At 48.7% G+C, this 132,426-nt stretch overlaps 1 protein-coding gene and 1 long non-coding RNA gene across 2 annotated transcripts; one reads left to right on the forward strand and one right to left on the reverse strand.

Annotated features, from left to right (window-relative positions):
- Window positions 1-11,978: 11,978 nt before the first annotated feature.
- Cacng4 (calcium voltage-gated channel auxiliary subunit gamma 4) lies at window positions 11,979-73,342 on the reverse strand. Its single transcript, XM_036196837.1, has 4 exons — window positions 72,853-73,342; window positions 21,884-21,967; window positions 16,185-16,325; window positions 11,979-14,811 (listed from the first exon to the last, which is right to left on the reverse strand). Exons 1-4 carry the CDS (start codon window positions 73,070-73,072, stop codon window positions 14,273-14,275), a joined length of 984 nt encoding a protein of 327 aa, XP_036052730.1. The 5' UTR covers window positions 73,073-73,342; the 3' UTR covers window positions 11,979-14,272.
- Window positions 20,378-25,673, forward strand: LOC118589504. Its single transcript, XR_004945673.1, has 3 exons — window positions 20,378-20,611; window positions 23,522-23,626; window positions 25,291-25,673. It is a non-coding gene; the product is annotated as an uncharacterized LOC118589504 (long non-coding RNA).
- Window positions 73,343-132,426: the final 59,084 nt, after the last annotated feature.

The following is a 132,426-nucleotide window of genomic DNA, read 5'->3' on the forward strand; positions in this document are numbered from 1 at the left end:
TACCTCACCTCGCCAGTTCCTCAGCTGATTCTGTTTCCTCAGGCTGGAAACCTCTGAGTCCTCATCCAGAATGGGTCTCAGCTGAACTGCTGCTAGAAGCCTAAAAGCTTAACCAGCCAAATGCTTCTAGTTTCTGGTCTTCAAGCCTTATATATCTTTCTCTTTCTGCCATCACTCCCTGGGATTAAAGGCGTGAGTCACCATGCTTGGCTGTATCCTTGAACAGATGGATCTCTGCCTCTGGAATGCTAGGATTAAAGTCATGTACTACCACTGCCTATCCTCATGTTTAATATTGTGGCTATTCTGTCTCTGACCCTAGATAAGTTTATTTTGGGGAACACAATACCAATATATATATGACATTACACTTGACCTTATTAATTTGCTGGACAAGTTCAGCTGAAAATCTCCCGCTGGTCTCCCCTGTACTTTGCCATGTGGGCTCTCATGCCTTGTTGATTTTAATCTTTATCCTTAAGGATGAAATGGTAAATTAAAAGATTAAATAGAACAAATGGTCGTGATCAGGACAACAGCTTTTTCATTCTGTGAGTCCTTCTAGGGAGCTACTAAGTCACGTGAAGGACCCTGAGCATACTAAGGCAGGGACAGCAGTGCTGGTCAGAGTGGATCTTGAGGGAGTCAGGGAGTGGACTGGTGGATGGATGGAGGTTAGGGCAGAGGGGATATGGCCGATAGAGGAAGAAGTAAATGCAGAGGCCACTGGGAAGAAAAGGACCAATACTCTAAAAATTGCATGTTTTTTTTGAGACAGGGTTTCTCTGTGTAGTTTTGGTGCCTGTCCTGGATCTCGCTCTGTAGACCAGGCTGGCCTCAAATTCACAGAGCTCCACCTGCCTCTGCCTCCCGAGTGCTGGGATTGAAGGCGTTCACCACTGCCGCCCAGCTGCATGTGTTTTTTAAAAAGAAAATGAAGGGAGAGGCCATCAGGGGTCAGATCTTGCAGGGTCCCTCAAAACCATGTAAAAAGATAGGATGTGCCAGAGTTATAAGTCATGAGAATGCTGAGAAATGCTGTATTTCCCCCTCTTATTTACCTTTTTAATTAAAATATTTTTAATTGGGCTGGGCATAGTGGCTCATACCTTTAATCCCAGCACTTGGGAGGCAGAGGCAGGAAAATTTCTGTGAGTTCAAGGCCACCCGGCTCTACAAAGTGAGTTCCAGGACAGTCTTGGCTCCACAGAGAAACACCGTCTTGAATTAAAGGCATGTGTCACCACTGCCTGGCAATTTTTTTTTTTTTTTTTAATTTTACTGTGTGCGCGATCGGGGCTGGGGAAGTCTCATGCCACAGCAAGCATGTGGAGATCAGAGGGTAACTTTGTGGAGTTCATTCTCCCTTCTGGGAGAACTCAGGTGGCCAAGCTTTCTTGAGAAGCACCTTTTCCTGCTGAACCATCTTTCCAGATCATCTGTTGTTAGTTTGAGACAGGGTTTCATTCAGAGTCCCTGAACTCACTCTGAAAACCAGGCAGTCCTCAAACGCGCATTCTTTCTTCATAGCTTCCCAAGGAGCTGCAGTCCCAAGCCTGAACCACCAGACTTGAAGGCATCTGTGTATCTTCCTGTCTTAGTTACTTTTCTATTGCCATGAAGAGACATTATGATGAGGGCAACTTATAAAAGGAGAAATTTATTGGGGCGTACAGAGTCCATCTGTGACCATCATTGCAGGGAGCGTGGCAGCAGGCAGACATGGCTCTGGAGCAGTAGCTGAGCACTCACACCTTGAAACAACCACCACAAGACAGGGAGGGAGGGAAGAAGGGAGGGAGGGCAAGAGGGAGGGAAGGAGGGAGGGAGGGAGGGAGGGAGTGGGGGACTAACTCATAATAGCACATTTCCTCCAAGGCCATACTTCTTAATCTTTCCCAAACAGTTCCATCAACCGGGGACCAAGTATTCCAGCACATGAACTACTTATGGAGGCCATTTGCCTTCAGCCCACCATACTTACATCTGCCAAGGCTGTCAGTCCACAAATGATGGAAGAGAGTAAAGTTGAAATGGTTAAAGTGCCGGTCACCACGGTCCTGAACCAAGGCAGGTACTAAGAAGAGGGTCTGTTTGGGAAACCCAGAGGTGTAGACACAAGGATTCGGTGAGAGACTGATTATGTAAAGGGGTGAAGATTAGGGTCATGGAGGCCTTGGTGGGCAGTGGTGGTGTTGACTAGAACATGATACTCTAGGGAGGAACTGGGTTTTGGGTTCAGAGTCCATGATTTTGAGTCCTAGTCTATGTTGCTATACTCAACAGCCTCAAAGGCAGTGGCATCATGTGGTAGTACACCTCCTCTCCAGTTACGGTCTAGATACTCTGGCTAGTAGTGTGGCCATTCTCATGCAGGAAACCATGCACCCTTCTCATGCAGGAAACCAGGAAACCATGCACCCAGGAGTCACCCCTCTTGCTGCTCTGCCAATGAGTAAGTTCTCACCCGTGAGGCTGGAGCTGGCTCACTATTGTCGCTCAAGAAGAGTACAAGCTCAAATCAAATGCTCCAAATGTGCAGTGAGGACTCACGGTGCACGAAGCTCTTGAATGGGCAGGAACTTAAACTCACCATTGCCAATGGACTGGCGGATTTACTGCTCCATTTGGAGGAAATCATGACTAGGCAGATTACAATTCCCTGAGTGTCAGCAATTTTGAGCTAAGGTACAGACGCCTGGGGTTGCTAGAAGGCAACAGCCAGTAAGATGAGGTGTGACAAAGACCCAGGTCAAAAAGTGCCCATTGATTTTTAATAACCGACAGGCAGGCAATAAAGCAATGCCACAAACAATAATTGATGATTATAGCCGAGGAATGGAGGGCAGGTAAGGAAGGACAGACAGCTAGCATAGGCCATTCCTGGGACATGCTTAGCTTAGATAGGAAGGTCACAGGCTGGTGAGACAACACAGTGGGTAAAGGCGCTTGCCTCCGAGCCTGACAACCCGAGTTCAAGTCCGGGAACCCACATGGTGTAGCAAACCAACTTAAGTTGGCCTCTGAACTCCCTATATGTGCATTTGCCCTTCCTCACACAAATGAATAAATAAAAAATGTGGTTGAAAAAAAAGAAAAGGCCAGAATTGGTAATCCAGAAGGGTGTAAGGTAAAGGAAGATTAATTTTGCTGTTTTAAGAGATGAATCGGATGTGCTTACACACTTGAGCAAGATTCAAGAGGAGGGCCAGCAAGATGGCTCAGCAGGGGGTGAAAAGTGCTTGCAGCCTAACCGTACAGCCTATCAGCCTGAGTTCAAGTCCCAGAACCCACACAAAGATGGAAGACAAGAAATGACTTCACAAAGCTGTCCTCTGACCTCCACATAAGTGCTGAGTAGAGTCCACGTACAGGGCAGGAACAATCAGAGCCAATGAGAGTGCTGGCATTGGACATGACAAAGGCTAGCTACCGCCTCTGCCTAGGCAGGGAAGATGAGGCTCATGGAACAGATTAGTGTGTAGGTGGGAGAGAGATCGGGGCTGTTACCTTCCAAAGCCTCCTGTTTCCTTGGTGACCTAATACATCAGGTCAAGTGCTGAGCCTTGGAGTATAGCGAAGGGTCCAAGGAACTAGAAAAGGCAATATGGCTGTTGTGAGGAGGGGGGGACAGCTTAGAGGGAGCATCAAGAATGACTGCTGGGAGGCAGCAAAGTGCTGAGGCACATCCAGGAGCCCTGTATTAATTTTCTATTGCTCTGGGAACAAATTGTCACACACTCAGTGGTTCAATACCATCTATTATTTCACAGTTTAAGCTGCTTTGCCCAGCTAAAAGGAAGATGGCCACTGGGCTGTGTTACTCCTGAGGCTCTGGGGGGAAGAAAACAAACACTCTGTGCCTCTCCACCCTCTGAAGGCAACCTCTGTCTCATGGCCCCTTCCATCTTCAAAGCCAGCAAGCCTATTGCTTGGCCTTCACTTCTGGCACATTCTCAGGTCTTCTACTTCTCAATTTCTTTGACAAGGACCCCTGTGATAACACTGGGGTCACATGGGTAACCCAGGGCAATCTCCATGCCTCAAAATCTTTAATATTTAAAAAATGACTTACTAGATTATTTATTTGTATGTACATACATATATCAACATAAGTGAGAGGGCCAGAGAGCTGGGAGGTCAGGGAGTCAGAGTGATTTACCTCACAGACACTGATCCCCCATCATGTGATGGGGGTATTGGTTGGGGCATAAAGGAAGCCTGTTGCCAGAGGCACCACCTCTGGCACACATGCAGGAGTAGTGGAGACAGTTAGGGGATAGTGGACAGGAAAGATTTGTGGTGGTTCATTCATGGCTGTCTGCCTCTTCCTGTAACTCTAAATCTGGGAGTTCATGACCCTCTATTTCCAGACTTCTGTTCCTAAGATCATCTTGCCAGTTTTGTTGGAAGCTACATGTCTCGGGCATGTCTGTTCCAGCATCCCTTTGGACTCTACATGTCTTTTTGGTTTTTTTTGTTTTGTTTTGTTTTTTGTTTTGTTTTTTTGTTTTTTGTTTTGTTTTCTTTCTTTTCCTTTTACTCTTTAGGGGCCCTCCACCCAACTCCCAAATAAGTACACAGAAACTTTTCCTTACTTCAGAATGTCCAGCCTCAGCTTGGCTTGTTTCTAACCAGCTTTTCTAACTTGACTTAAATTATCCCATTTCTCTTTTTCTATGTTTTGTTCCTGGGATTTTAACCTTTCTTTAGTCTATATATCTTTCTTTCCTTCTTACTCCACAGCTGGCTGTGTGGCTGGCCCCTGGGGTCCTCTAGCCTTCTCCTTTTCTTGCTCCTCCTATTTATTCTCTTTGCCTGGCAGCCCCACCTGCTTGTTCTCTCTCCCGCCTGGTTATTGGCTGTTCAACTCTTTATTAGACCAATCAGGTGTTTTAGGCAGGCACAGTAACACAGCTTTACAGAGTTAAACAAATGCAACCTAAAAGAATGCAACACATCTTTGCATCATTAAATGAATATTCCACAGCAGAAATGAATGTAACACATCTTAAACTAATATTCCATAACACCTACACGTCCCCAGTTCTCCCTTTTTCCTCACCACATACCTCCTGGGCTGGGCAGCCAAGGGTGCTAACTGGGTGGGGGCCTTTCCAGGGTGGGTAGCTTTCTTCAGAGAGGCCGGGGGGTGGCAGGGTCTTTACAGGAGGGTGCGGAACCATTTCTCCAGGTAGGTGGAAAGAGACTCGGTGGAGAGAGTTGAAGATGTGGGGAGGTCCGGAGGGCACAGGGGAAATGGAGGATGAGTGGGAGGTTAGCTCCAGGGCAGGGTTCTAGAGACAGACCAGATTGTCAAAACAGCCACAGCAGTATCTCTGCCACCACATCTTCTGGGACTGCCATCCCAGTCTGGAGCTCCGGGTGAGAGCTCAGCAGATCTCCACCAAATATATTATGAGAATCCTGGTTCTTGGTGCCACTCAGCTGTCATCCTCTGGCAAGCAAATTGCCATGTTCAGCAAGGACACCGCTCAAATAGTATCTCTCTATTGTTGGTAGCCACTAAATATTGGGGTCGAGTTGTTGGACTCAGCGGTAAAGCTTGTTCGTTCATGTTTAGCATGCTTGAGGCTCTGGGTTTTATTCCCAGTACAGCAAAACAAAAATACGTTTTTAAAGAGTACTTAAAGGTGTGGGTAGGGGGCTGGAGGTGCGGCTCAGTTGGTAGAGCACTTACATAGCATGCGTGAAGCCTTGAATTCAACCCCCTGCATTATATAAACTGGATGTGGTGGTATATACCTGAGAGGTGGAGGCAGGAGAATCCAAAGTTTGAAGTGATCCTCAGCTACAGCTACACTAAGTTTCCAGGCCAGCCAGGGACAAAGGAAACCCTGTTTAAAAAAAAAAAAAAGCTGTGGGAAGAGTGTCGTGATCAAAACTAGCAAATAGAAAAAGAGACTGCACCTGAAGCCGAGCTCTCCCAGCCCCTTTTATTTTTTAATATATTTATTTATTGAATTTTTTTTTCATTTTACATACCAACCCCAGTTCCCCCTCCCTTTCTCCTGCTGCCTTGCCTCCCTCCCCACTCTACCCCCATCCACTCCTCAGAGTGGGTAAGGCCTCCCATGGTAGTCAACAAAGTCTGCCCAGCCCCTTTTATAGGTGCTGAAATGTTAACTGCTTTTTTCTTGGGTAAATGGACTTTTGACTGATACTTTTTCTTCTTTAAAATTCTCCCTCCACATCTCTCTCTCTCTCTGTTTTAGCTCTTTGTATGGTGTACTTGTGTATGTGTGTGTGCACGCACGCATGCACGCGCACATGTGTGCAAGTATGTACACATGTGTATGTATGCAGAAACCAGAGGTCGGCCCTGAGTGTCTTCCTCTTCCGCTCTTCATCTTTGTTTGAGACAAGGTCTCTTGTTGAACTTGGAGCTCACTGATTGAGCCAGACTGGCTGGCTGGCTGTCAAGTCACAAGGATCTACCTGTCTCAGCCCATCTCAGCCTTGAGATGACAGATACATGCTGCCACACCTGGCTTTTTACATGGGTTTTGGGGATCCTAAAACTCAGGTTTCCTGACTGGTCAATCCCTTGCAATTTTCTATTTTTTAAAGGTGAATGTATTAACCATAGACTTTTGAAAACAGAAGTGTATTGTTGGTTTTTAGATGGACATATCTATTGCGATTTTATTTGTAGGTTCTGGGTGTCTCACAGGAGCCAAGGTCGGGCAGGACCAGCCCCTCCCTCCCCTGTGGGTATAATAAGCACGTGGAGGTAATTCTCCTGGACTACAGACTTTGGCTTCAGCAGTTTTGTTGAAAGCTGCAAGTTTAAAAATATCTCTACCGAGAGTATCGACTCTATCTCCCCTCTGGATTCTAAGCGCTCCCCTCCCCCACATCTTGGGAGCAGAGAAGCCAGGTGCTGTATCTGGGACCTGCAACAGGAAGTCAAGTGTTTCATTCTGGGCTCTCCTCCCTCCCTGGAAGCCAGCTCCAATGGCTCCACTTGGGTGACACAGAACAGGTACGCTCCTGGTACGGCTACCCTTCTGCCACTGCTGGGCTCTTTCAGCCGTGTGTGAGCTTTATGAAGCCAGAAGTTCCCCCATGGGGTAAGAGAAGTTTATGGATGGGCCCTGTAAGTACCCTACTACCCGAAAGTCTCCGGAACATGGAAGTTGAACCTGGTGTTTGTCAGTGGAACTGGCCACAGGAGCACTCAACCAGATACAGGTATACTGTCTAAGAGTAGTGTGCACCTGCACGTCTAGTCCTCAGACTCTCCCCGTCAAGAGCTGCTCTAGAACATCCCAACACTGAAAACTCCTTGAGAGCTGTCAGTGAACACTCTTTTTATTTATTTGTTTGTTTGATTATTTTTTATGTGCACTGGTGTTTTGCCTGCATGTATGTCTGTGTGAAGGTGTCAGATCCCCTGGAACTAAGTTGCAGACAGTTGTGCATTGCCATGTGGGTGCTGGGACTTGAACCCTGATCCTCTGGAAGAGCAGCCAGTGCTCTTAACCACTGAGCCATCTCTCTAGTCCCCTCAGTGAACACTCCTTTTTATTTAAGAAATATTTTTATTCATTTTACATACCAACTACAGATCTCCCTCTCATCCCTCCTCCCATCCCCTCCATCCCCCTCATCCCCCCCTTTAAAAGGGTAAGGCCTCCCATGGGGAGTCAGCAAAACCTGGTACATTAAGTTGAGGCAGGACCAACCCCCCCCCCCCCCCCCGCCGCCCACATCAAGGCTGAACAAGGTGTCCCACTATAGGTAATGGACTCCAAAAAGCCAGCTCATGCAGGAGGGATGATAGATCCTGATTACTGCCAGGGGCCCCTCAAACAGGGATAGGTCCTGATTACTGCCAGGGGCTCCTCAAACAGACCAAGCTACACAACTGTTGCCTATGTGCAGAGGGCCTAGTCTGGTCCCATTCAGTGAACACTGTAATGGGTAGCCATTCCAGCATTGGCCTGGAAGTTCCAACCCCCATTGAGGCTTCGGTAACGGTCACGCCTACAAGGTGGGGCTGAGAGGACACTGAAGACCCAGGATCAAAAGGAGAGGACTCTCTTGGTTCCAGGACCCTGGACACAGGAGGTAGACCGAGTAGAGTTCTCCAGAGGACACCTCCAGACTGTGCCATACCTTTCCTAGACCCTGCAACCTATAAACCTTCATTTGTAAGCTACCCCATAAAAGAAACCTCTCTTTTAACTACGTGGAGTGGCCTTAATAATTTCCCCAATAGAACACTCTTGAGGATTCAAATGCAGTCTTTTAAAAAATTATTTGGTTTATTACTTTAACTATGTGTAAATGTTTGTGTTCATGTGTGGGTATGTGCACATGAGTGCAGGAGCTTGCTGAGGCCAGAGGCATCCATCCAATCTCCTGGCACTGGAATTACAGATTTTGAACCACCTTATGTGGATGCTGGGAACTGAACTCAGGTCCTCAGCAACAGTAGTACATGCTCTTAACCATTATGCCATGCTTCTAGACCCTCAAATGAAGTGTTTAAACTGGGTACTTTACAGCATTTCCTTGTTTAAAGTCTAAGTCATTCTCTCAAAGGAAGATCCTGGTGGCAACCTCTTCCTTGGATAGTGGGAATGGGGGGCTGTGATAGCTGCTCACTGCTGCTGCCCTCAGGGGAAGGCAGGAGGAACTGAGGTTTTATTGGGATCTTTCCTGGCCCTTGGCCACATCACTGCAGCTGCTGGATGAGGGTAGAGGAGGAAGACACTGCCATGCAGTGTGCCCATGTGTCATGCTGGGCTTGTTCAAGTCTACTAACATTCTGTTCCCCAAATCCAGGGACAAAGACTTCAAGGAGGCTCCCTATCCTTCACCCACAATGGGCCATCTTCCCATGTCCTTCCTCAACCCCCAATTTCTATTTTGGAAATGTGTGGCTCAACAATGATGCAGAAATCCTAACGTGGCAGGAAAAAGGGACTTGAAGTATAAAAAAATAAAAAGTGTGTGTGTGTGTGTGTGTGGGGGGGTTGTTTCTTTTTTTTTTTTTCCAAGACAGAGTTTCTCTGTATAACAGTTCTGACTCTTCTGGAATTTGCTTTGTAGACCAGACTGGCCTCAAACTCAAAGAGATCTACCTGTTTCTGCCTCTGGAGTGCTGGAATTAAAGCATGAATTACCACTGCCCAGCTAAAAAATGTTTTATGTTCATGGTCTAGACATAAGTACCCCAAAGCTGCTGTGTCATCTTGCACGAGTGATCATCCCTTTCTGTGCCTTGGATTTCCACCCTGAAGTTGGGCTTGCATGGGGCTCTTGGCCTTGGGTTTACTGATGTTTGAAACAGACCATTCTGAGGGCCGGGAGGCTATTCTGGGCACTGTACAAGATTTAGAAACATCCTTGGTCACTCCCAGAAGACCCAAATGCACCTGCTTCAAGCAGAAATGTCTCCAGACATTGGCAACTGTCCCTGCAGTATAAAATCTCTTCTCCCATTGGAAAGGTGATGTGTCTCCCTTTTAATAGCTATGAAATTTAAAAGAATGCCTTCCTTTTATTTCTTCCTCTCTCTCTCTCTCTCTCTCTCTCTCTCTCTCTCTCTCTCTCTCCATCTTTGAACTTGATTCTTCTATGATGAGCAGGTGGGATGAGGTGAGGCCAGGCCTTCTGGTCACGTGTTCAATGGTGGTATTCTCTTGTGTGTGATAAAGGCCTGAGCTCAAACCTCTTCCTCACTTGGGAAGAGGGTGACACAGACTCATTTTATACAAAGGACATCTGGAGCAGAAATGAGGCCAGATACCATGTAGGATCCCAAGAAGGGGCTTGGGACACATAGAGGTTGGTACTGTCACAGAAATTTTACTTCTAAGTGAGCACGCCTCAAAAAGTTTGGGAGTAGGAAGGCAGAAGAGGAGGTACCAAAAGGTGTCCACAAGGGGCAGAGACTGGTCAGCTGCTCCCCAAACTCTTTTCTCCTCCTGCAGATTACATTCCTACTGTGGTAGTTGAAATGAGAATGGTCCCCCTAGGCTCATAGGGAGTGGCATTATTAAAGGTGTGGCCTTGTTGGAGTGGGTGTGCACCTGTTGGAGGAAGTGTGTCACAGGAGGTGGGCTTTGAGGTTTCAAAAGCTCAAGCCAAGCCCAGTGTCACTCTCTCTTCCTCCTGCCTACTGATCCAGATGTAGAACTCTAAGCTACCTCTCCAGCACTGTATCTACCTGCATGCTGTCATGCTTCCCACTGATGACAATGGACTAAGCCTCTGAAACTGTAAGCCAGCCCTAATTAAATGTTTTCCTTTATAAGAGTGCTGGGTGGTGGTGGTACATACCTTTAATCCCAGCACTTGGGAGGCAGAGGCAGGTAGATCTCTGCGTTCCAGGCCAGCCTGATTTACAGAGCAAATTCTAGGACAGCCTGGACTACACAGAGAAACCCTGTCTCCAAAACCCAAAAAACAAAAGCCAAGGGAAAAAAAAAGAGTTGCTGTGGTCATGGCATCTATTCATGCAGTAACCCTAAGACAACTACTTTCTCTTGGATGCACTGTTGTTATTGAGTTCTGGCTGATGGAGTGTGGACAGCAGGTCACAACTTCCTGGTCCAATAAAACTCAAATCATCTACTCTCATCTTCCACCTGCCACAGGGGAACCTCCACAGCCTGGGCCTCTGAGTGTCTACACTGACAGCATAGACCAGGGCCTGTTCCACACTCTACTGGGTGCACTTAATACGAGAAATGACATCCTTTCATGTTCAGCATTTGCACTTGGGGCTGTTGAGTGTGTGGTCAACCTACTCTTGAGTAACAGCAGAGGGTAGAATGGTGGCTATTGAGGTGGCCTATGGCTAGGCTATGTGTGTTTATTTTTTCTTCTTTTATAAATAAATTGTGTGTATGTGTGTGTGTGTGTGTGTGTGGTTTACATGTGTGTGTGTATGCATGGAGACCATCTGCGGGAACCCTGACCACCTCCTCTGAGGCATGGTCTCTCACTGACCTTGTAGGTCATCTGATCAGCCAGAGAGAGCACCAGAGATCCTCCTGTCTCTGCCTTCCCAATACTGGGATTGTCAGTGTCCACCACCTTAGGCTTGGGGTTTTTAAGTGGGTGCTGAGGATCGAACTCAGGTCCTCATGCTTGCAAAGCAAGTACTTTACTGACTGAGCCATCCCCCTACCTCTAGCCCTGGAGTTTATTTTCATTAAGGAACTACAACATTGATTTCTGTGTTGGTTCTAACAGACCTAGCTCTGCAAGTTATTGGGGGCAGCAATTTTAGCTGAACTAAACACGTGACCATGTGACTACAGGAGGTGGTGGCAGGTCCCTAAATGCAGCCTGGCACAAGAGTTGGCCCAGGAGGGCTGGGCAGCTTCTGCTGAGCCAGGGTTTCCTCCAGGCTAAGAATAAACCGTAGACACGGGCGTTTTGGCACAAGGTGCTAGCTCCAAGCAGAACTGGCTCCAGGCTGGCAGCACAGCTGGTCTTCAGCCTGGTCACTGGTGGAACCCAGCAAAAGCCCGAACTCCCCAGGCTGTGGGTCCTGGTGGTTCAGCAGACCTGGGGACATGCTTTTGAAAGAGGACTAAGAAACCAGAGCACAGTGCTGTCCCCACACCTCCGCCCCAGCTTGTCTAAACTCAATGTCCTGTTCTTAGCCCTCTTTCTTCTGCCTTAGAAGGATGCCTAGTGTCTCTGGGTTTGCTGATTTCCCATGGCTCAGGGAGTTCAGGCTTTTGCCAAGTCCCACCAGTGACTTGCTCAGCTGCTCCCGGCTTATCCATGGAAAAGCATCTTAGTGGTACCTTCTCCAGAGGTCAAAGCTTAATCTGGTCCTCAGGGTCAAGCCAGAGTCTTGTCCACATGGTGTCCAACCTTACCCTGTCACCCTCCTCTTGGATGCCCCACACAATTCCTACACCTGGGATACCAGACACCCATAAGGACTCCAGGGAAGCATTCCCCCACCTACCATATCAAAAAGAGAACATTTTAAAAATGTTTTTATTTAATTAAAAAAAAGAGAGAGAGAACTAAGAACCCCAAACCACTGGTGGGTACAGGATCACAGGGGCTTAACTGGTGAAACACACAGGGGGGGAGACGGGACAGAGGAGGGTGGGAAAATGGGCTCAGGCCTCACGTCCTTTCAGAGAAGGAGCCAGATCCAAGCTTGTCAGAAGTACAGTCTAGCTCTACTCCCTTTCCCACAGGAAGGGCAAGCCAGTGAGTGACCAGGGTCCCCAGAGTGAGGCCAACAGTCGGTGGAGAAAGGCTGTGAGGGCTGGGGCAGCTGAGGCTTTTCTCCATGTTCTACAGTCTCTTCTTCCTTTTCCTTCCGGCTCCCTCTTGTTTCCGGAGTGGGCCTGTGTACTCTGCCTAGGGCTGGACAAGAGGTAGGATTCATCGGAACACAGCTTTCTCATGTGGAACCGAGGAAACTTCTGAAACTACAGTTGGGAAGGTAGCTTGTGTGGAAGTTTACCATAGGCTGCTTTATTTCCAGAAGAGACATGAGACAGGTCTCGGGTCTCCCTGGGGGCCGGGGCTTCCTTCAGTCTCCGAAGATGTTAATGGTGATACAGGAGGGGTGGGGGGAGGTGGGCAGGGCGAGGGCCTGCAGCATGGACAGACCACACATCTTGACACTGACTCTTGCTCACTGCTGTGCATGCTTTGACACATGCTGAGGAGCCAACCTGGCCAGGAGGGGATGGTTCTGAGCAAGAACAAAGGAGCCCCGACATGCTCACATCTCAGCTCACTAACTCATGGGCAGTTGGCTGGAGCTATGACATGGGATGTCTTTCTTTAGTGTGTGTGTGTGTGTGTGTGTGTGTGTGTGTGTGGTGGGGAATGAAGGGCAGGCAGAGAAGGACACATGGACCTGGGTCTGAACTCTGAGTCAGCCTAGGGGGCTCCATGAGCAGGTGACTGAGGTAAGAACTGGCTTGTCACTTCTAGGTGAGACAGTTACTGGGGTCACAGAAGACTGTTCAAGATTGGATTAAGAAGTCTCAAAAAGTAAGAAACAATTGATCCTTAGAAAGCACGCGTGTTATAGAAAAGGGGGTAAGCTCCACTTTCTGGAGAGTTCTTCCTAATCTGGACACACTCACATGGTGTTTGCTCACCTCGAGAGGGGAAGGGGGAACGGCTGGACAAACTATAAAACACAGAACTCATCCTCAGATTCAGGCAAAGTGAGAAAGCCCAGGACGGCCCCTTGAGTCACATGTCCACGGAGTCCTTTGGGTGTCGGCAGAATAAATTAGGACAGGAGTCAGGGGAGATGCCATTGCTACTTTTTAGGATGAGGAGTTGAGTGTGGCTTGTTCTGCTGCTGTTGGTTCTCAGTGTGCCACCATTCAGAACCACTTGGAAATGATGCTCTGTCTTTGCTCTTTTTCGTCTCTGCTCACCCTCAGGTTCCCCTTTCTCATACTGAAGTTTATACATCTGTCACGGAACACCAGTTTGGAAGTGGGAGTATGGCTCCGCCCCCAGCAGGGTCCCCCATTGTTCAGGGGACAGTGTGGTTCCTCAGACCCACAGAATCCTCCAGATCTCCAAGTTTAGTGAGTACGTCCTGCCCATTCTGAGCTCAGCGGAAACTTCTGGAAACAGGTAGGAAAGCCTACAGAGTCTCTGCCTTTGCCCTGGATTCCTGGTCTCCTGAGGTGGAGAGACGCCGGCCACAGGACAGCTCAAGGCCGAAGCACCAGTTAGCCATAGAGCTTTCTCTTTAGGACGGATGATGTTTACAACATAGGCTCTACCAGACTGCCATACAGAGGCCAAGAGAGGGAGGCAGAGGGGAATGGAGTGAGCTTCGGCTCATTCACTCTGGGCTCCAGGTCACAGGAACTTCTGGGTGGGAAACAGCTGATGGGAGCCCAGAGGTCCCAGTTCCGGAAGAAGCCTTCCTGTGGCCCTGTGCCCACGGAAAGGGAAAGGGTTTGACATCTTCTGGCATGACTGGTTTCCTGGTTTCCAAGAGGCAGGCTGATGCAGCTTCTGGAAAAGTCTTGAGCCTCCTGGGAAATTTCAGGAGGACAGCAATACACCCTGTCTTGGGAGAAAGTTAGCCTTCGGTTTCTTCCCTAGCCCTGATTCCAGTCTCCAGGCTTCCTTCACTCTTAGCTAGCCCATGGCATCTTTTGGAGGCCAGGGAGGGTTGCCCTTGGCTCCAGTTCACTGTCTATTCTTTTAAGGGTCACCCTGTTGTGTGTCACAGAAACAGCCAGTCTGGGGGAGGCCGGTGCTGAGATGGGTGGGCAGGTCACACGGGAGTCGTCCGCCGGTTCAGCATGCTGAGGTGGAAACCCTCCTTTAGGTCCTGTTGGAAGAAGTTGTGCATCTGCAGGAAGCCAGCATCCTGGTCTGGGCTGTAGCTGGCAGCCGTGGTTACCTTTAGGGGTTCCCTGGACAGCGTGTACATGGACAGCTCACCCATAGGGATGGCCCCAGTGATCTTCAGGCCCACGGGAGAGGCATCCCTGGAGGGTGAGGCCTCAGTGGATCTTGAACTGGACCTGGACCTCCGTCGCCGGTACCTGTAGCTCGGCATCCTGGCGTAAGGAGAGGAGGAAGAAGGCTTAAGGAATTCCCGCTTGGTCTTAAACCTCAACTCTTTATTTTTCTCAATGTAAATGTTTACAGCCAGGACGCCCACGGTCTCCGCCACAATGAACGACAGGGCTCCAAAGTAAAAAGACCAGCCGTAGTTGTAATGGTTCTTTTTGTCCTCGTCACGCTTGTCGCTGGGGTCGCCTGTGTTGCTGGAAATGTAGACGATGATGCCGATGATGTTACTGAGGCCTGAAAGGGAGGTGGGGCAGGGAGAGACTAAAGGTCAGACTCACAGCATGAATGTGGGATGCTGGCCGGTCTTCTCCTTGACATTTATTAATTATGGTAACTTACTTTTATTTTTTTGAGAAAAAGTCTAATGTAGCTCAAGCTTGTCCTGAACTTAGGTAACTGAGGATGACCTTGAACTTCCAATTGATTCTCCACTTCCCAAGTGCTGGGATTACAGGCATGCACTACCACACCTGGCTTGGTAACAAATTTTCCTTCTTTCTACCCTCTTTTCATCCCTCCTTCCCTCCCTCCTTTTTTCCTTCCTCTCTTTCCTTTTGATTGGATAACCCAGGCTGGCTCAGACCTCCCCAAGTAGCCGAGGCTGGCTTTGAATTCCTGATCCTCATTTTAAAAAATTGTTTTGTGTATATGTGTATCGGTGTCTTGCATGCATATCTGTCTGTGCACCATGTGTCTGCCTGCAAAGGCCAGAAGAGGGCATCAGATCCTCTGGAAGAGGAGTTACAGATGTCTGTGAGCCATCATGTGTGTGCTGGTCATCAAACTCCAGTCCTCTGCAAGAGCAGTCAGTGTGCTTAGCCATGGAGCCATCTTTCCCAGTCTGGAACTCCTGATTCTTTTGCCTCCACCTCCCAGCTGGGATTGAGCTGTGCACCACCACAGCCAGCTTGCTGGCTACTTTTCCCTCAAGTCCTGTTCCCCACCAGGTGTTTGTGAAAGATAAGCTATACATTTCCCAGCAGAACCTGAAATCAGTGATGACCATGTCTCTTAGAATAGTGCAGCATTTACCTGTAACCCACCCAACCCCCAATATACTTCAGTTCATCTCTAGCTAGCTTGTAACAGCCAACACAATCCTACGCTAAGTAAATGGATGTTATTGTGCCTTTCTACTACAGTCCCTCAGCCTGTCTTTACATGGCAAACTCCCTTGGGACTTGGCATCCGGGGAATCTCCAGGTTCCTTCCTGACATCCACCAACTCAGCCAGCTCTGGAGCCTGTTACAGGTTTGGTTGTACTTCATATACCCGACTTTCTGAGATGAGGTGAAATTTGCACACTATCAAATTAACCTTTCTGAAGGATACAGTCCAATGGCATTTCGTGCACTTGCAATGTGTGCTACCCTTCACAATGTGTGAAATCCCACTTGAAACACTGTCATCTCCTCCAAAGGAAACCCCATTAAGCAGTCACTGCCCGTCCCCTGCTTCAGTCTTACATGCCTGCCCTTTAATGTTAACCACCCACTGATTTCGGACTGCCCTCCCACCAGGGTGCACACTCCTGGCAGTGGAGACCACACGCTCAGGTGCGCCACTATCGCCCCGCTCCTGTCCCAGAGGGGTAGCCCCCACTTGCCTGCGGCCACAAAGAGGATGCCTGCACTGAGGACGATATTGTTCTTGCGGCTGTAGATCCTCCCAGCGCCGATGCAGAGCCCTCCAAGCAGGAGCAGGATGGTGCTGAGGATGGGGAAGACACTGGAGGCTCGCACGATGCCTAGGCCAGGGGTGAAACAGCAGAGAGGGCAGTGAGTCCAGCCATCCTCCCTGCATGCCAAGGTGTCTCTCCCAGGAGTCCTGCTGCCGGCCCTGGGTGCACGATGGCTCTAGGTTGGCTATTTACTCTTTCAGAAGGCAAGTGACCTATGGTGATGGTGATACCTGCCTGCAGGTTACTGGGCCTCTTTCTGGGTGTGGGTAGCACTTCTTCTGGGTGGGAGGGATTGGAGTCCCTCAGTGGCACTGGAGAAGCCACACTAACAGTCACTAATGTTCTGGATGGCAGGACATTCATGCAACAGCTCACAGCCCACTAAGTTCTCTCCTGAATGGTCCCGTAGGTTCATCAGAAGGCTGGGAATGGTGTGCCCCAAGAGCCAGCTTAGATCAATGGTCGGAGGAACAGGCTTTGGCACACTAAATGGGACTGGGTGTCATCCTGCTCTGTGGCATGCTGTGTGTTCTTAGACAAATTGCTTCACTCTTCAAAAACTTACTTCCCCCACTAACATGGTTTAGTAACTCAGCATCTCATCTGTAAGAAGGTACATTCCAAGTACCCATAAGGACGCTGTGTTTTCCTATACCTATACACCCATGATAAAATTAACATAAAAAAATTTTCATTTATTATTACTGTCATGTGGGTGCATGTGCCACAGCCCATGTGTGGAGGTCAGAGAACAATTCTGTGAACTCAGTTCTCTCCTGTCTTTATGGGGGTTCCACGATAGAACTCAGGTCACCAGGCTTGCACACATAGCAAGAACCTTTATCGGGGGCCTTCTTGCCAGTCCACCGTGATACAATTTAATTGACAAATCAAATATAGAAAGGGACTGATAGTGGTTAATAATAAAATAGAACCACTGGAACACACTACACTGTAATAAAAGTTACTTTTAAAGCCTATGGCTTCTTTATTTCTGGCACTTTCCATTTCATGAATTTGAACTATTGTTGACTAAAATCCCACAAAGTAAAGCCACAAATAAGGACTAAAATCTCACAAATTAAGACCGTGGGTTAGTGGAGCCCACTGTGCTGTGATTGGTTTTTGTCTCTGTGAAGTGATAAGCACAAGGCCAGCTGTATCATGCACTTTCTAAGTGACTAGTTATGTCCAGCAAATCACCACCGTGCCTACAGATGAAGATATCCAAGCTCATAACACGTGCAAGCCACAGAAGAGGCAGCAGGGCACGGTGAGACACTGTCTACCATGTTGGCCAGCAGAACCTTGTCTGAATCCTTGTCCTACCCATGATCAGCAGTGGGGGCAGGGCCAGGGAACCTCAATGACCACCCGAGTTCACTTTTTCATAACTTGGCCACAGTAGTGATGTCATGCTGGAGGGCTTGACTTGTGCCCTCTCCCTGTGGCCTCCTCTGGAAAAAGGCATTACATATGTGTTTTGGGAACTTTAGGAGCCTCAAGATGAGACCATCCTGAATGGACCAAGTGGTCCCTGAGTCCAGGGATAAACATCTTAGACAACGGATAAGGTTATGAGGATGGAGCCAGAGGGCAGAGACATGGTCAGGAAATTCTGGTGCTCCTTAACTGCAGTAGTGTCAGGGAGAGTCTCACTCCATGTGGAGGGGCAGAGTCCTGCCAAACGTGTCCCCTTTTTGACGTCCAGCTGCCACCCAGGAGTCAATTTCTGTTGCTTTCAGTCGCCTGGTTCATGATGGTTTGCTACCGCCCCCTAGGAAGTGAACGCCCGCCAGAGCACACGGCAGGCTTCCGGTCTCCACCCTGAGCATTTGGGTAGATAGCAAGGAGGTCAGAGGAAGAGAACAAAGGCAAGGGAGATGATGCTCAGAGCCTGGCCTTCTCCGTGTCCTCACAGCTCTAGAGAAATCCAGTTACGTGGGCCTTGGTGGCGCCGGCAGAGGACTGAGAGTCAGGAAGTGCGGGTATGTGCCCCTCCTGAGCCAGCTGACTGGCTTGGGGCCTTGTAGCCTCTGAAGGCGGTGTTTGTCTCCTTTCTGTACACCCACAGTGTGAGCCCTTGCTCTACAGAGAAGGGATTGTGTGGGGGTATTAAATGGAACGCCTTTCCCCAGCACTTCCTCCCGACCCCTCTCGCTTTCTTGTAGCTGCAGGCTCTGGGAGGAGGCTTCCTGTGTGCTTCTGAAATGGGCCTCTGAGCTGAGCTGGCCGGACTCAGGTCAAGACCCTGCCCTGCCTTCTGAAGACCAGTCAGGTGGTCCAGAGGGAAGGGTGCTCCAGTTCCTTCAAAGGCAATGGAGACCTGTGGCTCAGAGCCCTCCATCCAGGTGAGTCCTCCAAGTCCCTGTCCCTTGAGTTCTCCTTGCTTCAGTGCCTTGCCGAACACGTGTCTGAGGGATGAGAGGCTAGTGTCAGTCATTCCACAAGACCACATCAAGCCATGGGGATGACAGATATCTGTCTGGAGGATGGGCCCTGTCTCATAACACACTCTAGGCTTCACTGTGAACTCACAGACACCAGCACTGTGCCATGGCACAGAGCACCCTCCATCTAACTGGAAAGCCTGAACCTAGAGGGGAGGTGCCAGGGCCTGGGGGCGAGACAGGCAGGGGTGATGGAGATAAGACACCAGATAAGACTCTATGGAGGTTATGGAGCGGTGACTCCCTCAAACCCCACACTGTGAATGTGCAATGCTCAGAGGCCCCCAGGAATCCAGTGATGACAACGTGACTCAAGATGCAAATCCAGCTTCTCTAGGAGGCTTAGGAACTTGAGGGTCACGGGTGACTTGTTTTTGAAGTTTCTAAGATAGGGTGAGAGCTCCCTAGCCTTGGGCCTGCTGGGCTGCTGTCTTAGGAGGCCATAGAACCTTCTGTGATCTCCAAACTTATGTTCTGCTACCAGAGCTGTCTCCATGCCACTGTATTCCACTTGCTCAGGATGGTGACAGGCACAAGACACACAAGTTTCTGTTAAATGAATGAGGAAATAAATAAGATCATCATATGGGCCCCTTGAGACCACTCTCCTGGGCTTCTCTCCAGTTTGGAAATAACAGTCTGGACAGAGACCAGAGGCTGAATACTGAGAATCAGGGAGACATAGGCCCTGTGGCTACAGGGACTATGACCTTCACAGGTCTCAGAGTTTCGTATACAGCTGGCTTCAGGTTGCTCTATGTTCTGGGGAAATGTGGAAATCAGTTTTCAGGGCCAAGTGTCCCTACTTCCACAGTCACTGACTGGACACACACTAGCTTATTAAGAAGTCATCTCTGCCTCCTACTTGCAAACTCGCCATTAGCCAAAGCCTGTAGGCCTGGGGGCCATCTGTCATTCCTTCCCTAGGCTTATTACCCTAGGGATCTGGTACATTGGAGAACATGTGCTTTGTGAGAGAGGCAACTGTCACACTGATACTATTACTCCGAGACACTCCCAGTCCCCTGGGTACCAGGGGACACTGCTGGAGGGTGACCTGTAGCACCAGGGCCAGAGCTTCTGGTCACATGCTTTGTGTGATGCCAGATCCTTACTCTGTCCTTTTCTATCCCATCCTGGACCCCAGGAGGATGACTTTGTGGACTAGACCACCAAGGCTCCCAACTCTGGCTTTTGGGCAACAGTGCCACTGATGGAGTTCTTCCCAAGGCTTCTCTCTGCCAAGCTGCAAAGCAAAGCTGCTACATTCTGTCCTAAGGGTCACAGCCCTTGCCACTCAGCCCTGTCCTTCCAGCTCCCTTTCACATGCTCTGCCTTGCAGAACCAGAAGGATGCCACTCACACTGTAATTTATGCAAGCAGCAATCCTTGAGTGGTACGCTCTGCAACCTCCACAGTGATCCACGGCCACTCTAAGGGGATCTCATTTACCTGGGAGAGTGTGGCCCCTAATATGTAGAATCAGGACAGGAAGATAAAAGAGGAGAAGATAAGGGAGGCGGATTGGAGGCAGGGCTCTGGCCATATTATTTCAGGTTCTGGGCCTGGCTGGAGCAGCCTGACATGGCCTCAGCTCCATGGGAACCGCACACTGTTCTATTTCATCAGATGACTCATAATCCAAATCCTTTCTTGTAGGGGAAAAAAAAAAAAGAGCCATAATCAGGTGCACAGTGAATTGTGCTCTCTCTAAGGACACACTGGTATCGATTCTCCATGTGTGAGGCTGAGCCTGAGCTCCAGGGGCGCTGTGAGAAGCAGCTCTTTGTGTCTTTTCGCTGATGGAGAAGGAGGAACGACAGACATTCTGGCATCCGTTTCTAGCCTCTCTCTGGCTGAGGCTCCCTGCGTTCTGGAGAAGAGGTGTTCAGAGGCCCACAGGTGAATTCTGCACAGACTTCAGGAGCAGGGAAGTTCATCTTTTGGGGTTCAGCATGTACTGTGGGTACCAACTGGGAGGCATCACCCAGTCACAGGATCAGCTGGGAGCAAGAGCTTAAGGGCAGAGCATAGGCAGAGGCAGTGTTGTATTTGTCGGGGCTGAAGGGACTTAGGGCCACCTGTCAGGGCATACCCTGCCACCTCCATCACCATCTCTGGGGTTTCTAGCCCCTCAGGAAGCTGTCTTGGCTGCGGAGTTAATCCTGCATCGTGTGCTTCAGATGCTTGTCAGGCCTGGGCAGAGCTTTTTAGCTTTTTCAAGACTGGGCCTCATAGAGCTCAGGCTGGCCTCAGATCCATTCCACAGCAGAGGAGGACCTTAGCCTCCTGGTCCTCCTGCCTCTGTCTCCTGAGTGCTGGGATTATTGCTGTGAGCAATCATACTGGGCTCAGAGACCTCGTATCTTTTCTTTCTTTCTTTCTTCCTTTTTTTTTTTTTTTAAATTTAACTTTATTTTATGTTCATTGGTGTGAGGGTGTCAGATCCCCTGGAACTGGAGTTACAGACAGTTGTGAGCTGCCACGTGGGTGTGAGAAGCTGGGAATTGAACCCAGGTCCTCTGGAAGAGCAGCCAGTGCTCTTAACCACTGAACCATCTCTCCAGCCCCACCTTTTCTTTTTAAAAACTGGAGACAGGGGCTCATGTAACCCAGTCTGGCCTCAAACTTACTAAATAGCAGAGGGATGACCTCACATTCCTGACCCTCCCCACCTCCTGAGTACTGAGATTACAGCATGTGCTACCAAGCTGGGTTTTAACAGTGCTGGGATGGAACCCAAGCTCTGCACATACTAGGCAAGCACTCTAGCAACTGAGCTATATCCCCAGTGGAAGTCCCTATCTGTAACTTCACTTGTCCCACCAGAGGTCCCTTGAAGCTGCACCCCACTGTTTGGGCCTCACTGTTTGTGGACCAGGGGCCTTGGCCATCCATCCATCCTGTGTACCCATCCACACACAGGGCATCCACAGACCAGGGCACTGTTGGGCTAAATAAACCCCACCTTCTGAGCTCAGGACTTCTGAATAAAAATGCTCACAGTCCCCAGGGCAAAGACCTGGGGCCAAGTCCCCAGGGCTCACCTCTCTAGCCCCTCCCCTCCTTCCCCTCCTCATACAAAGAGCTGGGGCCAAGTCCCCAGGGCTCACCTCTCTAGCCCCTCCCCTCCTTCCCCTCCTCATACACAGAGCTGGGGTATTTGTCACTCACGAAGGAGGTACTCTGAGCTGTCATGGTCGTAATCATTGTCCTCTGGAAAGTGGTTGATCCTGAAACAGTGTCCTTTGTAGATGCCTGAAGAGACAAGGGGAAACACAGGCTGTGAGTGTCCTGTGGGTTCACAGAACTATTCATTCCAGACATGGAAACTTTGGGCAGGCCACAGGGGTAGAGAGAAGAGAGGATACACACAGAGAGAACAGATGAACCTCAATCACAACCGTATCACTTATGGTTGAGCCTTGTCATCCTCAAGAACGAAACAACACACCATTAGTCACTGTTGGACAGAAAGGTTCCAAACAGCAGGTGAGATACCCGGACTCAAGGGGATTCTTGAGGTGCAGCTTGAAAAATGACCAGGAACTTGTTCCTGACGAATGGGCAGAGGGCCTTTCAGGCAGAACGAGACTCGTAAGGGCAAAAGTCAGGTGGTACATCTACAGTACGGTGCAAATCCCTTACGCCAAATGCTGGGATGGACTCAAGACTCCACCCCCCTCAATCTGATTGATGGTAGAGAGCTGAGAAACTTCCAGAAGGGCTAAAAGGGTGGAAGAGTTTGTTCAGTAACTGCAGGAGGACAGGGCACTTCTCCCTTCCAGAATCTTCCATCCATTTTCTCCTAATCCTCTGCTGCCCTGGAGCCTGGGAATGCCCATCACTAAACACCCCAGCAGAGAGGGAGTCACATGATGGACGGAGGAGTCAAGTCACTCTGTGCCTGTGCTTGCCAACTCCTCAAGCCTCGTCAGCCGCCTGACTCGGAACTCTTCCTCCCCCACCCCATAACTGGTCAGAGCTGGTCTATTTCCAGCTGTAGCCAGTGCATCGTTTGTCGCAGCTGCTGCCAAGCATCCCGCTGGTCTCTAGCAGCCCGGCCTGACCTCACAGTGGGTGGGAGCAGTACTGGAGGCTGAGTGTGTGCCAGAGGCACCTCTGTCTTCCCGTGTGTCCAACTAGGCGCTCCCTGCTGAGCCTTCCGGAAGCACGCCATTTTCCTACCTGGCTACAAATGAGCTGCTGACCAGCTGTCCAACACCAAGCTCTTCCTCTATCTCCCTTCAGCTGCTCCTCCAAAGACCTGTATGCACTGTAGCACCCCAGGTCAGAGGTGCAGACAACAGACTGAGGGTCTCCGAGGCGATACCTTGGGTGGGGTGCACTTTCACAGTATTTTCTGTGGGAACACAGGTAACCTGGAGTTTCCCCACCTACACAGTGGTAACAACCTCAGCTCTTGCCTCCTAGGTCCCTTAGAACATGAGATGGTAGCGGCAAGGTACCGAGGTGGTTCTCGGCCTATGGTGATGACTATGCTGCTGCTGGTCAGTCTTCTATTTCAGGTGTCCCTGAGCGGCTGAGTCGGTGAACAAATGTAGGGGTTGGTGAAGGGAGGGGTAGACAGCTAGAATGGGTTGGTTCCGGGATGTCTGAGGGTTGGTAGCCTGGCAAAGGTTCGAGTGGACCAGCCATAGCCTTCACCTCATTCCTAGGACCTGCCACCTCAGATTAAAAAAATGTCCCCACAGATCCAGAACCAGCCCTTTCAGGAAAACAAAAATGCCCATCCCAACACTTCTCTGTTGCTTTTTTTTTTTTTTTTTTTGCCACTTCATGGGTCTGAAGAAATCACCAAGTCGCACCTACTTGTTGGAACAAGTCAAATAATAAGAGGTTGGAAAAGAAGAAAATAAGCTCTTGAGAGCAACAATCCTGTGGCTGACTTCTCAGGTTTGTGGTCTGTCTTCCCACATCCTCCTACGCCCATGCATACAGGTAGGGTTCTCCTCCAGTTTTAAGAGTTGCTGGGAGTTGATCCCAAGTCTTGCTCAGTCAAAGCATATATTCTACTCCTGGACCCCAGTTTTTATTTAAAAAAAAAAACCATACCTTACCTTATTTTGAATTACTGTAGATTCATATGCTCTTGTAAAACAAAAATAGAGAGAGGGGTGGGCGCGGCTGGGGATGGCTCAGTGGGTAAAGTACTTGCCACTCAGGTAGGAGACCTGAATACCTGTGTAGAAAGCCAGGTGTGGGGGTGCTCTGTAACCTCAAGGTATGGGAAGGTGGGCAGAGAGAGGAAGATCCTGAGCACACCAGCCAACCAGCAAAGTCTAGACACAACCAGCAAGCTCCAGGCTCAGTGAGGAACCCTGTGTCAAAAAATAAGGGGAGAAGGCTGGAGTGACGACCCAGCACGCAAATGTGAGGGCCGGAGTTCAGACCCCAGAAAGGATGGAAAAGTCTGATAGGTAAGAAGGCCAGCCTGGAATCCCAGGTGGGGTGTGCTTTGGAGGTGGGTGTGTGGGGTGCGTGGGGTGGGCAGATGCAGGGGATTCAGAGCAGGTTAGTCAGACTAGCACAAATGGTGAGATCTGGCTTTAGCTGGAGATGGCCTCAATACATTTGATGAAGAACATGAAGGGAGACCCAACAGTAACTCAGGTACACACACACACACACACACACACACACACACACACACACACACACAAGCATGGGAGTAAAACAGTTGAGAGACATCTCAAAGTCAACTTCTGGCTTCCACACATGCCCATACTGGTGAGCCCTCACATGTACAACCACACCCACACACAGCCACACCCACACATACATAAAGAAGTAATAAAAAGACATGGGATGTCCTTTACTCAGTTTCCTGACCAAACCAGCATGATGTCACATCTAGGACGGTAACACGGACCTCATGTGATACAGAATCTTCTTCCATCAAAAGGATCTCTCCAGTCGTGCCCCAACCCCCCCCCCCCCTTTTTTAGCCACACACATTCCTGTCTACCCCAGTCTGTCTGGACCCCACAGCAGCCTCCATGGGGTTCCCAATTGCAGTAGTTTTGCCCTTTAAAAACTGTTCGGTGTATGGGATCTAAGGCACGGTATGGTAACCTTTGGGGAGTGGCTTTTTGCACTCAGCACAATTCTCCTGAGGTTTATCTCCAGTTTGTGTGTTGGTGGCTTGTGCCTTCCATGGCTGGGCAGTGTTCCATGGTGTGGAAATCTCATCCTCTGCTGAATCATGACCCACTGAAGGATGTCTGCTGCTTCCAGCTGTCCCCAACAGGGCTGCTGTGGGTGTTCATGTTCAGGTCTTGGGAGAAAACATGTCTATTACCACTCTGGCACAAATGCCCAGGGGTGCAACTGTTGTGTCATGTGATAGCAACATGCTTAGTTTTAAGAGAGACTGTCAAACTGGGCTCTGGTATGGCTGTGGTGGCGTGTTTGATGGGACAGCAGAGACACCATCTATAGCCTGCTATTACTACTGACCCGCGATCACAAACATCTCCCCAATCAAGAATTTTAGTCTTGAGAAAATTTTAGTTTCTAATGAGAAAAATAGTAAGTCGCTATCCATCCAAACGATGCAGGAAAAGTCCTACATGAAGACCCCAGGAATGAGAGAGATGAAGGAGCCCCTCTCCTCAGCATCGACGTCACCAAAGGAAGAGAGCTTCAGCCTGCCTACATAAGTATGTTGTGAATTTGTATGTTAAACCTGAAGACAAAGCCGAGCTTCTGGAACACTAGCTTGCATGCTCCCAGAAACATCTGCTCCAAGCATCCTTCGGATCTATTTCACTGTTCTCTACTCTACAGTTAGAGCATTATTTAACTAAATGCATGAGTTGATTTTTGTGGCACTGGAGACTGACCCTAGGGCCTTGAGCACGCTAAGCAAGTAAGTGCTCAGCCACTGAACTGTGTCCCAGGCCCTTTATTTATTTATTATTTTATAAAACTGTAAACAAGATTGTGTAGTCCATTTATTAACTTTTGTGGCTTTTGTTTTGAGACAGGGTCTCACTATGTAGCCCTGGCTGGCCTGAACTTGCTATGTAGACCAGGCTGGCCTTTAATGCCTGAGATTCACCTGTCTCTGTTTCCTAAGTGCTGGGATTAATACCACCAGGCCTGGCCTGTGGCCTTGGTTTTAAAGTGTTGGGAATGGAACGCAAAGTCTTGTGAATTTTAGGCAAACACCCTGACACTAAGCAACATCCATAGCCTGTTAACTTATTCTGTGTGTGTGTGTGTGTGTGTGTGTGTGTGTGTGTGTGTGTGTGCATGGCTACACATGTATGTAACGGGGGGTGGAGGCCAGAAGTCAACTTTGGGTGTCCTTCCTCAAGGACCAATGATCTTGTTTTTTGAGACAAGCTCTTTTACTATCCTGGAACTTGCCAAATGGTTTAGGCTGGCATCCAGAGACCTCTGCTTCTCCAGGGTGGGGACTGCAAGCATGTGTCAACACTCTTGGTTTCTGATGCAGGTGTTGGGGATTGAACTCGAGTCATTAGGCTTGCATAGCATTTTATTGGCTGAACTATCTCCCTGGCATTCTTTAGCATGTTATTTCCAGGGGCTGCATGAATGTCTACAGTTCCAGATACACCACTTCTGTTTCTTGGGGGCTCTGCGTACACGGTGGGTCCCACCCTTTGTGGGATAATGATCTAAGTGAGTCTGAATTCGTGTACTCTGCAAGAGCTCTTCTGGTCCTCCCTTCCCCTTCTCCTTTCCTCTCCATCCCCCTATCCCCCCCTTTCCCCTGCTTTCTCACATACCTAGAGAAAAACTAGCATGGACTAGAGATCAGCATCACCGTGGCTAAGCTTTGCTGCCCTCAGGCATCACACAGTCTAACGGGCAGAAGCTGTGGAGGTGCCTATGCCAGTCAGCTGCCCATCCCTGTGACATGGCACAGGAGACAAAGAATGGCGAGAGGAGAGGCTCATTCTGCCCCCCAGTTTCTGATGTTACAGCCTGTGGTTCTTCGAGCCTGTGGTCAGTGTCTAGTTGTATATTGGAATGAAAGCGTAAGTCTGAGAAGCTCATTCACTTCCTGGTAGCGGGAGCAAAAAAAAAAAAAAAAAAAAGATGGAGCTAGGCTCCCCATCTCCTTCATGGGCACACCCCCAATAACCAAGCTTGCTGCAACCAGCCCCATCTCTTAAAGACTCCACTGCTTCCCAACAGAGCCAACGGCTGGGGGCCAACCTTTAAAAGCTGGGCCTCTGGGGACCTTCTGGATCCCCAACATAGCAGATCCTTATTTTGAAAAGAGGGTCTTGCAGATGAAATAAAGTTATGATGAGGTCATTCAGGGTTTTGGTGGGCCTCCCCTGATTTACATGTGGGGAGCCAGACCCACAACCATCAATTGTACCCCATCACAGTCCAAGAAGAGAGTGGATGACGGAGCAGGTGGTCACCCATTGTTTTTGCCCCCACTGACCAGGCAAAAAAAGAGATTCTGCCCTATCCGTGAGGCTAAGAATTTGAGGTATTTCCCTTAAATGTCCTGCTTGGTCAGACATCTTTAGTTGTTTTCTTCTTTTATTTACTTATTTATTTATTTTATCTATCTATCTATCTATCTATCATCTATCTATCTATCTATCATCTATCTATCTATCTATCTATCATCTATCTATCTATCTATGTATCTATCTATCTATCTATCTATCTATCTATCTATCTATCTATCATCCATCTATCTATCTATCTATCTATCTATCATCCATCTATCATCTATCTATCTATCTATCTATCCTCTATCTATCTATCTATCTATCTATCTATCTATCTATCTATCTATCATCTATCTATCTATCTATCATCTATCTATCTATCATCTATCTATCTATCTATCTATCTAACTATCTATCTATCTATCTATCTATCTATCTATGTATCTATCTATGTATCTATCATCTATCTATCATCTATCTATCTATCATCTATCATCTATCTATCTATCATCTATCTATCTATCCTCTATCTATCTATCATCTATCTATCAATCTATCATCTATCTATCTATCTATCTATCTATCAATCTATCATCTATCTATCTATCTATCTATCTATCTATCTATCTATCATCTATCTATCTATCTATCTATCATCTATCTATCTATCTATCTATCATCTATCTATCTATCTATGTATCTATCTATCATCTATCTATCTAACTATCTATCTATCATCTATCTATCTATCTATCTATCTATCTATCTATCATCTATCTATCTATCATCTATCTATCTATCTATCTATCATCTATCTATCTATCATCTATCTATCTATCTATCTATCTATCTATCTATCATCTATCTATCTATCATCTATCTATCTATCTATCTATCTATCTATCATCTATCTATCTATCTATCATCTATCTATCTATCATCTACCTATCATCTATCTATCTATCTATCTATCTATCTATCTATCTATCATCTATCTATCATCTATCTATCTATCTATCATCTATCTATCTATCTATCTATCATCTATCTATCTATCTATCATCTATCTATCTATCTATCTATCTATCTATCTATCTATCTATCTATCTATCTATCTATCTTTCTTCCTGGTGGCTCCAAGAGCTTTTCGCCACTCCCATTTTCTCCTCAGGTCAGTTGGGAAACTCTGTGCCCTGAACAAAGCACCTCGTAGCAAATCCAACATCCAGGCTGCACTCCCTCCTTCTCTGGACCCCTTGCTTCTGTTAATGGGACCTAGCATTCCGTTGCCTCAGTTTCCTGGGAGTTTTTCCACAAGAGCTACCTCACCTCCCTCCACCTGTTTATGGGGAGCGCAACAGTTTCAGTCCTGAGGACTTCACATTTATCTCTGTCAAGTTTAATTTTGTTAGCATTGGCTTGAGGCATTTAACAGGGAGAAAATGAATGCCTAATGAGAGAAGGAGGAGGGAAAGCCATTTCCAACTCACTTGAGTTCTCTTTCAGCAAGACGGAACACTGGCTGTGTTATCTGCCAAGTGAGATTTAGGGTGGTTCATTTTGAGACCCTGGACTGACCTCACTACGAGAATATGAGGCAGGGTGGTTCCTGGTCTGTGCTCACAGAGACACGGCGGCCCTCAGGAAGACCAGGAAGCTAATCCACGTGGTCCCCCGATGAGAAGCCCAAGGGAGGGGCTGCCTCTGTTTGCGGTCCCATGGTCTCCTGTGGAGCACATGTGCCAGCGAGTCCATCCATGCATTCATTCTACCGCAGCCACTTCCCTCAAATGTAGGTCTACCTGCACAGGAAACATCTGGAAAGAAACTTCCCAGTGTATGTCCACTGTTTTATTTCCGGGTGATCGGATGATGAGTGAGCTAAGTGTGCAAATTCCTTTGTGTTTTCTGAATTTTTCTGCCATGTCTTCAATTAAAAGAGGCTGGGTCCTTTAATTTTAAGAGAAAACACCATGATGGAGGAGGCATATCTGAAATGATTACAGATGTCTTCAGCCGTGAAAGCCAGGTAAGGACTGTGGTGGTGGGAATGTAATGAGTGTGTGTGTGTGTGTGTGTGTAGTAGGATGGGGTAGCTTCCCCTTCCACGATCCTTTTGAAGGCTGTACCTCAGGGTTATGGCTCCAGAGAGCCTAAGTGATCAACTCCATGGACCCAAAGTATTCTGGCGACAAGACTTTCAGTAGGAAAGCTGGGGTAGTCAGCCACTCTTTGAGTCATTTCAAGGATGCTGACATCTGACAGCAGTCTTGGTAAGAGGCACCTTAGCAGCCCATTCTAATTAAGGGAATCCCAGGGAAAAGAATGCCAGCTGCTGACTTCATAATAACAGTGATCATTCTCATGATCCTTTATCTCCCAGCCTTCCCATACCACTAGAGCCCCACAAACATTAACAGCAGCTAGGATCCCCTACCAGAAGCATACAGACCCCCCCGCCCCCCTCACATCTGCAGCAGCCATCAATCCTTGTGCATATGTCCTCTGTCCATGCCTCAACTCAGCTGTACCAATTACTTCTTGCTTTTTGCTCATAGCAATGGGTAGGTTGCCTGGGGGAACAGCTCTGCAGGCATCCCTCCCTGGTCACCCACCCAGTAGACTTCCTGTAGGGGAGGATGGGATGGGAGCAGGTGGAGAAACATTTTCAGTCTCTGTCCCTTGGGCACACGTTCTGTGGTCCACTCTAAATTACCTCTTTGAAGTTGGGGCCGGGGCTTCCTTCTCCTCCAGGTCTGGTTCCCTAGCATGGCTACCTTTAGGACAAATACTATCCATGAAAACGCTGGGCCTGGGCTCAAGTCTGGTGTACTCCGTGCATCAGTCTGTTGCATCTCTATAATGAGGCTCCTTGGAGATGGAGGGAGGAGCCTTGGAGAGACCCCAAGGACCCACTAACACAAGCCCACTACAGAGGGCCAAGGGCGGAACCACTAGGCATTTGCCCCATTCTGGAAAGCGAGGCCTGCTGTGTGCTTGGCTGGGCCACTGCACGAGTCTATCTATGTGCATCCCTTTGCTGACTCTTGGCTGCCTGAAGACTGCCCTTCCCTAACCCTGCAGCTACCTCCATCTACAGGGAGGGCAAGCAGAGTGGATACCGAGATAGCTTAGCAGAAATGGCTTCCTCACTGTGATGCTGGAGGTAACGGCAGTGTCTAAGGCTTGAGATGACAGCTTCCTATCTGCCAGGGAGGGTGGGGCAGGATCAAAGAGCACTTCAGGGCTCAGCGTAGACAACCAAGAGGCAAGTAGAAGAGGGTACTCTGTGGGACGTGTCTGTGCATTCATGAACCATTCGTTCATTCCTTCCTCAACATGAATTCATTCCTCCATTTCATTCATTCCTCAGTGGAATTTTCATTGCTTGGTCATGACCCACTCATTCACTCCTCAGCTGGGGTGTGTGTGTGTGTGTGTGTGTGTGTGTGTGTGTGTGTGTGTGTTATGTTTGAAGGTGTATGTGTGGGTCTGCCTATCCTTACTCACGCATACAGGCCACAGGATGACATCTGGTGTCCTGCTCTAGCACCCTTGGCCTTGTTCCCTTGAGACAAGGTCTCTTATTAACTTGGAGCTAGGCTTGGAGCCAGCAAGTGCCCCAGACACTCCTGTTTCTGTCCCCTAATACCTTAGTGGTTATAGGTGTCCATGTGGCCACCTCTGGATTTTTACGAGGGTGCTAGTATCACACTCAGGTCCTCATGCTTGTGTGGCAAGTGTTCCTACCCATTGAGCCACACTCACAGCCTCCTCTGTTGTATTTTTGCTGTGTGTGAAGATTACCGAACACACTGAGAGGTGCTGGAGAGGAGGTACTCTCACAGAACTCCTACTGGGAGAGCGAACTGAGACCCAAGAAGACAACACAGTTATCGGTATCCTTTCCCGTGCGATGTGAACGAGGAGACTGGGAGGGAGAAGCAGACTAAGGAGAGGCTGAAGGTTTGAGCCGCAGACCATTGTTTAGAAACTGAGGCTGATTTCAGGACTGGGCAGTGGTGAAGGAACGGAGGTCAAATGCAGGGAAAGACCCCTGCAGAGGCTGCTCAGGGTCAACTCAGGAAGAGAAGAAAAGAGCCCCAGATGTCATCCTAAAGAAACGGTAAGTGAGGTGACAGATATTCTAATCATGCCAACGTAAGCATTGTGCATATGCATGGCAACGTCACACTGTGTCCCATAAATCAGTACAAATGCACCATTACCTACAGAACATTTAGCTGGGTGCAGGGGCATTAGCCTGTAAGCCCAGCATTCTAGAGGCTGGGGCATGAGGGTGGTGAGTTTAAGGCCAGCCTAGGCTACGCAGGGAGATACTGTCTGAAAATTAGCAATCATGGGGGAATGCTTTGCAAGCCAGAGGACCTGAGTTTGGTCTCCAGCACCTACATACAAAAGATGGGCATGGGGGGCACACTTCTGTGACCCCAGCACTGGGAGGTGGAGTGAGCTGCAGATCTCGAAGCCTGCAGGGCAACCACTCCACCTGAATCCCTGAGCCCTGTCTTGAAAAAGTGGATTCAGGCTAGGGAGAAGCCGAGCAGCCGAAGTGCTTTCTGTGGAAGCATGAGGACCCACACAGATGCTGGTGGGTCTGTAAGGCAGAGACAGAGGATCTCAGAGTAAGCTGGCTACCGAGACCAACCCTATCTGCGAGCTCTGGGCCCGACTGAGAGCCCTGCCTTAGCAAACAAGGTGGAAGAGTGATCAAGGGCGAGTCCCATCATCAGCCTTAGGCGTCAGTGTGTACATACGCCTGCACACATACGCATTCATACATGTGCAAGCACACCCCCACACCACACCCACGTATGTAAAAATGGGGAGGGGGAAGATGGACGGCCCCAATGAATGACACAAGGTCTGTCACACACACACACACAAACACACACAGAGAGAGAGAGAGAGAGAGAGAGAGAGACAGAGAGGAGAAGAAGAAGAAGAAGAAGAGGAGGAGGAGGAGGAGGAGCACGAGGAGGAGGAGGAGGAAGAGGAGGAGGAGAGAAGAGACAAAAGACAGAGAGAATATGAGGAGAAAAAAAATAATTAAAAAGAAAGCAAACAAGACCCAGGCCCAGCCCAGTGCTAAGACAGGGTACAGGTAGAGAATGCCCAGACCAACCAAAGCAAGGAACCAAAGCAAGGGCAAAGACCACACCCGGTTCAAGATTCTGCCACCTGTGTCTGAGTCATTTTATCAACCGCAAACTTTATATCTTATGAATATTGCAAATATTTCCTATTTAGGCAATCTCTAAATTAGTCCAAATTAGAGCAGTGAGATGGGGTGACAATGTGTGGCTCACAGCTCTGGTACAGGGACCAAATAGCCCAAGTCTTTATCTCAGAGCAGTGCATTCTGGGCCTCTTGCTCCCATCGACCGCCACAATTTTCTAGAACTGTTCACCTACGGGCTAGCATCCAACCTATTCCCAGGGGAAGGGAAGAAACAGTGTGGCAACCCTGTGCAGGTATTTCCATGTCTTAAATCACCCAGGCCAGGAGCAATCTGAGAGGGTGGCCAGGCTTCAGCAGAGCTGAGGACAGGAGGTGGTGGTAGTGTTTCCTCATGGCAGGGTTTCCCAGGAGTGAAACCCACAGTGTCTCTTAGCTTCTATCACACGCTGGGCACTGTTTGAAACACCCATGCTTTATCATCACAGCCTTCATTCTAATCCAAAGGTACCCAGGGTATGACCACCATCCTTTGCTGCTAAGGACCTACCCGGGATCTGATCCCAGACCACTAGGCCTCAGAGACCAGGCTTTTATACCTCTCGTACGGAGGCAGCACATGCTCAACACTGTGGCTCTGCTCATCAAGAGCACAAGTCACAGCAGGCTGGCAGAGGTCAAACCACAACTTTCTGAGTCACTTCTCTCTTTCCACCATGTGGGTTTGGTCCTGGGGATGACACTCACGTCATCAGGGTTGGCAGCAAGCACCTTACCTGCTGAGCCATCTCGCTAGCCCCTCGGACCTTGGGTGACCTTTCTAAAGACCGTATCTTTAACAAGGTCACATACTGAGGTACTGGAGTGATGAAGTCAATGTAAGATTTGGGGGCAGGGTAGTCGCTTAACCTGGAACAGAGTTGGGAGTGGGTACACTGGCCAGGCACACAGGCCAATAAACCAGAGTGACCGATCTCTCATTAGGCTCCATATCCTGCCTTGCTCCCCACTTAGAGGTCCTCTTTATAATCCACTTCCACGCCCATCTCCAAAGAAACTTCCTAATGACTATGATTTCCCAATTGGCATGCTCTGGTCTCCTGCTGGCTGGCTGTTCTCCAATGGCAGTGAGGCTGGCTACTGGGAAACATTTCCCTGGGTTCCTACAGAGAAATGCCAGGCTCTGAGAAGCAGGGTGGGCTGGGATGCACTCCAAGGAAGCGCCTGATTCTTGGCCTACAGTGACACTTCAAGACCCTGTGAGATAATCACAGACTCCACTTTCTTTGTGCAATTTATACTTCCTGAGCACCTGCTATTTTCTAGGTGATGGAGTCTAGCAGAGTATTTTTTTCATTATACTTGTTTCCCTTTCACTGGGCACGTGGCTAGTACGGACTTCTAACTTTTCCTGTGGATGTGGCCATGGGGTAGGTTACTGTGTTGTCCTCTGCACTATGAGCAGAAGTGATACATGCCATGCCTGAGGCACGTTCTGGAGCAGGAAGTGTACCCATTTATCTCCATGTCCAAACAATGGAGGAGCGACAAGACGCCAGAGTCACACTGTGGAGGACGGTTGTGGAGGATGGTCCTCTGCTAGGACCAGTCACTTTAGACTGTTAACTGCAGCAGGTGACCAGCTATTGCATTGGCTGCTCTCCACATCTCAGAGGATTTCTGCCGTGGCAAAAATCAATAATAAGAGAGATTATGACAGATATGGCCTCTGCCTTTCAGAGCTTTCTCTTGACAGTTCCTCAATGGTGAGGAAGGAAAGGCTCTATAGGAGAGTCCAGAGCCTCAGAGAACGTGCGGCGGAGGAGCCTGGCCAAGGCTGTGGTGCCTAGCTCAGAGAAACTGTTTCTTATCTCAATGTCACGAGGAGGAGGACAGTTTTCAACTCCCTACATCTCAGGGTTGCCTTCAGCCTGGACTGTTTTCTGACTGGAATTTGGTGAAGAGCTGTCCATGTCCTCTCCATGGACAGCTATGAGGGATTCTTTAGAATATTATTTTAAGATGTGTTACATTTGTTTATGCTCTGGAACATTTGCTTAATGATTCAAAGAAGTGTTGCATTCTTTTATGTTGCATTTGCTTAACTCTGTGAGGCTGTGTTACTTTGTCTAAAACACCTGATTGGTCTAATAAAGAGCTAAATGGCCAATAGCAAGGCAGGAGAAAGGATAGGCAGAGCTGGCAGGCAGAGAGAATAAATAGAAGGAGAAATCAGGGAGGAAAAGAAGAAAGAGCAAGAGAAGAAGAGGAGGATGCCAGGGGCCAGCCACCCAGCCACCCAACCACCCAGCCACCCAGCCACCCAGCCACCCAGCCACCCAACCACCCAGCCACCCGGCCACCCGGCCACCCAGCCACCCAGCCACCCAGCCACCCAGCCACAGAGTAAGACTGAAAGTAAGATTATAGAAGTAAGAAAAGGAAAAAGCCCAAAGGCAAAAGGTAGACGGGATAATTTAAGTCAAGGAAATCTGGCTAGCAACAAGGCAGGCTAAGGCTGGGCATTTATAATTAAGAATAATTCTCTGTGTGTGATTTATTTGGGAGCTGGGTGGTGGGTCCCTCAAAAGAGCAAAAACAATCAACAACATTTTGGCATCCAACATGGGGCTAGAGCAAAAGAAAATCTAACAACAGGGTTCAGAGGTTGGAAAGTTTCCTCAGCCAAATAGCAAGCCTAACACTGATGTCTGAAGAAAGCCTCACACCGCTCTCCCTACTGTTGTTTAATTTTTTTCAAAATAGGGTTTCTCTGTGCAGCTTTGGAGTCTGTTCTGGAACTCACTCTGTAGACCAGGCTGGCCTCGAACAGAGATCCGCCCGTCTTTGCCTCCCGAGTGCTGGGATTAAAGGCGTGCGCCACCACCACCTGGCCCTTTTGTTTAATTTTTAAATTAAAGAAAAACATTTAAGACAGGGTCTCTGTAGCCCAGGTTGACCTCAAATTCCCAAGGTCATCTGAGCATGACCTTTAATTTATGATTCTCCTATGTCCACCTCCAGAGTGCTGGGATTACAGGTGTACTCCACCACACTCAGTTTATGCAGTGCTGAGGATTGAACCCAGGGCTTTGTGCACACTAGCCAAGCTGTCTATCAAACAAACTACATCCCTAGCCCACAATCTCTTCTTCTGATGGCCTTAACTCAGCGCCTGGAAGGCCTTTGTCCTTCCATGATCTTTAGGGATTTCCTTTTAGATGTGTGCCTTAGTTAGGGTTTCTACTGCTATGAAGAGACACCATGACCATGGCAACTCTTATAAAGGGTTCAGTCTATTATCATCATGGTGGGGAGCATGGTGGCGTGCAGGCAGGCATGATGATGGCTACATCTTGATCAGAAGGCAACAGGAAGTAGACTCAGAACTGGGCATTATCTTGAGCATAGGAAACCTCAAAGCCTGCCTCCACAGTGACATACTTCCCCCAACAAGGCCACACCTACTCCAACAAAGCCACACCTCCTAATAATGCCATTCCCTATGAGCTTATAGGAACCAATTACATTTCAACTACCACAATGTGGTTCATCCATTTGACCCTTTATCCATTCTTTTCTTTTATTCAGCATTCCTATGTTGATGCCAGGCCCCATGGTAGTGAAAAGACACAGATCCTGCCTGGGAGAACAGACACCTCAGATGGGGAGGTGAGTGGACATCCTACCCGAAACATTGAGGGATGAGCAGGTATGTGAGGGTTCAAAGAAGTTCAGTGCTGGATGGGGTGTATGGGGAAGCTGCAGGGGGCTGTTCCCCTAAGCAGTGCTGGGCAAATGGCAGACCAGAAAGGAGGCCCAGAAGACCCTTCGATTTGGAAGAGAAAAAGCGAGGGACTAAGGATTAAAAGTGCAGGCGAGACTCAGTTACAAAGACAGCCTTAGGTTCCCTGTAAGGGGCTGCATTTAATGCTCCCTGCTCCAAGGTGTCACCAGGAGGGAGAGATCATATTGTGAGACCAGAGAGTGACTGGCAGCTAGAAAAACCCCTCATGACTCATACGGTGACTGCTACTCTTTGGAGGCTCTGGATGTCTCTGATGCTATTCCCAGCCTGCCTGGGCATCATTTGGTCTGTTAGGTTTGCCCTACCCTAGGGCTCTTGGGTGTCTGCCTCTAGTCCCAGAGGAGCTCAGCTGCCTGGGAGACGGCAGGCTGTGCTTGCCCAGGACTAACAAGCTCTTTCCTCATCATGTCTTCTTGCATTGGAACCCCTCGTAAGGACACATTTAACCCTGGCTCTAGGTCAGCAGCTTCCTGCAGCTGCCTCAGGACCCCGGGCAGCCTCTTGCTAGCTGCTGTCAGAGCAAGGGGCAGGGAGAGAAGAGGGAGGCATGTGGATGGGTAGGTGTGGGTGCTTCAGAATCAGCCCATCTCCCCCCTCGCAGGCTGTCAGTCATAGGAAAGCACTGCTATGAGAAGTGTTGGTCCACAAACCACACCGTTTGCAAACAACAGAAGAGGGGCTCCTGGGCCTGGGGTCATGTGTTGGGAACTTTGTGTCCTATAGGATGATGTTAAGAGGTGTTGGGCTAGCCTGGTATAGTGGAATTGCGATGATAATCTCAGCACTCAGAACTGTGAGGAAGCAAGGTCACAGCAAACTGGGAAAAAATAAATAAATTCATCCAAAAGAAGAGAACTTGAATTGAGACTGCCACTAAAGAGGTCTCCCCGCTTCACAACAGCCTGGAGAGGTGGTTTCCTTAGGTTCAGCAGTCAAGGCACACAGAGCTCACTACAGCTGTGGAGATGGAGGGGGATGGGCACACTACAGCTTCAGCTGGCTCCAGAACCTGGTTGTGTCATCCACATGGGGCTGGCCTTGCAGGCATGCAAAAGCCAAGAGTTACCATGTCATAGAGGCTTGCATCCATGTTCCAGAAAACTGCTGAGGTCAGGTTTCCTGCAAGGAAGTCCTCAGAGGATGATTCCCTGATGTAAGAATAAAGCATCAGTTGCAGTAGCAACTTTAGGAGAGTTTTGGAGATACCAGGACCACAGGACATCTGTGGAGGCAGGATGGAGGCCTGGGGCAGAGCCAGCCCGAGAGATAGTCTATGCATGCTGCCTGAAATAGAACTGGGAGGTGGAGCTACTCAATGCCCTTTGTACCTTGATGATGACACCACAAGTTCCAGATGCTGGACATGGAGCTGCAGTATTTAGTGTTTTCCTGCTGGGTATCTTGCATTGGCCCAATCTTTCCCTGACATTCTCCCCATCCTTTCCCTTTATAACGGGAATATTTACTCTATGTCATCAAATGCTGGAAGAATGTAACTGGTTTATTGATTTTACAGGGACTCAGAGTGAAGAGACTGCTTTGAGTTTCAAAAGCGATTTTATATTTCTGAACAGTGTTGAAACTGCTAGAGTTACGGGCAGTTTTGAAGTTGGAATGAATGCATTCTGCTTTATGAGATGATCGTAAACCTACTGGGGCCAGAAGTAGACTGTGATGAACTTAAAAGGTCGTGTTTGGGTGTCAGGTTGACAAGGGGTGACTGTGTAACAGTTAATCTTGATGGCCACCTTGATGAGATTTAGAGTCTCCTATGAGATAAACTTCCGGCCATGTTTGTGAGGTCGTGAGAGAGGCTATAAGTGAGGTTGTGGGAAGACCCATTCTGAGCTTGGATGGCAACAGCCCATGGGTTGGGGGGTCTGGACTGAATGAAAAGAAGAGAGATGAGCACAACATCATCACTCTCTGCTTCCCGACTGCAGACTCAACACGACCAACTGCTTCCTGCTCCTACTGCCGCCTCTTGGTTGTAGTGGACTGGGCCCTCAAAGTCTGAGCCAAACTGAACCTCCACTCCCTGAGGTTGCTTTGTGGGGCATTTTGTCATAGTAACAAGAAAAGTACTGAATGCAGATACTCACCAGCCCCTTCCTTTACAAGTGGGAGGCTTTGAATAAATTTTTACCTCCAAACCGAGGCATCTCTTTAAGGTCTTATGCTACAGACAGTTGGACACAAGGTCAAGAAGGAGGCAAGCTATGCTGTCCTTCTGTGGTGTGACTTCTTCCTCTGGGAATAAGGTCCTCACACAGAACCACCCATAGTGGCCATATTTCATGGTCTTGACTACCCCCCCCCCCCCCCCCCCCCCGGGACCCAGGCTGACCAAGCAGATACTCCCCCATGAATACAGATTTGAGTTGAGCCAGAGGAGGCCCAGGAGATGCCGGGGAATTCACAAGTGGAGTATACTTGAGTGGTTAATGATGGAGGTCCCTGGCTTTTCTCTTCTTTGGTCTTGGCTGTACCCTTCCCTACATTCCCTATACCCTTAAGGACACGTCCACAGTCTTCCACTAAAGTCATTATCTATGCTTGTAATCAAGAGGATCCCATTTCCCAGGCTGGTCCTGGCTGGTTTGGAAGCCTGGACTCCACTTTACTCCATGGGAAGTTTGGGAACATTGTTCCGAGATTTGAAAATAAGTGTAGATTTCCAAGAGATCACAGACCTCAGGGGACAGAAAGGACGCCTTATCAGAAGACGTCAATATCGCACACCATCATGGGAGAAGCATATGACATGTGTCTTCCAATCTCTTTAGGTCTCAGTCACCTGGAAGTTAACCAGGCCTGAGGTACTATCTCTGAAATAGGGGTATCCATGAACCCCATAGAGTTGCCATAGAAGAGATGATAAGTAAGACCAAGAAGGAGAGGGGCCTCACAAATGGCAGGTTCTCGTCTATCACTGATTTCAAAAACAAAAACAAAAACAAGAACAAAAGCCCTTCTGCTTGCTCACAGCCTACAATGAAAGCCTGGCAGTCTCCCTCCTCAGGGTTGCCTTTTCAGGAAACACAGACCTGCATGGGCACTGTCTTAGTTTTGTTTCCTGTTGCTGGCAAAAGCAACTTAGGAGAGAGGGCATAGCTGCCAAGTTACAGCCAGTCATTGCTAGGAAGTTACAGCGGCAGGAGCTTGGGAGAACTGGTCACATGACACCCACGGTCAAGAGCAGAGAGCAATGTCCAGGGTCCAGCCCACAAAATGGTGCCTCCCCCATTCAGGGTGGTTTTTCCCACTTCAATTAACCCAATTAACAAAATCCTTTTCAGGCACACCCGCAGGCCAATCTAACTTAGATAATTCCTCATTGAAACTTTTGCAGCCCATTCTAGATTGTGCCAAGGTGACAATTAAAACTCGCCATCACAGGGGCCTCAGAGATGATGCTGGGCCTGAGGCTCACAGCCTGTCTCCTGACCCTGGGCCTCTGGCTTTCTCCATCCCTCCTGGGCTCAGTGAGTCCTTTGAGGGCAGCACAACTCCAGCCTCACCTCCTCCAGTGCCGTTCTGCAGAACTGCCGGGATTTTCCAGGCTTCCTGCTGAGATTCATAATTGAACAGAGCCAGAGTGATTCCCCAACCAGTAGCCATCTTCCCCCCAGCACTGGGGAATGGTGTTCTCTGTGATTTCTCGACTTGTATCTGCTCCGTAACTACTGCTTGGATGAAAGCTTGGTATTGAGGGCTGGGCTTCTTTTCTTTCCTCTTTGCCTCCTTTCTTTTATAATGAGGAAGAAATATGGTGCTTGGAAGGGGCAAAACAGCTCTCTGCAGATTCCAGACTTTTCCATAGCTTCACTTCTGCAGATCTCTGGAAAGTTATGCCCCAATAACCTGAGCGTTTTAATTGGAAGGCCTGTGTGGGGGAGGGACAATCATAGTGGAGACACACAAACTTCTAAAAGGAGCCCCCGGGACTGGCTCCTTCATCTCCATCACTTCACACATCAGGAACCCGAGGCCTGGAGAGGTGAAAGACCGTTTCCATGGTGACTGATTAGCTGGTGGAACAGCCACCACGCCTAGATCGCTAATCTCCGGGCTCCGGACTCCCGAGTTCAGCATTCTTTTGCTCACCCACGGCTGCCTGCTCTGTCAGGGCTCTGAACACATGATTCCACCTCCCCAGTGTTCCTGATATCTAGTGGCCGAGGACAGTGACACTGTCAAACATTTTCTAAGACACTGCCCTCCCACTCCAACAAACTCCAACTTAATCCTAAATGTCAGACGTGTCCTTGTTGATGATGAGTCAGGGGCCTGAGGCGAGTTAAGTGACCTCCCCCATGGTAGACATTGTTAACCAACTGTAGTGCTAGTCACTTAGTCTGAAATCGGTCTCAACGCAGCACTCCATCCGGGGATTCCTGATGGAGACACTAGCTGCTCTGCCCTGGCTGAACAATGTAGAGGTGCGGGCTTCAGCACTCTCTAGGGGGGTGGGGTCCGCTTGGCTCTGCTATCATCCACCAGCTGTGTGATGTAGGTCCCAATTAACCTCCCTGTGCCTCATTTTCCCCACCTGTAAAAAGGGGCTCTTACACAGGGGTAACCTCAGAGGGACTTTTGATGGTGACACAGCAGGGTTTTGAAAGGTCACGGAGCCTGGCATACAGTAAGCGCCTCATACGTGTGACCAGAAGGCAGCTGTTGTGACAGAGAGAGCCCAGTTTGCCTGCCTCCTCCACCGGACTGCCATGGAGTCCTCCTTGTCCTCGCGGTCTGCCTGGCTGTGAGGACGGCCCACAGAGTGACTGTTTGTCCTTCAGCCCCACTGTTAATGGACTCACAAGAACAGAAGGCAGTTAAGCGCTAAGCCCTGCAAAACTCTTAGCAAAGCGCTTTCCAATTTCTTACTTAAGCCTTCAAAATGCCTTAAGAAGCAGGAGCTCCCACAGCTGGGGATGTAGCTTAGTGGTAAAGTGCTTGCCAGGCATGCGCAAAGCCCTAGGTTCGATTCCTAATATGACAAAAAAAAGAAAAAAAAAAAAAAGTAGGCACTCCTGTAAGCTTGTCACACACACAAAGGCTCAGAGAGGGCAAGTCATTTGTTAGCAGAGTCCCAAGGAGCCACAGAACTCTCCAGGAGAGAAAGGAGGTGGGGGAGAGCATCTGGGAGGGCATACACCTGCCAAGCCACTGGCACCCTCTGGTAGCCAGGCAGAGCTAAGAGCTCAGAGCTGCTCACTGAGTACACCTGGGGCTGGGGCAGCAATGTTGGCCAACTAGAAACCCAATCTAAGCCCGATTTTCAGTACCCTCCCACTCCCTTCCCACACCTGTGGTCCAGAGTGCCAACTAAACACAGCATCGTCAGCTGGGCCTCTGGTGCTTACATGTCCTTTGGTGAAGAGCCACTAGCTCAAGGCTTGGATGAGGCCTCAGAGCTCTGGGCTCATCAGCCACACCTGATGCCCATGTCCTCTGTCCCAGCCTCCTGGGAACCCAGAGTCCTGCTTGTGCAGTCCATTGGCTGCTTTCCAGGGAGAGAGTCACTATTTTTGGCCCATACATGGTCCACTCACTATGGCCGCAGAGACAAATGCCCCCTTATCTTACCTAGGATGGGTCTCCTAGCACTGAAGAGCAGGTGTCTATGCAGCCATGAACTCAGTCTTGGATTCAACTCAATGTCTATATGGCCACAGCCTGTCATGTACCAGGTGCCTGGCCTATCCCTGCCCTTAGCTTAGCAGTAACTTGGACAAGGAAGCCACTTAGAGAAACTGACATCTGAACTGAGCCTCACAAAAGGTGACTATGGACACAGTAAGATGTGGGGAGGAGAAAGCAGCATGACCTGGGGGCTTTGGAAACCTGGGAGCCAGGAAAGGTATTAAACTAACAATGCAATGAGGTCAGGTTTGCTTCTTGTCCTCAAGAGTCAGGGACAGAGAAGTAGAGGGGCCGATCAGAATCCAGACTCTGGGACAGTTTCTCCTGGATGCTCATCTGCTGTTCTGGGGCTGAGAGAGGATTCCCTCAGAGCAATGTGTCTCCCCAGCTCTGTCCATCATCCGACCACTCATCCCCCACTTCCAAGCACTCTTGGCTTAGGGCCGCAGTAGCTTTCCTGGGCTACTTCTTCCAGGTTGTACCCACACTCAAGGCCTCTAGTAACCCTTCCACAGTCTGTCCTTAAGACCAATGCATCCCAGGCTCCCTGTTGGCTGTCCCAGATCTGCTGTTGCTGTTTGTGGTCTTTCTCCACGTTCTTTTACCAGCCCAGTCTCAGCTTCCTCTGCTTCAGCTTCTTCTAGGAGGTCTGGAGCTAAGGCTTGGGGATTCTGCTTGCCGGAAAAGACAAAGTAGAAAGAATGTAAAAGCCAGCTTTCCTCCCTCCACACAGGCACAGCAGGCCTATGAGCTGCTACAGGCTTTGGTGGAGGCCGGAGGCAGAGGAGGTGTGTTGGCCCAGAGCCAGGCTGCAGAGAACCCCGGGAACAACTGCCATTGTGAGTTAAGCAGCCCGTTTACGGGGAGAATAAAAGTTAATGAGAAGCTGTACTTCAGCCCCCACCATTAAGCAAGAGCAGTTCTGGCAAATAAACCACACAAAGAGGTGGGTTCGAAGCAGCAGCCTGCTCAGCAGAGAGCCCTGCAATGGCAGCTTGCTGGAGGAAGGGGCAGGGCCACATCCATCACCTCATTAGGAAGGTGGTCAAGGTTTGGACATCGCCAATTTCGTCTAGGTTCTTCAGGTGGCTTCTTAACCTCTTACCCACTGTCTGCTTACTAGGGGCAGTGGAAGCTAGTCAGGGAGGGGAGGACTCTGCTAATTCACCTAGATAAAGCTTTGTTTGGTCTCTAGAACCCATCCAGCGGGACTCAAAGCCTTGATGTCCTAACACTTTGCACTAGCCCAGGCTTTTTTTCCTCACAGCCTTCAGAGCTGAGACAGAGGCATGAAACCAGAGCCTGGGGTGATGTGGGCATCAAGTGTTGCTCTGATGACATTAGTAATGACAATACCAGCAGCTGGCACCTCGTGGGGACATCAGTTCTGAGCGCACTGTCTTAATTCTGTTGACCCTTGCTGTGATTCTCATGTTACCTACCAAAAGGAGAAACTGAGGTCCCCAGAGGTTCCATAAATGTACAGTTGTGTTTAGAACCCAAACAGTCATCTTCAGGACCCACGTGTTTAGGCCACACTGCTCTACTCTCTCTGGAACCAAATATGCACACATGCACACAGGCACCAGCTGGGAGTTAAAGGGTTGACATTGCCCAGCATAGAAGACGGAATGTTCCACATCATCTCCCCGTCGGCCAGATTCTGAACCATACGAGGTACCTAAGAACCAAGGAGGAGCCCCAGGTCGCCTATGTTTAAAAATAGATCTACTATCATTGTTACCAGTATGTGTGTGAGTGACAGAGGGTACACCGGTATGTGTGTGAGTGCGTGACAGAGGGTACAGATGCTGAACAATGCATGTGGAGGTCAGAGAAGAGCCCTGGAGAGTCGCTTCTCTCCTACTTTCTCTCTTCCTGAGACAAGATTTCCCTGTGTAGTCCTGACTGTCCTGAAACTTCGTAGATCAGGCTGGCCTTGAACTCACAGAGATCTGCTTGCCTCTGGCTCCCGAGTGCCGGGACTAAAGGTGTGTGCCACCACTCCCAGGTCCTTCCTACTTTTACAAGCATTCTAGGGGTGGGGTTCAGGTCACCAGGAGAACCTGCTGAGCCATCTTGACAGCCCTGGTTTGTTTTGTTTTAGTTGTGGTGGTGGTGGTTTGAGTCATGGTTTCATGTAATCCAGGCTGGCCCCAGATTTTCTATATAGTCAAAAAATAGCCACGGGCCTCTGATCATCCTGTCTCCATCTCTCAAGTGCTGGGATAACAAGTGCACACCTCTCTCTTAACTGAAGTCTTCTGGAGGCGTATTTCCCAGAGGACTCCCTCTTCTTCACTCAATCAATCCACCAGCCAGTCTTTCAGTTTTACATGCTGACGTTGCTTCCTTCCTCCTCTGCCCCTATTTGGATCTGCATGACTTTTAACTGGTGTCCTCACTCAAAATCCCCCGCTAGGGTGATTTGATGATATAGGACTCCCCACCTCCTTCAGGAGCAGATCTGGGTATGCCAGGCTCTCTCCTGCTCTCCAGTCCTGTCCTGGGCACTACCCTCCAACCACACTGCACTAGGTGCAACCCTTATCACACTAAACTGTTCCTAAGCATGTTCCCTTTGTTTTGACCCCTGCCACATCTCCTTGCTAACTTTCAAAGATCATCAGGGCAGGTGCCACTCCTATGAAGGCATCGAGCTTCCATACCTTCTCCCTTGTCCCTATAACCAGCCCTCTGTCCCTACAAGTTCTGCATCAACAGAGCCAACCAACAGCAGGTCAGAAATATGCAGGGAAAAAGTGTGTCTGTACCGAACACATGCGGACTTCCATCATTATTGCCTAAATGATGCAATGTAGAGAATACTGTATGAGGAACTAGAAGCTGGAGATGACCAAGCACACAGAGAAGCTTTGTGCGAGTGATATGCAACTCCGTAGCCATTTTGCATGAGGGACTTGAGCATCCTGGACTTTGCTATCCATGCTGGGGCTGCGGGACAATCCATCCTCCTGCACACGTCCACCATCCCAGCCTCTTGCATTATCTGTGAGTAAACTGTGTTTCAGTCCCTAAGCCAGAGCCCTTGATCTGACAAATTGGTCTTTGAGTAACTGCTTGATTCATGTTGGTAAAACCCAAAGGACCCGTGAGGCCGGGGATATAGGGAGCGATGGTCTCTCTTGAACCCCTGATTCTGTGCTCATGTGCAAAAGACAGAAAGAAATGCTCACTCTTCTTCCTTTTGCCCTGCAGTGAGAGAAATACCCCTGGACCTAGAATGCCCAACCTGGACAGGGAGAGCCACAGTTAGGACATCAATGTCTCTGACCAAAAGATGCCAGTGGACTGAGTTCTCTGTCATTGGCCTTCCTGAGTCCACTCATCAGTGCTGGAAGCCCAAGTTGATGGGACATGATAAATGGAAATGTTCTGGAGGTGAAAATCCATGGGCTGGACCCCCAAGATCCACAGTTCTGGACTCAATGTGATCAGATGTCAGATGAGTGCAATTTTAACTGACTTGTGTGTGTGTGTCTGTGCACGAGTGCCCATGTGTGCACACACATGTGGCGGTTAAAGGTTAACCTAGGGTTTCATTCCTTAAAAACTGTCCCCCCTGCTTTTATGAGGCAGTGACCCTCACTGGGCATCTGGGCTCACTGATATAGCTAAGCTAATGGGCCACTGAGCTCTGGGGACACAGATGCCTGTCTGTCTCTCAGCTCTGGGATTATAAGTGCATGCCACCATGCCTGGCTTTGGGCACTGGACTCAGGTCCTTATGTTTGTCGATTGGGTTACGTCACCAGCCTTCACTTTAACTGACTTTAATGTCGAAATGAAGTAACCACCAATGAGCAGGATGGACAGATAGCTCCATGCACAAACCCCAGAAAACCCAGAGATCTGTCTGAATCCTGTTCTCGACACATTTTGTTCTCAAGCCCTACAGTCTGGTTGTTTTGGAAGTAAAGCAGGTCACCCCCAAGATGGTGGCAAGCTGCAGGTAGATCCCAAGATTCAACCCCTGCCAGGTTCTACCCTGCCCTTTTCATGCCTCCCTTTGCCTGGCTGGAGCTCAAAAGCCAGACTCCTCAGGCATGGCGAGAAGCCACCTTGTGAGCGCAAAGCTTCCATTATTCATTAAGCCTATTTTTTCCTCTCGCTTGAGATCCCGCTTCAGCCACATGGACCACACGTCTTCAGTTCTCCAGCAACCCTCTTCGGGTCACAGACAGAGGCAGTGCTTTAGACAGCAGCTGTAAAAAAGCAGTTTGCCAAGGTGCTGTAAAGCAGGTCAGCGGCCTGAGTGCCGTGGCCAGGAGCCAGCACCGTGTCCACTGAGGTCTGAATATTTTACACCTAGCGACTCCGAGCTATAGGCTTGAGAGCTTCAGCTACCAGATTAAACTCGATTTGAAACTGGCCCCAGAGGACATTTGTTAAAGAAAAATAAAGATGCTAGATGGAGCCTAATGTCCTCTGTAAGGCGCCTCTGTCTACAGTCGAAGGCTGTGTACTTCTAGAAATATCCAGGTGCCAGCTCTTGCCTTCCCCTCCTTGCCCTGGAAATCTGTCCCCTTTCTCTGCCACCACCAGTCTCTACAGAAGTACCATGGAGACATAAGCAACTCCCTGCCCTGCTTCTTTTGTTGTGTCCCGTATGTGGTGTGCACGCATGCTCATATGGATATGGGTACATGTGTGCACGGGCAGGCGGAGGCCAGAGGTTGATATCAAGTCTCTTCCTCCATTGCTCTTTCATCTTATTCATTGAGGCAGGGTCTCTCAATCAAACCCAGAGCTCACCAATGAGACCAGCTAGCTAGCTCCAGGGATTCTGTCTCAGCCTTTAGAGGCTGGAATTGTAGATGGGCTGCCATGCCCACCTGGCATTTGCTTATGTGCCATCTCCTCAAGTGCTCCTCCTCCCAAAGCTGCCAACTCTGTACCGTCACAATAATCTGCTGGTTTATACCAACGGACCACAGAAGCCCAGGAGATGAGCACTGCGGTTCCGTTTCACAGAGGAGGCAACTGAGGCTCCAGAAAGTGATAGAATGAACAGATACAGAGAGCTGGTTTTCAAACTGCCTATACTTGGCTCCAAAGTTCCTGCTGCTTTCTCTTGTTATCCAGCTTGTGGTCACTGATGGTCACAATAGGGCCACTTTGGAGACCAATTCACAGTCTGGTGGAGGCGGTTCATGGCCACAGTGCAACCTCCTGCCACCAAACCCATACTTCATTTTCGTGTTCTGGGCAGCCAGAATAACAGGATCGCCTTGATTGAGGTTGGTTAGAGTTGGGGAAAACATGGGAGTTCCTGGCACATAGCCCTGGTGTGCCTCCTGGGTTTCCAGACTAAGGAGGAGCTAGTGCTTGGTCACCGGTAGCCCCATCACTTGAGGGGCAGGGGTGGGCTGACTTCTCAGGCACAGGGTGAACGGTGCACAGTGGGCTCTGGCTGGCACAGCAACAGGGGCTTAGGCAGACAAACAGCTACAGGTAGGGAGCTGTCTCTCACCCCCAAATGTGTGATGTTGGCTTTGGGAAGGTACAGTGCTTAGGACGTATGACCCACAGTGGCAGCTGCAGCAGCTGGGATGATGCTGGCAGGGCCGAAGAGGAAGAGCCTGGAAGCTGGGTCTTGCCCGCCCAGCCTCTCAGAGGCCAGGCCTCCAGCTGGGCCCTAATTCGCATGGCTGCTGCCAGTACTCATTCATAAATGATAAAAAAGCTCTCAGCAAATGCCGAGCTCTGCATCGGGCCCCAAGGTCCCTGCTGGGGACCTGAGAGCCAGGCACTCTGGAGTTGGTGAGTACCCTACCCTGTGGGAACTCTGAGGGCCATTACAGACAGTGTCTCCCTGGGCAAGTGAGCAGGGCTGACTGTTGACATCTGACTGTTGGAGACAGGAATGAGGCACACTCTGAGGATTTCCCTCCAGGACCTCAGAACAGCAAGGTCTGAAGGTTTCTGTTTGCTGACAGGGCTTGTGACAGCTGGTGCTGGAAAGGGCAGACTGAGGGACATGTTTTCTGATAGTCTGGGGAGACAGAGACCAGACAAAGGTGAGGAAACACATGCATGATGGCCCTTATTGGAGGAGCAGACTTAGCCTTTGGAATTAAAGCCAGTGCTATCCAGAAGTCGCCAACCCTACTTCTGGAAACCCACTGTGCTTAAGTCCTAGACGCCTACTGTCCTCATCCTCAGAACGTAGCTCCGTCCAGAGGTGGGCTTTTCCACAGTGGACCTCCACACCTCCTTTCCTAAATGGCCCCACAGAGCAGCCTTCCTCTCATGGGAAGCCTTTCTTGTTTATCTACAGTCTAGCCAAGGGCAGATGCAGATTTTACGGGCTCTTGCATTTGTATAACTGGGCGGGTCCTCTTATATAAAAAATAAAAGGAACACTCAATAAATGCTGAGCTGGACTAGGCCTTGGGGGGGCTGGGGCTGCCTCAGCAGCTGTTGAGGCTGCATTTGGGCCAACCTGGCTGGGGCTCCCCAGCCACACGACTGGTACTGTATGCAGAAGCATTGTGAACACAACCTTGCTACGGCTCAGGAAGCCCCTCAGCAGATGGGTGGGCTCTGAATCAGGGTCTAGGGAATCTTGGGACTTACAGCTTCCTGCCTGACACTCACTACACCCCTCTCTCCCACCACTCACTCCAACCCAGGCAGGATGCTTCAAGCTACATAAACATAACTTTCTCTGAGAAATGGTGTGCTGGTGGGCTGGGGAAGGAGGGGATTTTAATGCTATTGGGAAAATGTTTTTTTTTTAAAGGTTTATTTTTAATTTTAATTGTGTGTGTATGTGTGTGACTGTGAGTACAGATGTCCTCAGAGGTAGGAGGTGTCTTATTCTCCTGGAGCTGGAGTTACAGGCGGTTGTGAACTACCTCATATGGTGTTGGGTGTTGAACTCAGGACCTCTGCAAGAGCAGTTCACTGGTTCTTAAGCTCTGGGCCGCCTCTTTAGCACCCTGAAATGTTTCATATTGCTACATGCTGAGTACCTGGGAGTACCCAGGGTTAGACTGAAAAAAGAACAAATGGATGGATAGTAGATGGGGCTTGTCAGCCACAGACTCTGCTTGTCTCATATTTTACAACTTCACGTAAGGACTCTTTGATTGACCCAATGTGGGGCTCCAGGAGGTAAGTACAGATGGCCCTTTGTATCTGAAGATTCTTCTTCTGTGGATTAACCACTGAAAATATAGTATTATACATACATAGTGTGTGTGTGTGTGTGTGTGTGTGTGTGTGTGTGTGTGTGTAGATGGTTTCCTTATTACTCCCTAAACACTACAGCATGACAATACTTTACACATCGTTTATATTGTTTTAGGTACTGAAGTCATCTAGAGATGATCTGAAGTACTCAGGAGGATATTTGAAGTTATACACAAATACTACCATTTTATACAAAGGGATGAATATCCACGGGTGTCCAAGGGGTCTGGAACCACACCCTGTGGATAACAGGTGTACTGAAAAGTGGAGAACAGTAAGATCCATTGGCACATTGGTTCATCCAGCAAACACTAACTTAAACCATGGACTTGGATGCTCTGAAATTGTGCGTGGGGGCCACCATCCTTGCCCTCTGGGAGCCTTGAGCAGATATCTGGTGATATGGCAGATACATTGTGCCCAAGTTTAGGCACAGACTTGGAATTCTGAGATCAGAGTAAGGAAGTGTCACCATAACCAGGGATGGCCGAGGCTTGGTGACGCATGGAATGGGTAGGCAGTCACTTCCCTGAATGAGTCCATTCCAGGCAAGATGACAGGCTGAAAATGTCGAGCAGACAGAGGAATTTCAAACCATAATTCTTTGAAATTGGAAAGCAAGCTCAGCCGTCAGATCCTTTACTTCCTGCTTCCTGCACTCGTGGACATCACGCCCTGAGATGTGCATGGTTTCTGGTCATCAGCTAGAGACGACTTTGATTTACAAGCAAGAATCTTAAGTGTGTAGTTGGCAGGTATCAGGTGGTATCCCAGGCTCGCATTTGGGGGGATGGGTGGGGCAATTATTTCCTTTCTGGATGGGGATACCCTCATAGACTGGTGTCCTGACATACGTGATCAGGGAACACTGCTAGCCTAACAAGCTTCTTCTGAGGGTCTGAACCAATATAATGGACCAGCACACTGGTCACACAGGAGCAAAGATGCCTGTCACTAGCAGGAATCCCAAGCCCCCTTCACTCAGCACCAGGGTAGAGTCCTCTGGCTCTGGATGCTGAGAAGGGGGATGGTAACCCACCACAGTGGGATAAGTGCTTCTAGACTGAAGATCTCAATTTATCTTCTCCTTTCTCCAGGCAGAGCTACTGTGGTTCCCACTATTGGAGGAAACAGAAGGGTGTGGGAAATTATATGAATTTTTTTAGGTGAATCCCACCCAAGACCAGGCTGGAGTCCCCTAGGTCTTTAGGCTCCAGACATGGTGTTCTCTGTGTGAAACACCAAGCTGATGCTTTGTGAGATCTGTTTGCACAGGGCAGGAGGGAGGGAGCTGTCACTTATGATCATCTAGCAACTGCCTGGGTTTGTGGTTGAGCTGATCTAATCCTCACAATAGCCCTTTAAGTCTGGTGTTATCATCTTCCTTTTATAAATAGGGATACTCAGATTTAAAGAGAGCAGAAGCAAATTCCCTGAGATCACTCTCCTAATCAAGAACAAAGGCAGACTTCACAGTCAAGTTCACCTGCCTGGGAGTTACCCTTTGTAACCAAGTCCCTCCATCTGTGGCAGGCAAATCCTAAGGTGGCCTCAAGACATCTCCTGGAGGGTGGGTAGGACCTAGGAATATGTTAATGGGATTATGTATTATAGATTTCCCATGCAGGCTGGAGAGGAAGGAGCCAGGGAGGTGTGTCACCTCAGTTCCCAGCCTGGAAGCAAGCAAAGGATCTTGTTTGTGAACTATCAATGGGTTCACGGGGCAAGCCACCACGATAGGTCCCTGACTGATGGCTAGCAGGTCAGCAGGCCTCCAATGGACAATCACAGCTGACTCTTTTCTGTCAGCAACCAGCAAGCTTGTAGATAGAGGACTCCACACTCCAGGAAGGGGCGTGTCCCATCTGTGTATCTTTGGGGCACCTGAGCAGAGAGTCTACGGACATGTTCCCATTCCCAAGCCATGGAAACTAAGATAATGTCTATGCCCTTTGAAACCATTGAGGTTTTGGTGATGTGTTAGGAAGTCTTTTTTTATGTTTCACAGAAAAAGTCCATTTTGTCTTTGGGAGCTCAATCCAGCCTTGAAAGGAGTTGTGGCCCCAGGAAGAAATTCACCTCACCTTTGGCAAACTGTTTCATCTAAGACTCAAGTTTTTACAACTGAAATGAGCCTATGGTCAAGACTTATGTCTGGTTGGAGGGAGTAACAAATACATTGTATTCATGTGTATGCATTCTTAGACTCCACAGCGAACTCTGTGTGTGTGTGTGTGTGTGTGTGTGTGTGTGTGTGTGTGTGTGTGTGTGCATGTGTCCATGTTCACATGTATACGGGAGCACTCATATATACAGGCCTAAGGACCTTGGGTATGGGTCTTCAACTGCTGTCCACTTACTTCTTTTTTGAGACAGGGTTTCTTACTGGCTTAGAACTTCCCAAGTAGACCAGTTCATGACCTCCAGGGACCCACCTGTCTCCACTTCTGTGATTATAAGCCTGAGTCACTATGCCTGGCTGTTTTTTTTTTTAAAGATGGGTTCAGGGGATTGAACTCTGGTCCTTCTGCATACAAGGCAAGTACTTTTTCTGACTGAACTATTCCCCCGGCTCTTCCTATCAACACACAGTGGCTAACAAAATGTGAGAATTGTAGTCTCTTGGAGAGTGATGCACAAAACTTTTCTGGAGCCCACTTGATTTTGGCAGTCATATGTAGGCTGAGCTCATCTTGAATGCACTTCCTGGGGGTGCTATCACTAAGTACCACCCATTGGGTGGGTAGCTCCAAACATCTGACTTCATTCTCTCTTGGACTTGGGAAGCCTGAGGTGTGGACAGGGCCAGGCTCGACCCTGCGTCCTCCTCTCCCCTCCTCCCACACCTCCTCTGTTCTCATAAGCACCCAGGCTATTGGTTCAGGCCACCTCAACAGAGCATGACCTCAGCTTAATTACATTTGATTCTGAAGTCCCACTCAGGTACTGGAAGTTAGGACTCTAATACATCTTTGAGGGACACAATACAGTCTACAACACCCCCCCCCCATGCTACATATGATGTGACTAAAAAGCCCTTGGCAACCCCCAATTCTCACCTGCCACTCTTGCCCCTTTTGGATGGTATGATACCTCTGCCAACAGTTTTCTGGAACATTCTGACCCCTGATGTCTCATACTCCTTACCGACTTCTGGAGAACAGTGGACAGCATGGATCCTGAGGGACAAATGAATGACCAAGGCAAGGGGCGGGTGAAACGCAGCAGGCGAGGTGGGTTGGAGGTGTGAGCGTGTGTGTGTGTGTGTGTGTGTGTGTGTGTGTGTGTGTGTGTGTGAGAGAGAGAGAGAGAGAGAGAGAGAGAGAGAGAGAGAGAGAGACGGACAGACAGACAGACAGACAGGGTTAGGGCTACGGCAGGGAGTTCCCTGGTTAGTTTTCTAAGGACAACAGGAGAGCTGCCCCATGGCCTCAGAGGAGTGTGGCACAGTAAGTTCCCAGGGCAGCAGAGTGGAGGAGGAAGATGCTCTGCAGGGTGCCTCAGACAACCAGGATGGCCAGGTCGCAGGTCACAGGGAGGTGATGGCAGAGTCTCAAGGCCCATACTCCAGCTTGGGCTGTCCTACCACCCCACCTGAGTGTGGGTGACAGGTTCCAGGTAGACACAGCTTCAGGTGCCATAATATGAGGGGACTGTGTGCTCCTTGGTGGGCACAAACAGGGAGTCTTGTAGCCAGGTTGGGGACTATCAGAACAGTGGCTTTGCGGCCACACACTTTCACATGTCCTATGTATGAACAAAGGATGCACAGTTGTGAGGTGTTTACACACGCATGCACACTGCAATTGATTTCCTGCACACACCAGGAGCTTGTGTGATCTAGGCATGCCAGCATGCAAGAACTGGCACCAACACCAACAGGAAACTCTGTGCACTAATCACCTGCCTACTGACATTTCCTCTTCTCCAACGAACTGCACTTCTGACCTTCCCCTGCCTCTGCTGCTTGGCCAAAGGGAGGCTGTATCTGGAGGCTATAACAAGAGGCCATTCGGCCTCTGGTTCTGTTACAGCAGTGCTGGTTAGGGAGTGCAGCACACTCTATCCTATCCTGTCCACCCGGCCTCATGGGTTTTGAAGTCACCCAAAGGGTGACCCTGTTTCATTATTGTGCTTGGGCTTCTCCAGAGACCAGAACCAGGGTGGTGACAGAGTTCTTTAGACAGTTTGTGGGGGTCATGCTGCTTCCCAAGTAGCTCTGTGGGAAGGAGGCATGAACAGGGTGGGGAGGAGCATGGGGCAGGGTGGGGAAGAGCATGGGGCAGGGTGGGGAGGAGCACGGGGCAGGGTGGGGAGGAGCACCAGCTTGTCAAATTCTTCCTGGAAGCAGAGCAGGCAAGCCTCCCGAGAAGTCCCAAGTCTTTCCATGTCCTACCACTGGGTTCCTGCAACACAGTGCCACCTGCCCTGTGTCTTCCTGAATCTTCTGCATCTATCACCACCCCAGCCAGAGTCATCATCCCTCTTATCCTGTATCTGGAGGGTAACGGCCTCCCTGGACAGTGGTTAGGGACATGGCTCTGGGACCAGACTCTCTGGGTTCAAATCTCAACCTTAGCCCTGCCACTTGAGAGAGTTCCTGATACTCATGGTGTTTCAATTTCCCTATCTGTGAAATGAAGATAGTTTGTTAAACAGTTAAGAAATTAATTAAGGCACGAGAGCCTTGTACAGTCTGGTCCAACTAGACCAGGGTAGTCAAGATGCCTTAGCCCTGCACATGCCCACACTATGACACACCGTCCACTCTGTCACATTCCTGCATCTAGTCATTTTCCAGATGAAAAACAGATGAAATGCCGTGATTCTCCCTCAGCTCCTTGTCCCGATTCACATCCCACTGTACCTACTCTGGAATCTTCTCATGTGTTCCTAAACATGCCCTGCCCTGGGCCTTGCTCCTTCCATCCCATTCTGCACGGCCCAGAGGCAGTGAGCACAGTGTCACTGAGCATGTTCAGCCAGGAGGGCAGACACAGGACAGGAGGACGGCCCATCAGCCTCTGCCTCTTCCCAGCCCGCCTCCTGCGCCTCCTCTGCTTGTGCCGTCTGCTCAGACATCGCTCCATTTCAAGCAGTCCATGGCTCATGTCCACACCTTCCCAGAGACTCCCCCGTGCTCGGGGCTCCAGTTATGCCGGATGTGAATGGCTGTAGATGCCTCGAGCACCCTCCACGCTTCCTCACTCACCATCTGTTCTGAACTGTTCTAACCTTGTCCCTGTTACCCTGACAAATTCATGGGTAACTCCCCGACCTGGCTCACATGGGTGTCATCGGCACAAACCTCCACAACACCCCCATTCCCTGGAGGACTCCCTCTCCCTGTCTTGCTACTGAAGCTCCTTGTGTGTGCATGGTCGTGTGTGTGTGTGTGTGTGTGTGTGTGTGTGTGTGTGTGTGTGTGTGTGCGTGCATGTGTGAAACTGCGACTGGGATGGCTGTCCCTCTCTCCACACTGGATGCTCATGTTCTTTGAGGATAAGGCCAGCATTCTATGTGTCATTGGAAACTCCTTTAAGAGTCAGCTGAGTGAACAAGGGAGACAAAATTTGTGAGTGAATGAAGACAGGTGACTCTGTGTGGTCATTCCTCCTGCCTAAGGGATGCTCGAACGTTCTGTAAGGCACAGAGGCAGTGCCACCTCTTCCTTGAAGTCTTTCCTGATTTCCCCCAGGCTGACAAAAGCCAAGTTGTTCTAGACTTGAGACGTCATAGGGAATTTCTCCTAACCAAGGACTCCAGCAGTTCCTCTCCCACTAAGGAACCACCCAAGGGTAGGCCTCATGCGAATCATGCTGTAGTGGCTGAAAGGATCCCATTGGAACTCAGGTTAGGACATACCTGGGTGAGCTCAAGTCCAATTCTCTTCCTGCCACATTACCTTCTGAGACTGGTGGATCCCACCTTCCTCGGGGTTTGTGAGAATTCCATGAGGCTACAGATCCCGAGGCATGAACCTGTGGGTGGCCATGCCCTTCTAAACAGCATTACATCCCAGAACTTGCTGACAAAGACCCTTTTCTCCCAGTTTCCACAAGGCAGTTGAATGAATGAATGAATGAATGAATGATAAGTCCTCACGTTCCCAGAACTTAGCACAGGGCTAGGTACATATACCTCCAATGAGCATGTGCTGAGTTTATCAGGTTCAAACAACAACAACAACAACAACCAGAAGCCCCACACTAGGAATCACTGGGGACAAGCATCTGAGGGCTGGAGCAGGCCACCTGGGGGTCTTTGTCACCCAGATGGTACTTTTGTGTGTCAGGGAGTAACTTTTATTGAGGCTAACACAGAGAAGAGTTAGATGGACAGGTGTCTACACCCATGTAACTCCCACCCTCGTAGAGACAGAACATGTTCACAGCCTGGCAGACTCCCTCTACCTCTCCCCATTAATGGCCCCCAAAGAAGCCATTTTGCTTCTACTACCTTAGACAGTCCAGCCTGCCTTTGAAATTGATCTGAATGAAGCCTGCAGTATGGTCACACTGTTTTCCACCAGTCAGTAGGTGAATGCCATGGTTGGAAGTCAGGTGTGGAAGTGTGTGGAACCTTCTCTGGGGGTTTGATGTCTGTGGTGAATGTCTTCTCAAAGAGGTGTCTTAGCAGACTGCTTGCTCCCTGTATCACTGAGGGCACCCTATCTTCAGGGCCGCCCCCAGTCTCACAGGAGCCTCTGTTTTCTGCATGAGTCAGATCTGGACCCAGCATCAGGCAGAGTTGTGGTCCCAGAGCTCTACCTCCTCCTCCGTGAAGCCTGTCGTGCCAGCCTGGCCCACAGCCAGCATGGAGCAAGCACTGCCCGTGAGTCCTGTCCCCTGATTACACTCAGCCTCTCCCCGTGGCATTCACTGCTTGAACCGTGATCCCCCGATCTTCTAGGTCACTGTGGGTGCTTTGGAATATTTCAGAAACAGTGCAATCCCCTTCTTTTCCTTATGACAGCTCTTAGCAGAAGGCTGACAAAGAGTTCAGAGCAGGCGCTGGAGCCAGAGACCTGTGGGTCGACACCCACTGTGTCTCAGTCACTACAGTCACTGGACTATGCCATGCGTGCTGCATGGCTAGGTGAGGCTTACTGTGGGATGCCTGGATTGCAGTCTGGGTAGGTTGTAGCCGACACTGTCATTGGGAGGTGGGGTATAGCTGAGATAAAAGGAAAGCTAGAGGCACTATCCTGAGTTCACTACCTGCTGCTTCTGGGGCCTCAGGCAAGTGGTTTGACTTCTCTGTTCCTCAGTTTCCCCATCTATGGAAAGTAGTGGAGGGCCTGCCTCGGAGGGAAGCTGAGTTAAGCAGGTGAACGTGTACTAATGTGTGTAAACCACTCGGGGCAGCTGCTGGCACACAGTGGTGAGCACTGTAACTATGAGCTCCTCCTCTGCCCACGAGCTACCTGATTACTTGGGAGTTAATTCAATAATTAATTAAACACTGTTAAATCCTAGCTGCTAGGAGGAGAAAGCAGAATAACAGAAGGGAAATGCACGGAATTCGAGATAGCAGACACTGTGCTTGTCCGCACAGAGCACTGAACAGTTGTTAAAGGATTTGTAATTATGCTAAAGAGAAAGGTGATCAGGAGAGGGTGGGGTGGGTAAGCCGCCATTTGGTGGAAAAGAAGGCACACACCATCAGGACTGGAATGGGCTAACCTGGGCTTCTTCCTGCTTGGGCTCACTTCTAAAAGGGGAGAGGGTCTCCTGAAGGGGTCTGGTCTCAGTATCTCATCAGTGCTAGGCACCAGCCCACATTTTACAATGTGTTGATTTGAAGCCAGAAATGGGCAAACCACACACACACACACACACACACACACACACACACACACAAATGCAACCACACACACACACACACACACACACACACACACACACACACACACACATATATAATCTATAACATGACATATAAGCTATAATGCAACCACCATATATTTTGCACACACACACACACACAAATACAACCACACACACACACACACACACACACACACACATATATAAAATCTGTAACATAAGCTATAATGCAACCACCATATATTTTACACACACACACACACACACACACACACACACACACACACACCAAACAAACAAACAAACAAACAAAAATCCAGGTAAATTTCCTTTCCTACATTCCAGAGATGGGCAGACTCAGGAGAAATAACCACTTCCAAGAATCTCAAGGGCCTTGAAGGGCCAGAGACAAGTGCTTTGTTTTCAGGTTCCAGGAAAGGCTGAGGAAGAAAGGAGTGACGTCACTGCCGAGGGACAGGGACGGCAATTTTGATCAGAATCAAGAATAACCTTCCCAGGTCAGGAGCTGGAAATGAGAGCTGGAGAGCCTGTGCTGTGGTCCGTCCCCTGCCTCTCCTGCTGTGTTCATTCACACCTTTGTTCTAACTGAGACCCCTGCTAACAGGGAGCAGCATGGTGACCTGGCTGTCAGGATGGACAGGGAGCTGATACTTCTGTATCAAGTGGCATTTCAAGGGTCAAGTGACTGTGACACCAAGAGAAAGAGGTCACGTCACTAGCATGAAGAGGCCCCGTGGAAGCGGTTTTTCCTCCTGTGCATGCTCTATGCACAGATTTGTCCAAACTTTACACAAATGAAATTGGCAATGACAATTTTTCCTTTTTTCCTTCCTTCCTTCCTTCCTTCTTCCTTTTTTTTGAGAGCCCTTTACTGAAAGAGTAAGGATTTCTGGTGCAATGAAGCATTGTTTAATCTTGTCACAGTGGGGAATCCCAGGGCTGGGGGAGCAACAGATCGAGGCTGCCTCTGTCTCAAGGTCACTTTGAGTCCTATTTTGAAGAAACTTGGTTGGTCGGGCTGTTCCCTTTGGAGGTCTCAGGGCCTTGGGGCCCTCTCTGAGGCACTCGGCTTTACATCTGTGATAGAAGTCTCCAAGGGCCCACATCTGCATTTCACTTTCCCCTCAATTACTTTAGGCACTTTGTATCAACGGAGCCAGGTCTCTTGGATGAAAACCCAGAGTATAAACTGCAACGTACAGGAAATAAAAGATTCAACTCTGGATGGCTCTTGAAAGCTTTGATCCAGTAATCAATTTGGTTATAAGTCAGGGGTGGCCAGTTGTGAAACCCTGGCCAAAAGCCATGGGCGTGGTGCCTAGATGCATTTAAGAAGAAAGGGACTGAACACCGTCGGTGGGGAAGGGACACATCCATCCATTCATCTGTCTGGAGCCAGGCCCAGTGGTTTCCTTTCATTTAAGCATGAGGTTTATACCATTCTCCCCCAACATAATAGAAAATTTGGAAACCATAGGAGATAAGATAAATCACTCCTGGTTGCTGTGACTACTGCATTAACATTCTGGTGAATTTCCTTCCAATATTTTTCCCAACCTAATAAAACAGCTATCGCCACAGTCCTATCTACTTTGCACTAGATGATCTTTAAAGGTCCCACAACTGTGGGGTTTTCACTCACTCAGTTTGCTATTTAATAGAATTCTCTCTGTGTTTAAGAACCCTCCTAATGAGGGCAGAATTAAAATAATATATATTTTTTTAAATCTAGGAAATGTTTCAAGAACTTGAAAATGGCTGTCTATCTCGCACAGGAAGCTTGCATGATTTAAAGAAAGAGAAGAGGAGAAATCATTAGAAATAAAAAGGAAAAGAAAGAGGGGGAGGGGCTGGGGAGATGGCTCCATGGGTACTCACCATGCAAGCACCAGAACCCAAGGTTGATCCCCAGGACCCACACAAAAGCCTGGAGAGGGGCATGCGCCTGTCACCTCAGCTCTGGGAAGTAAGACAGGCAGATGCTTGGGGTGTTCTGGTCAGCTAGTCTTGCTGAATTGGTAAGCTCTAGAATCAGTGAGAGACTCTGTCTCAAAAAAAAAAGGTGGAGCGAGACCAAGAAAGACATTGAACCTGACATTGAACTCTAGCTGCCCCCCCCCTTACACACACACACACACACACACACACACACACACACACACACACACACAGAGGACCCCAGGGGTGGTCAGGCATATAAATGGTGAGGATGGTGTGGCATGGTGGCCACCCAGAAAGGAACCTTACATCTAACGCACTCATTCGAAAAGGAGCTGACTGGTATGAGAACAGGAGAGAGAAACCAGAGGCCAGAGGGCAACAGCCTCAGGGCCTCAGACTACAGGTTTCAAGTGATCACCAAGGTGGAAGAAGGGAGCCCCTCCAAACAGGCCAGTGGGACCTCTCAGTCACCAGGCATCTGGCCTGGACTCACGGTCAGGAATCCTTGGGCTCTTTAGACTCAAAAACAACAAAAGCCATTTTTCATGCAAGAGGAGTCAGCCATCAGGAGGAATCAGAGCCTCTTTTGTATGACAAGCCAAACTGTTGAAGCGAGAAAATGTCTCCGGCGAGGCCTCAGATGCAAGCAGGGGACAGCGTGCTCGCCTGGGGAACCCTTGCTGTCAATGTACACTTGTTATCTGGGCTTTTCAGAGTGAGGCCCGGAAGCACCGCCGGGTAGCCTCAGCCCACACCCACAGCATCTTAATGATGAGCTGGTGGCATGGCCTTGGCAGGGCTGTTTAGCCCCTGGATGGGAGCCTGGGTGTCCTGAGATGTCCTAAGGGAGTCCTGAAATGGGGGGGGGTGTCACAGCCTTTTTCCTTGCCCATGGTTTGGGGTATGGATTAGGAGTGAAGTGTGCAGAAGTCTTGGCATATAAACACCAAAGATTTCTGTTTCTAAGACCCATGCTCATTCTGGGCTATAACAAAATCTCCAGGTGCTGGGCATCTTTTAGGAGAGCAAATGAGATGCAGATGGTTATGTGGCCACAATTCCAGTGCCATGCCAAGCTCTTGCCTGTCCACCCTTCACTTCTGCCAGAAAATCAGCAAGGCAGGGATTGCTACCAACCCATTTTACAGAGAAAGCAAGTGGAGTGACTGGCTTAGGGTTCCCCAGCTAGGAGGAGGCAGTCTGGATTCAAATCCTGACTTAGACCAGGTCTGCATTTGCCTCACTGCACTGCCTGCTCTCTCCAATGCCAATTGCAAGAGTATTGTGTAGTTCCAGCCCATTACATGACACACTCTCTCCACACCCCATCCTGCGAAGTGTCTCCCTTGTTGTAGATGGCTCTTGAGAATCAGAGGGGTTGTATTTCCAGGCTTTTTGGACCCATAGTGCCTAGCCCAAAACCAGGTACTCAGCAGGGCCCCTGCAAACGCTTGGTAGTGGTGTTTCCCTTTGAGGTAGCCCCTGATCCTGATGGGAGGTTCAGCCTAGTGATAGCTCTTAGAAAATGCTAGACAAGTGAGATCTAGCTTCCACACCCATCTCTGTCTCTCAGCAGCAGCCATCTCCTTGACCCTCTCCCCCAGCACTAGCTTTTCTGTACCTCAAGGCCGCCTTGGAGCAGAGCAGGTCACTCAGGATCATGGTTGGCATTTGTAGGGTCCTCTAGTTCAGAAGTGGTTAAGGAGCTGGGGAGTCAGCTCAGAAGTGCTTGTCATACAAGCATAAGGCCTGAGTTTGGATCCCAGATCCCACCTAAGTATCAGATTGGCTGGGTATGGCTGTAATCCCAGCCTAGAAAGGAAGGGACTGAGGATTCCCAGAGCAAACTGGCTAACAAGACTAGTCATATAAACAGGCCCTGAGTTTGATGGAGAGACCCTGCCTCAGTGAATGAGGTGGGAGAGTGGCGGTGACGAGTCCCAACATCAAACTTTGGGCCTTCACATAGGATACACGCCCACTCCCCCACCATGAGAAAATGAGCTATCTATCTATCTATCTATCTATCTATCTATCTATCTATCTATCTATCTATCTATCTATCCATCCATCTATCTATCCCTCCTCGCTTCCCCTAGTCTTTGTAGTCCGGGCAGTCCTTGAACTCTCTAAGTAGCTGAGGATGACCTTGAACTGGTCCTGACCTTGCCTCCCTCTCTCCCAGGTGCTGGAATTACAGATGTATGTGCACCACTACACCTGGTTTGTGGGGTGCTAGGAATCACACCTAGGGCTTTGGGCACTTTACCCCATGAGCTATATCTCTGGCTGGCCTCTGGTATCTGGGTTTTTCTAGCCATCTTGATGTCAAATTTCCCAGATGTCTCGCCCTTTCTTGCCCAAGCTAGGAATGTCAACCTTCCCGGATCCCGACAGCACCGGCTGTATCACAGCTTAACATCTACAGCAAAAGTCTACCGCCAGGTCTCTCAGCCAGAGTTCCAGTTCAGAAGTATCACTGTCACCTTAAGCCCAAAGCACTGGGACTTCCTTCACATCACCAGGGGGAGCTATTTCCATCCATCCATCCATCCATCCATCCGGGCTTCCACATCTATATTTCCAGGCCATGGCTGTCACAAGCCCAGGAGAGGGGAAGGTCTTCAGCCAGATACATAGTGAAGTTGAACCCTCCTCTCTCCACTCAGCCCTGGAAAATAATGGCTCTTCTGTAGGTTTTCTGGTCTCCTACTTCTGGACTTGATCTTGAACCTATGACACCCAGCCGGTTGGGCAGTCCTCCTTCAGCCTTTGGAACACACCCTTCTTTTTGGATATCCAACAGCTACTGACCTCCCTCAGATCACCATCTTGGCTTTGACTCTCGTCATTTCAACTCAGGGACAGCCTTGGTGGCCTCCCAGCTTCAGTCCATCTCTGCCCCACAGGAGGTATGCACCCAAAAACCCACTTGATGGATGCCTACAACATGTAAGTCTAAGCTACAAGCTCTCAAGCTTGGCAGGTAAGAGTGACTTAAAAATTTAAATATATATTTGCTTAGTGTGTGTGTGTGTGTGTGTGTGTGTGTGTGTGTGTGTGTGTGTGTGTGTTGGGGCTGTTGTATACCCCATAGCACAATTATGGAGGTCAGAGGACAACGTGTAGGCGTTGACTCTTCTGTCCTCTCACCATGTGACAATCAGGTCTTAAATTCAGCTTGGCAGCAGGTACCTCTACCCACTGGGTCATCTTACTTAGTCACTCTTCATGTACTGGTCCAGCTCCTTTCCCAGACATTACCTTACGGTGTCCCCAGCCTTCTGGGATGTACCTTCAACAGAGCATGCTCTCCAGTGAGGCAGTGACACCCTGTAGGGGCACAACGGGGTTCCTTGGGTAGTCTCATTTGACCTTTGTGGCTATTCTATGACATGGAGACTGCCTAGCATCCATACCGACATTTCTCAGATGAGAAAACAGAGGCTCAGAGAAACAAAGGAACGTGCCCAAGCAGACCAGAGCAAGATTCCAACACAGGCCTTTCCGACTGCCCCCAACGTCTCCTTCTATTCGGCATCAGTGGGTTCACTTGAGGCTCTGGGAAATGTCAGAGACTCTGGGAAATGCAGGACAGGGTTAGAGCTGGAGGCATCGGGGCCTAACCTGACTTTTTCACAAGTGGGTGCGTTCTCACTGGAGGGAGCTGGGGAGTGATGTGATCTGACTGGTAGCTTGGCAAGATCTCTGTGGCTGCATGCCGAGAGCGAGCCAAGGGATGAGGAGGGATGCCACCGCAGGCATCTAGGTGGAGGTGCAGGGGCAGGCTGAGCAGCAGCCCCACACAGAGGAAAAGCGGCTGGGAAAGGAGGTAGAAGCTGTGTTCTGGAGGGAGTCCAGACAACTAGCAAGCATCAGGAAAAAGGCTCTTCCCTGTCTCTGCTGCGGCCAGTGACATGCTGGGCACAAGGCAGAGCCCCCCAATTTTTGACGGAGGCTGATGACAACCTGTGGGAGAGCGAAGGGAGATTCCTCCAGCTGGCAAACAGCATGCCCCACACCTCATGTGTGAGGCTCTCATGTGCAAACCTTTCCCTGTCAAGGTGTGTTGGGGGTTGGGGTGGGGGAGCAAGCCCAGAGTGTTTCCAAGAAAAGGATTCTGAACTCTGTGTTCTGACACTATGGGGGCATGGCCACCATCACAGGCCTTCCTGAATCTCTTCATACTACATGTATGCACACCACTGGGGGAGGGGCGGGGTTAGAGAGAGGAGGAGAAAAGGAAGCTAGACAGAAGGGAAGCTGGAGGAGGGAGGAGGGAGGAAGCATGGAGGAGGGAGACAAGGGAGGAGGGAGGAAGCGTGGAGGCAAGGGTGGATATCATTTTCCAATCTGATGACTGAGCAAGTCAAGAAGGTTCAAGAGGTTAACGGACCAGCTGAAGAGTGTCCAGATGGTTAGTGACAAAATGGGAACCAGTCCACAGCTCCGCTGACCCTCTGCAATGGTCTCCGCATCCTGGGACCCAGCCATGCTTTATCTGTCCCCATCCCCAACACTGGGAATCACAGCTGTAGCTTTGGAGCCTGAGCTGAGTTTGGCTCTAGGCAGGAAGAAGGAGGCATTGGACCATCCTTAGCTTTACCCCAGATGCTGTCTTTTTGTTGTGGGATACCAATGGCCATTCAGCTTCTGCTCCAGCCATCAATTTTGGGGTTCTCAGCAGCCATGTGGAGTGATAAGCTAGCACCCATGAGCTCCACTAGGGGAGGCTCAGCCTCTTCCATCCCCAGACCCTGGTGGCCTGGAAGCTGACCAGGTAATCCACCCAGGTCAGCTGCAACATCTGGAAGATCTGTTTCTACTGTGAAGACTTCCAAAGTTCAGGAATTATGGAAATGAAAAAAAAAAAAGTGACGGCATGCTTCAAATGACTAAAGTGTCAGGCACAAGGAAAGGCCGTTTGCATGTTTCCTAGAATAACATTAAAACAACCCCAGGAGCAGAGCTCACAATACTGTGCTTTATACTGAAAGAACTGGTATTCAGAGAGCCTAGGTAATTTGTCTGGAGACACACAGCTGATGAGTGGTGGCGCTTAGACTCTAACCTAGTTCTCTGTGACTTCAGCGCTATTGCTGCTTCTACTGGAACTGATGTGAGGAGAAAGGGTTATCTGTGATGAGCATCTGAGTCTTGCCTCTGCCTCTGATGGCCAGGAAGTAGAAGGCTGGTAGCAGGTGAGGCAGGCAGGAGAGACTGACAAGTTTTACTCATTCATTTCTTTCCTGGGCTCTGTGTGGATGGAACTCTGCTGTGTTAAGAAACTTCTTAGGCCTCTGGCTCTTTCTCAGAGACGATGCAGCCATGGAGAGGGTAGCAGGGACTAACAACACTTTGCAGCAGGTGTGGTGGTGTGCACCTGCAATCCCAGTGCCTGGGAGGCTGAGGAGGAAGGCTGCAAGAGTGCCCGAGTTATGCAGTGAGGCCATCTTATGGAACCAAAATAGGCTGGGGACTGTAGCTCAGTGGTAGAGTGCTTACCTAGCACGCGCGAGGCCCTGAGTTAAGACAGAGGTAAACTGGGCCTGATGGTACATATCTGCAATCCCAGCACTTGGGAGGCAGAGAATTAGCAGTTCAAAGTCAGCCTTGACTACAAAGTGAGTTCAGCCTGAACTACATGAGACCCTGTTTCAAACATCCAAAAATAAAATCCCAAAACAATAAACAAATGCAATCTTGAGTTAACGCAGAGACCATGGCTTTTGTCTACAGGTACCTTTACATCTGTATGCACTGCCTGAGCAATTGGGGGTCAGAGGGGTTGTGGCTACAGTCCAGATCTGAACCCACACACCTAAGAGGTCACCAATGTCTGGGGACACCCAGGTGAATGTTTGAAAATCCCAAGGAGGGGCTGACTGATGGAGTCTCTGCACCTATCTTGGGTCCAGGTACTCAGTGACACTGGATATGGCTAAGAGTCCACTCTGCTGTCTGGAAGCCAGAAGAGAGAGAGCCTGGGGTCTGGGAGGGACAGACATTTGAGCTGCACTGGAAGGGTCTGCTGTGTATGCTGGTGGCTGTCACCTACGTCCCTCACCTGCATAGTTAGACTCACAGGGCTCAGCTCTGGGGCCTCATGCAGGTGCCCAGGACAGTTCTGCACGGCAGCCTCCTCCAAGCCATCTATTTGGAATCTCTACTCTGTAAGTGAATGCTGGCTGCTTTCTTATTCACTGCCCTACTGTCCCACTTCAGTGAGACCTGGTTTCAAAATAAAAAACAAAAATAAATAAAAAGAGGGCCGAGGATATAATTGTGGCAAAGCATTGCTAGTAAGTGTGGGGTACTATAAGAAAAAAAAATAATTAGGGGTGGGGAATGGGGGGGAGGGTCTCCTCCTGGGAGAATGGAACCAATGTGTTCCTTTTTGAAGGCGTCCCAAGAGCGACTCCTGTACACATACCAGGGAGAAGGTCCTTAAGAGGCTGTGGTGGGGGGCAGAGGCTGCCATGGTAGCAGTGATGCCCCGAGACATGGAGCCCGCAGCTGTGAACTTCCCAGTGGCTCTGCATTTATGGATTCTACCCCAATGCATATGCTGTGGTGGCAGTTTATTGCCCCAGTGGAAGCTGTGCTGGGTACAGACCCTAGCAGGGTGGTCTCTGCACTCACTGGCGCTCAGTCGTTAATGACCCTCGTTACTGCCATGTGACCTTGGGCAAGTCGCTCTGCTTTGCTGGTCCTGAGGTTCCTTTGCCTGCTGTGTGTGAGGAGTGACCTCCATCAGCAGCTACCAGGCCGGTTCAGGCCTCCTGCTGGGGTGGCACCGGCAGGTGAGCCTTGCTATTAATAAAGGAAGCAGATGCCAGGTCACCCTGGCATTAACAGACTTGCCCCACCCCTTGCTTGAGTTCCCTGTGTGTCTCTGGTTAGAGAACTGAGCAGAGCTTCTATCTGGAATCAGGCCTGCCTGCCTCCACCCCACAGCCATCAGACTAAATGATGCTTCCCCTAGACCAATGGGACCAGAGGGACATGGTGACATCTGACGGCACTTTCGTCACAACAGGAGGAGATGTGCTACTGACTCCTAGTGGTTCAAGGCTGGGATACAGTTAAAGATCCTACAATGCAGCCGGGCAGTGGTGGCGCACGCCTTTAATCCCAGCACTTGGGAGGCAGAGGCAGGCAGATCTCAGTGAGTTCCAGGCCAGCCTGGTCTACAAATCAAGTTCCAGGACAACCAGGAATGCTACACAGGGAAACCCTGTCTAAAAAAAAAAAAAAAAAAAAAAAAATCCTACAACACAGGATAGTGACCAGAGAGTGACATGGTCCCCAACACCAGAGTGCCCAGGTTTAGAAACCCTGCCTAGCAGTAAACCACTGGTGGCAATGAACCTTGGGCTTGGTTAATTATCATAGACTCCTGTGAGGTTCCATGGAAACGTCCTACTACCGCTTGTTATGAACACGGAGGTTTGTGATGTCAAAAACCTGATGGGCCCTGCATCTGATTTCTTACCATTTCTTCAGTCTTCCCACTTTTGGACATGGTACCATCACCCAGCCAGCTGTGAAGCATCAGTTCTCGGCCGCAGCCTTGACTCCTCATCCTCTTCCCCCTACCCTTCCTCCATACCTCCTATCTCTGTAGCTGCCATTTGGCCCCAGGACTCTAGTGTGGCCACCTACCTCAGGGTCCAGCTGGGCCTCCTAGCCTTCTGGAATCCTCCTCCTCTACATAAAGCCAGAGGAGCTAAAAACACAAATGGTCTCAGCCAAGTATGTTTGTGGGGGTGCACACCTGTAATCATACCTGTAATCCCAGCACTTGAGAGGTAGAGGCAGGAGGCTCAGGGTTCAAGGTCAACCCTGACAACATATAGAGTTCTGGGCCAGCCTGAGCTACATGGGACTTTGTCTCCATCGGATACCTTTCCACCCAGCCTGACTAGCAGCAGCAATCCCAGGAAAGGAAGAGGGGCCCTACCCCTGGCCTTGAGCTTCCCTGGGCCACCCTCCCTGGGCCGCCCTCCCTGGGCTGCCCTCGCCCACCTTGCTGATCCGCCTTCATCCACAGCAGGTTTGGTTCAGCTGTGACTACAAGTGGATGGCAGTCTCTCCCAGGACACTCCTCTGATTCCATCAGAGAACAAATTAGCACAGGACTGTCAGCTGCTCCGTTAGAATGTGTATCCTGCTTGCACCAAGGGTCCAGGGCCTCCCAAGCCCGAGGAGACCAGGTGTTTAGTGAACTTGTGCCAAATGAATGAATGAATGAATGAATGAATGAATGAAGTGTGCCGACGGGCAGGGAGCTTGTATTGCAGGCGGGTATCCAAGGACAGCATAGCTGAGGTATTCTGAAGGAGCTTGGAGCTCCTGTCTCTGATGGAAGCGCTGTGAGCGTCACTCAACTTGCAAGCTAAGTCTGCCTCTGGAGGTGAGAAGGTTCCAGATCAGCTAGACCCCATGTGCCAGGTCAGGAGACAAGAGGCCACGCAGTCTGTCTTCCCCACATCCAGTGACTCCAGCCTGGCTGTGTTGGTCTTTGTCTTCCACATTTCTGAGATCCTGGGTCCTAAGACCACAGGCCCCTTCCCCTCTCTGCCTTTCTGGGACCGCTTCCTGGGAAGACTGACACAAGAGATTGATTGATGTAAACCTGTGGCTTGCACTCCTGAGCCCACCTGAAAGCCTGGGACACACAGCTTCTCCAGAGCCAGCTCTGTGGTCGGATGCTTAGAGCAACCCTCAGTCCGGGGTCCACCAAGATGTACGGCTTTTCCTAAGTTAGCCGACTCCAGGGAAAAGGAGCTGGTATTTTCCACAAGGAGAGAGAAAGGAGGGGGCTTGGGCTGCAGCTAAGTTGGGTGTTTGTCCAGCATGCACAAGGTCCTGGCTTCGATCCCCAGCACCTGCATAAACTGGGCATGGTGATGCATACTTGTCTGTAACCCCAGCACTCAGGAAGTAGAGGCAAGACAATGAGGAGTTCAAAGTCATCTTAGTGTGTCGAGTTCAAGGCCAGCCTGAGCTACGTAAGACCCTGGTGTGAGACAGAGAGGTGAGGTAAGGACAGAGAGAAACAGAAAAGTCCAAGACCATCTGGCATTATCAGCATTAGATATGAGAGAGGGGACCTCCAAATGACTGGGGAGTGAATGCCAGCTGCTGAGAGGGGGCAGGGAAGAAAAGCAATGTTGTCATGGACTAGCTGCTGCGTATACCCAAATTCATATGGTGGTTCCCTAATCTTCAGTGTGAACAGCGGTACATGCAGATGGGGCTGGGAGCATGGTTAGACTTAGATGAGACCATAGGAGAGGGCTCTCTTAGAAGGGATTGCACAGACAGCTTCTTCCTGTTATGTGAACTCTCTAGGGCAAGCAGCCATCAACAGGCCCGGAAGTGCATCCCACTGGAAGTCCAGGAACCAGCCTCTCTGCTTTGGTCTTCCTGACCTCCAGAACCATGGGAAGGAAATGCCTGTGGTTTAAATGGCTCTGCCTCTCATACTTTTAATCATTCTTTTATGTTAGCTGATATGGTAAAACAGCCCCCCAGCTGCCCTTTCCCAAGCCTGAGTGGTTCACATAAAGGATCCAACCCTGACACAGAAGCTCCACACATCTCCAGCTTCTCCACCTCTGAAAATCAGAGAATTAATATTTACCTGAAAGTGTTGTTGGAAATTGCAGGCACCTATGAAAGTCTTTGGTGAGTGATGATGACTGTTAACACCAAGGGGCCAAGGGACCAGAAGGTGGCACCTCAAAGCGGTAGGGATAGAGAGCTTGCTGTGGCCATTACCACCCACCTTAGCTGGACTGGATGGCTGTCTATGGGTTACTGCAAGTTAAAGAAAACCAAACAGAAAAGGCAATGTTCCCGGCACAATGCAGGGGCTTGCAGCTGTCCACGGCAAAGCTATCCTCTGGATGTAGGCTCTCTGAGTGGTCTGGTTCATCCCAGAGTGTGGTGTGTAGGCCCACATCCCAGCTCCCTACTATGGAAGAACTCAAGATGTAAGAAGAGTACACACCCCTCTTACCTGTGGGCAGGTGGACAGGGCTTAGGATAGCTGGAGCCCATGGAGTAGCCCCTCCCTTCTCACATGCAGGGTACAGTGCTATGAAATGTGTGTGTGTGTGTGTGTGTGTATGTGCGTGTGCACACGCGTGCACGCATGCATATATATGATCTGTGTGCCATTGTGGGAATAAAGGCTGGAGATGCTAGTATGAAAGATTCTAGCCAGGTGGATGTGATGAGGGCAAAGGATTTGCCTATCCTAAGGTCCTAAAACCTTCACTATACCTTCTCCTTCTAATGCCCAGCACTGAGCTTGCACAAAAGAGGCATAAGAGCCACACCCCCAGTGTCAAGATTGTCTTGTTCAGGTTCTGACAGAGTCGTGAGTGTGCTGGAGGCGGCTTCATCTATGGGTGATGTGGTGATAGGGCGGGGGGTGGGGGTGGGGGATGGGAGGGAAGCGTGCTGCTCAGGCTCAACTTTGCTGTGATGCTAACACAGTCTCTCAGGGTTCTGGGACTCAGCAGGCTGTGTGTGCTTTGGCATGCATGGTGGGTGTGGAGCCTTGATAGATGGATTTATACTTGTGCTTCTGGATCCAGGGTCGTCTTCTCCCTCCACATCCAAAGAGTACTTACTTCTGCCTTTGAGCAGGAGGTGATCTACACCTTCCACCTTCCAAAATGACAAGGAATTAAACAAACATTTGTTGATGACGCCTGGGACAGAAATGACTTTGCTTCCTCTTCTCCATGTCCCTGGCCTCAGCCAGAGATAGACAAAGAGATGCGTAGTGGGGTGAGGGTAGGGTGGGGAAGGCAGAGGAGCATCTGGTGGGACAAGCTAGTCCAGAACCCAGTAGGAGAGGCCGAGAGAGACACACACAGAGAAAGAGGAAGAAGAGTGTGTTATGCAATTTATGCACTGGTTGTACATCCTCGCTTCCAAATGCCTTCCTGCCAGCCACCCAACCTTGGAGCTGGGCTCCACTGAGTAGCCAAATACTTGGCTCTATTTGTAATGGCGACCCAGGAGCTGCTGGGGAAGGGCAGGGCAGAATGCAGGAAGAGCTTCGTAGCAATAGAGGCTCAAATCTAGCCTGGCTACCTCCTGCCTGCCTGGGTTCCTCTGGGCAAGTCCCAGAACTGTCCTCTCTTGCCTGCACATGTGGGTGAAGGCAGTACCTCACAAGGCTGTGTGAGCCTGCCGGGGAGCACTGTGCACCGGAGTCTTCTTACAATTGTCCAGTGGACAGTCAGGTGGGTGGAGGGAGGCTAGGGCAAAGTCAGCTCTGCTGAAGCTGGACACGGCAGCTGTCCCTCTCAGATGTCTCTGCGGACACGTCAGCGTGGAGGGCTGAGCTCTCCATGTTCAACGTGCATAGGACATGTGCAGGAAATGGAACTGGCTGTTAGTGAGTTGCCAGTAGACCCATCAGCCTCCTCAAGCTGCACGAGTCCATTTTAGCCCAAAGGTTTCATCTTTTCATCTGCTCCACCTCTTAATTTAGATGTCATGTGTGTGCGTGGTGCAGATGTCATGCCTGCGTGTGTTTGGGGGGGGGCTATTTCTAGAAAACAGGAAGAAATAGTGTATTTTACCCACAAAAACTAACACAGAAGTAGCAACCCCAAAACACCTCTTGGTGTCCCTAGGGAGTGGCCCGAGGTTAACTGTACTGTCTTGGTCTCAGCCCCCGGCCACGTGCTGGCTGGCATCACAGGAGGCATCAGTGGCTCTGGGAGCTGTCAGCTTCCATGCTGTGTTCTTATGAGATAAGCTGGCAGTTCCCGCCCAGTTATTGATTTGAGCATTGGACAAGGAATCCTGAACTAACTCTCCCGGCGCTAGGTCTCAGGAGGCTGTTCTGACCCTGGGAGGTAGATACAGCCTGCTTGTCCCTCAGAACCCCCTGAGCTTTGGGGAATAACAGAAGCAGCCCAGTTCTTCCCGTGAAGTCCCCCAGATGGCTCTCTCTGCCAGGCGAGCCAGCTGCCCTGATCAGCTCCGGGCTCTCTTGATGAACAGTAAGTTCAAACGGCTGGAGGCAGCTGGCAAGCTGCTAAGTGCAGCATCAATCCTAATTAGGATGAGGAATTAATACAGAAGGCATTGGAGTCACCATGCCAGCCAGGCTTGACGGCGGCGTCCAAGTTTCCCTTGGGAAATGGGAAGGTCCCAGCTCCATGGGTTTCTTGGGGGTGGGGGTGGGTGACGGTGGCATGATTCGCTATGCCACACATGACATCCAGTGGAGCCTGTGAGGTAGAACACAGCCCTGCAGCCCTCGCTCTCTACCTAACTCCAGTGCTGTGGCAGGTAGTGACGTGGGTACATTCTCCAGATGAGGAGTAGGTGTTCACGACCTAAGCAACTGCATACCCAAAATGATGTTTTTCAGAAGAAAAGAGGGGGTGTCATCGCGGGCCCACTAGCTCCTTTGTGAGGCATGCTTTCCCCCTTAACTATTAATCTCACACTTCTGTCATCGACAGACTGCTCAGAGCCCTGGCATGAAGCTCCAAAGTGCAGAAGTAGCCCTGATCTGCAATCGGTGTTGGGGACAAAGGTGGATAGGAGTCTGGGGTCTGGCGGGGACATGGGGGGGCGTCAGGGAGTAGACACAACCTCACAAAGCCTCCTTTCGGATGGCTCCAAACGCAGCCAGGAAGGGCCCTCTTTCTATGAGCCGGTTCCTAACCTCCTGTCACATCCCACCACACTTAAGTAGCGGGAGGGGTTGCAGCTGCGGTAAGAGGATGGAAGAATTTCCTCAACCACCCAGGGGCGGAGTGAACACAAGACAAAAGGTGACAGGAAAGAAAGAGGAAACGCTATCCAAGGATTTCTGAAAAAATTAAAGCAATGATCGCCAACTCCCGTTCTGTGTCCCCCCCCCCCCCCCCCCACCCCGTCTCAGAGCCAAGACCAAGCAGTGGATCTGCGACAACCTGGCAGAACCAGACCGCCCCTCTGTAGACACCTGTTAGTTCGAGTTTCACAGTTGGGCATGACGGGCGCCAGGAGGGCTAAGAAGCTGAGAGCATTTCGGGCTCCCGAGGCATCTGGTCCGCGCTCCTGGAAGCTGTCCCCACAGTCCAGGGAACCCGACCGCGACCTCTAGATGCATTTCAACCTCAGCACACCTCCCAGGCCTCTGTATGCCAGGGGGTCGCAGAGCCCCGCCCTGCCCTGCCAGAGCGACCACGCCCCTCCCAGCCCACTATGGGTCCGCGGACAGCTCTACGCTCCCCAGTGTGCTTCCTATAGGGGTCTCTTGCAGCCTTGGTGCTGAGAGGATGTGACCCAGGGCTCGCTGCTTCAGTTACGGGAGACGCGGTGTGGCCTCCCCTCGTGTCCCTATCGCGCAGGGAGGAGTGAGTCTGTGGCCTCATGGAATATGAGAAGGGCGTCCGGCTGGAGCTACCTGGTTCCCCTGGACCCGCTTGAGGCCCAGTCTTTACCCCGCCCTCACTCCCTCAGTTGGGGGCTTGGAGTGAGCACCTAGATGCCCCGGGGCTCCCCGCCCCCGGCCGGCCCCGCCCCAGGATGGCCAGTTCCCATAGCAATCGCACAGACACCGGTTGCCAAGCAACCCCTCCCCCTCCTCCCGCGTCCGCTCCCCCACAACCCTAGACTCCTCCCGCCCCCACGCCAGCCTCCACCTCCCCCAGGGGCGCCGGCGAGGCCCCTGGGGATCGCTTCGCTCTCGGGTTGCGCGCGTGTGCGTGAGTTTCTGTGTGTTTCATTGTGTCTGTGCGCGAGGGGGTGTGCGCGTGCGACCAGGAGTTTGTGGGATCAGTGTGTTGGGGAAGGTCCCCAGCCTGGAGGGACCCGAGGCTGCTGCACCCATGTCCACTCGGGGACCCACCCTCCCGGCTTCTTGTTCTTTGTGTCTCGCGTGGAGCCAGCGCCGCGCCCACCCCTCCCCCGGCCCACTCCCCGGGGGCAGTGTGTGCGTGTGCATGTGTGCGTGTATGTGCGTGCGCTGGGGGCAGGGGTCGTACCTTCGATGCAACACACCCGCCACAGTCCCGAGTGGGTGAGGTCGCCGCGGGCGCGGCGGGGCGGGGGCCCGTCGTCCATGGTCAGGTTGGTGCCGTTGCAGATGTGCGCGCTGGAGTACAGCCAGTAGTCGGTGCCGATGGCGATGGCCATGAGCGAGAAGGCTGCGAAGGCTCCGGCCGTGGTCAGCAGCATCTGCAGCCCGCGGTCGCATCGCACCATGGTGGGCGCCTCATAGTCCGCCGCCCGCTGGCCCGGCCCGCCGCGCCCGCCCGCCCTCCTCCCTCGGCGCGCAGCTCCGGGGGCGCCAGGGGCTGGGGGGCCGAGGGCCGGGGGGCGGCGCCGCGCTGCGCGCTCCGACCCCGCGCCCCGGGCGTGCCTGCGCTCGGGCTGCGCGGGGCTCAAACTCCGAGGCGCGGCGGCGAGTGAGGGCTGCGCGGGCTACGCGGGCCGCCGGGCGGGCTAGCGGCGGCGGCGGCGGCGGCCGGGGGCTCCTCCCTCTCGGCCCGCCCTCCCCTCCGCGCTCGGCCTGCGCCCTCCGCGCCTCCACCCACCGCCCGCCGCCCGCCGCGCTCTCTCGGCGCCGCCCCTACGCCTCGGGCCGGGCGCTCGCACTCCCCCGGCCGGGATTTCCCCTCCCCCCCCGCTCCCCTCCCCGCGCTCACGCGCGCTCTCTTTCTCTCCCAGGCTTCATTCACATTATTAGAGCGAAGGAAGCCGAGGGAAAGGTTGGTTCCCTAGAAGGACCCCGGGGAAGCCGCGTCTCCAGTCACTCCTCTCCCCAACCCCGGGGATTCTGCAATCTGTGGAATGGGGAGTGTGTTCCCTTTCCTCCTTCCCCACAATCGTGTGCTTGTACCTGGCTGTGAAGATCTAGGCATGGATGTAGAGTGAGACTCATGTCAGGTTTCCAAAAGCCCCAGATGTGGGTCACAGATCGGAGGCATTCTTTACCGGCTAAGCCGGACGCACCGCCTCCATCCCAAACTAGGCATGCTAGGGGTTCTGGCAGGGGCTGGGAAGCTCTGGACTTCAGAGGGGGATTGAGGATGTGACTCACCACAGTCACACTTCTCATGGTCTATGCTGGTAGAGGCAGGGGCACCGCAACTGTATTAAAGCGGAGCAGCCTAATATTGCAGCCTCCAGCTGTTTCCCTCTCCTCTCAGCTCCTTCTCGGAACCTTTACTTTTTCTTTGCTTGGCTTTGCTTCAGCTTAACCGGCTTTTTCTCACCTCCCCTTAACAACGCTAGACTGCGTCAGGCCCGCTGGCCTCTTCACTTAATTGCCTTTGGTGTTGGCAGGGTCCCAAGCTGGAGGTACTCCTTTTTCCTCGGAGCCACTCCAAGCTCCTTTGTCAACACCCAGTGCCCACTCTTCCCCCGCAGGAGGCCTGAAACCTGCACTGGGAGGCCACGTGTTTCCTTGCTTCATCCTTGAGGGATGTCCTGTGGGTTGCTACCCTGAACCCCTGGAAATTGAAAGAGGTATATGGAAACCTGCTGCCCTTATAATTTTACTCTCTGTGGTACCTTTCCAGCACTCCTTAGAGAATGTTAATGACCACAAGCTGAAGAGTGTGAGCGCCGCCTCCCCCTCGCCTTCTAACATGTATGGTAAATAGTAGCAATGTCCAAATGTTTGCCCCGGGAAAGTTACCTTTTGTTGGAAGATAGGAATACAAATAAATAAATAAATAGGAAAAAAAAACTCCACAAAATAATAAAGCTCAAGGGCCAGGTTGGCTACCCTCATCAGCATTGCTGGCCCTTTCTTCCACCTTTGGAGTTGTCTGTTCTGCCTTCCAAAGTTTCAAAGGACAAGGGCCACTGCTTTTTCTTCCCTTTCAAAAATGTACTGTCACCTAGTCTGGTATTCTGTACACAGCAGGTGCCTGATGTATGGCAGAATGGACCGGAAGGCATGCGATGGTGTCTCCTGGCTCAGAATGAGGCTCTCTCCAGTAGCCTCCACAATGAACTCAAGGTTCTGTGTTCTGAGAGAGGTGGTTTTCGATCTTCTCTTTGGGAACAGATCTTTGTTTCAACAGAACCCCAACACAAATGAGCCTGGCCTCCCGCCCTGTCGTGAAGAACTACCATTATCTGAGCAAATGAGGTACAGAGTCCCCACACCCCCACCACACCCTGTAGCTGCAAGCACCTCTGTGGTGCTAGAGTTCCATGACACAGGTGTTCGCTAGCTGCTGGGTTACACGGAGGCATCCTCGGCCGCCTCGGCCGTTCTGCTCAGAGCCTTCCTCCAGGACCTTGGGAGAAACCAGTGGAGTGGCCTGATTGATCTTGAGGGTGGGGTGGAGAGTAGATTTCCCCATATCCCTTCTTAGGTAGCTATGAGATGAAAACCCCTCCTCCAAGCAAGCAATCCTAAAATCCCACAGGAGATGGGACAGAAGTCTTTGGTCCCAGGATGCAAGTTGGACCAGCTTTTGCACTACACTCACAGAGGAATATGGAGAGTGTGGGAGAGATTTGAGATGGGACCAGGGCCTCAGATCATTACCATCTGCAGTCCTGAGCAGACTGATCTGGACAAGCCACACACACACCTGGAAGAAAGCTGCCTCTCCAGTCTGCCTTTCAGAGTTGATTTGGGGGTCTCAGAAATAGCTTTGGACACCCGTGGGCAGCCATTTGCGGGATGAGCAGCAAATGCCACTTCTACCTTTCTTGGAGACAAGGATCGGGATGTGCTGTGGGAACATGGAGGACATTCTGTGAATTTTCACAACCACCTCCCCAGCCCCTAGAACGCCTGGGCAGTAAAGACAAAGAGAAGTGGAGGAGCCTGCTTAAGCTCTCACACTAGAAGGCAGTGGGTTAGAACCTTGCTCAGGTCCTGGGATTTCAAGAATGGAATTCTTAAGGCTCATCCACCGGCCTGCTTGCCATTGTCAAGTTCTACTTGGCTGTGTTGTTATTTCTTGTTATGTCTGGAGAACCCTAATGGGGGTTTGATGGTTTCCCTGTCTGTCGGTGGACACGCAACCTGCAGCCACGCTTGGACTTGAGCTCATGTTGATGTAGACTGTGGAGTCAAATAAGGATTTGACCGCTGGCAAGGAAGCTGGAGCAAACTCAAGGCTGTCTGAGGCCATTCATCATGCCTGGGTGAGCACAACTGAAATCTGGAAATGTCTGCTCAGCTAGATTTGAGACTTTTAAATGGCAGAGTTTTGCTGCCTGGGGACCCTAGAGTTTTCAGTGTCTCCTGGGTTGTATCCACCCCTTGCTTGGGAGAAGATTCTGGACCAGTCTTATTCCAAAGAGATGGGACACTTCTTCCAGGGAACCACCTAGGACAAACTGTACAACTAATTACATATTTTATTGCCTCCCTCTATGGTCAAAAAAGTGGGGCACGAGACTATCAGTTAAAGGGGTTCTCTAGGACGTCCCCCCCCAATTCCCAGTGGTTCCTTCCTCATTGGTTCTTTCTGATAATTGCCTTCAATCTTTACTTCACACAAGCTGTGAAGGTGAAGCCATCATGAGTGAAATTTTCAATCTCAGATCCAGGGGTGGGCAGCCACACAGGCAGTTAGTGGGGAGGGAGAGGAATACCATTTCAGGCTGCTCATACTGCATAACACCCATGTCAGAGCATGCATGTCAAAGTGGCTGGTCTGGCAGGGCAGGCTACCTCTGCAGCTGGAGGAGGAGGAAGAGAGGCCTCCTCCCACCAGGGATGCAGCCACTGTGTGTGTGTGTGTGTGGGGGGGTGTGTGTCTCCAAAAGCCTTTATTAAAAGCTTTCTTCCTCTTTGTCCCCCCAAAAAGAACAACCTTGATGTGGCAACGTTTTGTGATATCTCTTTTCTATGCTCAAAGCAGATGGTTGTTGCGATTTGAGGAGGCTTAGCTGGGGGATTTGAGGGAGCCTGGGCAGTGTCTCAGGCACCTAGGCAGGAAGAATGATTCTGAGTTTTCATAGGCAAAGGTTGGGGATGTGTCTCGGAATGTTCCAGGGCTTGACTGGGGGTGGAGGAAGCTTATCTGCTTGGAGGCTGCTTAGCATCCAGAAGAATGCCCCCTCTATCAGATTATGCAAAGTCGCAAAAAATGACTTTCTATTCTTCCGTCTTTCAGAAGGTTCCTCTGAGGGAGAGCGAAGATCAGAAAATGCCGCTTGGCTTTGTGGATTCAAGTTTATTCCATTTCATTTGCTTATCTCTGAGATCCCATTTGAGCTGGATACATAGCTTTCTTTTTCATTTCCACCTCAATAAGCTAGAAGCCCCAGAGGCAGTCCCCGTCCTCCACAGTATAGCGGGAAGGGAAGCGGCATTTAGTGGGCGCCTTTTGGGTGAGGGTCACTTTATGGCCTCACGTAAGTTCATCACGGTATCAATTCTAGAAGGTGGATGTCTTTACCCACATTTTGTAAACAATGCATGGGTGGATAAACAGTGAACCTGGAGATAGGATTTGAACACAGCTCTCAGGAGCACAGCCAGGCTCTGATAATTACTATATTTTACCCCACTTCTCAGGGGGTGCTAAAACCACTCTGCCTACCCTGGCCCCTCCTCCACTGCTTATTCACCTATACAGTTAGATGAAATCAACTTCAAAGCACCATTGAAGTCGCATGGGGGTGGAGTCTAGGACTTCTATTGACTTCTTCCCCTTGCTTCAAAGAGGGTAGGGATGGGTTGGGACTGAGTGCTAGAAGCCACTGGCCTTAGGAGCTCACCTTCTCCTTCCTAGGGCCTTCCCTAGGTGCTAGCCAGAGCAGAAAGCAGAGGCTCAGCCCTGTAATGTCAGAGCCCTGTGGCTCCCCCACCAGACAATGCTGGCCTCTGGCTGCGGCCATCTCCTGGGTATTGCCCGTGGGAGGAAAACCCAGCACATTGCTGCCAGTGTTAAATAGTGAACCAATGAACTGTGAGTGAAGTCCCTGTGGGCTTCTTCGAGACCAGCGTGCTTTCAAAGAGAATCACATTAGGGGCTGTGCTGGGTGAGCTCCCTAGCAAGAGAGTGTTCCGGTTCCAGCCCTGCTGATGAGCGTATTGATATGAAGGGCCAGCTTGGCCAAAGCTTCCAGCCCAGCACGCTGGGGAGTGAAATGGTTATTCTGAGAACATTCTTTTCAAAAACACTCAACAGGACAAACAGGCCAGAGAGGTTCCTTTGTCCTCAGCTAGCCTCTGAAACTGAGCTGACTCTTAAAGTTGGAGATAACTCCAAGGAAAAATGGGTAGGCACTGAGAGACAGGAAGCCTTTGAACACTGGCATGAGCGGCAGGTGGGGAGGGTGGCCAGTGAAGGCACATTCCTCAGCTAATGCATGTGGTTGGTGCTTTTACCGAGCAGAGCACAGCTTTAATTCCTAAAATATAACAGCCCTGTGAAGGAGCTGGGAGAGAGGGCAGTGCCTCGTGCAAGACTCTGCTGCCAAGTGCCAGCTGGGAAAGGTGGGCTCTGGGGGAAGGTCCAGTCCCCTGGCCTCCTGAACCATGCCTGCCTTTTCATCTCCTGCCTCCCACAGCTCTCAGCCGCCTGCTGGGGCTGGAGGTGGGCTGCTCTTGGCCCTCTTGCTGTGGAGTGGGAGGGCTTGCTTTATGTTACAGGCGTCTTTCTGAATCATGCATGTCAGCAGAACACTTGCCCTCTCTCCTCTCCATCTGCCCTCCCTACCCACTTGGTCACTGAGAAGCCTCAAGTCTCTCACGCTCTTCTCTCTCTGCGTGGAAAAGGAAAGTCCTCCTATTCATGCTAACCTGGGGCTCTAGCATGCTTTGCCACCTGCACTGTGTGGCCTTGGACTAGTAGTGGGTGACCCGCTCTGGTGAAATGGGACTCAAGTATCTGTCTTGGGTGGCTGTGTGGAACAGAGGCCAGGGGAAGCAGAAATGCTAATTAAGAGTGTTTAGTAAGCACTGCCAATATTCTAGATGCTGCTTGGCCTCATGTTGCCTTACCATCGTTCCCAATTCTTCAAGGTAGGCACCATTATAACCTCATTTTACCAAAGTGACAATGAGGGCCTGAAGCAAACAAATGACTTGCCAAGGATGCTGTGATTTTGGAGACTCAGCAGTCTGGCCTTAGAGCCCACACTTACCATTTCAACTTAAATATATACTGAACAAACAGTTATTATCTTGTTTGCTAATACCTCTTTTTTTTTTTTTTTTTTTTTTTTTTTTCTGAGACAGGGTTTCTTTGTGTAGCTTTGTGCCTTTCCTGGAACTCGCTTGGTAGCCCAGGCTGGCCTCGAACTCACAGAGATCCGCCTGACTCTGCCTCCTGAGTGCTGGGATTAAAGGAGTGCACCACCACCGCTCGGCTGCTAATACCTCTTAACAATTAGGCTTAAGTACTCAGCTTCCTATTCTACCAAAAACCAGGACATTGCCAGACCCAAGCATCCTTTCCAACACAAGCCTATTAATTAACCCAGGCTAGAAATGTTGGTTGTTATCAATGAATCCTTCTCTGTGGTCCATGTTGTCTCCTGGGAACCTATGAATGGGTACATATATCCTGGGTGACAGGCACATCATTAAAGTCATTGTTTTCAGTCACTAAAACATTCTTGGAACTCTTCTCCCAATCCAGAAGACTGTGGCAATGCGTGGCACAGGAGAAGAGACACATGAGTTACATCCCACCTCATGGACTCACAAAGAATTTTATCTCCCAGCCGTGAATGACATGGTAGCAGCTGTGGTAGACAGCTGTTGTGAGATCTGGAGATGGGGTATGAGGTCTCCAGAGCAAAGGTCAGCAGTTAGGTGTCTGCCTGACCCAGACAGAGTGGCCTGACGTTAGCTCATCACACGGTAGATGCTTGTAATGAGAATCAGTATTTCCTGCTAAGCATGGTGGAAGTAATCTAGTAAGCCTAAAACTTAGGCGCTGAGACAGGGGGATTATTGCAAGCTTGAGGCCCATTTAGGCTTCATAATGGATTTTGTGCCAGCCTGGTGTACAGAGTGAGATGGTCTCAAAAAACCACCAAACAATTGAGCAAGGGAGATAGATGGCCCAGTGAGTGACTGTGAAAGCATGAGGACCTGAGTTCAGATCCCCAGAACACAAGTAAAAGCCAAGCATGGTAGTGGGCATCTATGACCCTTGTGCTTGGAGGCAGAGACAAGAAGATCCTGGGGGGATGCTACCTAGCCAATCTAGCAAAAAACACAGGCTTCAGGATCATTGAGAGACCCTCTCTCAAAGAGGAAAAAACAGTAGAGCAGTAATTGAAGAAGAGATGCTGAGTCAACCTCTACCCCCACCCTACCCCCATGCAAGCGAGCACACAGCATCACTAGGGGCATCTCCAGGGTGTCTGTTCAGAAGCACCTGCCCACTGGCATGATTGCTGTGTGTCTCGGCCTCATCCCACCTTGGCTCACAGCAGCCAGAGTTCTTAGACACCACAATGTGTCTCTGCTCCTGTTGGATTTCCTGCCAGCCTGGAAAGCAATTGGCTACCTGGATTGACAGCTTAGATGCTCCAGGTCACTTGAAATGCCAAGAAAAATACTCTTGGGTTTTGTTTCTGAAGGGAGTATTGCCACTTAGTGGGTAGTACTGCCCAGTAACCACAGTGACTCCTACAGTGTCTGTGCACAGACCTGGGGCCCCATGGTAGTTCTGTGGGTAGGAGAGGTGACCCACCCATAATAACACTTTGTGATTTTACCAGAACCAGGTGTGACTATTCCCACTGACCTGGCCAGCCATTGCAGACTCCTCTAAATATGTCACAAATAACTTCTCGTCCCAGAAGTTGTCCTAATAGAACTTGATCAGCCCAGCGGATGTTTCTGTGAGTCAGGCACCTCATCATGGGAAAAGCAATGCTAACTCTGTTTACTAGATGCTGCTGCTGCTGCTGCTGCTGCTGCTGCTGCTGCTGCTGAGGCTTCCAGAGGGCCAGGTTCTCGGAGAAAGTGTTTGGTTTTCGACTGAGTCTATAATGGGCATGCACAGTCTTTCTCAGTCTCTTGGTAATTGACAGGGACTAGAATGCTGGGCGCTTTCAGAATTAACGTGACTCGCTGAGTCTTTGGGCAAGCAGACAGGGTAGCTGTCTGGCTGCGGGAGAACTGGGGAATTTTGCAAGGCTCTGCTTTATCCCGGCGACACAGCTGGCTCCTGGGTAGAACATGCTTTCCTGCTACCATATTTCTGCTTGTCCCCTACCTTGCATGCAGGGAAAGCTCCCAGGTATAGGAGAGCCTGGGGATCTAGACACAGTCAGCATGTTCTTTACCAATACTTTCCCATTAGGGTTGTCACCAAAGACCCTGGAAACAGGCCATTGGAAACACAGTCACTACCCCAGTGGTTTTCCTGGAAGAGTAGGGGGCTTTCACATCAAAGTAGTGAGGGACAGGCGAGGGTGCTCACATGTGTCCCGAGTCCTGGCTGGCACAGGGTGTTCGGACTGTGGGATGTCAAGTTCCAGACATTTTGTTCTCTTGAGTTGCCTCACTGCACTCCACCAGGGCATCCCAGAGCCAGGGAACCCACACTAAGGCTGTGGGGCCACCAGCCTACCATTCCCCCTGTTCTGCCTCGGCCAGTCCTCAGGGAAGGCCTCAGAGCATGTGCCAAGAGAGGCAGCTGCTGCTTTGGGGAAAATACCTTCTGGAGTTTGTTGTCTGAACCCTCCCAGCTGACGCCCACAGGGGAGAAGACGTGCCAGGATAAATGGGAAATCTCTTCATAAATATTTGAAAAAAAAATACAAAAAGGAAATGGGGGGGGGACAAAAACCCTAAGTCCCAGTGTTAGGGAACTGAAGTGATTGCTCTGAACAGATGGAGGGAGCCAGTTGCAATGTTCATCATTCTGGGATTTTAGCAAGAGCACCTTTCTTGATCCTCAGTGGAGCCCTGAGTCTCCATGCTTGGTTCCTGGGGCTTTGGGTATCAGGCATGATCTGTCTACTCCTGTGGACACCCCCCAGAAGTGAAGACAGGCCTGCTAAAACCCAGTGATAGGCGCCATGCAAGCAAGCATGGATGAAGAGCTGACATGTCAGGGAGGGGCTGCTTTCTTTATTCCTACTGAAAAAAAAATTGCTTATTTAACTCAATTGCCTTGAGACATCATGACAAGTAGAGCATGGAGAAAAGTGGCTTTTAGGGGAGCCCTTGAGGGATGAGCAAAGAGGCCCCAGGAGACTGAAGAGCTAGCTAGACAGGGCTAGCAAAAGACAAAAGTGTGCCCCAGGTCAGATGGCTGGGTATGGGTAGAACTCCTCTTGCTCAAGATTTTGTCTAAAGGGAGATTGGGGAACCATAATGCTGGGGTGCCAAGGTACCCCAATGAGAGGGAGAGGTCTTGTCAAAGAAACTCCACACCCACAGCGAGTGCCTTAGCCTTACCCATGACATTCCTGTTCTGGTCACAACCCTGGGTATCCCTGGAAACCTGGCTGGTGTCTTTGTATGGTGGGTTCTAGCCTTTTGGTCTCTCACACATTCTGGTTTGTCCTCCTATAATGTCACTTACCTAGTCCCTAGCCGTCTTGGGGTCAGGACACACAGACTCTTTATGGGACAGAGACAGCAGTCAGAGGCTGCAACAGGGGCAACATCTGTGGGAGACAGACCCCTGTGGACATTGGCCTCAGGTAGGGAGAAGCTGTATTTCTAAATCTAGGTGTAACTTGGAAATGCAGGTGCATGCTCTGTAGACAGTCACCTTTGCCTTGGGACTTCTTTGCCCAGGTGGATAATCAGGCTTCCTTCCATATCTTCAGCAGCTCACAGCAGATCCTATCTGATGGAGAGGGAATTCAGCACTGGCTGTCCAAGTTGAGAGGTGTCTACATAGAGCTGAGATGTGTATCAAGTGTCTGACTCCAGCACCAGAGTTGGTGGTCACACTGACGTTGGCCAAGATGTGTTTTGATCATTATCTCTCGTGGCTTTCCTCCTCCAGGAGGTTGGAAACCACCATTGCTTCTGGAAGATGTGGGGATGGCCATGCAGGAGGTCTGGAGGAATGGAGGATCTGGAGGCTGTGCAGGGAGCCTCAGCTGGGAGATGGTACCTTTGCTCTTCTTCATCTTGGGAGGAAAACACAAAGGCAGCTCTGGTTATGGGGCTAGATCCATGTTCACCTTTGGAATGCTTTACCTGCTTTTAAGTGTGGCTCCCCTCTTCTCCAGTGTATCCATCATGGGTTCTGCCTGGAACCCCTCACTGTGGAATTGCAGCTGACATAAGAAACTGCTGGTGACACAAACCCCCTGCAGAAGACTGGGTAAAAGCCAGAATTTATTTTCTGAATTACCATTGGTTCTTCTTTTGACCAATGAGCCAGCCTGGAGCTTACAAGTACCTGGCTCTGGGTTACTCCCCCTGTGAATAGGGGATTATGGGATTCAGTCCAATCATCCTCTCAATTGATGGATTGACTTTCTCAAAACATAAGCCCAAGTCCAAACTCCAGAATCTGCAAATATGAGCTCATTTAGGGGGAAAAGATCTTTACAGATAGAAACAAATTTAGGATCCTGAAGTCATCCCAAACCAAGGGATGCTTGAAGTCCAAAGATAAGTGTCCTCATGGAAAGGACAGCTGGGGAGGAAGAATGGATACATGGTGGGGCATGCCTGTCATCCCAGCCCTGGGAAGGTTGAGACAGGTGGATCATAGAGACTGCTGGCTGGCCAGTGTAGCTTGATCAATGAGTTCCTGTGAGAGATTCTGTCTCAGAAACAAGTGGACAGCTCCTGAGGACTGACATTCAAGACTGATCTTTGGCCTACACACACACACACACACACACACACACACACACACACACACACACACTGCAAATTAAGAACAAGCATATGATTCAAGAAGGGAAGTGGAAGGGATGTGGAAGGGATGCAGAGGGGAGCCATGTGAAGACTGACTGGTGTTATAACCCAAGACCCACCAAGGACTGCCAGCAGCCAGTCATGCTGGGACAAGGTATGGAGTGCACTTTCTCTAAGAACACCTTGATCTCAGGCTTTTGACCTTCAGGATGTGGAGAGAGTTAGTCTGGGTTAGTTTTAGATTAGTGATAGTTTCTTATGGTAGTCTCAGGATTCTCGGGTACCAGGGCCCACGTGCTGCCAACCAGGAAAAAGCTGTAAAGTAAGCACGTGATCTCCAGCTCTAATGGAACTTCCCATCCATTTGGAAGGGGATAGACCTGCCTGGATGACCCTAGAGAGGGATCTAAGGACTCAGGCCGCGCAGAGTCTCTCTCCTCTTTGTAAACTGACTCCTCCTTCAGTTTTTCCATCTCAGTAATATGCAGCTGTCAGCTCATTGCTCAGGCCACAAGTCCGTCAGTCACCTCTATATTCCCGTGTCTCCTAACCTCCCACTGACTCTACCAGTCTCCCACCTAGGCTACATTTAGAAGCTTTCTGTGTCCCTTGCTCTGACACCTCACCTGGCTAAGCCAATATCATCTGTCCTGTGGATGATGAGAAGACCCTCAAGTGAGTTTGCTTCCTGGTTCATGCTGGCTCTTCAGTGTCTCTGTCCCTCCACAGGGCATGTGTGAGTTTCAGTGGTGGATGCTCAGCTGAGATCCCATTGGAGCTTTCCATGCTCAGCATCAGCACCCTCCTGTCCTGGCGGCCACCTTTCCTTCCTCCAAATTTCCCCAACTTTGAGCTTTTACAACTCAGAGAAGTCACAGCATAGCTCTGGGCACATCTATAAAGTTCCTCCTTTGCTCTTCATTTCACATGACCTCAGAGAGACCTTTCCAGATTCCCCAGTCTGGTTAATAGTTTTAGCTGTTTTCAGGCCCTTTCCTTTCCTTTTTCTTCCTTCCTTCCTTCCTTCCTTCCTTCCTTCCTTCCTTCCTTCCTTTATTTGGTTTTTCGAGACAGGGTTTCTCTGTGTAGCTTTGCGCCTTTCCTGGGACTCACTTGGTAGCCCAGGCTGGCCTCGAACTCACAGAGATCCACCTGGCTCTGCCTCCCAAGTGCTGGGATTAAAGGCGTGCGCTGCCGCCGCCGCCGCCGCCACCACCACCCAGCTCCTTTATTTTTTTTAAAGACAGAATCTCATTATATAGTTTTGGTTGGCCTGGAACTAAGTATTTGGATGAGGCTGGCTTTGATCTCATGGAAAGCTGCCTGCCTCTGTCTTCTCAATGATGGTATTAAAGGCATATACCATCATGCCTGGCTTCTTTTCCTTAGCCCAGAAAATAATATAAGGACTTCTGTCTGTCTGTAATGCTGGGAATGGAACCTAGGACCTGTGCATCCGAGGTAAGTACTCTGCCACAGAGTCTCAGCCATAGCCCGTGGCCAACCTGTTTGATGCCTATCTTCCCACTTCCAGCCGGTGGGCACTGTATTAGCTTCTGGTCCCCCACCCAACCCACAGGGCCTCAAATAGAAATGATCAACACACATTTGCTGAAAAAATTAAATGAAGATATTTCCTGAGCTATATGAGGGCAGAAGGGTAATGAAAAGTAGACAGCTGAGTGGTGAGCTTCCCGGTTCTCAGGTCTTACAAGTTCAATATTGCATGGGTAACAGACTCAGCAGTGTTATTACTTCAGTTTCCTCTCTCTTCGGAAAGCTGTGTTCTTAAAGTTGATTTCCTCAGGGCTGGAAAAGGGGGAGGGCCCACAGACTTCATACAGGGTGAGCAGGTGCCCAGAAGGAAAGGGTTCCTGAGAAGTGTGGTTAAAATGCACTCCCTGAAGAAATGGGTTGCTGTAGCAACCACCCTTGTTCTCCTCCAGAAGTAAAACAGAAGGAAGAGGAGGGCAGAAAGTCAGCTGACTGTCCTGGGCGACAGAACTGTAGGACAAGGCTGTGGAATGTCCCCTTAGCAGGGTAAGATGGCACTTGGCTTGCTCTCCTGGGCAGGGGACGCTTACCTGACCCGATTAGTCCTGTCTATTGCTTTTGGGCTAGCTCATGTAGGTGGTGGAGGGGTTAAGGGTGTTGGCTATGCCTCTTGGGTCTTTTCAGAGTCACATGCCAGCTTCCCAATAAAGGCTCCCAGTAACTTGGTGTTTAGGAAGACCCTATGTTGGGTCCTTGACTAAAGAGGGATTGCCTCTTAACAAAACTGCAGGCAATGTAGATTTGTATCTATAAAAGGCTTCTCCTAGAGGAGAAGCCACCCACCTGTGCTAGGAGAGTTCACCAAAGGTATCAGAGTGGGGAGCTGACTCTCCAAGGTGGCTTTCCATTGTGCAATCAGAGTTCCTGGGGCACAGTCACCAGGCAACCTGTGTATGTGGGAGAAGGGGGGCAGTGGGGCCCAGGTGTTGCTGAAGTACACAATGAATATGATATCCACTCCAGCTTGTCTCCCGGCCTCCTCGCAGCTGACCTGTTGATGACTACTTTTCATAATGGCCAAAAGGTCCATGACCTTTGTAGGTTCACTTCAATCCTCCATCTCTGCAGGATGCATGTGTTGAACCCTCTCTGTGGCAGACAGAATAGTGAGTCTCCAAAGATGCTTACATCCTAATCCCTAGAGCCCATATGGACATGAGTGAGGCAGATGGAGACAGCTGCTCAGCCTGGATAGCTCATGGCAGGGGTCAGCTTGATTAGGCCAGTTTACTCCTCACTCTGACACCTTTGGTGAACCCCTTATGTGCATGAGCATTTTGTCTGCATGAATGTATGTCTACTCTGTGCATGCCTAGTACTGGAGGAGGCTGGAAGAAGATACCAAATCCCCTGGGACTGGAGATCTAGTCAGTTGTATGCCACCATGTAGATGCTGGGAACTAAACCCTCATCCTTTGCAAGAACATCAAATGCTCTGAACCCTTGATCCAGCTCTCCAGCTCTTCAGTGATATACTTTCTAATAAATTAGTAAGCCTGTTTCAATGAGTCTTGTGAGACATCCCAGTAAATCTGGATGTAGAACCCCCAAATTACAGGATGGGCCAGGGGCACAGGCCGGACAACCTTGGACTTTCAGTGGACACAGGAAGTGGTGGGCATTCTTGGGGATGGACCCCTCCTGCCTAGGATCAGATGCTAATCACAGTTAAATAGGGTCAGAACTAAATGCACTAAGGATATCGAGCTGGTGTCCTCTGTAGAATTCCAGGGCTGCTGGCAGAGTAATCCCCACATAGTTCTCGGTGACCACAGGTCTCCGAGGTCCTTGATGCTGTGAGTCTCTAGGAGAAACTGGGTTGTTTACTGCTCTTTGCTCAGTTGGACACAAAGGGCTAGCTTATGGAAAGAGTGTCTGGAAAGTGACGTGGGGTGTGTGCCCTGAGGCCTGGTGTACAGCCAAGAGGTGTTGGATTGGAAAGGCAGTCTCATGGGGGAGCAGCCTTGAGGCACCATGCGCTGACTTCGGCTTGGCTAACCTGCTGGAATCTCACCCAGAGCTGTGGGGAACCTCTGAAGGATTTCTAGCTAGGAACTGACATGTTTTGATCAGCCTGACTGGAGATGTCAGGCAGAAGTTGAGCATGTCAAAGATGATGGCGCCCAGTGGATCAAAATAAAGGCTTACTAGAACTCTGAGCGGAGAGGGTTCAGCTTGCTAGGGAGAGGTGAGGGGCCCACATACTTGGCCCTTTCTCTTGAGGGTCCTTTCTTCACCTCCCGCTGGCTCTTCATGCTGGTCAAGGTCTGCTAGATACTGTTCGACCTGCTTCAGAGAAATTGCCAGAACCCCACAGACCGATCCTGTGGCCTCCATCCTGTGTCTTCCCTCTTTCTTAAGGGATGGGCACCAAGGAAAGAAGACAGACAGAGAACAAAGTTGTCGTCCCAGATGGGAGTGCCGGGCCCATCATCCTTCTGTAAATTAAATGTAAACTGTAAAACTGATTATTTAAGGGATAATTGCCATTATTTTCTAATGGGAAAAGGGATGGTGAATTCTGTGATGGATTGCTGTGGCTGAGTGATGAGAGGTGATTAATTAATTTCAGGACATCAGCTGTGAAACCAAACTTCACCTCAGGCCATGCCATGCTGTGGCCAGCTCTTTGTGGCCTGGCTTCTGGTGCTGGGGATCTATCCACAGAATGGTAGGTGAGTGGAAAGTTAGAGGGGGACCAGGGTCTGCGCCGTGGTCAGGAAGGTCAAGGTCCAGTTGAGATACTCTGGGACATCCTGTTCATGTCTGTCCTCCTGAGCAAGCCCCACTGTCCTCTCGGGTTCTGGGTGTTGCCTTGTTCCTCCTTCCCAGTAGTCACAATGACCATCCCATTTTATTTCCAGCGTACTCCACCCTGAACTGAGACACTCTTTCTCTCAGTGCCTTCAAAAACCCAATTTTCCATTGCACAGCTGTGAAGCCTGAGATCCAGGGGGATCTAGCAATTTCCCATGCACCCATGAGTGGCAGAGTCAGGATTGATCCCAGGCCCGGGAACTGAGGAAATGGCTTCATTGGCAAATCGCTTGCAGTACAAGTATGAAGACTCTTCTTCAAACCTGGTCTTGAAAAACCAAAACCAAAACCAAAAATGACAGCACCTTAGGTATGACACCAGAGGTTGTTTACTGATCTGTACACACACACACACACACACACACACACACACACACACACACACACAAATATGCACACCCATGGGCACCAAACAAACCCATGGAGAGCCCAGTAGTCCTGTCTACCACAGATCACCCAGGCTCTGCCCTGGAGCCCCCAAGGTTCTCCTCTGACAAGTTCTAGATGGGGTGGCGCCCACTAGTAGGGGCTGTTTTTAGCTTGCTGTGGCTACTTTCAGTGGCAGCATTTCCCAGTTACCTTTACGTGTCTGTCTCCCCATCACACTGACCTCACACATCTCACATGGCTGAGAAACTGACCTACAGACAGACAAAAGGACTGTCCCCATCAGACCTCCTCTACTGTCTCTACCTGCTCCATACACACACTCATTTTCATCCCCAGTGCCAAGCAGTAAAGCGCAAATGTCCTTGCACCAGAAGCCTGGACCTGCCCTTGTCCCAGCTGCAGACACAGAGTGAGTCACTTATAGGACTCTGGGCTAAACGTGGAGTCAAAGCCCCCATGTACCCCTGGGAGTATCAAGCAAGTAGGGGGATGATTCTATATGATATGTGTACGGGCCAGGAAACTCCAGAGAAGGAGGTCATGATCTGGCCTAGGGAGCCAAGGATGCTTCCCAGAGCAGCAGCCACTTACCAAAACTCTCACAATGGTGATAAAAGCATGGGAGAAGCTTCTGGGCTGAGAACACACTGCATCCATGCAGCTGCTGGCTTTAGGGAGTAGGAAGGGACAGATAGGAACCTGGTTTTCTGTGTCTGCAGAGTGTTGGGAGGGGACAGCCAAGCCTGATCAGAGAGAACTAAGGATTTAAGTGGCAAGTGTCCCCATCCTTTCTTGGAAGCCAGTGTGTGTCATGGAAGTGATTTAAAAGGAAGAGATGGGGCTGGGGGTGAAACACAGTTGATAGAGTGATTGCTTGGCGTACTCAGCGTCACATAAACGAGGTGTGGCAGCACATGCTTGCAATTCTAGCAGTTAGGAAATGGAAACAGAAGTATTAGGGGTTCAAGGTCATTCTCAATTGTGTAGCAGGTTCTTCAAGGCTAGCCTGGGATATATGAGACCCTCTCCTTTGGGGAAAAAAAAAGTCAAGAGCAAGGAACTGAGGGATGAGGCTGGGTCTCTTTTCAAGAAGCAGTGGGCATGTGAAGCAAAGTTCCAACGGCCTCTGAGCAGAGGCTGGGGATGAGGGCTAGAGAAAGTGCTGCTGGGCCCGGAGCAGAGGCTGGGAGGGAGGTGGCAATGGGAGCTTCTCTCTGATGTAGGCGTCCATGAGACCCAAAGCAGAGAGGAGAGGAGATGGAGCAATCACTCGCACCCCAGGGCCGGCCATGTGCCTTTCACAATCAGCCATGACCCTTTATGGCTGTGTCCCCTGGAACTGAGCAAACCACACCTTCCCGACATTGGTGTGACATGCAGTCCCTGTGACTGGCACTCAGGAAGCTGGCATCTAATTAACTGAACATGCTGCTGCTCCCAGAAGGAAGGGTGAACTCATATGAACTCCCAACTGTGGTAGAGAAGGACCCCACTCCAGCAGTCCCAAGGCAGGAGTGAGGTGGCAGTGGCTTAGAGCAAGAACAGGTCCCAGAGTTGCTAGCTGTGCCTTTGACGTGCCTCCTCAATGGGAGCTGGATGAGAGTCTTTATGTAGGGGGGCATAGCCACTTGTTAGGGGACAGATTCTGCCTCCTCCCACCCTCCCTCTTACAGTGGGGATGACAGTAATGGATGTTCTGTGAGCAGTGCTCCCCTGAAGAGAGCTGATTGTCTTCAATTTTCATTTTACTGGGCCCCATAATTCTTTATTACCCCTTGATTTCCGACCAGGAGGCTTTGGCTCCAAGCTGCTGTGTAACAGGCAGGCCGTGTAATTCACACGACAATCATTCATTTGCTGGCAGGATGAACGGTGCCTTGTGTCATGAAGGAGATGTTCAGATTCTCATCTTGTCACTCCTCTGTTCCCATCGAAGACAGGTGTGTCAGTCTCAGAGCTGTAGCAAGCCTGGCCCCCTCCCCCCTCCACCTTTACCGCCCTCTGAGAAGACAGATGGGAACAGGAGTCCTCAAAGGAATCTCAGAGATGATCCAAAGTCAAGGCCACCTTCTCTCTTGTGTTCCAGAACAAATGGAATGGTTGGGGAGAGGAACCATGCTTCAAGATGGTTCCCTGGTGGCCAGTGACTTGAAAAGAAAGAGTGTCATCAGGAGAAGCAAACCAGCTATTGCGCCATGTGGTCAGGGTGCTCTCCTCCCCTAAGCTGGCCAGGCAGAGTTCCAGAAGGCCAGGGCACTGGGCGGCTTTTCAAAGACTTGGGTCATCGCTGCTCTCTCTTCTCTGCACAGATACAGAACAGAACGCCAGCACCTACGGCAGCTGCCTCCCCAAGTTCCCAAATGCATGGCCTCATTCATTCACTCACTCATTCACTCTCTTACTCCACACGCATTTATCACATCCTCGCAGCAGCGTGGCAGGCACTGGGGACACCGAGATGAATAACACTTGCAACGCTGTTGTCAAGGAACTGGCTCTCTGGGAAGGGAGGAAACCAACCAAATGCAAGCTTGGAAGAGAGCAGCAGAGCTCAGAGCTCAGGGACAGCTAGGAAAGGGGCAGGTACTACCCACAATGGTGGGTAGAGGGAAGGTGGGTAAGGAGGACCAGGGAAGGCTGGGAGTAGGGGTGGGGAACCCATCTGTGGGAGTGGGATGGACATGCAGAGGATTTGGGGACTCATTAGCAGCCTGCATGGGCTGGAGTGGAGATCAAGGGGAGGAAGGCTGGGTCTGGTGAGTCAGCTCACGAGGCTGGCAGCCTAGCTAAGCAATTTAGATTTTATTTTGGAAGCACTGGGGAGCCAAGGCAAGCCTGAAGCCCAAAAGAGACACCAGCTAATTGTGTGATGCTTGCATTTTAGCAGGACACCCCCCTACACACACACACTTGCAATGGAGAGGGGTTTAGGAGGTAAGTGAGAATTGGTTAGGGATAGGTAAGAGTCTGACCTATGAGGTGGGTAGAGATTATGGGGCACAGAGAAGAAGACCAAAAGGACATCCCTGGGTCTCAATGACTGACCGATGGACATGAAAGGGTCTGAGGAGAGATTTTTGCCCATGAGATTCTGTGCTGGTTAGTTTTATGTGAACTTGACACAAGCCATAGTCATTTGAGAGGTGGGAACTTCAGCTGTGAAAACTCCTCCATAAGATTTGGCTGTAGACCCTGTAGTGTAGGGTATTTTCTTAATTAGTGATTGATAGGGGAGGGCCCAGCCCATGGTGGGTGGTGCCACCCCTGGGAGGGTGGTCCTGGGTTCTATAAGAAAGCAGGTTGAGCAAGACATGAGGAGCAAACCAGTAAGCAGCACCCTTTCATGGCCTCTGCATCAGCTCCTGCCTCCAGGTTCCTGCCTTGTTTGAGTTCCTGTCTTGACTTCCTTCAGTGATGAACAGTGATATAGAAGTGTAAGACAAATAAACCCTTTCCTCTCCAAGTTGCTTTTGGTCACGGTGTTTCATCACCACCATAGAGAAGTAACTAAGAGAGATCCTGATTTGGGCACATCATCTGCATCAGGGCACTGCCAGCCCCAGTGCCAGCAGTGACTCAAGCTATTGGAAGCATTTGACTGTTTCACACACTAGGAAGTCTAGAGCTGGCTTAAAAATCTCAATAACGTTGTCGAGACCTAAGACCCGTTTTTTATTCTGCTCAACCATCGAGGGAATACTGGTTCTTTCCCACATGGTTGCAAGATGGCTGCCATAGCACTGGTCATTTTTTTGCAGCAAGATAAGAAAATTGGGTGGAGGTGGCCACTTTTGTATCTATTTCCTTTAATCAAGGGAAACAAATCACTGGCTACCCCATCAATATGGAGGCTCAGGAAGTGAGGCCTTTTGTTTGTTTGTTGTTCCTCTGTTGTTTGTTTCTTTGAGATGAAATCTCACTGTGTAGCCTAGGCTGGTTTGACTTCAGACTCCTATTGCCACAGCCTCTCCCTCACCAGAGTGCTGGAGTCTACATTGGCTTTGGAAAATGAGTCTTTTGCTTTTGACTGTTCCAGTTAGGGGTGCTAGTGAGACAGATACACATCAGCTAAGATGGAAGCTTAGCTAAAGGGAAAAGCCAGGAGAGCCCTGAGCTCTGGGTCAAAAAGCAAAGCCCTGCCCAAGTGGGTCATGGGTAATGGGTGATGCATGAAGGAAGCCCGGGCAGACGAGCTTGAGCCAGCTGCTCTCCAAGGTGGCCCTGGATCTTCCACAGTCTTGTCTAGCTGACTAGCTGGGTCTGTGTCTGTGTCAGCTGGTTCTGGATCATGCAGCCAGTGGGAGGCTCTTACAGGAAGGGTGTGGGCTGGGTGTCTCTTGCCGCTGTCTGTCTCTAATGCCTGTGTCTCTCTACAGGCTCCAGTGCTCATTAGCAGTAACTCCAGCTTTCTCTGGCTGTCCCCAGGCCCTCTCTCATCCTTTCAGAGAGGGAGACATTTGACTTCCTTCAGGTTCTCCACTCTGGATAGCCTGGTCACTTCTCATTGTGAACCAAGACCCTAGATTAAACTCTTTCTGCTGGAAACACTCAGGTTTCAGCTCTCTAGGCAGAATCCTCATTGATCTGTTGCCCTTGAGCAGGGTGATAGTCTGTGTTTTCTAGAGAAGTGGAATCCATAGAGTGGATTTATGTTGCAAAGGGCACTAATCAGGTTGGCTTACATAGCAGGGTGTGGTACTTCACCAATGGCTGTCTGCATGCTGGAGAGACAGATAACCTGGTAACTACTTAGTCCACGAGGCTGGGTGACTCCACAGTCCCAATCTGGAGCTGCAGACCTTGAGGGTTCCTGGAGAGCCACTGTCATGGAAGACCAAAGAAGCCGAGCTCTGATGTTGGTGAAGGAAGGCATCAGCAGTGGCAATGGGAAAGATGCTCTCACCAGCAAGAAGCAAAGACAGACAGGCAAGTGAGGAGCCCTGTCTTTTCCTCAGTTCTATGTATCTGGGCTGCTGTCCCAAGTTCCACCCACTCTGGGGGAGGGGCTTCTCCCCTCAGTTAATCCTTCTTGGAAATGCCTTCACAGACCCACCCAGAAGCATATCTCTTAGTTGATTTCAGACCCTATCAAGTTGACAATCAAGATTGACTATCACTTGCTATAGTGGATTTTCTTTTCTGAACTAATAGACCCAAGGAAGCAGAGTTAGAACTATGGGGCCACAGATGAGTGTCCAGCTATAGGAGAAATTGAGAAAGGGCTGAGGAGGGAAGGCATCTCTTTGGGGGCCCTGAGATTGGCAGGATGAGAAGAGGCCAGGTCAGAAGGGAGCCATGGCTACAGTAGGCTGGAGGATTGGGGATTCTGGACATGGATCTAGCTGCTGTCTCTATGCTGCTCTGGGATCTGTGGACATTTGATATCCAGAAGTAAGTGCTGCTGTGGCCACTGTTTACAGGGAGTCACAACATGGCACTCATTGGGTACACTTGATGGGCAGATGAATAGATGAGGCAAGCTTGCAATGGTTATGTCTTCTGCTGGGTGATCTGCTAAGAAATAACACAAGGACTGGAGTATGGAGAACTCCCGTTGTGTAGGTCAGTGTCTCTGTCAGTAGATGCTCAGTTATGTTGTTGTAACAAGCACTCCCCCTCTCAAAAAAAAAAAAAATCTCGTGAGGTATTACTTCAAACACCCTTCTCACTCACAGGGCAAGCCCATTGTCAGTCTACTCAAGAGCATGCCTGTTCTCAGAGGTGCATCCCTTGGTACTTCAGCTGTAAGAGAGAAAACCCTAGGAAGCTGTGTCCTGACCCTGAAAACTTCCACCCAGGAGACAGGCCATGTCTGCTTCTGTTGCCCTTGGCCAAACAAGGCACACATTCACTTCCTCACTTCACTGCACATAAAGAGGATACATAAAAATCTCTGTGAACAGAGCTAATGAATGAATCCTGACATGAATGTTCTGGAACTGTGGGTTTGTTATGCAGCTGTGGTCACTGCTTCTTGGAGAAGAAAGTCATACTTTGGTAGTGATTAGAATGTAGGAAGATTCAGAAGCATTCTGGAAATTGTACGATGCTGAATACATTGGCTCAGATATCTGTATTGGGTGGGATTCTGTAGGTCTTGTTCATAGCCACCCCCCTCGTGTGTGTGTGTGTGTGTGTGTGTGTGTGTGTGTGTGTGTGTGCGCACGCGCGTGCAGAGGACAGAAGTCAACTCTGAGTGTCTCCCTCCATTGCCTTGTGATCTAATTTTTTTGAGGCAGAGTTTCTCACTGAAACTAGAATTCACCAACTGGCTAGGCTGGCTGGCCATCATACAAAGGGTTCCTCCTGTCTTTACCTCTCCAGAGCTGGTGTTTTATGCCCAGCTTTTTATATGGCTGCTGCAGATCCAAATTCATCTCCCTGACCCCCCAAGGTTACCCCCTTGTCCACTACCCACACTTCTGTGTTTGGTGAGATGCTCTCTCACCTGTATGGAGGATGCCTCCTCACAGTGAGAAGTGAGGCAGTGCCGTTCTTGGTACCTATTCTGGATTTGTTCACTAGCAATGTGACCATATTCTCCTTTCTCTGGTGATTGGTGATGCCCATCCTGGTCGATCCAGTCCGTGCATGTGCTTAGAGTCCTGGGCAGGTCCAGCCCTTGCCTTACAAGCATAGGCTCATCTTTGACAAATGGGGACAGGGAAGAGCTGCCCCTGCTGTGTCACACACCTTGTTATGTCATTTTCTTAAAACACACAGTATTGGACACCGTTTGGTGTTGGCCTTGACCTTGGAGGAGCTCACAGCCAAGTGGAGAGAAGGAAAAATCCAGCACCACGGACAGCAGCAACCGCGAAGGAGGGCAGCCATTCTGTTAATCCTTGAAGGCAGAATCAGAGCAGGGAGCATAGTTGGTAGAATGCCTGCCTGCCTGCCTGTCATAAAGCCCTGGGTTCCATCCTAAACACTGCATAAACCTGGAGTGGCTTATGCTTGTGATCCCAGCACTTGGGAATTGGAGGCAGGTGGACTAGAAAAGATATCCTCAGGTACATAGTGAGTTCAAATCCAACCTGCGGTTACATGAGAGTCGGTGTTTCTGGGTTCTGGTCATGTCACGCCAGATGGTGGATGGTTTCTTGGCCCTGAGCCATGTCCTCCATCCTTGTGGGAAATGGCAGCCATTCAGCCCTTAGAAGATCTGCCATCCCTGGTCATAGCCTGGTAGGACTTAATCCAGGTCCCACACCTAATGCTGGCCAAAGGCTGGGGGCTCTGGGTGTTGACATGGAGGTGTGGGCTCCTGTAGTTTCCTGAGGAAGGAGTACATTGGTGTCTTTGCTCTGTTCACAGCCTTTGTCTTGTATGTTCCTGCCTTCCTAGATCTGAGTGCCCCTGCCCACCTCCACACCTTTCCACCTCCCCACCTCCCCACCTCTTCACCTCCCCACCTCTCCACTTCCCTACCTCCTCACCTCCACAGCTCCCCACCTCCCCATCTCCCCACTTTCCCACCTCCCCACCTCCACACCCTTCCACCTCCCCACCTCCCCAGCTCCCCATCTCCCCACCTCCCTACCTCCACAGCTCCTCACCTCCCCATGTCCTCACCTCCCCATCTCCCCAGCTCCATAGCTCCTCACCTCCCCACCTGCCTACCTCCCCACCCCTGTCTGTATAACTAGATAAGGCTGCCTTTTGCATCCCAGATAACCTAACCAGTGTAGGCAGGCATCCAATACGGCAGCTGGAGGATAACATAGAGACCACGGTCCTAGTCCTTCCAACCTATATATAGCTCAACAAACTGTGGTCCATGAGTTCATCAGAGCTGGGGATGGGGTGGGGATGGAGGAGGCAGTAGCTGGATGCCCAGTCAGCTGTTCCTGAGCATCTCTGACTTCCTAACCTTCTAATAGAAAGGTCTGCACCCCTATCCTGGACAGGAAGCCAGAATGTGGGAGGGAGGGCTGAGCTGCTCCCAGATTCACTCAGGTTCCTAGGAGAGCCTACACCGCCTGGTTCTAGAGCTATGCTGCCTTCAGGGTGCTTTCTTCCTTGTGTGGCTCAGCTAGGTGAGAATTTTCAAAGCTCGGGCTTCTGGTTTCTGCACAGAGCTTAACCACTGCATCACCCACTAAGTGGCTGATGGTCCATCAGCTTCATCCCTCCTGCCTCTCCTCTTGTCCTTCTGCTGTGTGTCAGACAATGTTCCCACTTCTCTGGTACTGAGGGATACTAGTGGTGGAACACAGGGCTCTGCACATGCCCAGTCAGCTCTAGCTCTGAGCCCCATCCCACACCTCCACTTCTGTGACTTGGAAGCTGTTCCTTTGGGCAGTCAGGACTTCATGTATCTAGGCCTGTCACATGCATCTCCCCGTGTCACAGCCCAGAGCAGGAAGCCTAGAAGGGCAGATCAGGAGAAGCCCTGCAAGATGCTTCGGGATCTTTGGCTCAAACAATGGCTACCACATTCCACTTGGGGACCTTCCTGGCCAAAATGCCATGGGCTCTCCCATGCACCAGTGAGATAGTCTTAGGAACACACCCACAAGTTATGAAGCCTCAGAACCTTGCAGTGAAATATCCTGACTACTTGGTCTCACCAGGAAGACCTCACTTCTGCCATGCCTCTGCCTGCATGATGGAGGCCATCCTTCCAGCATCTCCACAGCCTATGCTCTCCCAGGGTTCCTCTCTGCTGTCCTGCCACACTGCCTCACTGCTACACAGACTCAGCCATGCAGGCCTCACTGGACACCTCTTTGCTCTCTCTGGAAGTAGTGTGATGGCTCAGGCTCCCATGGGAGCAGTTTTCTGTGGGGCTACAGACCTTAGTTCCCACCTGACCCAAGAAAGGAGGAGTGGTCCCTTTGAGTGAGTTACCGTTTCTCTTGGGCCCAGCTCTGCAGCCTTGTATAGGAGGGGGCTTCCTTCAAGCTTGGATGTTACCTTAGTGAGAGACAAGTGTGTGTGTTGTGTGCATGTGGAGGCCAGAAGTGACATGAGGTGTCTTCCTCTATTGCTCTCCACCTTACTTTTTTTTTTTTTTTTTTTTTTTTTTTTTTTAAGCTGAGGATCAAACCAAGGGTCTTGTGCTTGCTAGGCAAGCACTCTACCACTGAGCTAAATCCCCAATCCTCCCACCTTACTTTTTGAGGCAGGATCTCTCACTGAACCTGGAGCTCACCAACATGACTAGACTGCCTACATGTCCCAGGAATTCTGCCTCTGCCTTTCTGGTGCTAGGATTATAGGTGTGTGCCATCACACGTGGCTCAAATCTGGCACTGGACATAAAGACAATGCATTGTTCTAGTGACATTGCTAATCTGCACAAAGACTCGTTGGTACCTTCCAAAGTCAAAGACAGAGCTAAGTGGCTAGAACTCCATGCTGTCCCTCTGGGGAGGTTCAGGAAGGCCTTTCGGTACTTTCCCAGCATGCCATTCACTTGCTGATATGGAGGGGGAGATGATAAGGTGCGTACTAATGCTTGAGACAGGGCTTACCTCTGTGGGTACCAAGCAGAGCAGATGGCATTAAATCCACAGTGACAAGCAGGCATGAGGAGCATCCTACCACATCGCAGCAGCTGGGCAGACCTGGGGCAAGGAAGGCTGCCCCCAAGAGGGAGAATTCTAGAAGACATTAGTGTGGTTTCAGGTTAATCAGGGCACATCAGAGACAGAGCTACACAGGCTGAATGTAGGTCACCTGCTGACCTCAACAAAGACCACAGTGAAGACCAGGGTTAAAGAGGAAGAGGAGCAGGCCATTTGTATTCGGTGTCCTCTCTCCCCTCGTGTGTGTGTGTGTGTGTGTGTGTGTGTGTGTGTGTGTGTGTGTGTGTTGCTCCAGCATCAGCTGCAGATATCAGAATCCCAGGATGCTCAAATCCATTATATAAAATATGGTTGCATTTGCAGGGAACCCACATGCAGCCTTCTGGCACTTTAAATTGCTTCTAGATTATGCACAATACCTAATACTATGTAAATACTTGTTATAGTGCATTGTTTGGGGGATAATAACAAGAAAAAAGTCTGTGCATGTTCTGTACATATGGAATTTTTTTAACCCAAATATTTTCCATCTGCAATTGGTTGAACCCACCTGTACTGAACCTGACTATAATTCAATAATTGACTGACACCTACTGTGCTCTCTGTGCAGGGAGAGAGAGAGCTGGAGGCTGGCCAGACTTTGGGGAGGTGCTTGAGAATCAGGTGGAGTGTTTCCAACCTGGTGTATCCCTAACAATGGTGAAGACTGTAAATTTTATAATATGTGTGTTTTAACATGATTTAAAAAAGCAAATGTGTGATGGTTAATATTGCCACTTTGACAGAAGACACACCTCTGGGCATGTCTGGGAGAGCTTCTAGATTGTGTCAGCTGCGGTGGGAAGACTTGCCCTAAACACTCTGTGGGCTGGGGTTTTCCACTGGCCAGAAACCAGACGAAACAGCCTTCATCTCTCTCTGCATCCTGGGTGGTGATGTGAGGAGGACAGCTTCCTCAAGCTCCAGCCGCCACGCCTTCTCTACCATGATGGAGAGTACCTCCCAACCATAAACCAAACAAACCCTACTTCCTCCAGGCCAGAGCAATGAGGAAAGCAACACAAATTGCCCCCAAAAGATGTCAGGAAGAAAGTAATACAACCACCTAGGTCAATTTTCCTTCCTCCCCCACCATTTCCTACCTTTATTCTCCATTCTTCCCTTCTCTCCCCATCACTCCCTCTTCTTTGACATACTAGGAATGGAACCCAGGACTTTGTGCATGCTGGCAGGCACTCTACCACTGAGCTACACCCCTCATCTATAAATCCTGTTTTTAAGAGAGGCACCTCTGCAAATACACGCCCAATCTTCCTGAGTCCAACCAAGCCCAGGTTCTGGCCCCCTACAGGCTCTCCCACCAACACAAACATCTGCTCCTCACACAAGTTCAGCCAGCAGGTGACCAGCCACCCAGTGGGTGGAGAGAAGCCCCTACACCACCGTGCTTAGAATTGCTGTCCATCTCTGACAGTGCAGCTCCACACAGCTGCACCCCTCCTCACTTCCTGGCCAGCTGGGAGTGAGCTGGGGGAGAGATACAGTTGACAAAACTCATTAGCATCTTCCTATCTGCTAATTAGTTTTTGTGAAAAATTATTCATTTATCTGTTTATTTATCTCCAGAGCAATTGGAGATGCAGAAAAGAGGGGGCATGTTTTACATGAACAGGAAAATGTCTCTCCCTGTGAGGCTCAGATCATCTCTCAAGTGGGTAATAAGTAAGATATCCCAAGGTCAAGTCCAGAGGGATGACTGGAGAAATGTCTAGAATCCCTGGGTGTTATTTGGCTCTTGGGAACAGTGTGCCGATCTCTTTATAAAACAACAACAACAACAACAACAACAACAAAAAAACCCCAAAAAACCCCTTGGAATATGAACACGAATACAGTCATGTTCTTGCATTCCTAGGGGATGAAGAAAGACTGTGGCTTCCGGGTTTGGCTCATGACTAAGTATGCTTGTGGTCCACAAATGTTGGGTAGGAAAGAGATGACTCAGAAGCAGCAGGTTCTGTAGGTCATTCTCAAGAGAGATGGGTCCCTAGGGGAGGAGGCTTAGAGCTGGGCTGACAGTGATGGAAGGAAGGATGTGTCCAGGTGGCAGAGAGATACTACTTAGGGTATGTCATCAGCTGGATCACTTACACGGGGTTTTCTCTGCCACACCAACTTTCCTGAAGGCAGGTGTGACAGTGCATTTGACACTGTTCATCATAAGCATCCAGTCTAGGTAGCATGGGTGTGCATGAAGGATTTGCTGAAAGAACAGCGATACTGTGATACTGTGCCACCATTTTCTCCCCTCAATAGTGGCTGTTCTGTTCTCTGATTAGTTTATTAGGGTGCACAATATTTTGGGGAACACAATACCACCACATCCCTGGGTTTCAATACCTTGTCTATGGTCTCTAGAATTCCTGCTGATAGTTAAGTTGAAGAGTTCTTGTGATGGCTTGGATGAGAAGTGTCCCCCATAGGTTCACAGGTTTGAACACTTAATCCTTTGGTGGTATCTACTTGGGGAAGTTATGGAACCTTCAGGAGGTAGACACCTCACTGGGGGGTGGGCTTTGAGGTTTTGTAGCTTACTCTATGCCCTGTTCCCTCGCTCTGCTTCCTGGGTGTGGGTGAAAAGGTGATCAATCAGCTTTCTGCCCCTGCTACCAAGCTTACCCTGTGTCTTAGGGTCACTATTGCTGTGATGAAACACCATGACCAAAGCAACTTGGGGAGGAAAGGGTTTATTTCAACTTACATTTCCAAGTATCAGTTCATCACTGAGGCAAGTCAGGACAGAAACCCAAACAGGGTAGGAACCTGGACACAGGAGCTGATGCAAAAGCTATGGAGGAATGCTGCTTACTGGCCTGCTCCCCATGAATTGCTCAGTCTGCTTTCCTTCTTCTTTTTAAAGATCTATCTATCTATCTATCTATCTATCTATCTATCTATCATCTATCTACCTACCTATCTATCTATCTATCTATTTATTTATTATGTATGTATGTATGTATGTATGTATCTATCTATCTATCTATCTATCTATTTATTATGTATATGGTGTTCTGCCTGCATGTATGACTACATGCCAGAAGAGGGCACCAGATCTCATTATAGATGGTTGTGAGCCACCATGTGTGTGCAGGGAATTGAACTCAAAACCTCTGGGAAAGCAACCAGTGCTCTTAACCTCTGAACCATCTCTCCAGCCCCCAGAGGCATTTTCTTAACTGAGGTTCCCTTTTCTCAGATGATGAGTTGACATAAAACTATCCAGAACATCATACCCATTGTCATGTTTTTTTTTTTTTTCCCTTTCATGATGGGCTCTATCACTCCAAAACTATCAACCAAATAAACCTTTCCTTCTTTAAGTTGCTTTTTATCAGGGTATTTTATTATATCAACAACAAACCAATACTCTGCTCTTTCTATGTTCAGGATGTGAGGGCATCCTGGCTGTGACATAAACCCACTGATTTTGAGAGTGGATTTGGCTGATTTTGCTGGTGAGGCTGATGTCCCTCCCCTGCCTCCCTCACCACTCCATGTACATCCCTCCTGATGCTGCACACTCCTTCCTGGATAGATTAAGACAATTCTTCCATCAAGGGTATATAAGTAGTTGTGCTCCAAATGAGCATGTAAGGTCCATATTTGGAGGGCTTCCTCATTATGAGTCTTCTTCCACAGACCCAAGAAGAAGGAAGCAGAACTCACTTCCGCAGCCTCCCTTGCAGCTATGATGGTGTCATGTGACCTAGACTCCACCAATGAAAGTCAGAGAGTATAAGGCAATAGAGAGGCACTTCTTACAGTGTGTTAGAAAGGCATGAAGCTTTTAGGAGCAACAGTAATGGAGTCCTGGTAGTATCATCCATACAAGGCACATTTGTGGTCAGAGCTGAGGTCCTTCTGTGGTGTCAGGAGGGACTCTGATGGAAGCCATGAGCAGAATGTGAATGTTGCCTTCTATGAACCTGATTTCATGATCTCCTTTGGAACCTATGATTTGCTCTGAACTGACCTCAAGCTGGTGGGCTAGAGACCTGGTCACTTGGTGTTCTCTCTGAGATGAGGTTTTTAAGTGGAGCCTGAGCAGCAATTATCCATTATTGATTTGCAGCTATGTTAGCCTTTTCCTTTTACCCACCAGTGGTTAGCATGCAGATTCAGGTCATTTTCAAGAACTTGGAAAGCTCAAGTTTTGAAGGCCCTCACTAATTTGGAGGAAATGTCTCGGGCACTGGTGCTGACCCTCATGTGTCACTCAGGGCCAGGGTCTGAGGGTCTGATTTCTGTTTGAGCAGCACATGTGACCAGAGACAGAGCTGTGCTTTGCCTCTCTTGGAACCATCTCTCTACACTTAGAGACCTCAGAGCTTCTCTCTGGGCTGTAGAGCCATTGAAAGCAGCCTGTGGAATGTGACAGCCTCATGCTTAGATCCTGAGTGTAGTCATGTGCCAGCTTCATGACCCTGGCCACACGCTTGGCCTCCTTTAGCCTTAGATTCCTGGTAAGTGACACTGGGACAATGATTTCTTTATGTTCAATGACATAATGTTTGTATGTCAAGGGAACCATTTTGATATGCTCTCCCAAGTTCATTTCTGTCCAACATGAAGTCACTTCTGCACTTAATATCTTAGAGTGGCAATCATTTATTTGCTTCTAACTCAGTAATTGCATGGGGCTCAGGAGTGTCCGCTCATCTTGAATGCGCCCACAAGGTGACGCTGCATCCAGTAAGCCCTCATTCATATGCCTGCTCCTAGCTAAGCTCCCTCTAGTGGGGTCTGTTCCCTCATCTCTCTCCCACTCCCAATCTTTTATACTACAGGACTTCTCTCTTGCTCTGTATCTTCCTAGACTTGACAAGGCAGCTGAGGGCAAGAGGAGAGTGGCAAAAAGAAGGTACAGAGAGAATTCCTGGAACTTACAGAAATGATGTGGGTCATTTCAACTGCCTTTCATTGGTTCTGGCAAACCGAAATCAGTGAAGAATCGATCCACACAAGACTATGACAGCAGAGTGGGGGTACTCATCATGGGAGCCATGGTGAAAATAACACAGTGATCTTGTGTTTTTTTTTTTTTTCTCATCCTCTCCCTGCCTCCCTCACTGAAGCACCCAGCTGCTGCACCAGGCTTTTCTTTTAGGCCACCAACCAGCTCCCAAATCATGACACAGAGACTTCTTATTAGTTATGAATGCTTGGCTTAGCTTAGGCTTGTTTCTGGCTAACTCTTTTTAACAAATTAACCTGTCTCTCCTTATCTACCTTTTTTTTTTTTTTTTTACCTTGGGCCTTTTAAACCTTTCTTCCTTCTGTATATCTTGCGTCACTACTTCTCATGTCTGTTAACTGGGGGCTGGCTGGCTGGCCCTGGGGGTCTACCTCTTTCTCTTCATTCTCTTCTCTCATTATTCCTCGTTCTCTTTCTTCTCTCTCCCTGCCAGCCCCACCTAGGTAACTCAAATCTTAAAAGCTCTTATAATAAAAAACCCAGAGCCAGATATGGGATGAGAGCTGAAAGATCAGAACAGCCAGCCACTAGCTTACCTCTACAAAATCCTCAGCCTCAAGAGAGAGAGAGAGAGTTCCTGTTTCCTCACGCCTTATATACCTTTCTGTGTCCTGCCATATTACTTTCTGGGATTAAAGGTGTGTATCACCACTGCCTGGTTCTGTTTCTCTCATGTAGACTAGTGTGGCCTTGAACTCAAAGACATCCAAATGGATCTCTGCCTCTCGAGAGTGATAGGATTAAAAGTATGTGCCACCACTGCCTGACCTCTATGTCCAATTTAGTGGCTGGCTCTGGTCCCCAGGTAAGCTTTATTAGGGTGCACAATATATCACCACACACATATTCTTTCTCCACTTAGCTACTGGCTGTTCAGCTCCCTATTAGTTCAATCAGGTAACTTTCGCAGGCAAGGTGAAACAAATGCAACACATCTTTACATAGTTAAACACACATCCTTACATCGTGAAACAAATGCAGCACAAACAAATATTAATGCACCTTTATACACAGTTAAAGTAATATTCTGCAGTATAAACAAATGTAACACATCTTTATATAATATTCCACAATACGCTGCCCATGCTCAAAATTATGATTTTTAGTCTTTATACTTAATTTTTTGAGTTGGTAAATACATCCCCATGATAGAAAACTCATATAGATGAGAAGTGTCCCTCTACCTTCTGGCCATAGCCACCCAGATGTCCTTGTTGGATCAGCCAGTGTTGCTCCATTTGTATGTATCCTTTCAGAGGGAGGAGGATCTCTGTGAGTTTGAGGCCAACCTGGTCTACATATCAACTTTCAGGCCAGCCAGGGCTACATAGTGAGACTCTGTTCCAAAACAAACAAACAAACAAACAAACAAACAAACAAACAAACCAGTACATCTCAGAGATGATTCAATCTCTATACATAAGACCTTTGCTTTTTTCTGTGGCCACACAGTACTCCATTATGTATATGTATTATAGTTTAACTAAATCTCTATTGATTTTTTTTCTAATCTATGGCTATCTCAGATAGTGCTGAAAGCATAATCCCAGATATTCATCATGTCCACATGTGAAATTCCAGTTTTACTGGTAAGAACAGTTATCACTGTCAGGTCCAAAAGAAACTCAGGACAAATGGCTGACTGTGGTGCCTATTAGCATACCAAAGTGCACACTGGCCTCCAGCCTCTCTCAGAGCCTCCTTTCCTAACCTAAACTTCTCCAGCCCAGGGGTTCCCCCCAGCTTCTCATTCCTACACAACCCTGCTGTCGGCCATGCACTCTCTTGGTCCTCTTGGTCTCTCTCTCTCTCTCTCTCTCTCTCTCTCTCTCTCTCTCTCTCTCCCCCATCTCTCCTCTTTGCTCTCTGTCTCTTCTCTTCCTCTCCCATTCTCCCCCAATCTCTCTCTTCTTGTGGCCTAGTTCAGTCTGCTGGCCATGTTTAGTTTACTACTTTCTCTAGATTCTTCCAGACGCCCCTGGCTGTTCCCTTCCTCGCGTCTACAATAAAAACCTCCCTCAACCATATCTTGGAGCAGTTATGTTCTCACTTGATACATTTGGTGCCGAAACCCCCACTTTATATAATCACCACATGATGGGGCACAACTGTAATCCCAAGTATTTGTGAGGCTAAGCCACTAGGATGGCAAGTTTGAAGCTAGCCTGGGCTACATAGCAAGACCTTGTCTCAAACAACAGCACCCCCCAATAAGACAATGAGACAAAACAAAACACCAAGAAAATGAACTATTCTTTTCCCTTTCTTACATGTGTCTATATACATGTGTACTGGGGGGTAGGCACAGGTGCCACAGTGTACTTATGTAGGCCCGAGGACAACCTGCAGAGGTCAGGTCTTCCTTTTGACCTTATGGGGCCTGGAGATCAAACTCGGGTCAGCAGCGGGACCCTTTACTGCCTGAGCCATCCCATTGGCCCCTCCTAAGGCAGTTTGAAGATTCTCTTGGCTACACTTCTCCACCTGACTTTAGCTCCTACCATCTTTTTTTTTTTTTTAATTTTATTTGTTTATTATGTATGTAGTGTTCTGCCTGCAGGCTAGAAGAGGGCACCAGATCTCATTACAAGTGGTTGTGAGCCACCATATGGTTGCTGGGAATTGAACTCAGGACCTCTGGAAGAACAGACAGTGCTCTTCACCTCTGAGCCATCTCTCCAGCCCGCCTCCTACTATCTTTCCTCTTTTTGGAGAGTGTGTAGATGTGGTACTATCCCCAAGGCTGCCATGTCCTGTTGCAATCACCAGAAAACATTGGTTTTCTTTGGCCACTGACCAAGCATCTCACTGTTCATTTCTGCTTGGCTCTAGAAGGAAGAATTTAGTCCAAGTTTTAGAGCTGGCAACTTTGCCTTCCTATGCAGAAAGTCCATTCTAAATGAACCGTGCTCTGGGACGGTGGAAAAAGAGTAGCCAAGAGAATCTTCAAAATGCCTTAGAAGGGGCCAATGGGATGGCTCAGGCAGTAAAGGGTCCCGCTGCTGACCTGCTGACCTGAGTTTGATCTCCAGGCCCCATAAGGTGGAAGAACTGACCTCTGCAGCTGTCCTTGGGCCTGCGTAAGTACACTGTGGCACTGAACATCAGCGGAGACACCCCTTCTTTGCTCGCACAGACTCGGAATTGCTTCTATGAAGGCTTGGTTTGGTGAATGGTAATTCTCCCTGGAGGTCATCTGGAGTCACAGGCTCTGTCTCTGTCTACAAAGAAAAGCTGTGACATTCCTACACTTTGCCAAACCCTGTTGGATCTGTTTTCTCATCTTGATCCACTGGGAAGATGGTTGACTTTAAAAAAAGATGAAGAAATCAAGATGGTGAGTGCTGATGCTTTAGACACAGGCCCTGGAAGTTTCCTGCCTGAGGACAAGCTCTCATGGGAGCAGAAGGAGTTATGCAGGCTGTCAAGAGAGAAAAGCAACCAATAGCCCTGCCCAGCGGTACAGCCTGTAAGCCACAGCGACAATCACAGGGCACGATGTTCTGAAAAGTCTAACAGTGCCACTTACATCCTGGGGGTGACCAACAGCCACCTAATTGGATTTAAGACCTGATTAATGGAAGGAATTCATGCCTGGCACTTTGAACAGCCTACCCATGGCTGCTGAGGCCATGGAACCTGGAGGAGAACCTACTACTGCAACTTGCTTATATCAGTGTGATTTCAAACCGCGTGCTGACTATGGATCCTTAGACTCACAGCTAAGTGTGGCTCTTACCCTGCTTCTTTCTGCAGCAGAGATCATTACAGAAAGCCACGACTGGTCAAAATGCAGAGACTAACTGAATGTGGGTGCCTAGCCCCAATTAATGCATTCACAACACAACCCCTACACATAGTGGAAGAGGGGGCAGAAAGATTGTAATGGCCAGAGGACCAGGGCATCTGCTGCCACATAGTTCCTTCTAAACTTAAAATAAAAAAAAGAAAGAAAATACGAAGCAGGCTAGAGAAGAGGAGGGAGGCCTGAGAGGAGATGGTTGGGGGAGAGGGGAGGAAACAAGTATGATCAAAACATGTATGAAACGATAGAAGAATTAACAAAACATTATATTAACGAGGTTATGAGTACTGAGATAAATAGGGATAGACTACGTTTCCAGTCTGAATTTGAAATGCCCCTCACAGGTGTGCATATGGAACCCTTGGTCTTCCAGTTGGTGGCACTATTTTGAGAGCTGTGAGAAAGTGAGGTGGTGGAGCCTAGCTGCACGAAGGAGGCCCCTCCGGCTGTGTCTTGTCCTATCCATTTCCTGCTGCTTTCCCACTCCTCTTGTCTGCCATGGAGTGAGCCATTTCTCCTTCCATGGGGTCCTGCAGCCATGATCTTCTGCCCAAGTTCATGGAGCAAGGTGAGAATAAGTCTTTCCCCTGTTATATTGCTTCTGCCAAGGATTTTGGCCCTAGTCATGGGAAAGTGACTAATAAAACTGGGCATGACTAAACTCTCTTAGTAATCCCATTTTCCTACTTTTTGAAGGCCTAGACATCGAGGACCAGAGACATCCAATCGCTTCTACCAGATCCAATATCCTGCAGTTGATAACGTGGAGAAGCCAAGACCAGACCTCACAAAGTCCAATGCCAGAGATAGTTTTGCTTTGCACTCTATAATTCCTCTCACCTGGTGCCAGCTGAATATTTTTGTCTGTTGTCCTCAGGAGAGACAGCGACTATTCCAGAAATGGCAGAGTCATCGTGTGTGCAAACTAATGGCTTTGCCATGGCTGCCTGGAGCAAGGGGTTGAAGAAGAACCAGCTTCGGCAAGAGGTGGTTGATTAAGGGTGTCTGCCATTTAGGACAAGAAGTAGCAGCGGGGGTGCCTCATCTCTGCTGTCTCTGGACTACTCCATTGAAACATGTAGATTCCGGTTCATCCAGCCATTCTCAGCGTCCCCGGGAGTGAGATCTCACTCTCCTCCGACTCCACCCTCTCCTCCGACTCCACCCTCTCCTCTAACTCCACCCTCTCCTCTAACTCCGCCCTCTCCTCCAACTCCACCCTCTCCTCTAACTCCGCCCTCTCCTCTAACTCCACCCTCTGCTCTAACTCCACCCTCTCCTCTAACTCCGCCCTCTCCTCTAACTCCGCCCTCTCCTCTAACTCCGCCCTCTGCTCTAACTCCGCCCTCTCCTCTAACTCCGCCCTCTCCTCTAACTCCGCCCTCTCCTCTAACTCCACCCTCTGCTCTAACTCCGCCCTCTGCTCTAACTCCGCCCTCTCCTCTAACTCCGCCCTCTCCTCTAACTCCACCCTCTGCTCTAACTCCGCCCTCTGCTCTAACTCCGCCCTCTCCTCTAACTCCGCCCTCTGCTCTAACTCCGCCCTCTCCTCTAACTCCGCCCTCTCCTCTAACTCCGCCCTCTCCTCTAACTCCGCCCTCTCCTCTAACTCCACCCTCTGCTCTAACTCCACCCTCTGCTCTAACTCCGCCCTCTGCTCTAACTCCACCCTCTCCTCTAACTCCGCCCTCTCCTCTAACTCCGCCCTCTCCTCTAACTCCGCCCTCTCCTCTAACTCCACCCTCTGCTCTAACTCCGCCCTCTCCTCTAACTCCACCCTCTCCTCTAACTCCACCCTCTCCTCTAACTCCACCCTCTCCTCATTCACCTCTTCAGCACTTACCCACTGTGTTTGTGTCTCTGCGTTCTCTATAACACTGTCTCCCCTCCCACATCCCAGCTGTGTATGGCTTCTTTCTACAGCATGAGCTTGTTTGCAATACCAACCTCATTTCTCTTCATTTTCTCAGGGTGTCTTTGTGTCGTGACGTGTGGTTCAATACTTCTGAAAAGTCAGATGGATCCCAAGACTTCTGCCAGACTCTGAGCTCGGAGGCGGGCAGGGGAATTCATCCTTGGTCCTGTCTACTTCAGAGTCTAAGGCAGAGTTTGGAAAGTTTGATACTTGATCATTTTGGTTGTGAGTCTAGCCTTTTACAGCTGAGCCATCTCTCCAGCCCTTTGATAAAATGTTTACTAAATAAGTAAGTGAAGGGACGACTGGATGATACTCTTTATTTCCCACCAGTACATCTTTGAGTCTTCCCGGGGGTCATTTATTTCTGGGTCTTCCATGGAACTATTGTGATAGACAGTTCCTTCTTTACTTTTGGTATTTTGAGACAGGGTTTCTCTGTGTAGCTTTGCGCCTTTCCTGGAACTTGCTTTGGAGACCAGGCTAGTGTAGAACTCTCAGAGATCCGCCTGCCTCTGCCTCTCAAATGTAGATGTAACTGTCTTGTTAAATAAGAAACACAGAGCCGATTTCAGAGTTAAAAGCCAAGAGGTCAGAGCAATAGCTGAGAGCTGAAAACCTTACCCTTCACTGCTGCTCTGTCTTTCCTCTCTGAAAGAGACCTACTTCCTGTGTCCTGTCTTTTATATAGACTTTCTGTTCTGCCTTCTCATTGGTTGTAAACCCAGTCACATGACCTCCTCATCATTGCCTGTCTGTACAGACTTCCAGGTCTTCTATGGTTGGTATTGAGATTAAAGGCATGTGTCACCATGCTGGCTGTATCCTTGAACACACAGAGATCCTGCCTAGCTCTGCCTCCCAAGTGCTGGGATTAAAGGTGTGTACTACCACCACCCAGCTTCTGCTATGGCTTGCTCTGACCCCAAGGCAACTTTATTAATATACAAATAAAATCACATTTCAGTACAAATAAAATATCACTATATTTCCCTTTTCTATTTTAATAAAAAGAAAAAAAGGAAAAAAGTTATAACTAATATAAGAAAAACTATATACAAAAGTACAATAACTATATACCATATATGCAAGCAATAAATACCTAAACAATGTCTAGTCCATTTGCATTTGACAGATTCAGAGAAAACAATTCCATTATCTATCCTATTTTGGTAAGTCCAAAATGTACCTGATTCACTTTCTATCCTAACTTATATTACTAACAAAACTGTCTTATAATGTCTTTCAAATTTATACACTTACACCTCTTAGTGAGTTTCTTTTCTGAAATTCTTAACAAAGAAAACTATAACTATAACTAACTGATCTTCTACTCCCTCAGAGACCCAAGACGGAAATAATACTACCTAATAAAAAATAAAAATAGGCCAGGCAGGAAAACTAACTACACTCGAGTGCTGGGATTAAAGACATGCGCCACCACTGCCCAGCCGACAGTGCCTTCTTACAAAGCTGTGGAGACTGAATTTTTGTGGTTGAGCTGTCTGAGTGGGATACAAAGCAATCAAGAGGTCTAGCACAAACACTTGTCTTACAAACAGTAGCAATGCAGCCATCATGGCACTTACTGAGTTAACAATCTTAACTGAACAGAAACTGTTTATTTACTTATTTCATACAGGCTTGCAATATATATGTCAGCTGGCCTAAAATTTGTGACTTACCTGGGACAACTGAGTGTTGGAATTATTGGCATGGTCCATCACACTAAATGGAAGCTTTTTCTTTAATCTAGCATTTCCATTTACAAAATAATTTACTTTCCTAGGTGTGGTGGTGCACACCTTTGTTTACAGCACTCAGGAGGCAAAGACAGGTGGATCTCTGTGAGTTTGAGTTTGAGGCCAGCCTGATCTATACAGTGAATGTCAGGCTAGCCAGGGCTACATAATGTAATCCTGTCTCAAAAATAAAACAAAGCAAAACTATTTATTTATTTATTTATTTATTTATTTATTTATTTATTTATTTTTAGTTTTTTGAGACAGGGTTTCTCTGTGTAGCTTTGCACCTTTCCTGGAACTTGCTTTGTAGCCCAGGCTGGCCTCGAACTCACAGAGATCCACCTGGCTCTGCCTCCCAAGTGCTGGTATTAAAGGCGTGTGCCACCACCGCCCGGCTCAAAGCAAAATAATTTAACCCAAGAACAGAATCAGAGCTGCCCCTCAAGGTATTTCTGTAAACATGTTAATATTATCTAAAAAATTAAATTTGAAAATAATGTAAATGTGCACCTATAGGAGATTGTTCAATTAATGATAATAAAGTGCATTTGACTAATACAAAATAATACCACAAAAATGTTCACAGTTCATTAAGTTAAAAAAATTGGAGGGCACTATAGAGATGGCTCTGCAGTTAAAGGTGGTTACTGCTCTTTTAGAGAGCCTAGCACCCATGTAACAGCTCAAAATTATCTGCAACTCCAGTTCCAGGGTATTCAATGCCTTCTTCTGACCTCCCCGGGCATCAGGCACGCATGCACGCATGTACGCATGAATGCACGCACATGGCAAACATTCATACATGTAAAATTTTAAAAATCTTCCAAATACATGAGATTACATGTTTTTTTTTTTTTTGTTTTTTTTTTTACAGTTTTGCGACGAGAACATACAAAACATACAGAATAGCCAATTTCTGATCACATTATGCAATGAATTGCAGTCTATAGGACACAATGCATTGTGGTGATATTGTGTTCCCAAACTATTGTGCACCCTAATAAGCTTATCTGGGGTCAGAGAACAGAACAGCCACTAGATATAGAGGTCAGAAAATGGTGGCACATACGCCTTTAATCCTAGCATTCCAGAGGCAGAGATCCGTCTGAATCTCTGTGAGTTCAAAGCCACAATGGAAACAGCTAGGTGTGGTAACAAGAGACTTTAATCCCAGGAAGTGATGGCAGGAAGCAGAAAGGTATTTAAGGCGCGAGGACAAGGAACTAGAGCCTGGTTAAGCTTTTAGGCTTTAGCAGCAGGTTAGCTGGGATCAATTTGGATGAGGACACAGAGGCTTCCAGTTCAAGGATACAGGATCAGCTGAGAAGTTGGCAAGGTGAGATGGCTGTGGCTTGTTCTGTTTCTCTGATCTTCCAGCGTTGACTCCAGTATCTGGCTCCAGGTTTGATTTTATTAACAAGACCTTTTAAGATTGGTGCTACAATGCCTCAATGTAGGAAGGACTAATGAGCAGGAAGGCAGTTAAGAAGCATGCACTAGAAAACCCTCCAGCCTCCTTCCCTTCATTTCTGCTCCTACTCTGTTTGCCTGAAGGTGAAAGACATCTCTTCACCTCTACCAGAGGGGTCAGAGAACCACCGCAGACAGCTTGCGACTTTCATTGCTGGAGATAACACCAGAGGACATTATATTAGCAGACCTTCTGACCTAGTTGATGAAGAACAGCTCTTTCTGTAAGGGACTAAGAAGTTTATTCCGAGCCTCAAGTGACCCACAAGGGATTCAGGTTCCCTCAAATGGTGCATTCCACCATGCAAGTAGTTAGATGAACCTTCATAACCACAGAACAAAGATAGCTGTGCATCAATGTATCTACCAAACACTCTGACCGGGAGAGGAGGCGGGTGATTTACAGTGACAAACTACAGTAGGTTTCAGGAGCTGTCTGCTGACTTTCTTAGATTTTGTATTGGTGGAAGCTAGATTAGTGGAATGTTAGGTCAGATACTGAAGTAGGCCCCCCCAAATTTCTATTAGGAGGGTTAAAGACATGTCCCCAACCCCCAGGAATGTTAGTTCATATCAGCCTTGTATCTACCATGTGGCCTAAGTTTCTGCCCACAGACTCAGTATCATTTTTCTTAGTCTTCTAATTTCTCCGAAGATGTATTGTATTTCCAGGTGTGGTGATACGTAACTGTAGTCCCAGAACTCAGGGGGCAGAGGAAGGAGGATCACAAATTTGAGGCCATTCTGTCCTACCTAGAAAGTTCCAGGCTATTCTGGGCTATATGAGACTCTGTCTAAAGCCAAATAAAACAGAAAAGGGAGAGGAGGAGGAGGAATAAAAAATATAATACTATTTTTTCTTGAGTATACTGTATAATACAAACTTCAAAACTACCTCGCCAGGTCGTGGTGGCGCATGCCTTTAATACCAGCACTTGGGAAGCAGAGGCCAGCCTGGTCTACAGAGCGAGATCCATGAAAGGCACAAAGCTACACAGAAAAACCCTGTTTCGAACCCCCCCCCCCAAAAAAAAGTGATTAGCAGGGGCTAGAGAGATGGCTCAGAGGTTAAGAGCACTGCTTGCTCTTCCGGAGGCCCTGAGTTCAATTCCCAGCAACCACATGGTGGCTCACAACCATCTGTAATGAGGTCTGGTGCCCTTTTCTGGCCTGCAGGGATATGTGCAGACAGAACACTGTATACATAATAAATAAATAAATCTTCAAAACAAAACAAAACAAAACTACCTCTTTGCCCAGTGGTTAGACGTGCATACCATTCTTACAGGGGACCCAAGTTCAGTTCTCGGCACCCAGATCAGGTGGCTCATAGCTACCTGTAACTCTAGTTTCAGAGATACACCTCCCTCTTCTGGCTTCCGTAGGTGCTGCACCTCCAACATACAATAATAACATACTACTACTATGAATAATAATATTAATAGCAACAACAACCACCCACCTTTTTGAGATCTACCCATTCCGTGTGTGTGTGTGTGTGTGTGTGTGTGTGTGTATGTGTGTGTAAAATATACATGTTAGCAAGCCTGTAATTTTTTTCTCATTAACCTATTTCTGGTACTTTTCGGTAGCTAGCTAGATATTGACAGGCTTGAAGATCATTGGGTGGATCCTCATTTATTATTCACAGTCATAGATACAGGAACTGAAGCTGCAGGGCATTGATTTCTGGTCAAAAGCATGGGGTGTGAGTTGTATTTTGGTCCTGGGTAGAAGCATGACCAACTAAACTGCCCTGAAGCTCACAAGACTAGGGTATAGCTGGAGGCTTTTAGGTACCAAACAGATCTCCCATTTCTTCCCTCCCCTGAGTGAATCCAAATAGACCTGTCAATCACCTGTTCCTTAGGGAAGCTGTCTGTTTGAGAGATTCTAGGGATAGAACAAAAGCCTACCTAAAATGTAGATTGACACACAGCTTTCTGGCCACAACCCACTCACACTCTGTGAAAGTCTTCTGCTCTGTGGTGGTTTCTTTGGCCATTGTCCACTATCACCCCTACTCCACAATCAACTCTGGGGGTGTTCTTCTACCCACCATCCTCTGTATCTCATCTTATTTATTTCAGTTGAGATCATAAGGACTGGGGAACCAATGGGAACCCTTAAAATCCCGCTGACATCTTTTGCTATCTCTTGGTTACCAGTAGACTTTCTTCATCTTCATCATGATTAGGCATGGACTCCACTCTCAAGGACTGAAACCATGGAATTCTTTGCTCTTTCCTACCCACGATTTCCCTTGGTGGATGTACTTCTGAGCCTGGCTCTGGGGAATCTCCCTTACTTTCTAGGACTATATGAATCAGGTCACTCTTGCTCCATTTTGTACTCCTCCTACATCCATGCTAACCCATCTCAGGTACCTTTTTTTTTTTTTCTTCAGAAAGAGACGATTATACTCATGTAATATATTCCAGATGTCCCTATAACCATGTGATAAAGTCAAGACATCCCTTATTAGATTTAGAGGCAACATCAGACTGCAAAGTGTAGGTGTCAGGTTTTGAGACACTTATTTTGCATAATACATTAACTTCATCCTGCATTCCCCTTCAGCCACCAGGCTTCAATGTGGTGTCACCAGGATACGTGACTATTTGTTTTTGGGTTTCTTCTTGATCTGTCCACATTATTACAGGAAGGAAATCCATGCTATATCAGAGAGAGGTAATTGTATCTTTATCATGTATGAAGAAGGTGAATCTTAGCCCTTGCCTTCCAAGGCAGCTGCAAATCAGGCAAGACATGGTAAATACACAACACAAACAATATTAGGTCCAGCCTATATTGTTTGCTCCCAGGGTTATGATTCCTGGTGACCTTGCAAACCTGGCCCTTGTTGGCCAGGAACTTAGTCCCCACTGGCCAAGGCAACTTTGGAATGGGCAAGGCAAGCTAACCCTGATTTCTAGCTTCTGAGCCAAGAGGGATACCTCAACCATCCATCGGTGTCTCCCTATCTCTTCTAGATGAGTAACTCCCATTTAATCCCTATTGATTCTCTTCTCAGATATACTATTCATGGTTCAGACAAATAAGATTCCACCAGATCTTAAAAGAAGAGAAATTAACTTGCTTCCACACAACCAGTGTAGTAAGACACGTTGAATTAGATGTTAGAGAGGAAAGACCATCGACCAGTGACCTCATGATAAACTTATTTGTCTTTTAGAACTCCATAAAGAGAACATATAAAAGTATACTCCAACTGATTCTTCCTCCTTTGTAGGCAAAATCCCTTGCTGGGTTAGATTACTTACACAGTCTGCTCCCAATAGCAGAAGAAAATGACCAAAGTTGCCACCGGGACCCAAGAGTCCCACCATAATCTCCTAAGTAAAGCAGTATGGAAAATTCTGTTTTATTTAACCAGAATCTAGAGGAGGAACAGAGAGGGGCAGGAGAGAGAGAGAGAGAGAGAGAGAGAGAGAGAGAGAGAGAGAGAGAGAACAAAGGCATACAGAACTTCTTGTAGTCTTACTTAAGATCTCTCATTGTAATCTTGCCTAAAGGAAGCAGACTGTTGGAAGACAGGTTGCTGGAAGAGAGTGCCTGATACTGAGCATCCTTCTAAGTCTCCTTGCCCTAAACATGGCAAGACAGGACACTAGAGGACTTACTGATCCCAGGATGCCCTGGATGGGAGCCCTGGATTTTGTTCCTGGAGTCAATAAGCCAGTGGTGGTGACAGCCTTGAGCAAACATGATAGTGTAAAAGTCTCTTGATACTGTGGCCTCTTACTTGTTGTCAGCCCATACTCCAGACAACTGGCCTCTGATTTTTGTTGTGGGCATCAATGGGATTTCATGACCAAACATTTCACTTGACCTTTATGCTCTTTTTTTGAAAATTTATAACTTTTTCAAAGTTTTTCATTGAACCTGGATCTCACAAATTCAGCTGGGCTAGCTGACCATAATACTCCAGGGACCCTCCTGCCTCCACATTTCCAGTGCTGCTGGGATTATAGGTGTGTGCTGGGGATATCTTTCTTTTTGCTGTGAATATCTATTGCTCTGATTGGTTGATAAATAGAGCTGCATTGGCCTATGGCAGGGCAGGATGGAGCCAGGTGGGAAAATCCAAGAGAGAGAGTGGGAGGAGAAAGGGGAGGAAGGAGCTGCTGCGAGCTGCCGGCAGGAGAAGCAAGATGTGAAAAGACCAGAAAGCCATGACTTCGTGACAACTTACAGATGAATAGGAATGGGTTAATTTAAGATAAAAGAGCTATCTAGCAAGAAGCTTGAGCCATAGGCCATCCAGTTCATAATTGATATGAGCCTCTGTGTGTTGACTTGAGTCTGAGAAGCTGCAGGACTGGGAAGGACACAGGAAAACTTCCAGCTACATTTGGTGCCCAACATGGTCGCAAGAATTTCCACCAAAAACCTGAGAAAGCTTAAAAAAAAATGATTCTAAAATGGAGCTAAAAACAGCTTCCTAAATGTGTCACTCAGGCAAGCTCTGAGCTACACTATGGTGGGTTTGCAGCATTGTGGGCTTGAGCTACAGCATGGTGGATTCCTGCTGAGGCACACAGAGGTTTTCCAAGCCATGCAGTGCATTGCATCGTGAATTTAGCTTTTGCTAGAACAAAGAAACAAAAAACAAACAAACAAACAAACAAACAAACAAACAAGTTTCTTGGCTACATGCTGCTTCTTGAAGACATAGACACACTGTTTCCTGTTACTGGTGGTAGGTGTTCCTCCACCATATTGGGAAGTTGAGGTGGGCAGAGTCAGGAGCCAAGGCTGCTGTATTGGTCCTAGCCACACAGTTTAGCAGTTTAAAATCTCTCCTTGTCAGAGAAGGATTATAGATTTACAATGAGACAGATTCAGATGGAATAAACCTCTAAATGGTTTATAGTGTATGAAAAAAGTGCATAGGCTTGGAAGAGAGAGGAAAAGGAGCATAAACAGTTATATAAAGAAATAGTTTTAAAAAACTATTTAAAGAGACAATAAGAATAATATAAAAAATGAACCACATAAAGATGGAAATTACACTGAGAATCTGGATTATGTTGTCTTTGGGATTTTTAACTGAAGAAAGACATTTGATTGTAAAGGCTGCTGAGTTAAGCCAATATATATATTTTAAAGGTGTCTTGACTTCAAAGTTTGTGTCTAAGGATACGTTGGTTTGAAAAAGAGGTTCTGCTTTTGTTTCCACAGAAGATGAGAACCTGTGGATTGCTTACAGGCTAATATTATTTGATCAGCTAAGACCCCCTGAAAGGTTTCTGATGACACCATGGCCCAGATGATCCAACATCCAGAACAGTTTCAAGGCAACTGGCTCAGACAATGCAACCTCACACTATTCCAGTCAGGACTTGACCATAATTCTTAATCTTCTCAGGATTCCCATAAGATTGCCAGCATCCTCATCCAGCAAGAAGTAGTATGAGAAGTTATGCACAAATTCCCAAACTATTGTTTATAAATGTTTATTTTTATTTAAAGTGGTTAATTATAAACACAATCTCTTTATAAAGAAGCAAAGGAGAGAATATAGATATGATATGATAAAAGGGTAGATTATTGAACCTACTTTTAAAGAGCAACAACTTGTTTAAAAAGTTTTACATTGTTGTAGATTTTAGTTTATTACAAATTTAAAGTTAATTTGTTATACTGTATATATAATTGTACTCTTGTTTAAGTTATTATGTTTATGTAACTCATTTAAATTGAAATGGATAATTAAGAAATACAGTTATGATAGTAAACTTATAGTCATGTTAGTTAAGTTTTCTAGGTATATGTAGATATATTTCAATTAGGTAGACAATCTTCAAACTCTTCAATGATCTACAGAATATGGCATTTAAAATGTTTTTAAAATTTAGACTTTCCTGGACAATGAGACATGTCTGCTCCTGGCAGCACTGATTTACTTCAGAGAGGAAGATGGGCATCAAAGACTCTCCATATAGAGTTTATCTTCTTCTTGGCAGAACTGGCCATTTGGGCAAGAAACTGTTCTTGCCTGGACTAATTGACAAAATGTTGTATAGACTGGAAATTCAAAGTGCACAGAAAAATGACCACTAAATTTTGCCAAAACAAGGCAAGATGGTCCTTCAGGTTCCTGCTTTGTAGAGGAAACTGCCAGACATTCTGCAGAACACAGAGAGAAGTGACTAAAAAACTCTGGACCTATTGGCTGAAGACTGATGCCCCAATGTTACAGAGGAACTTTGGATGACTGTCCAGGCAAGCAGTTGTCTCTGTCATTTCCAGAATTTTAGAAGTTGCTTACAATGCATTTCCTGTTTACTTAGGTAATGTTATATCCTTCTGAGATCTTTGATGTAGTTGAAGACTAGATAGTTATAATTATAATTTTCCTTGGTTATGATAAAAGAGAAATTAGATATGAAACTTTAGACTCACAAATATAGGATAGATAGAATATTTTCTTTAAATTTGCCAAATACAAATAGACTGGATATTGTAACTGTAATTCTTGCTTGATAACAGTTTTTTTTATATGTAATTTTACTAGGTTAAAGTTAAAACCTTCCTTTTTAATTAGACAAAAAAGGGGAAGTGCAGTGGGATGTCTTTCTGTACGCTGTGAATATGTATTGCTCTGATAGGTTGAAAAAATAAAGCTGCATTGGCCTATGGCAAGGCAGGATGGAGTCAGGTGGGAAAATCCAAGAGACAGAGTGGGAGGAGAAAGGGGAGGAAGGAGCCGCTGCGAGCCGCTGACAGGAGAAGCATGATGTGAAAACACTGGTAAGCCACAGCCACATGGCAACTTATAGATTAATAGGAATGGGTTAATTTAAGATATAAGAGCTATCTAGCAAGAAGCTTGAGCCATAGCCATCCAGTTCATAATTGATATGAGCCTCTGTGTGTTGACTTGCGTCTGAGCGGCTGCAGGACCAGGCAGGACACAGGGAAACTTCCAGCTACAGGTGTGTGTCATCACACCCAGGTTTTTTATATGAACTCAGGTCCTCATGCTTGCATAGTGTATTAGTTACTTTTTTTTTTTTTTTCTGTGACAAAATACCGAAAGCAACTTAAGGAAGAAAGGATTTTTTTGAGCTTACAATTCCAGAGGATTGGAGCCCATCATGGTGAGGAAGGCATGGAAGCAAGAGCTAGAGGTCAGCCTGGCAGTCAGGAGGTGGAGAGATCATTTTCCATCAGCACACAGGAAGCAGACAGGGAGAACAGGAAGTAGGGTAAGCCATGAACTCTCAAAGCTTGCCCCTAGTGACACACTTCCTGCAGTAAGGTGCCACCTCCTCAAGGCTCTAGAACCTTCCTACCCATCATTTCCAACTGGAGGCCAAGTGTTCAACAATATGAGCCCACAGGGGACATTCTGCATTGAAACCATCACATGTGGCAAGCATTTTACTGACTGAGCTATTTTTCCCAGGCTTGGGAATTTTACTATCTGTCTATATATATCCAGTAACATCTGCCTGGAAGTGACCTCCCTTTATCAGATAATTGACAAAAATGGGGGCCCAAATTATCTTCACCCTCAACTAAATCTGGCCATAACCACCTCTTCTAAAAGGACAAACAATGATTCTGTGTTTATAAGTCCCTCCACTAACCTCTAAGGATAGACTCCTGGTATGTCAGATAGCTAGACCAGATCACAGCCACAGTGACCATGCTCACATTAAAGGACTCTCATGCTTTTTCTAACCATAAGCAATATTTTCTCAGGCCTAAAGCTGGAGTGAGGCTTAGACCCTAGCCAGTAAATTCTTCTGTTACAGACTTTTAAGTCCTTGCCATTCACCCATTCCTACCTCAGTGCTGGCCATTAAAATTATTGCTCGATTGGTCCTCCTGAGATCACTGCAAAGTGATAATAGTCTTTCCTTAATTTCCCAGACCCCTCATTCTCTAGCTAAGTCTCTGGGCATTAGATATTATCTTCATTTTTCTTGCAGACCTCAATACTCTGGAAAGATGGAATGAGCTAATTGGAGCCCCAAATTTTCCATTGAGAAATTCTCTACCATGGGCCTGGAGAGATGTCTAAGTGTTTACTGTGCAAGCATGAGGACTTGGCATTTGCATCTCCAGGACCCACATAAAAAGCCAGGCAGAGTGATGAAATCTTATAATTTCTCTGCTAGGAGGCAGGGACAAGAGGAACCCTGAGACTCACTGACCAGTCAGTCTAGCAAATCAGTGAGCACCAAGTTCAGTGAGAGATCTTGTCTCGAAGAATAGAGCACCTGACATTGACCTGTGGCTTCCATATATGCATACACTGGTATGCCTGCCTATGTATACACTAGCACAAATGATTATACAACACATATGTGCGCATGTGCACGCGCGTGCGCGCCCACACACACACACACACACACACACACACACACACACACACACACAGAGAGAGAGAGAGAGAGAGAGAGAGAGAGAGAGAGAGAGAGAGAGAGAGAGAGAACGCTTGGCTAGGAGATTCTCACCTAGGGAGCAGTATTGTAGTAATCCTCCTTAGGTCTTCATTCAGAGCTCTTGGCTTAAGCCTCTTTGAGACATTTTATGGGCATAGTTTTTTTTTTTTTTTTTTTTTTGTGGAGCTGAGGATCAAACCCAGAGCCTTGTGCTTGCTAGGCAAGCCCTCTACCACTGAGCTAAATCCCCAACCCCATTGGTTTTTTTTTTTTTTTTTAATGTATTCAAATCTGCTTCTAGATAATGAAGTCCAATCTTTAAGCCAATTTGTCTCTAGTCCCAACGAATTCCATCAGGCTATCAAAATTATGGGTTAGAGGAACTGCCTAATCTATCTGGAAACAAAACCTGTTTCCAATTTATAGGAAGGGACTCAGGGCCAAGCATTGCTTCCTCTTTGGAAAGGTCCTTTTCCCAATACTTTATCATCTCTGGTAGCCATCAAGGTCTCAAGATTTGCCAGGTGTTTCATCATTCCTGAATTAAACATTGGAAAGGAGACCTTCCCATTGGAACATCTCCTGTAGACCCTTGAGAAAGTTAGCAATAAGTAACCTTAAAAACCTATTCAGATGAGAGGAAAAATAAGAAAAGTTTGTTTCCTTCTGTCTTATTTCAAAGCCACCCTTTGCTATTTGTATTGGTTTCTAGCCAGCCTTTTGTTTCTGCCTTTTTATACATCCAAGATAAAACTGCCAGGTTATGCTGCTAATTTATCTGTTACTGAGCTCAAAGCATCCTCTGTTGGCATGGTCATCTAGCTTCCATTTTTCTCATATCTGTAGGATTAGAAGATGTCATTGGATCAGGGTTAAATGCTGTATCAGTTACTTTTCTATTTCTGTGATTAAATGCCACAACTAAAAGCAACAGAAAGTTTATTTTGGCTCTAGAGGGAGAGGGCATATTGACCAGGAAGGCATGGCATGGTAGCAGAACCAGGAACCGTTTCATTACATCCTATCCATATAGGAAGAGGGGTGGGGTGGGGAAGGGGGGAATGTCAGCAAGTAGAGTGAGGCTACAAACCCTCCAAGCCTGCCCCCAGTGATATAGTTCCTCCAGCAAGGCTCTGTCTCCTGAAGATCTCATAACCTTCCCAAACTGCACCACCAAAGGGAAAAATACAAGGATTCAAGCACATGAGTCTATGGGGGCCATTTTACATTCAAACCATTCAAACCATAATAGACGCTCTGTGTATATTCCTGATGATTCCCCTGATGTCTTCTGCTGATTGGTCTGCGAAATCAGATCCAAGCCATGTCAGGAACCACCATTCCCTGGGGTGTGTTGCTTTAGAACTGGACCTCGGATTTCGTGGTGGAAATGGGCTGTACTTAGTGGTGATCCTGTCAGTCTTAGAACTTTGTGTGCTTAACTGCTTCTTAACTGTATCTCTTTTTCTTAACCATTAATCTACCCTTGAATAGTACTGTAGCATTCTAATTCTATCTATCTGGGTCTTCCTTATCATCCTCCACAGCCTGAAAGTCAGCAACAGTGGAGACCCTACTTCAGTGGGAAGTAGCTAGAGTGACTTGTCTATCTCCTAAATAATATTAGGATCTCAACTCTTGACCAGGGGTTGTTTTGTAGCTAGTGAGATATTAACAGGCTTGAAGGTCAGTGAGGCTGGACCCCTCACTTATGTTAACAGTTGTAGAACCAGGAATTGAAACTGCTGACTCTGATTATAGTGTCTGAGTTGTATATCTGGTCCTAGGTGGAGGCATGATATTGGAAATTGTCCAGAAAGCTTTAAGACTACTACTGTGCAGCTGGAAGTTATACCATTATCCCTAACCATGGTCAATTCAAATGGCCCTGTCAATCTTCTAGAAAGGATGATACCCCTCAGGATGTCTGTTCTAGATAATTTAAGAAATTTAATCACTGGGTGGTGGTGGCACACACCTTTAATCCCAGCACTCTGGAGGCAGAAACAGGCAGATCTCTGTGAGTTCAAGCAGACTGGTCTACAGAGTGAGTTCCAGGACTGCCAGAGCTACTCAGAGAAACCCTGTCTCACAAAACAAAAAGAAAAAGAAAAAACAGACGAACAAGAAACCAGCAGTATCAAGCCTATGTGAAGGCTGATGGACATGTGATTGTCTACTCACACGCATGGGAGTGCTATGCTCCACAATGATCCTCTTGGCCATTGTCCACTCTGAGCCCTTGAGGGTATACTGACCTACCCTCTGCAGTAAACCCTGACTATCTTCTACATCACACTCTGTTTCTCTTCCAAATTCTTTCCGTGGAGCTCACAGTCCTGGGGAATGAGGGAGTTACAGAGGAAAATCCCAGGGTCCATAACAAAAAGAGATTCTAGTAGGGTTTATCTGTGTGTTGTCAAATGAAGTCTCCCTGGGCAAAACACAACCTGAAAAACCTTTGTTTTCACAATGTGGAGTAACCTGGATCAGGAAGCAGCCTGGTCTGGAGAGTTAGGGTCGCAGGGTTAAACCTATATGACACTTCCCCTGTGGCTCAGGATTTCCAAAGGACAAAGGTTTTCAGCTTGGAAATCGCATGTCACTTTTGTCTCATTCCATTGGTCCAAGCAAGGCAAGGCTAGCCCAGATTTAAGGGAGAGTGGGTGAGAGCTACGCTTCTGTTTCTTGATGGTCAGAGCAGCACGCATCAAGGCTTTGTTTGTTTGTCTGAGGCAGTGTCTCATTCAGTCCAGGCTGACTTCAGACTCTCTCTATAGTCAAAGATGGTCTTAGACTCCTGGTCCCTGCCTCCACTTTCCAACCAAATGTGGATCATCAGAGCATTTTCTTTTTTTGTTTTTTTGTTTTTTTTTTTGTTTGTTTGTTTTTGGTTTTTGTTTTGGAGCTGAGGATCGAACTCTGGGCCTTGCACTTGCTAGGTAAGGGCTCTACCACTGAGCTAAATCCCCAACCCCCATCAGAGCATTTTCTATAGCTGACCCCAAGAACCACTGATTTGGCAAATATTTACTCTCTATAGTGCACTATGTTAGATACATGTCTTCACAGGAGACACACATCTCGCTAGGGCACAGGTGCTAAACACAGTACAGGCTGGGGGATGTGTGGAGGAAGAGATGGAGTCGGCATAGCTCCGCAGCCCCCCCTCACCTCCCCCCCCACTAATAAGCTCAGTTACTATCTCCCACTGGCATGATAGGCCACCACATGACACACCGAAGCTTTCAGAGGCCAACTCACGTGAGAACAAAGGAAGGCATCTTCTAGAATGAACAGCATGCTGGGTTGTCATGGGCCTCAGTATTATCAGAACATGCAGATTGCTCATGGCTTCACCTTCTGCACACATGAAAGGGAAAAAGTGAAGCTCTCGTCATTTCAGAGTAAACAAATCATTATTCTGGGCTTATACATAAGTAGACAAGTATATGAAAGGAATATATTTCTTTGATGTTATCACTGATCTGGAGTCTGGCTGCTTTGAAAGCCAGCCTTGCTTGGCCTAACAGCTCAGAGCAGTTAGAGAGGAAACTGAAGAAGGTGTAGGTGTATGGTGTGTGTGTAAGAGAGAAGTGTGTGTATGTGAGAGGTGTGTTTGTATGTGTGAGAGTGTGTGTGTATGAGAGGGGTGTGTGTGTGTATGAGAGGAATGTGTTTGTGAGTGTGTGTGTATACGAGGTGTGTGCATGTGTGTGTGTGTGCGTGTGTGTGTGTGTGTGTGTGTGTGTGTGTGTGTGTGTATGAGAGGTGTGTGTATGTGAGTGTCTGTGTGTGAGGGAGAGAAGTGTGGAGTGTATGAGAGATGTGTGTGGGAGTGTGTATATGAGTGTGTGTGTATGAGAGAAATGTGTGTAGGAGAGGGAGAGAGAGTAACATCTTTTCATCTCTGAGTACAGAACACAGATGTTGGCTTACTTTCTGTTTTGTGCTGATTACATCAAGAACTTGGTCTCAGGAGTCTCCCTCCTCCAGGGAGAAAGCTCCTGCAGGAGCTTGGGTTGGAATCTGTAGCAGCACCTGTCTTCTGACCCTGCATCTTCAACAGCAGCAGCAGTGCTTGCTGGGGCAGAAAGCCTGACCGCAGTCTGTGTCCCCCAGAACACAGCTGTCCCCTCTGAGCAGCACTCAGCATCTCCAACATCACTGCAGAGACACCCAGGGATGACCTTGTCTTGGCCTGGTCCTCTTGTGGTCAGTGAACACAGAGGATCTTGTAAGGCAGAGGAAGAGGCTGGCGAAGAGGGATCCAGATGGCATCATCTCAGTCTCTGTGTGTGTGTGTTTGTGTGTGTGTGTGTGTGTGTAGTTCAGAAGCATGGGCTTTGAGTCTAATAGTAATGCCCCTTGTGAAGAGGGTTAATTTGGGACAATCACTAAATGTTGCCCTACTCTGGCTCCTTACCTGTAAAATGGGGCTAATCATTGTGTATTTCATAGGGTTGTGAGCTTGGGTATAATATATCTAAGCTGTTTAGCATGTGATAATTACTTAAGAAACAGTAGCCATACTTCATTAAGGACAACACTAGGTGTTAGAGTGTGGAGAAGAGCATCAGCAATCATAAACCCCAAGAGCCCCTCTGCTTGGGTTCTCACCCTAGATATTCACTCTCTCCCTCCCACCCTCCTTCCCAGTGTCTACAGGTTTTCCAGCTCCACTGACAGAATGATATTATAAAGGGTGACACATTTTATAGTGTCTTCAAGCAGAACATAACTCCCTCGGCTGTGAGAGTCTTGTCCCTGGTAATATTTGAGCAGTGTCAGTTGGCAGGGACATGCAGAAGGGGTCATGTGAGAGGGTAGCCACCGGCCTTGAGGGCTTCAGGATGCAGAATATGATAAATTCTGTATGGGGTTTGAAAGAAAATGGCTTCCAAAGGGAGTGGCACTATTGGGAAGTGTGGCCTTGTTGGAGGAAGTGTGTCACTGTGGGGGTGGGACAGTCAGTCGACTTCCTGTTGCCTGCAAGACGTAGCTGGCACCATGTGTGCCTGCACTCTGCCATGCTCCCCATTATGATGATAAAGGACTGGACCTCTGAAACTGTAAACCAGCCTCAATTAAATGTTTTCATTTGTAAGAGTTGCCGTGGTCATGTGGCTCTTCACAGCAACAAAAACCCTAAGACACTGTGCACTGTTGAGGCAGCTGGCTCAGAATGGATCTCACACCAGAGATATGTGCATTCTCTATTAAGATGCCAAAGGCAAAAGACATGAGAACCAAATGGTGTCATGATTTCCTTTCTTAATAATTGAACATGCTCTTAGCTATGACCCAGTTAAGGAGCTATTGTTTCTTGAAATCTAAGTGTGAAGACTTCCCTCACTTCCCCAGTGACTGTCTGTGGAGGTCTCACCCAGTTCTGCCGGTGACTGTCTGTGGAGGCCCATCCATATGGTCTCATCTTTCACTGAGGTTTGAATCCCACGTGGCTTCCTTTTTCTCCCTGACAGTACCAGGGCATTCTCCACACACTAGTGAGGGACTTAGCAGAGGGTTCTTCTCTCCAAGGCTCTGTGCCCAGACTCACTTCATTTTTGCCATTATCTTTTTTTAAATGCTGTGGCATGGCAGCAGGGCATGATGGGGGATTTAAGTTTAATTAAGCCAGTTGGCTCCTTCCAAGCTAAGGGTTTTCACCACAAAATCTGGATTCGGGAGCCAATTATACATAGTTCAAAGGTCAGTCTCTGAAGCAAGATGGGTTGTTCAGATTCTCTCAGTATTCCTCATGGCACTTGGGTGAGTCTCTTGCCCTGTTCCTCAACTTCCCTGTGCGTAACCTACACAGAGTCAACGCCAGCGGTCACCATTCTGTTTGCCGTTAGGGAAACAGGAGGAGGCTGTGACACTGTCCAGGTAGAGGAGGCTTTTGTTCTTGTCAACAGCATCTCACTGTACTTTCTCCTGGTGAAGGTTCAGCGATGTGTGTGGCCTGGGGACGCCCAGGGGAGCGAGCCACTCAGGTGAGTGGATTTGAGTTAGAGGTTTTTTTCCTATGTAACAGATGTGTGCAATCGAGCCTGAGCTGAAGGGATTTATTTACTTTGTTGGAGCTGTTGCAGAGCACATTGTGGAAATATAGGGAGGTGGCTGGGATCTTGGCTTCAGAGGCAGCGGGATTTAAAGCTCTGAATGCATCAGAATGGCCCAGCCACAGCCAGCCATCACTGCTCCCTGCCAGTGGCTTCCTTCAATGTGTATGTGTGTGTGGCGGGGGGGGGGGGGGGGGGATGCAGAGATGTTAACTGTCACCCCTTAGGCATGGTTTATCTTGTTTTTTGAGTCAGGAGCTCTCACTGGTTTGGAGCTTGCTAAGTGGGTTAGACCAGCTGGCCAGCAAGCCCCAGGAATTCTCCTGTCTTTGCCTCCCTAGTGCTAGAATTATAAGTGTGTCCCACCAAGCCTGCCTTTTAATCTGTAGGTTCTGGATGCTTGCATGCTCTACTCTTCACCAGGTGAAGCATCTCTCAGGAGTATTGCCACCAAGGGTTTTCTTCTTTATGGTTAGCCAGTCTGTGATAGGCAGTCTGGGGTCTAGGCTGGTCTGGGCTGCTATGACTTCTCAATTTAGATGCCTCTAGGCTCTGGGACAAATTTTTGTGTGTCAGCCCCATGAGCACCCACAGGTCCATCCTAACCGTGGCCACCCTGGCCTAGAGTGTCCCTCTCTTTGTCCCCACCTTATACATCCACTCTGCCTCCTGGGGTAGAGGTTTGGAACTATTAGAAGCATGTGCTCACTGAGGATGTGGCTCACACCCTTAGGACTCAGTTACCCTAACCTGGGGTCTGGCACCTGCTTCCTGGTGAGGAGGGGCCTTTTACCTCCAGCCCCGCATCCTCATCTTACCACCCACTCTCATTGTCATGTGAAGTAGTTGGATGGGAGACAAACTGGGAATAGGTGGTGCAGTATGCTTAAAGAAAAGAAAAGAAAGTGTGATTTAGTGGTTTAAATTAAAGCCCAGGAGCTGTACCCCTAGCTCAATTTTAATTTTTTAAGATTGACTTATTTTAATATATGCTCATGAGTGTTTTGCCTACATGTTTATGTACCATATGCATACAAAGGTCAGAAGAGGGCATTGGATCCTCTAGATCTGCTGTGACAGTTGTGAGCCATCATGTGGATGCTGGGAATCAAACATGGGGTCTCTGCAAGAGCAATAAGTGCTCTTGACGGTTGAGCCATCTCTCCGGCTCCTTCAGCTCCTAGTTCAAAAGGAACCCCTTGTATTTGTTACTTGTCCCTTCGCTGTGACAAAATACTCAAAAAAGTGTGATCGCTAATCTTGGTTGTCACCTTGACTGGATCTGGAACCAACTCAAATGCAAAACTGGGCATTCCTGTGAGATGCTTCTTGATGAGATTATCTGAAGCAGGGAGACAGACTCTAAGTGTGGGTGGCACCCTCTGGTGGCAGTCAAGATAATAGGACATGGAAGAAGATGGAAGAAGGAAACTGCTTTGGGCCCCGCTCGCTGGCACCTTCATTGACACGGTCACCATTGCCTTCCTTTGCTGTTACAGAACTGACTTCTTTGGGCTCCTGGCATAGGCTGAAGACCAGCAGCTCTCCAGGAATCCTCCAGGTCTATCACCAGACAGCTAGAGACATCCAGCCTCATGGGCTGGGCAGCTTCCAGGTTCTCCACCTCACCAGCTGAGACAGCCATTGTTTGACTATCTGGACCATATTGTGTGAGCCAGTCTAATTAATCTCCTTTTAATGTGAGCATATTCACTCTATCAGTTCTGTTCCTTTAGAGAACCCTGGCCAACGATACGGGAGGAAGGGTTTCTTTTGGCTCACAGTTCTTGGGGACGCAGTCATGCAGACGGTATGATGGCAGAAGTAAGAGGTCCATGCTGCAGCCACAGTCACAAGTCAGAATGCATTGAATGGATGCGCTCTGCTCAGTTTCTCCTTTTGGTTCAGTCCAGGGTCCCAGCCCATGGGATAAGGATGCCCATGGTTAGGGTGGGTCCTCCCACTTTAACTGACATAATCCAGACAATCCCCTACAGACATGCCCAGGGATTTACTTCCGTGGTGGCTCTAAATCCCATGAAACTGGCAATCAAGGTTAACCATCACATTGCTTAGGCAGGGGGTGGTGGGGAGCTCTGTCCCAGGTTCCAGGAGCGGCTTTATGACTGCTCTAAAGCAGGGACTCTTTGGTGTGTGTAAGTAACAGAGCAGCCTGGGGATGGACATCAACTGATTGCCGGGGGTCCAGAGTCTGGGTGGAAAGGCAGCCTTGCTTACAGGGTAAACACTACATCTCAAGCATATGCATTGAGCTCGCTAGATGTTCTCTAGCCACAGGTAGAACATACTTGATAAAAAGCCAGGCAGGGCAGTGCACATCTGCAATCCCAGAACTCAGGAGCCAGAGGCAGGAGGATCATGAGTTTAAAACCAGTTTGGCTTGCATAGCAAGGCCTTTTGCTGTTGTTGTTGTTGCTTTTTGTTGTTAACTTAGAGTTAGCTACAAAATGATGGGTATTGTTATGGCTTAAAAACAAACAAACAAATAAACCCCCAAACCAGGGTCTCACTCAGAAGTCCTGGCTGGCCTAGAACTCATAGAGATCTGCCTGCCACTGCTCCCGAGTGCTGGGATGAAAGGTGTGCGCCACCAGGCCCAGCTGTTACAGCACTTTATACATCCTTGCCACTGTGCTTGTTCTGATTCGTCATCCTCCTTGATGCTCTCCGCTGCCCAACGGTCTACCTCACTCCTCTCTAATGGTCCCTCTTTCTATTCCTGTCCATCACTCTCTCCTTTTCCTCTCCCCTTAAAATTCATCCTTTCCTCCATGGTCTCATAGTCCCCTTTCTATTCTCACGGCACACACACACACACACACACACACACACACACACACACATACACACAGAGAGAGAGAGAGAGAGAGAGAGACAGACAGACAGACAGACAGACAGACAAAGTCTGTATTTGCCATGGCGTAGGGCTGGGGAGAAGATTCAGCTGTTAAGAGCTGTACTCTTAACTGTAAGTGCTGTTTTTTCAGAGGACCTGAGTTCAGTTCCCAACACTGAGTGACTCACAGTCTCCTGTAACTCCAGCTTCAGGAGGTTCATCACTATCTTCTGGCCTCTGTGAGCACCTGCACTCAGGTTACACACCTTACCTCAACAAGCACACATAATAAAAACTAAAATAAAGCTTAATAAAATAATATAAAGCATGGCAGTTGTTTTTCTGAGTATGGCAGGCAAGCCTGTGTCTTTTCAGAAAACAAAGACACCGAAGAGGAAGAGGAGGGAGAGGAGGAGGAGGAAAGTGCAGAGACCGCACCTACAGTGAATACGCATACCTTTTCCTTGTAATTATCATCTAAGTGATTCAGCAGCTGTTTAACTATTCGAATTGTTTGAGTAGTTTAAAGTATAGAGGAGGATATGCCTGGGTTGTAGGCAACTACTGTGCATTTCATGTAAGAGAACTGTACATCCTTGATCTGGGTGCCTGAGAAGCTTCTGGAACCAGCACTGAGGGACAACTGTACAGATGACTGTCTTCGGGGGTCTTGTGGACGCTCTTGTGGTGAACAAACCCTAGGTGGACTCCAGGACTCTGAAGTTGAGAGCACTCCTCTGTGGGTCCTGTGGTTCTCAGTCAGCAGCTGCTAAATGCACAGTCCTTTGTGAGAATGAGTTGGCACCTGCCAAGTTTGGAAGCAATTCTCACCTGGCCTGGCCTGCCTTCCTCCAGGACAAGGGGTCAAGAATGCTGTCCCTCGGAGTCTGTGTTTCTAGGGGAGAGTTTTGGCAGGCAGGAGAGCAGATGGGGCCAAAGAGATGTGGAAATCTCATTACCCAGGGTGCCACGGTGCTGAGTTTCTGTGGCTCTGAGAGGAGAGGCTCCAGGGAAGGCAGGAAAGAGTCATCATTCGCCAGACCACATTTCCATGTTTAGATGAGTCACCCAGGTAACCAGGCTTTCCGTACCCTCAGGATTCCCAGCTTGAGCTCTGCCCTCTCCCCCCACACCTCCATTTTGTAATGCTATTTCTGCCCCTTCTATGCTTTTTCCTCATCAGATCTTTCTGAGCAGACCCAGATGCATTCTCCTAGCCAAGAATGGCACCTGGAAAGTGACAGGTTAGGGACATCTGGCATCGATAAGTCACAGCTGTCTGCACGGAAGTGCCCCTACTCCAGGTTGTTATCTGGGCAGCTTCCTCCACACCCCCATGTAGAGTAGACTGATACTTATTTCTGACAATGGACCAGAAAGGAGACTGTGAGATGGAGTTGCATGTGACAACTTGTCTGAAAATCCTACCTTGAAAAAATTAAATATGGATAATACTCTCTCCTTCACTTTCTCCTTGACCAGTAAATCACAGCACGGCAAACTTACCAATGCATGTTCAGAGAATCACGCTTAGACTTCAGATTTCAGAACTGGCATGGGGGGGGGCAGCACTGCACGAAAGGGGGCTCTGAGGCACTTTCAGGATGGCATGACCTTCCTGGGCATAGGGGAAGACAGAAGGGTACGCTGGTGGCCTGGCTTCTGTTCAAGTTCACCACCCCCAGTGTGATCCTTCAAAATAATTTAACCTCTGGGCCTGGGGGCTGGGATTGGATACTGGTTCCCAAGGCCATGGATTCCACACCTAGACAAGCAAACAGTCATAGCCTTCTGTTTTTTGGCATCCCTGGGGAATTACGCCTCAGACCTTAGGAGGCTGGGGGCATGATGTTAAATAATATCCCATCTCTCAATGATAAAATTATTGTGTGCTTCAAGTCTTTCATGGCTTCTAGCTAAGGCAAGCCTTGGTCCACTGTGTCCCTCTATCTCTAACATCCCAGATCTGCGGGCTGATCCCCATTTGTGTCAATGACAAGGAAAGGTGGGGTCCAGAGAGAGCCACACTGCCATTGGCATGTCACCCATTTGTCTCCATGGCTAGTATCTGCTTTTGTTTGGGCATGTTGTTAGATTTTCTGCACTGTCAGAGATGGCAAAATATTTTTCCTCTGTTTTTAAATATCTGTCTATCAATCTGTGTGTGTGTGTGTGTGTGTGTGTGTGTGTGTGTGTGTGTGTGTGTGTGTGTGTTGTACGGGACTATCCTCTGAGCCAAACTGCCTTTATGTCCATCAGATCAGCTGGGCCTGGAAGATCACCACAATGAGGCTTATGGACCGCTGACATTTCCTCAGGAGAGGGTGGAGAGGATCATGGGACCCTCACATGAGTACCCAGATACTCTTCTGAACCAGTTGTTTGCAGGTCCGACCTAGTTGCACATGATCTTGGGATCATGGGAAGAGCTAGAAAATATAAGAGGGATACTCCATCTACACAGCCATAGGGAAGTCATCATCCATGCTAAGCGAAGACCTTCCAGAATGACTGCCTAAGGCTGCCCATGCCCTGCCCATTACCTCTCACTCACTGCTCTGTATGTGCACCTAATAAGCTCACTGGTTCCCCAAGCTGAACTCTGGTGGAACTGTAACTTGTACCTGGGTTTATCGTTGGGGCCTTAGGAAGGGGGTAGACACTTTATAGTCTCTTCTAGGAAGGAATTGTAGTACAGTACGTGTTGGCTGGGGAGTGCCATTCCATGTCTGTGGAAGTCAGGGGCTCTTAACTTCCAACCTGTCAGGTCTGGGAATCAAATTCAGATCATTGGGCTTGGCAGCAATGATGAGCCATATCACAACCTGATGAGCCGTATCACTAACAGATTTTTCTTTTAAATGAAATGTATTTAAGAATTTGTTTATTGAGAAATATTAATTTCAAAGATGGTACTTAGATCCTGCAAGAAAATAGGGCATTTGCTCGTAAACGTGGACACACAATTCACCTTCCAGAACTACAGGTTCCCATCTGTGGATTCAACCAAACTCAGACTAAAAGTGTCAGAGAGAGCAATTTCATCTTTACTTAACATATAGACTTTTCTCCTTGCCAGTAATTCCCTCAGCAATACAGTGTAACAACCATTTGCATAGTATTCACATTGTACTAGATGTAAGCAACCTAGCGATGATTAAAAGTCTGTTAGAGG

Source organism: Onychomys torridus, chromosome 8 (genome assembly GCF_903995425.1).
Source record: "Onychomys torridus chromosome 8, mOncTor1.1, whole genome shotgun sequence".
Lineage (NCBI taxonomy): Eukaryota > Metazoa > Chordata > Mammalia > Rodentia > Cricetidae > Onychomys > Onychomys torridus.

What these genes read in the sequence shown, in the direction of transcription:
- Cacng4 (XM_036196837.1), bottom strand. Translation starts at nt 73,072, where the DNA reads ATGGTGCGATGCGACCGCGGGCTGCAGATGCTGCTGACCACGGCCGGA. An exon ending in GCGGGTGTGTTGCATCGAAG is followed by an intron (nt 21,968 to 72,852) that starts GTACGACCCCTG and finishes TTGTCTCTTCAG; the next exon opens with GCATCTACAAAGGACACTGT. An exon ending in CATCCTCTTTGTGGCCGCAG is followed by an intron (nt 14,812 to 16,184) that starts GCAAGTGGGGGC and finishes CCTCCCTTTCAG; the next exon opens with GCCTCAGTAACATCATCGGC.